The following is a 144,179-nucleotide window of genomic DNA, read 5'->3' as shown; positions in this document are numbered from 1 at the left end:
AGAACATTAGTTGGTCTACCCACCCTAATGCCATGTTTTTCACTGCATGCACATTGCCCTTAGCTTTTGATAGCCATTAGGAAGAATATGAACCCTCTAGGGGCCCTTTGGGATTAAGGTTAATTAGAGGCCAGCCAATGAGAAGAGGGTGGTGGACACACTCTATGCCCTCAAAAATGTAGGGGGACAAAGTAGTTTTACACTTCTTAAATGGGCTCTTACCTAGTGAGAAGGTGGGGTGGGGTGGGGGGGGTAAGGGGGGGGGGGGGTGGGTGGGCCATATGGAACCTCCAACTTCCCTCCTTTTTGATCCGGTTATGAAAAAATCCCAAAAAATTGAAATTTTTCAAAATTTTCAAAACTCAAATTTCATCTTCTTAAAACCCCCCTAAAACTATTTTATGGTCAAAAAAGCATTTTTTGACCTCAAAAAGTCAAAACGTGCATCCAAAAACCCTAAAATTCAAATTTTTAAAAAAACTTTTGAAAAATCTTTTTTTGCTATCCAGAGCTCCCCCAAAGGTAGTTCTTAGGCAAAAAGTGATTTTCTCTCTCTAGAACCCCCCTTTTCCAACCCCTCCTTGGTTGCAACTATCACACTCATCCTCTACTCCAACACTCTCTCTCTCTACACCATCTCCATTGCTGCAGCAAGGAAGCTCCTCTCTCCTCCCCTACCACCTTCCATTGCCACACCAAGCAAAGGTTATCCATCTTCTCCTCCCATTGCCACACCAAGCAAGGGTTATCCACCTTCTCCTCCCATTGCCACAAGGGTTATCCACCTTCTCATATCACTTTATCCTCTGTATATTGTAGCAACAAGCAACAAGCAAGGTCCTTCTCCTCCTCCTAGTTTTCTTTGCTCAAACATGGCCAACTCTACTTCGCAAAGGCGTCCAAAGGATGAGGTCACAGCACTTACATGCCACAACAATAGAGGTGTAGATGATGAGTGGGTGCCACAAGAGTTCACCAAAGGTGCTTGGGTATACATGCAACCATCTTCTATTGGCCCTCATCGTGTGCGGAATCGTGCAAACTTGGATCTTCATTGGAAAGGAAAGCTCCTTGGCTTCAAGAACCGCAAAGACAAGGGGACCGTTGTCGAGAAATTTGATGTCTTGCTAGGAAAGCACCGGGCTTATGGCTGTGAGAGTTTGTGAGAGAACTCAACAAAAATTATATGAAGGAGTTAAACCATAGATGCCATGAAGACTAGGGTTTGGAAAGAAGTGCAATCAAAGAAGACTCACTCTTTCTCTCTTGCACTCACACACACAAAGAAAGAACACAAAAGAGAATGTCAAAAAAATACGAAAATGAAAACATCAAGGCTATGGTCATATCGTATCATGGGTAATATGAAAGGGTTAATAGATGAGTTAATGGCATTCAATCTTGACTGACCAAATAGGCTACGAATTGTTCTTTGGAATTGTAGTTTTATGCTTACCATAATATATATATTTTGTCTAGTGATTGGGATTAATTGTGTGTACAAATCCTCTTGGTTCATAGCAAGATAACTACGCTTACGTCAAAAGAAAAGCTATAGTCTATGAGAGGTAGTATGATATCCGGTGATAGAAGTATTTCATTAAGCCTTTCAGGGCCAAAGAGAAACACTATACGTTGTTGAAAGTGTATTTTTTGGCTAACCCATACGTTAATTCTAATAGATCGTACATAGTGAAAGCGATAGAAATGATCATCATGTGGGTTATTCATCTAGGATAGTATGTGAGAAATGTAGATATGAGAGAAGTGAAGAGATGAGAAGTTTCCCTCCCAAGCCCTATTCTTGCCCGTAGGCAATAAGGATACTGCGGGGAGAGATGTACCTGTAGAAAAGAGAACCTAGAATTTGCAGAGAGGATGAATTACTAAGAATGAGAGAGATATGTTTGGTTAAGGAGATGAGATTAGATACACACACACACACACACACACACATATATATATATATATATATATATATATATATATATATATATATATATATATATATATGTCGGATTAGAGATGAAAAAGAAAACAACAAGAAATCAAGAAAACATCAATGTAGAACACATCTTACTTGACAAACCCTTCGGCACCATTATTGATGGAGAGAGAAGAAGAGGGGAGCACTCCACTTTGATTGATACGCCAAGTACAACACCTTCTTTGATTAGAGTTGATCTTCCAAGGATAGCGTACAAGAATGGCTAGTCTTCCTCTAGGAGAAAGTGTAGGCTTGGGCTTATGTTAATGGGGCTAAGTACAATTACGCATTACTACTCACTCCCTCAAGAATTCCTCTCATCAATAGCTTGAATGCTTGAGTTTTTTTTTCAAGAAAGAAGAGGTCCCCTTTTATAGGTGAAGGGAACCCCCAAGGGTTTACACAAGAAGAGAGGAGCCATTGTGAATAGGAATTGGAAAAGTTGGAAATGAGCTGTCCCTGCATGATGTGGGCAGACTGGGGTCCAGTATTTTGATCATATCTCCTCAACCGTGGCTCCAAATAAAAAAGTAAAAATATGGGCAGAAACTTCAGCTCATTAGCTACGATTTTCATTTTAAAATTATTTTTCAATTCGGATTGGAACCTTGTGTAAAAAATTCATCAAAATAGGGTCCATTTCTGGCAGAAAAAGTCTTCCCGTAGTCCCCTTAGCCTAGACTTTCATTTAATTCCAAAGGACACCTCATGCCATATGAAAGCATGACATTGCTCCTTGACAAAGTTTTGTAATCATGCTTGCAATAATGCATTAAAATAAGTGTATCTTTGAAATCATGCCACCTAGTGTCCCACTAGGATTTGATTCCCTCCTAGTAGCTATTTAAAAAGAAATATAAGAAAAGTATAAAAAATACATAGAATATATATATATTGGAGTTTACCCTAAATATAGGATCTACCTAGGGTGTGAAATGATAATGAAATAGTAGAAATAAAGAATCAATGATTTTTGCCCCAAGTTAAAGAGGCGGAGATATTGATGCTTTTCCCATAGTATTTTCTGATGGTAAAGTAAGGATAGGTTACCCTTGAGAAAAATAATAGGATGAGATAGAAGGCTTATTATTATACTTAAATATGCATATGTACATTATAGGAAAGATAATTATGTATCTAAAAAGTTACAAGATAGATCTTGTAGCATGCGTTCCCACTATGTACGTGTCACAGCACGACACCGTAGCCATTGTGCAACATGTTTTCTAAATGTCAACCATGCATTTGCAACAACCACCTCGATTTCCAACACATTGTAAGTACATGTTTTGAGAAAACAAAGCTAGGTGTGAAATCACAATGTAATGTTATTATGGATTCATACTTAAGATTTGTCATGCATTTATAGTCATATTTTCATCCACGTTGGTGGAGGAGCAGCCACTACATAGTCTCTCCGGCACATTCAATGCTATACATGTGGATATTGGAGCAATAATGTTCCCACAGCTTTGCCCAACCAAACTGGTTCAAAGAAGGATTTTCTTCTATTCTCACTCCTATATTGTCCCTACTTCTACACAAGCGTTTGGAACTCTTGAACCCATCTAAGTAACTTCCTTATTAAGTATGGAGTGTCCGGTGCCAGATTTGTGGTCGGTAGCATCTTTCAAGCAAAAGATGATAATGGATGTCCAAAACTCTTTGAAATACTCTAAAGCTTCTAGGTCTGTGGGCTTGAGTTGGTGTTTGCCTATTCATTGTTTTGTGCACATTTTTAAAGAGTTTGGATTTGTGGAGACTACCACAATGCTTGTATATAAAGATGCGCATTACAAGGAATTAGGAAGGCTTTTAGAAGAGGACTGGGGTTTTGTGGAGGGCATGCACAACGGGGACCGGTACCGTTGTAAGGTTGGAGCTTCAGGTATTGGAATGCGCTATTTGAAATCCCGCACCTCCTTGTACATACGATTTCACTATGATCGTTGGATGTGCAATCTTGGAGTGTGGACTCCCTTACAGAGTGTAGACGGCGCTATTGCAAGCTTTGACATTGCAGTGAAGATGCCCAACGATGCTTTGGAGGCAGTCTAAGTGAAAAAGCATTGGACTCTCAATAATGTTCGAGAACATTTGGTTATTATGGGTTTTGAGGCCCTTCAACAAGCACAATTTCATTTACAAGGTCACAAGGTGAGAATCCTTCCACCACATTTTCAATACATCATGGTTTGTCGATCATTGGATGCTTATTGTAATGAATGTCCGCAGATTGGGAAGAGAATGGAAGACAAACTGAAGGTCGAGGAGGACTGGGGGATGGATGGAACTATGCTATCGATCTTATAACTTTGTAACTCTTGCAATTTTCAAACTGATCCCCGCTGTAATCAACATGATTTGCTTCGGCAAATCATGCCTTTGAATATAATTTTTTGCATTGGGATGAGAAATCATTTTTTGGTGAAAGTGCCTTTTTTTTAATGTCTTAAAAAAAGGGTCCATTATAAAAGGGGGGCCACCTAACTCATTCACTATTTTCACTTTTGCAACTCTTGAGCTCCTCCACTCTCTGTCTACACCCCAGGCTAGACATGGATGCTTCCACAGCCTCTGCATCTGCAGCCACATCCACCCCTTTGTCACACTTCATCCTCTTCCTCGAGGACACCAAATACGAAGGGAAGTTGGACCTCCACACCTTTTTTACTCGTCTCCCTGACCTTGATACCACAGTTGCCCTTCACATAGATGCGTTTGCCGAGATTTTTGCGTTCATGGAGGAGCACATCATAAAATATTCTGTATCTATCCCCCCACATGTAGGGATCTGGGTGCCTTGAGATCTTTTGCGCTATATACACAAAGGTGATTGCCCATTCTCCAAGCGGTTGCAACGATTCCAAGAAATTGCAACCGATGCAGGCCATTACTTGGACGAGCAAGCCCCAGGGGTGTCAGCGCTCAAGAAGCGCAAGTTGGGGGTGGAGTACCTTTCTCGGCTCGCAACATTTATCTTCTTGATGAGCGAGGAACCTGATTTGGCGGAGCTTCGCTTACCACACCTTCAGGTTGGGTCCTTTATCAAGGACATCAAGGATCTGCAGGTTATCCCCATGAACCCTGCAGTGGAAGGAAAGGCACGCCGGCTCGAGTATCCTAGGGGTCTTGAGGAACTGGTTGAGAAATCCATAGTTTCGGTTGGCCCTAGTGACACTCCAGTGCCACTAGATGTGGCTATCCCAGAGGTAGAAATCAGCCGCTTCTCCTCAGTGTTAGTGGATGGGGAGGAGTATGTGTTCCTGCATGATTTGGAGAAATCATTTGGCCTGCGCATGGATGAATGCTTGAGCATGCTATGCAAAAACACCAAATGTTCCTTAGACAATACGCCAGATGCCCTAGAAAGCAAGCGCCAAATGGGAACTCTGCTGCTGGCACTATTGCAGTTGTATGTGCGGAGGTCCTCGCAGCAGAGCAGTTGCACGTGGCTGATGAAGAATTCCAAGCCACGCAAGCCAAGTTTGAGGCTGCTAGGATGCCTATGCCATTATGCAACCTCCCATCTGATGATCCAAAAGTCGTATCTATGGTGCATGGAAGCATTGACTTGGAGGCAAAGGGCAATAGGGAGGAGGATGACAAGGAGCAGGAGGTAAACTGTATCCTAAATTTCATGTTACTATTTTATCCTTCATTGTCTTTTTTCTCAACCTTCATCGGTTTATGACAAGATGTCGTGGAGGTTGATGATTTTGCTGCAAGGACGGGTAGCAAGCGGACGGGCTTTGGACCTCAAGCTTCCCTTGCGCATTACCTAGGACAACTCCCCCCTGGCGATGTGGCCATTATCCATAATGAATTTACTCCCCAAGCCCATTTTATGACTTGGTCATTAAAAGCTTTGAGCAAGTTTTTGTGTTTGAGCACCATTGCTCAAACTGCGCATCAAGTGTTCCTAGTGCGTAGATCCCTTGTATGCACAGCGTTTGGCACTGGCTTTCGTGGTAAAGTGCTTGCCCAGATAAGGATACATGCTTCCATTAGCTCAACTGACCCAAAGGCCATAGCGCACTCCCTCTTGACTGGGGAGTTGCCTTACACGCAAAATAGGCGCCAGGAAATGGTCAAAAAAATTATGAACTCCTCAGATACATGATGTAAAATCATCGTTTTGGAAGTAATAAAAAATATTTGAAATTATCTCTCTATCTTGTAAATTCTTTTGAATGTGATTTGTCAATCTTGAAAATTGTTTCAATTGGTGATATGAAAATTGTTTTGATAAGTGACTTTGTAATTTCAAGTTCTGTATGTAGTTTCAGTCAATTTCAGTAAATTTAGGTATTTTATGTTCCCTAGGGGGTAGATAAGCCTACCAAGGGCCAAAAAAAGCCTGGCCACAAGGGCGCGCAAATGGCCCATCCATCAGTTTTCGATGGGCCATTTGCGCGCCCTTGTGGCCAGGCTTTATTTTGCCCCTTTTAGGCTTATCTACCCCCTAGGATACTTACAAAGCACAAATTTATTGAAATGAATTGGTTTTGCATCATTAATTTAGATGCACCCTTTCTATGGCAATTCCAGCATATATTCACACTCAAGGACACTAGAAAAGGTGAAATCAATTATGAAATGAAGTTTCCAGCACACTATCACCTGCTTTAGCTCTACCTAGTACACCCCTGCACCAAAAAGTCCAATTACATTGGACATTTGAAAAATCCAAATTAATGTTGCATAGACACTTGGTTTCACAATATGTTTTTTTTTTTTATATCCTATAGGGAATTCAAAGCTTGAAATGGCCAAAAAAGGGTGTCCACAAGGATCCATGTAAAATAATGTTGCAAAACCAATAGATTTTAGTAAAGTTGTGCTTTTTAAGTACCCTTGGGGGTAGATAAACCTACAAGGGGCAAAAAAAAGCCTGGCCACAAGGGCGTGTAAATGGCCCATCCAAAACTGATGGATGGGCCATTTGCGCGCCCTTGTGGCCAGGCTTTTTATTGCCCCTTAAAGGCTTATCTACCCCCAAGGGTGCTTAAAAAGCACAAATTTACTGAAATTGATTGAAATTACATACAAAACTTGAAATTACAAAGTCATTTCATTACAAAGATAGTAGACACAGTAGACACAACTGTTGATCATATTGTCATTGGAATGTTCAATCATTACAAAGATAAGGGTGTGCAATACAAAAAGAGGGGTAACTTCGGCTAATGCTCGAAGTCTCGTCGCAGTCGACGTGCAAGCTGCATATCTTTTGGCTGTATTGTCACTCGCTTTGCATGTATGGCGCATAGGTTGGTAGCTTCCAACACCGAAATGATGTGGGTCTCTGCAGCTTCTTGAATAGCCTCTAGCGCTATTGCTTGCATTCTATACTGATTTCCATAGCTTTGAAGCACCTCCTTCATAGTGCGAGCAAAGGGGGCGCATCAAATCAAAAGCTCTGTCGTCTTCTGGTAATGGCGGATTTCTGCAAATGCCCTTGCTATTTTTCGGCGCCCCTGTGGTTGTCTTGGGGGCACTTGCACATTTCTTGGCGGGAGGCGTTTAGGCTTCTTGAAAAACTTAGACTTGCGCCTATTTACATGCTTAGGGGCTGGTTCTACAGCCTCTTCTGATTCTTCCTCTTCCCTTGGCTGCCGATCTTGTTGTGTGGGGAGAGCTCCCTGGCCTCCAGGCAATGTCTTCCCCCCAACGGCCACCCGGTGTGTGCGCGGTATTTTTTCTCGTAGCCATGGTGGCTCACTCTCTGATTCAGTGTCTGTATGGACCACCCGAGTTCTGGATGGTCCTGCTTGTGATTGGTGGCGCGACGGCTGCTCCCTATCGGACTCTGTTGTTTGTTGGCCCTCTTCCTCTCTCCAGTGCTGGGCACATTGCTTCATTCTCCTTCTAGGTGTTTTATCTTGAGGAGGTGGAGATTCAACAGTCCTCGATGACTCTCGTGCCTACCACCATGCCCACTACCAAATGAGTTCCTGGAACGGCCAGGCGTTCGTGGCCGTTTTTTTGTGCCTTTAAGCCATGACGGCTTCTCACATCCTTGGAGGGTGTTTTTGTTGGCAGGCGGATGCTCTTTCGCGGTTTGTTTGGTGCGCGCCATTTCGTTGGTAAGAGCTCACCTGTTCTTAAGAAATGAGTGGTTTATGAGAGCATGCAATATTTATAAGGGCCCTGTTCACACTAATTTTTTTTTTAAAAGTATTATTTTTTAAATAAACATGTCGCTAAGAGTTGGACCCTGCATTCACATTTAGTGACTCGCGCAGTATCCACTTTGATCCTTGTCGCACTCTACATCTCCGCCATGTAGCATGCTTGGTGGGACCTTGCGACATTTGCCACTTGTTGCTATGCTTTTGACGACTCCATTTTCGCACTTCAATAGCAATCTTGGATTGTCGCGCACGCTCCATTGTGAGCTTACGAGCAAATGTTGTGCAAAAAAACCAATTGAACATCTCCTCCAAATAATTGGATTGCACCATTCCACCACCATGTTGAGTATTTTTGAAGTACACTCCCCTTGCTCGATAATGGGACTTCTCCATGCCTTGAGTGCTAAAAATTTCAAGCGATCCATACTTGTGCATAAAAAATGCACCATGCGCAAACAATATATTCTGTTCACATGAGTAAACGATCCACATTATTAAATAAAAACAATCCCTTGTAATGAATACACCATGTAAAATGACTTACCATGTAATGTGTGATGTTATTTTCACCCCAAGAAAGGGTGAAGACCATGGTAAAATCCGCCAAGGCTTCTTGAAATGATTGGCGTTGTTCTTCTGTTGTGCTGTTAAGGCCCATAAGCTTGAACATTTTATCAAAATGTGCTCAAACTTGCTTGCGCTTGTTTGCAAGCTCGCCATTTGAATCATTTTCGGTAGTAGCTTTGCATAACTCCTTCCAAAGCTCCCAAAGGTTACCTGCCTGCTGGTTGGAGTTGTTTTGAGCATCATATCGACTTGGCTTTCCTTGGGAAACTTTCTTCAAAAAGTGTCTAGCTTTTTGTCCACTCATTGACACTTGTTGAGCAATTTCATGGACCTCCTCTGTGTTCTTTGCAGCAATGATAGACACATTTCCACCGTGACAGCCAATGGAATTCAAGAGTACCTCCACTCTTTCGATCGCTTCGTGGGACTTTTCCAACGGTTTCATCGTGAAAGCATAGTCAATGTGGAGCTTCAATAACCTATCAAAAATGCGCATGAATGCGTGTAATGTACAAAAATGTACATTTGATAGAGGAAATCGAAAGATTGGATTCCAAGCGTGGTCCTTTTGATCACGGTCTGGGGCATTGAGCATGGGATATCTCAGAATAGACGCTTCCCATTCTCTACCTTCATCTCTGACATCACGACAATCTAACCCTTGTTCCCCGTGCCCTTTCCATGGAAGCATGGATCCGGCCTTTGCAGTGCTCTTATGTGATTTTTTTCCATTAGGTTTGTACCCTCGAGTGCAAAATGGACAAGGCATGAGAGAAGAAGCCCCTTGTTTGCAGCCAAGCAAACACTTTATGGTCTTCAAATCCCCACCTAAGTGCCACTCCACATCATAACTACCAAAACCCTCAATCTCCAACTTCTGACCTGCAATTTGGGAGTGTATTACTTCTGTGATCCATGGAGTTCTCTCAAAAATCCATGAAAGTACTCCATTGTTCTCCTTGGGCACCTCAATAGCACCCAACCACCAAATGTCTTTCTCTGATTGCACGCTAAAATATGGGGTGGGAGATGGCTCGACTGAATCCCTTCGCTTGGTTTGTAGAAGGGCCTCGTTCATTAGAGTGACACTTAGCCTCTCTAACCTTCGGCCTTTCACTATTTGACACGCATCGAGTTTCAGCACAAAAGAGACTTTTGTGCCAAGCACTACAAAATAAATAGTGCTAAGACCTTAAACTTCAGAGTCTATGATAAGAATAATACCAAAGAAAAAATTAAAGTGTGTCACCTTCTTCAGGTAACTCGTAAAATCTAAGCATGGCTTCTTGAAGCCTTCTAAGATCCACGAAAATATTGTTCCACATTGGTGTTGGTAAGCTTCTGGATGTGGGACTCCTTTTCTTGCATTTGTTGTTCAATAGTTTTAACTACCCTCTTCGAAGAGGCAACACTCTCTTGTAATGCCGTCGTCTTGAGGTGAAGAGCTTGACATTCATGCATCCACATATGCAAAGAAGCACCTGCACCCATACACAACCGCTTGCAATAGCCTAACAAACCTACTTCTCTCCTCCCAAGAAATTGAAGAAATGTGAAAAGGCTATTAAACGGTGGATGGAAGCAGCTTATAGGATCGTAAGGGTACAAATGACCATCCGCCCAAATGTCAACATTGGTCTCACAAGCGGTGCAACGTTCCTGTGATGACCTTTGATCACCTTCACTAGTGGTCTTCGGTGCAAATGTTGTGGGTAAGCGAATATGTATGCTTTTGGTGTGCGGAGTACGTGGTGGTGGAAGAAAACCATTTGTGATGTCCGTGAGCACCATGGAAGTTGTTGCGTGAGGAAGCAAATGATGAAAAGATAGAGGAGGAAGGTTAGAGAGGTTGAGGAAGATGGGAGGAGAGAAGGAGGGAGGTGGGGGAGGGAGAGATTGGGGAGGAGGAGGAAGGTAGGGGCAGGGAGGGACAGGAGAGGGACAGAGAGAGGAGGGAGGAGGAGGAGAGAACAAAATGTTTATTACTTTTTGGGGGAAAGAGTTTTGAAAAAATGGACTTTCTAAGCTTGTGGGTTTAAAAATGGGTCAAAAAATGATTTTTGGATATGTATATATGTTGGGAGGGAGTTTTAAGTTAGAAACAAGTAAAAATGATTTATTTTTTTTAAAGTCAAATTTTGTCTCTTTGTGACCCACGTTTTTGCTGATGTGGACATACCCCTATGCTTCCTTCACTTTAAAAAAAAGCTAGAGAGAGAAAGTAACCCTTTAGGTCCACATCCTACATTTGTCTTAAAAAAAGGCTAGAAAAGCCTACTCAAAACTACCTTCTTCAATGCCCTTGCCCCCTAAACCCCACACAACATTAGCCTTAATCCCTAAAAATTAGGATTCCTTACGAGGCCTATGCAAGGTTCATATTTCTCCTAATGGCCTCGTGCTCATGCTCGTAGTCCATTGTCTCCTTCGCTTAGGATTCAAAACCAATAGCTGACTAAAAGTTTTCTTAGCCTTTTGGCCCTACATTTCACTTACCAGATCATATTCGGGGTAGTCGTGCCCTAGCTAGAAATCTTCTTGCTTGATCTTATGATGCCTTCTCTTCTTGCTAGTTTTTGGTTGCTCTCTACCCTTGTACACCTTCTCTTTGCCTTTACAAGCTCTAGTCTCTTGCTTGGTTTTTGTTTCCCTTTCAGCTCTTGCCCTTTTGTTGGCCAAAACTTTGACATCTTGCTTATCCACCCCAAGTCACCCAAGGGACTTCACCACCATCCAGAGAAGCTGGATGCACCGAATTCTTGACCACCTGCTATCTCGGGCCATCAGACTGTGCTTGGCATCTTCCCCTACCAAACAACAGGTAGATACCACCTCTTTTCCTCAGCAGATCAAGGCAATCCTGTGCATAATGTCCTTCCTCTCCATTGTTATAGCACATGCTAGGCAACAGCCTTGCCTTGCCTCTTTCTCCTCTTGGATGTCCTCTATCCATCACACTCAAGCACAATTCCTGCATTTGAAGGGCCAAATCTTGCACATTTTGCACCCAATTCTATGGCACAATTGCTACACCTCGACTCCCATGGTTCTCCTCATGAATGGCATGCCTTGGACCTTGTGGTTGAGTAGGAACCACTGCTTTATAGCTCGACATACTCTGCTCTATTTTCTTCTTGATTTTCTTGCTCTTTGCCTTTGCAATTGCCACTACACCATTATAACTCTCCGGGATTTTGAAATCTACCTTTTCCCTCACTTTAGGATGTAGACACACCATGAATTTGTCCAATTTTAAGTAGTCACCATTAGCCAATTGCATGGCTGTCGTTAACTCTACCCAAGAAGCTTCCAAATGATCCCAAAACAAGTTGAATTCTTCACTTACATCTTGTTTGCACGCCTTCAGTTTGGCATCCATCTTCACTGGGGAGGCTTATTTACAAAATTCATGTAGAAAATGTGGCCATAGAGCCAGCCAAGCAAGCCTTGGCTCACCTTCCAATACTTCATACCACACTTTTTCTTTACCGTGCATCCCCATCAAAAAAGTCTACATCTTGCTATACTTGCTAGGCATTCACATTGACAGCATCTACGGCCTATTGGGGGAAATCGCAGCATAGCCTAATCGACCCAATACCAACAAAATTATCAATCCTAGGATCGGCAATCCGGCTAGGGCATGGAAGCACAAGCATCGGATGTATTGAATGAGAGGATTAATGAGTATTCTCATCCAATACAATAGAAATTAGCCATTAATTGATAACTCTAATCACATCATCAACCAAGCATCTCCTACACACATTAAGCCCACCAAAGTACAACTTATCATAGACTAGAAACCCAAAGCACACTAATGATAACCACACACTAATTGCATTGGTGTTGGCCTCTCCAATCACCACATGCCAATCAAGGCACTTCATCAAAAGCTACACACACAAGGTGAATGGAGCTAGAGTTTCATAAAATTTATCCACACACAAGCAAACAATAGGGCACGCACACTAATTACAAGATTAAGAACCAACTTAATCAACTTAATTAGTGATGTTAAATATCAAAAATTGAATACTCATAGAAGGATAAGAGTAGTTAATAGCAAGAAGTCATCACACATACTCAAATCTAGAATAATGATAAAGGTGAAACTACTTCATGACATAATGGAATAGAAGAATCAAGACTAATGAGAAAGTAGAGACTAGATTAAGAAAGCTTCTGTAATTACAATGGATTAGCACTAGCCTCTTAATCATGGGCATTAAGCTCAAGGCTAAGCCATCCATAGAGTGAACACTCAAGAGAGAGAGAGCTCTCAAAAGTGGATACTCAAGAATGAAGCCTCCTCGCATAAAGAATTTCCTATAAAGGCTTTCACCACAATCCCTTCTACTATGGGTTTAAGTTTGAGCCCTCTAGGTAGCATGTACAACTTTGGAGCTCCCAATAAGACCAAGACCTTGTACAAAGTGAGTGGGAAATATTGTGCACATCCATAGCATATCTCCCGCTTGATGCATATTCGGTGTACCCTGTGTTAGCCGCTACTAACATTCCCCCCTTACTAATTTGGCACACATCCTCGTGTACCGATGAAGCAAAACACGATGACATGGTAGAAAGCAAGTCCCTGGAAGAAATGCTGAGATGTAAAACATAAGAACAAGTAATGAGCATCAAAGGCCAACAAGGATAAAAACATGAAGTACAATGAACAACATGCAAAGTGAATTTTTGCTTCTAAAAGATGGGTGAATCATAATAAAAAACTAAACAACTTAAAGCAAAAAAACACCTAACTATCATGAAGATTAAACCACTTGGAATTTCAATTTTATGCATGAAACACAAGCAATCGATTAAGACCCTAGGCTAATGCAAGTTCATAAACTTACTAGCCTAAAAACTATGTAATGATGGGTTAATATTCACAAAGCAAAAGTATTGAAACTTTAGTATGCCCAGATTTTGAACATAAAAGAACCATAGCTTAGAAGCAAAAATTACTTAAGCCAAGCATACAGAATGGAGAGATGAACAAAAGAGCAAAATCATGGAAGGATTTTGCCTATTCACACTCTTTTGAGCATCCTTGAGCAAGCATCCACTTTATGTGGAGAAGTCTCTTGATCTTTTTATTACAATCCAAGCTGATTTGAAGCTAAGTGTAAACACAAGCTCCAAAGGCTTTTTATTGAAAGCCACACAAATAAAACGTTAATGAAAACCTAAAGCTAGGGTCTTGCATACCCGAATTTTCCAAAGGGAAAAACCTTAAGGAAAAAAGGTGCCTTTGATTATGCACATGGTGCTCTTAGTAGCAATTGTATGCATACACAACAAAAATGAGAGAGAATGAGCTTCTACATAAGCAAATTTTACAATTTTTACAATCTCTCATGCATGATTCAAAGTAGATTAGTTTCTAGCTCAATGAAATGTGGAATTTAAAACAAGCCAAGAGCTAGAAATAATGCAACTTTGATGAAATGAAGTGGCTCTTGAAAGAAGAATTTTACAATTTAAAAGCTCCAAAAAAGTTGGCTAAACACTAGCTCACATGAAATTTTACAATTTTAGAGCAATCTATGAGCTAGAGATGACTTCAACTTGATGAAATGAAAATGAATGGCTATCAATAGCCAAACTTTGTACTTGAAAGCTCTTAAAAAAGTTGGGTAAACACTAGCTCAAATGAAAACATTTTCACTTTAGAACAAACTTAGAGCTAAAATTTATACAACTTGGGTCAAATAAACTCAAATGGCTCTAAATAGCCACATATTGCAATACATTGCAATGCCGACATCCCGTATTTGTAATGGAATGCCACTTTGCCAATCACTCTTCAAAAAATGAAGTCAATCATTAGTGCTCCTAAGCATATGGAAATTCAACACAAGCAAAAATGATCAACCATAAGCCCAAAACAAGCTTAATTTTAGTGCTTTGCAATTTTTTTTCATTCAATTCATGCACTAAAATTTACAAGCAAACCAAGTCCAAGCACAAAGTCCCGACCAAACAAGCACAACTCATCATCCACAATGTAACTCTCACATGAAGCTCACATGCAAATCACAAAGATTTTTTTTCATTTAGTGCAAGGAGAATCTTTCAATTAAGCCAAGCATTAGATCATGCACAAGTCAAAACATTTTGTGCAAGGAAACTCACTTATCTCACACAATCATAGCAATCAACGTGCACATAAGTGATGCTTGCCTATTTTCTCTCATGTAGCTAGTATGCCATACATGGCACTATAGAGATTTTACCATAGTGAAAATGTCAATTTTAAAACTCTCTTTAAATGTACAAAGTTTGGCTAGCTCAATCAAATTAGAATACAAGAGATGACTGCAACCTTTGATAAAAACAAAATTGAATTGGCTCTTATTAGCCAAATTTTACAATGCATTACAAGCCCAACCACTTGATCAATTGAAGCTCAAATGTCTGCCATCCTTCACAATAAAGCTCAATTGTTAGTGATGGAGAATATCAAGTACCAAATAACTAGTGCTCTCTCTTAACATATAGAAATTCATAGCAGAAAAGAGTGGGAGAGTTTTCACGTAGAGTTATTGCAGTTGTAACCTCTTTCCTAGTAATCAAGGCTAGCTCCTTTTAAGTGAAAGCATAATTCTCGAAGCCACAAAATATGGTCAAAACATAGCTAGCTTGCTTCCACCATGCATTTAATCTCGATGCCAATGATCAATCAGGCTCTTTTCATGAGAATCAACTTTCTATTAGAATCACCGCCTAATTGAAGCTCTTGATTTTCAAGTGTTCAAAACTCATTGGAAATGTGTACTTTTTTAACCCTTGCATAGTTGACACCTGCAGTTCAAAGTTAAGCCCTAGATATCCCAGTTTCAATGAGCGAGAGGGGTGAGAACCACCTCTCTCAAACAATATATATATATATATATATATATATATATATATATATATATATATATATATATATATATATATATATATATATATATTATTTTTCCTTATTATTGGTGTCTCCTGAGCATGGTAAAAATCAGCTGGTCACTCAAGAAAGGGACGGGAGGAGGGGTGAACCATGAACGGCTCTGTCATCGGTAGCGAGAATCGAGATGCATTGTGTGTGTGTGTGTGTGTGTGTGTGTGTGTGTGTGTGTGTGTGTGTGTGTGTGTGTGTGTGTGTGTGTGTGTGTGTGTGTGTGTGTGTGTGTGTGTGTGTGTGTGTGTAGAACCATCACCAAAAACATGGCAGGGGCAGGAGCTGAGTCAATGCAGTGATTTGTAAGCCAGTTCTAGTTCTGTTTTTTATCACATCTTGAAGACAACCCTGGTAAATTGTGACATCATTTCTGAGCACCCCATGCATAAATTAAGGCTATGGCCTAGGTCTATGGTTGCATTCCTTTAGAAATTCATCTTGGACTTTTGTTGAGCTATCCTCATTCTCATGATGTAGGGGGTCGGGGCTGCCTGCTAAACTTGATATGCAAACGGACTGCAAAAACTGCACAAGCTGCAGTACTTTGTCTTGACTCCCTTTGCTATGAAGGACCCTCGAACGAGTTAAGGGTGATGATCTTCATTGGGACGCGCATGGACAAACTGGCTGTTGCAGTTTTTTACACCTTTTTCAGATAGTGCGTCATCAGAGGATTCAGAGCCCAATGAAGCTATAGGGTGTGAAACCCCCCTTGGTGATAGTTAGTGAAGCGGTTCGTCCCTAAAGCAGTTTTGTGTGTGATTTGCTATTTGGCCAGGCGACAAAGTACTCAAGGGCACCTCTTGCAAATTTGGTGGGACATGTTGGATGCAAGCATGTGTATGTGACATAAAGCCAGTTGAGAGGGTGGGAAACTTGAAAGCGGTATATAGCATGTGTGTGTGTGTGTGTGTGTGTGTGTGTGTGTGTGTGTGTGTGTGTGTGTGTGTGGGGGGGGGGGTGGGTCAGAGAAGTCGCCAAAAGTGGCAGCCTACGTGCCAGCAAGGGTAACGCGAGCTTGTGTGTGTGTGTGGATAATCACGATCAAAACGGACACCTTCAAAGCTTAAAGGTGGGCTTGCCAGTGAGCTGGAGTAGGTTTGCACCATCAACTGGGTGCACCAATTAAAGCCAAAACTAGAACATGAGGCCATGATTGCATGTATCAGAGAGATTCCAGGCCAGCCAAAGATGGGGCAAATTTGTGCTTTGACTTTGGCATGGTTGACTCCAAAGTGCATTGATTGTGTGTGTGTGTGTGTGTGTGTGTGTGTGTGTGTGTGTGTGTGTGTGTGTGTGTGTGTGTGTGTGTGTGTGTGTGTGTGTGTGTGTGTGTGTGTGTGTGTGTGTGTGTGTTTTCATTCTTTAACTCGCCCTTAAGAAGCGGTTCTCACTGCTATGAAAGCAAGGGATTGGGAGTGGTTTGAGAATGGGAGGACATGTGTTGGACTCAAGGTTTACCAAAAGGCCAAAATGGGCATACTATCAAGAGTATGCGAGGGAAATTAAAAAGAGAGTGTGTATGTTTCTCATACTTTTGGGTGTGGTGACGGGCTCAATCAAGTAAACATGCACTCTAAGGTCACACACAATAAAAAATAGATCAACTTATCATACACAATATTACCAAAATACTCTTTTGCTTTGATACCCATTCATAGTCCTTCGAACACCGTAAGAATTAGAATGCGATGCCAAATTTCCCTCTTCACAATTAGTTCAACTTACACTCATTTGAGTTTTGCAAATACACATGCAAGCCTGTATTACACATTATGCAATCATGACAATAAACTTGACCAAGTTCAAAATCATCAATTCGTGCTTGATAACATTAGTCCCTTTTATATTCACATCGCTTCCTAGTGGAAATTATTTGGCACACTCTTGAAGAAGAAATTCATGCACAAGGATGGGTTTCAAATTGATCAATTGGATAGTGCATATACACCAAATAAGCGATCGATAAATTCCCATTGGCCAAATTCAAATTCAATTTTTTCGATCATTGCAACTTTAAGTTGCTCATATCCCATATAACAATCATCCAAACTTAAGTTGGTTTGTCATCACATTGCTACACACTTTCGATTTATATGGCATGCACAAATTACCATATCCAATTATCATACATAGCACTGGTAGTTCATAAAATCATTTTCATTTGGATAACAATTAAATCATCCCAAGTCAATCATACGCACATCACTTTTTTAGGTCTTTTAATCATCATAATTGTCAACCAAGACCAATTATTCATCCCCAATTTGGATATCAAATGCCATTCACTAGGCACACACACACCCAAATTTAGAAATTGTATGCAAAAATTCATCAATTGCACATTGCAATTCTCAAATTTCACGCTTGACCAAGCACAAGTGAATGCATGCATGCTCAATTTCTAAAAAATTAACACTAATTTGACCCAATCAAACAATGCACACACTCAAAAATTAAGCACAAAAGCTCAAATTTGGCTCAATTGGCAATGCATTTAAGCTTACACACTTAATGATTGCACACACTTTTCATGCACATTTCACAATCAAAAATCATTTGGGTGCCCCAATTGACCATCAATCATTAAAAATCAAGTGGTCTTGGATGGGCACACACACTCAATTTATGCCCAAATTCTTGGCAATTAGGCATATCCAATGATGGGATTAGCCTAGCATGCACTTCAATTGCAAGATTTCATACTCATATATTGTAAATTTTTTCAATTTCTATGCATGCACACACTCAAGATTAGGTGCACACACACTTGAATTTTTTGGCAGTTTTTTCCCTCTTTGGTGCATTACACACACAATGATTTTTATGAACACACATGAATGCTTGATGAGAATTAAGCATTATCTTGATACACACAAAGTTCATTAGTCAAAGTTTGACCATCAGTTTTCCATTCCAAGTGAATCAAATTAAGTGCAAAGTGTAGGTCAATTGATTTACATGCCTAATTTTAGCAAGTAATTAGCAACATTGAACCACATTAATTAATAAAGAATTGACATGAGCAAGTGAGTGCACTTACATCTTAATCACACTCCAAGCTATTCCTTTGCTCCAGGCAAAGACGGATCATTGCACACACCACGAAATCGGCTCCAAAATTGACGATTGTAGGCCAAAAATCAAACACTCAAATCATCAAATTAGGCATAAATTAGCACAATTAACTTGATTAGAGTGATGATTCCACCTCTTAAAAGGGGGTCTAATATACATTACACTTCAATGTTAGCGGTTAGGTTAGCAAACTTAGTCAAAACTTAGTAAAAATTAGCATGAAATTAGTACAATTAGCATGGAAATGAAGCAAAATTAGCAAGGGTTAGTATGAAATTAGTGAAATTGGAGGTTTGAGATATTCATAATGCACAATTAGCTTCAATTACTTGCACAACATCATCAAATCAAACCAAAATTGAGTTACACACACTTAAAAACCAATGAAATTAGTAGTGAAATTACTCTATTCTAAACATTCTATACTCACTAGCTTAGGTTATCGATCTCCGACAACGGAGCTAAATGTTGAGTGCAATCGTAGCATAACCTAATCGATCCAAGACCAACAAAAATATCAATCCTAAGATCGGCAACCTGGCTGGGGCATGGAAGCACGAGCATCGGATGTATCAAATGAGAGGTTTAATGAGTATGCTCATCAATGCAATAGAAATTAGCCATTAATCGCTGACTCTAATCACATCATCAACCAAGCATCTCCTACACACATTAATCCCACCGAAGTCCAACTTACCATAGACTAGAAACCCAAAGCACACTAATGATAAGCACACACTAATTGCATTGGTGTTGGCCTCTCCACACTACATGTCAATCAAGGCACTTCATCAAAAGCTACACACACAAGATGAATGGTGCTAGAGTTTCATAAAACCTATCCACACACAAGCAAACAATAGGGCACACACACTAATCACAAGATTAAGAACCAACTTAATCAACCTAGTTAGTGATAAATCAAATTCTCATAGAAGGATAAGAGTGGTTAATAGCAAGAGGTCATCACACATACTCAAATCTAGAACAATGATAAAGGTGAAACTACTTCATGACATAATGGAATAGAATAATTGAGACTAATGAGAAAGTAGAGATTAGATTAAGAAATCTTCTCTAATTACAATGGATTAGCACTAGTCTTTTAAGCATGGGTATTAATCTCAAGGCTAGGCCATCCATAGAGTGAACACTCAAGAGAGAGAGAGAGCTCTCAAAAGTGGATCCTCAAGCGTGGATGCTCAAGAATAAATCCTCCTTGCATAAAGGCTTTCACCGCAATCCCTTCTACTATGGGTTTAAGTTTGAGCCCTTTACGTAGCATGTACAACTTTGGAACTCCCAATGAGCCCAAGATGTTATAAAAAGTGAGTGGAAAATATTGTGCCCATCCATAGCATATCTCCCGCTCGATGCATATTTGATGTACCCTGTGCTAGTCGCTGCTAACAAGCTCAAAATCCAGAATCCTCTCATCTAGACTCTCTTCACCCATGAAAGTTGGACCATAGCTCCAAGATGCTGAGGTGGTCCATGGCGGGCAATAAGAGAGGTAACCTCTAAACACCCCTTAAGGCTTCCGTGTTTCTCAATCGTCGGGGCTGGGACAACCACAAGCAAGGAACAACAAGAACGAACCCACAGCCAAGCAAGTGAAGGTGTACCACCTAGTTATGGTATGCAAACTAGGATGCAAGAGAGATTTTATCACAATCAAGAAGATACGCCGCAAAACATACACAAACAATCTCACACCAAGACACACACCAAATGGAGCAGAGAGAGCTAGAGCAAAGGGGAAGAGAGAGAGAGAGAGAGAGAGAGAGAGAGAGAGAGAGAGAGAGAGAGAGGAATGAAACTTGAATACCTTATTTGTGACTTGAAAATGGAGATGGTTCGTTATGATGCTATCGTAGAGCTTGTACAAAACTAACTCATGCTTAGTAGATGCTAAACATTGCCAACACACACACACACTGTCTTAGGGTGTGGGATACCTCTCACCACAATACCCTCTTACAATGGACACAAATTTGGCAATGAAAACACACTAACACACTTTCTCAAACAAGATCAAATGACAGAAACTTAAAATACACAAGTCACCTTGAATTCACCAAACCGTATTGCACAAGTGGAAGGACAAAGATTTGAACGTCAAATGACGCCTTTGATGCACCAAACCTCAATTTATTGATGATAAAAGAACATATATAATAGGTATTTTGAGATTTTGAACTCACGCTCTCTTACTTGCAATGTGTAGCTTCAAAGATTCTCTCACACCAATATTGAATCTCACAATGTGGTTGCTACGCCTAAGTCTCTCCGGGTGCTATGTGAGATATTGGGGTGATTTACAAGAAGGAGAGGGGCCTATTTATAGGTTGGAGACCTCTCATTAAGATTATTAGAAATCCTAATTTACAAGCTAACAAATCAGGATTATGATTTGTTTCTAATATCAAAACATTGCGGGCCTTTTTTGTTGGCTTGAGTCATGGATGTGGGCTCAAAAGAGAGAATTATTGATGGTAGATAAGGTGAAAGTAGAGTTTTAAGGAAGGGGAGAGAGAGAGAGAGAGAGAGAGAGAGAGAGAGAGAGAGATACTATGCACATGTAGGCTTGAGATGAGGTGTCTTTTATAATTAGGTAAATTTGTTAGTATGTTAGTGGTTAGTAGGATGGGATAAAATTACATGGCATATGAGCTCAAGGTGCATAAAATGATTTATACAATGATAAAAAGTAGAAAAAGGATTAGAATATACACCATTCTAATGGAAATCACAAGATGAAAAGAGAATTTTTCACCTATCTCCTCTAGTGAATGAGCGGTTGTAGAACTCTGTCGTTGTAGTTCTTGTGACCATGGAAAAGTTGAATTTTCCATGATCAAACTCCTCCTTGTGTAGAGCTTGATCTTGGTTGATCTTGGTTATTTGCTGATTTTTTCTCTTTTTTGTGAAAGGATATAGAGGTTATGGTAATGTGAGTTTGATTCTAGAGAGAGAAATTGAGCTTTATGTATGTAGGGATGATAATTTTGACAATGGAGTAAGGGAGAGATGGGAATAATGAAGAAGATGAAAGAAGCCATGAAAGTTTCAGGTTTGAGTGAGGGATAAAGAGGAATGAGTGTGTGTGTGTGTGTGTGTGTGTGTGTGTGTGTGTGTGTGTGTGTGGAAGTAGGAAAGGAGGTGAGAGAAGACTATGGATTACTTTGAGAAAAGTGGGCAGATTGGGATCCACTTAAAAAATCCTATTTCACTGGTGATAGCTTTAAAAATTATCAAAAAAAAATTGAAGTGATTATTCATCTCTTGGTCCACATTTTGTCTTCTAATCACTGCTTCAAATTTGAAGTGGAGATGGATATAAAAAATCCCACCAAAAAGCCTATTTTTCTTCACAAAAAAGTCTTCAGTGGCCCCCTTCTTGTTGAATTTGCATAAGACTCCAAAGTTGAGCCCCTCCTTGAATTAGAGTATGATCTAATTGATTCTTAGGGGTTTGAAAATATGTATGGTTGTGGATTATACATAAATATAATATATGGATATGAGGAAAAAATTAGGCTAGTATATATAAACAATTCATGGAATTTAGAATAGTATGAGCTATATATATATATAAAATAAATATATAAAAATATAGAAAATAAAATGAGCAGGGCCCTCATTTTTTTTTATTGATGTATATTTATTTACAAGAGGTAAGAAAAAATACATGTAGAAAATAGGAATTTAGTGAAAGGCAATGACTGATGGTGGAAGGTATTTTTGAAGTTTTTCCTTGGAGTGGATTCACACCAAAAATAAGAGAAGCTTGCATGAAATGATTTTTAATAGAAAACATAGGTAAGAATGATCGTGTTAATGGTGAGTAAATATACATACCATACTTAGGTAAATAACACACACCTAGATATAAATATCTAAATAAATACGAAAATAATTATAATAAAAATCTCTATATTTAGGCTCTATATACAATGAAATACTTATACACAAAAGGGCCATAATATACTTTGGCTTTTATTTTTATTTTATTTTTTGGGCTCAACTAACCTAGTGACTTGCTAAGTGAGGGTTTTTAAGAAGATATGGGGAAAGTCCCCTAACTCACACACGCTTATGTACAATGAAAAGGTAGGGATAGCCACAGTGTTTAGGTGATTTTGGTAGGGTGAGGTAGCTCACCCTCGGCTATATCTAACACGGGCATGGGAGATGGGATCAAAGGCTCCCATCACTTTTGGGCCCCGTTATTAGGCGCACACCGTAGATCTTTCCACATAAGTAAACTCGGATATTTTTGTAAACTCGGGTACCCGAGTTTACTTTTTCTCACCCTGATACTTTTGCACGTCAAAACTCCATGGAAACGTATATATTCCACAGGTAATGTGCGCGGGCGAGATGGATAGGCCACATGGCCCTCAAACCCTAGGTTGTGGGTTCAATCCCATGGGGTGGGGGGGAAGGGGCAAAGTAAACTCGGATACCCGAATTTACATTGTACCCGAGTTTACATTGCCCAAGATCTACAATCCTCAATCATCCCACCGTAGATCCCATCTCCTCCCATGCTCGTGTGAGATATAGGCGAGGGTAGCTCACTATGGCAATTTTGGATAGCCAAAAAACGGCTATCATTATCCCTCCCCCAGGATGATGGTACATTCATGTACCTTCAAAAGGCATATTTTCCAAATAGAATGGTTCTGAGTCCTCTATGATGTCTGGTCCCTTAAAAGGATTTTTATTGTGTGGCTTCTTATCACACTCATGATTCATGCAACAAAACTTATAGGAAAAAGTAGATCTTTGACAATTCTTTGGTAGATCGTTTGGTAGAAGGCGGCTCAAATAGGGCTTTAGCCGATACCCATTTACCTTCCTAGAGTGCTCTTTACTATTCAAGTCCATGAGTTGGTAATAACTTGAATTGAAAGACTTTTTGACAATGTATGGTTCTTGCCATCTAGTCTCAAACTTGATATCAAAATAATTATCAAGTCGATTGTCATACCTTAAGACCAAATCTCCTTCTTTGATTCCTTTTTCCTTCTCCTTCTTATCGAGTTTTTCCTTTACTTGTGTAGCCTTTCTTTTGTAGCACTCGTAGGTTGCTTCTCTTTTCCCTTCTAGCTCTACCAAGGTGAGAAGGCGGTCCATCCATGCTTCCTCTTTTCCATGTGCTGCTCTTCCTTGGAGACGCATGGTTGGTGTTGGGGTAAAGCCCCATGTGGCCGGTTAGGCCAGGTGCCCGCCCACTATACTTATTCATTATGTACATAATAGAATAAGGGAGCTCACCTGTAGAGATTGAGTTTTAGCCCCTGCAAACACAAGGTCTTCTCTTCTCCTCTCTCCTCCCATTGTTGCACACATTCACACATGCACCCGCTCGTGCACTTCAACTGGTATCAGATCTCAGGGATTGGGAGTACCATTGGAGCTCAGCGGGGAGGCAGACAGAGAAGCAGTAAAAATTGCAACACATTTTTGCAGATCTATTTTGGCCTACCAAAATGTCTTCATTCAAGCCACTTCTTGATTTTTCTTGACCGGTTTTTGGTCCTCTTCAACTTTCCAGAAGAAATTTTTCTCAAAATATTCACCAATTTTGAGATACGTCACTCAGACTACCTGGACGTCTAGGATACACAGCTGCAGATTTTTCAGACCTATTTCGGCCTATAAAAACAGCACATTTTTGGTCCATTCTCCTTATTCCCAATCGTTTTTGAGTGGTCTACAACTTTGCAAAAGGAAGTTTTTGCAAATTCTGAACAGTTTGGGAGATATGGGCTAACAGGCTGCAGGGTATTCGTAAAGTTGAAGATTATGTATGTCTATTGTGGTGATTTGCTTCATTCGGAGAGCTCAGATTGAGCTTTGTCATTCTCTTGTTTTGCGTATTAATGTTTTTCTCTCAGTGAAGAGAGTGTGGGTTGATATTTTCAACAAATTTATGTGCATACATTGAGAACACTTCGTGGATATATGAATTCTTGTGGACTCTCAGGTTCGAGAGTGGCTTCATTACAGATTATGTGCATTGACTTATGCAATTGCACAGATTTGGAGACAGTTTTGCAAGCATTTCTGGCATGATTGTGAGCTGAATTTTTAGCTGATTTGGATGCTCATTTGCTACACATTTGGTTCATGCTTGATGCTCGTTTATATTGCCATGTGGATGCACATGATGTGTGCTTTTCAGTGAATGGTATCCTTCGCCTTGCAATGGCATATGTGGGCTGATTTTCAACTATTTTGAGCATCAATTTGTACCATATTTTGGTTGGTTTGTATCCAATTTTATGCTAGTATATGCCTCACTTGTAGAGTGCGGTTGATGCACTTTGTATTTCGAATTACAGGATTGTTTTCCATGTTTAAAGAGTTGAGACTTTGGGGCAACCCATGTATGCTTGAGTGCAAATTTTGTGCATGATTTGCTCATGGTTTTGAGCATGTATATGGCATGTATGGTTATTATGGGTAGTCAAATACAGCCGAAACTCTGCCTGATTTTTCTTGCGAGTTTATTTGTTTATGCACATGGTTTACAATCGTGTTTTGATTGCATTTGGCACTCAGTGGCTGCTTTGCCATAGTGTTTTAGCATGGCATTGTGAGAGGGTTTGCTCACCGAAGTATGTCATTTGACATATATGTGGTAATCTCTTCAGGAGGGATATTGTTGATGATAATTTATTGATTACCACATAGTGCTCTTGGATTAGAGCAGGTTTCTTGGCATCATTTAAGCGATTTTTCTCACTTTGTTTCGTTACAGTGATCACCATATTTGTTTACACTTCTCCTAGACACCTTATGCCAGCTTATGTTGTATTTTGACAGTACTTGGTGTATGAGTTAGCCAGGCTTTGGCTATTGTCAGTTGATCAATTTGTGCTTGGTCTTGTCACAGGTTATCACCATGGATTTGGCATGTACATCATTGTCAGTATTTGTGCTTTTCCACACAAAGTTTGATGGTTCAAATTTTGAGTATTGGAAAGCAGGTATGCATGATGCATTAACTCAGTTGGCCCAAGTGTTGCCACTACAGGGCATGGATGCTAGGCCAGAGTCCAGAGTCTATGACTGACGATGACTAGGAGGACTTGGATGAGCTTGCACGTTTGACGATCATGTTACACCTTGGTGAGTCTGTCTATCGCATTGGTTTGGATGCATGTACAGCTAGAGAGTTATGGCAAAGATTGTTCAATGATTTTGGCACAAATGAGTCTAGAGAGATGCCTACAGTCAAAGGACAATCTTGCAGACATAGAGTGTTGTGTGTTGGCATTGTGGTCATACAAGGCATGTACGTAGGCATTGTTTTTGGCGGATGAGACAGCACAGGAGATAGCACAAGAGGGATGCTATCACTTTGGATGATGTGGGAGTAGATGTAGCGTATGTGGCTATGCATGATGGAGATGTTGCCTTTGCTTCCATGTTTACTCTTGACTTTCTTATGTCGGTTTTTGACGACACATTACCTTTGCATTGGATACTAGATGTGAATGCTAGATTTCATATCACGCCGAGTCGTGAGTGGTTAAGCACACATGCTAGTGGTATGCTTGGACATGTGTGTCTAGGTGATGGTTCGGTGCATGACATAGTTGGTGAAAGAGATGTCAGACTATTGTTCCCGAGTGGTGCATCATACTCGTTGTGAGATGTACGCCATGTGCCAGGTTTGACACAAAGCTTGATATCTGTGAGTCAGTTACGAGATAGCGGATGCCAAGTAGTGTTGGATGAGCACACTTTCAAATTGCATCGTGGATAGCTAGTCATAGCTAGAGGTGCTAGTGTTGGCATGATTCATGCAATGCGAGTACGTCACATACGAGACGGAACAGTCTTTATGAGTACGCAACCATGCAAAGAGACAAGGCATGTCTCCTTTGTGGATAGGTTGCATGATGCTCCAATTTGTTAGCATGTTAAGACAGTTGAGCAGATAGTTGCGCCGTAGGGCATGTCATTCATGGATACTATGAAGGATATGGATGACTTGAGTGTGGAGGATTCAGTCGTGATTCAGTTATTCATGGATATGCTTAGGCCAGAGGCTGATGTGTGTGAGTTAGAGCTAGGCATTGCTCTTGCCACTCGGGGTTCAAGATAGATAGATGCTCTTGGTGCGCATGTGACATGTGATGGACACGAGGATGGATTCCAGGGATCGGAGTTTGGGTGTCGGGTATAATTTCCATGAGTGGAGTTTTAAGCCAGATTTGACTAAGATGGTCAAATTGGCAAATATTTCTAGGATTGCATCAGCATTCGGGAGTCTCATATACGAGATACTCATCTCAAGACGTGAGATTGCATTTGCGGTAGGTGCGTTTGCAGTGGGAGCAGTTAGTCGTCCAATAAATGACGTTCAGCTTGAGCATAGGGGCACTTTGCAGCATATGGTGATACACCTGCAGGATGTGTGCGGCTTTGGTGAGGGTATGGTGTCTATCACTGTATACTTCCTCTACAATTAGAGTTGGATGCACACAGATTGAGTGATCCAGTGGGCGTTGGTTGAGGTCATACTACAGGTTTTGTATGGATTTATTTTCTCTCTCACGGCCACTTTGGCCTTTACGTGGGAGGTTGTTGGGTAAAGCCCCATGTGTCCGGTTAGGCCAGGTGCCCATCCACTATACTTATTCATTATGTACATAATAGAATAAGGGGGCTCACATGTAGAGAAGAGTTTTAGCCCTGCAAACACAAGGTCTCTTCTTCTCCTCTCTTCTCCATTGTTGCACACACTCACACACGCTCTTGCTCGGGCACTTCAATTGGAATGTTGAGCTCAATTGGTTGCAAAAAGCCTCTTTATCAAACACCAAGTGAAATGGTGTGAATTATGTGTCCGTGACCACAATGTTCCGTCCAAGAATTCATCCCATAACTTTGTCTTGTTTTCCACCATCTTTCTGATGAAGACTGCAATGACACCATTAGCTTTTTCTACTAAACCATTTGATTGTGGATAGTAGGGGTGTGATATGATTATGTAAATATGAAGCTCTTCACAAACTTCTGTGAGTAAACCCTTCTTGAACCCTAGACCATTATCAGAAACAATCTCCATAGGTGTGTCAAATCTACAACAAATATTAGTGTAGACAAACCTGCTCACTGTTTTCCCATTTACCCTGTCACACTTTGAGCCTCTACCCACCTAGTCATGTAGTCTATAGCCACTAGAATGTAGAGTTTACCATTACTTGTTCTAGGCAGAGGACCCATAGCATCAATGCCCCACCTTTCAAAGGGTCCATTTTCAAGCACGATTTGCCTTGGACCATGTACCAATCTTCTATTTCCATTTACCTGACAATTGTGACATCTTTTACACCAATGCTAGACATCCACATGCAGACTTGGCCAGACATATCCCACAAGAAAAACATTCTTTACAGTTAACTCTTGGGTAAAATGACCACCACATGCTTCCTCATGCAAACCTTTTAGAATGGCTGGAATTTCCTCGATAGTTGGTACTCTTCTGCACACTTGATCCTTCCCTCTTTGATAGAGGGAGCCTTCTAGGAAGAGATAGAAACTTGCCTTCTTCATGAGTCTCCTCTTCTAAGCTTTTGTGAACTCTTGTGGAAACTCGCCCTCCAAAATGTAGCCAATAATGGGAGCCAATGACTCCAATCTCTGGTATCTTGGTTTCTTAATAGTTGTTGCCACCATGATGACCTGCACTTCTTTCTCAACACATGTAATCTCATCTTGTTTCCTAGGAATATAATATAGTTGCACTTCTTCAAACTAATTAAACAACCTACAAATGGCATTAACTTTTGTCCTTAATCTTTCATTCTTGCATGCCCAAATTCCTAAAATCTGCTTCACAATGAAAAGTGCATCCCCCTTTACCATGAGACGTTGTATACCTTAGCCAATGCACGTCTTTAAACCATGAAGTAGTGTGTCGTATTTTGCTTCATTGTTGCTAGTTGAACCTGGTCAATTGACCTTCTCTTTCATGACCACCTCTCCACTTGGGTTGAGAAACACAAGCCCTCCCCTTGCTTTTCCTATGGCTCGTCGAAAAACTCCATCAAAGAACAAGGTAAAAGCATTAGGAATAGTTTTTGGTGGTGGGAATGGTAGAGTCTTTACTTCATGCACCTTAATTTCCTTCTCATGTACCCTATAAGTGAGAATCCCTGTCAATTGTGCACGCACAGTATCTTCTACCTTGAAAGAGTATTAAAACTCTTGCAACTCCATAATCCACTTTGAGATTCTAGTACTAAGATTCATTTGAGATGACACCCAGGGGAACAAATTTTCTGCAATGAGGATTACAAAAGGTTTTGGTAGCAAGTAGGATCTAAAATTTCTCACTACAAACATGAGAGAAAGCATCATGAGTTCTGCCTCCGTGTAGCCTCTCCCCAAAGCATTCATGACCCTACTAGCAAAGTAGATGGGTTGCATCCTAGTAGTGTGGGGATCTTGTTGTAGCAAAACAGAACCAATTTTTTTATTTCCCAACACTAGAGCTAACAAAGAATTTGTACTCCCAACAAGCAGGCATAAGTGTTGGTAGTTCTGACAAAATGACTTTGATGTTAAAAAAATATTCTTCAAGCTCATCAAACCAAACAAAAGCGACTTGTTGTGTCAATTTCTGCAGGGGTGAAGTAACTCCGAGGCTAAGTGAATGAAGCGTGACATATGCTTCACCTTTTGAATGAATGAGATGACCTCCTTAAGACTCTGGGTGATGGTAACTCAATAAGAGCCTTTGCCTTTGAAGGATCCACCTCAATACCTTTATAGAAAACCTTGTGACCAAGCAAGATCACTTCATCCTCACCTATGTGGCAGTCACTCATTGTCGCTTTAGACAACAACACATATGTGTTCAAGATGTTTGCTACTAAGGATAAATTGGATGGGGACAATTACCCAATGTGGGATTACATGATACAACATGTTCTTATGTCAAAGGGCGTTTGGAATGTTGTGCAGGGCATTAATGTACATTGGGATTCTGTGGATACATGTGCTATTGAGAATGTTGCTGGTTTTGGTGGCAAGATTGCTAATGCTAGAGATATATTGCTATAGCTAAGCAGTCTTGGTAGGATGTTAGAGATACACAGGCTCATGCATTAATTGCATTATCTATGAAGCACATTATTGCTCCTCACGTTCACTCAGCTAAATCAGTTAAACATGCTTGAGATATTCTGGCTAGTCTTTATGTAAGTCGCAATGAGGCCAAAATTGTATTGCTACATAAAGAGCTGGAATCAAAGATTATGCATGAGGAAGATGACATGGACATTTTTCTTGCCGGTATCAAGGATATTAATGAGCAACTTTTTGTAGGCGAAGTCATGCCGGACAGTTCCCTTGTGACTATCCTTGATGCCAATGTTAGATTCTTGTCAGACCTTTGCTAGTACTTTGAGACTTATGACCAAAGAAAATCATGTTGTCAAGTTTGATGCACTATGTACATTTTTGTTGCAAGAGTCACATTCAAGGAAGAAAAAGCCTAAACAGCATACAATTGAACATGCTTTTATTGTTGCTCAAAGAAAAGGTGGTAACAGCATGTAACCACTTCTCATGGTTCTTCAGCAAGTGGCAAATCACCTATTTCCAATGCATCTGCTACCTACACCTTGTCTAGGAATTCTGGTGAAAAGTGAAAAAAGAAGATGCATTGCCATTATTACAAGGCTAATGATCACTTGATTAGCAGTATCCTAAATTGAAGGAAAAAGAGGCTAAGAAGAAAGAGGATAATTCCACCACAAGTGTAGCTATTGCAGAATCTTTTGTCAAAGGAGATTGTGATGCTAATGTAGATGCAGAGTGGGCATTTAGTGCAGAGTGCACTTCTGATCCTTTTGTTCATGATGCATGTATGCCCGCTGCTGCAAATTCTCATATGTGGTACTTTAATAGTGGTGCTACAAGGCACATTACATCACATTGTGACATGCAATATCTCTCTCGGACCTATATACCAAATATGTCAGTTTAGTGGTTCGAATACAACTTGCAATAAGGAAACTGATGCAAAAGATGAAGATGTGCTTTGAGACTGTGGTACAAGATTTCACAAACTATTTTTATCAATTGAGTGTCGTATATTTTTTATCTTTTGTTTATTGTCAAAACAATCATATATTTATGTCAAAACCTTGTTTTAGCCTATCAATTGTCACACGACAAATTTTGTACAAGTTATAGACATTACCACGTATAAGTGGTAAGACCTACCAAAAACATATGTTCTCAACCTATTGTCCCACGTCTCATGAGGTTATTGGGTAAACCAAAACCCAAGGTTTGGAAGTCAACCAAAAACTCCATTTGTTGGTAGCTTAACATTAGCACCAGGTCATGGCCGGGTATACCAAAACCCTTGGTTGTGAGAGAACCTAAAACTCATGGCTGACAAGTACACCAAAAACTCGAGGTATCATGAGAGTGGTGTGTGTAGTTCGGGCTTGAGGGGGGATTGTAGGTTTCAATCCCTAGTCGATGTTTGTCTACCCGTGGAAACATCCTATAGCATGCAGATGCACTCTACTTCTCTTTAAAAGTTTGCATGGAGTGTGCATGGCTAATTTTTGTTATATATTGTAAAGGCTTTCGAACTAATCAATAGAAGAAGCGTGTTCTATTTTTATTGTGTCGACCTTTGCTCTCTTTCTCTCTTGTTTCCCTAGTCTATTGCATGCTCTCTAGCAACCATCCACCATAACTCCGTAGTCTCTACACAATGGTCCTAGATGCAGATGGGATCTTGCGGAGATACTTGGAACTACGAGTCTAAGGGCTAAAATGCAAAAATGCTGTTGAGATTGATGGGATCTCCAAACGATGACGAGGCTATGGGCTAATTTGGTAATGCCGATGTCGACAATGGGTTGAAAACTGAAAACATTGGCTGATGAGGGCTAAATCTGAAGATGTTGGCTAATTTACTACGATGGGTTGAATTCTGAAAAAACTGGCTAATATGCTACGATGGGCTAAATTTTGAAAACAGTGGTTGATCTCGTACGATGGGCTAAATTCTGAGGGCGATGCAATCTGACACTAATGGTTGAAAACACTGGTGGGTTGAATGTGCTGATGGAACATTGCCATGGGTGGTTATGGCGAACTGTATGGGGTAAAATATGGGTAGGGCAATACCACTTAAAGACCCACAATTTCTACATGATGGTAAAATGTCACTTATCAATAAGTTGATGAACTACTAAGTAGAGGTGATTCACGTGCAGACAAAAACCTAGGCTTGGTACCAATGCAATTGTATGGGAACACTCCCCAATGCCTACACGTAGAAAACATTAGCTATGCTCATGTGCAATTAGAGGGTATGCACCTAATCTAAAGTGCCTGGAAATGTATTTCATAGGTACATGCTCACAAGGGTTCCATAACACTTCCTAAACCCTAGAAATAGGAGTTATAGTTTGTCCACATGCACATAGGGTTAGATGTGCATGTGACACCACAATTAAGGAAAGGTGTCATTGGTAAGCTTTGCCTTACCCAACCAGATGTGTAGCCTCTCTAGCCACACGTGCATTCCTAGTTACCAAGGGTAATGTAAATCATGTGCATATGTAATGTAACACCCCATGATGTGCCCCACGGCGTCACCCATTTCTCCTATGTAAAGAGGCTTCTTTCAAGGAATGCAAATCATTCTTCTCTTCTAGTCAAGAATAATTCTCTTGATTATCCACCATATTAAAATCCTTAAAAAATCTAGTTTTGGTGTAGAACACTCGTGGTATTTTGGGTAGACCAAATTAGGGAATTTCAAGACTTCTCATATATTTTGTAAAATTTCCAAAATATAAATTAGATTCAAGTGATACTCCATTGAGTTTAGGTGCCTTTAAACACTTGGCCTTTTGGAACAAAGGCCTTAGTGTTGGGTTGGGTTGGGCATCCTTTGACGGATGGAGTGCACGTGGACGGCCAGTAGGTTTTTAGCTTTGTGTGAAGGCAGGAGCTGCTAGATGATATGACTCGATGTGATACGAGGAGGAAAACAAGGGCAGTCCTGCTGAGGAGTGCATTAATGCTGTGGAGAAGGCGTGTGAGTTCATGTTACTGTCACCTGACGTTTCTGCCAACTTCTGATATGAAGCCCTAGTGCTTCTTTCAGGCTGGCTGCCAAATCCAGAGCTGGAAACGTCGGTAATTTCGATCTGGTATGATTCATTAATATAATAATAACAGCTGCACCCAACAAGTCAAATTTTTCTTACAATGAGGGGTTTGGTTTGCTCCGCTCTTGTTAAGAAGGGCACTTGATTTAAAGATGATGGAGATGGAGGAGGTGCGATCAGAGGAAAGAGCTATGTATGGGCAAGGAGGTGGTGCAAGTGAGGAAGGGGTGATGTGCTCAGGGGGTGCGAGCGACGAGGGCTTTGATGAGGAGCTGTCTGTGCTGCCGCGCCACACCAAGGTCATCGTGATAGGCAATAATCGAACAAAATCTGTTCTAGTTGGCCTGCAAGGAGTTGTGAAGAAGGCGGTTGGCCTTGGAGGTTGGCATTGGCTGGTACAATGCCATGACATTATATCTCATTGCATTATCTTGGGAATGTCTGCTTTCCTGTGTTGCATTGTCTTGACAAAAAAACAAACATCCCCATACCACCTGTATCAATCTTTGAAGGCCTCTCTCTTGCACCTGAATTCACATTTTAATTTTCATGTTTAGGATTAATTTTATTCTGCCTTGGAAGTAAGCATTCTCTCAGCCGCATTGAGAGGGATCTATTAATATTTAAACAAAAAATTACTAATCATCTCTGTAGGCCATCGTGACTCCTCACCTTGTTAGAATTAAATCCAACATTCTCTCTTCACAACCAAGAAGGGTGTTTCCCCCTAAGTTCTCTCTCATTCCAAGAACTATATTATGCCACGAGTACAAAGGGCCTGGTAGAAGTATGCTTCATGCGTATGATCAATATTGACATAAAGTACATGAAGCGTGACAAGATTTTTCTATGTGAACCTGCGTATTGTGCACCTTTCAAAAAGAAGTCCATAAAGTATGTAAATACAAATATGAACACACCAAGACTTGATTGTTAAGTATTTCTAAGTTCTCTTTATTTTAATTGCTTTATTTGAATTGAGAGTGAAAAATGTATCAACACTAGTTTGGTACCAAAAGGACATTAAAGTGTACTTTTTTTCACAAATTTATAATAGTCACTTTTGTATAGAACCTCAATAGTAACTACACTCTTTATATGCACGTGTGCAAAACACATGTCGATGCTTCACTAAAACGTGTACTTTAGTCTATGGAAAAAATGATTAGGATACATGCAATAATCCATAGTAACTATTTGTATATGTGGTTGACATTCTTGCAATTGTCATGTGAAAAAAAAACTATTTGCGACTAGAATTAAACATAGAGAATCGTGTGGGTCAAATATATAATACTTATGAATTCAATTAACCACCACATAAAACATTTAGTTCATCTAAATTTGCAATTTCTTATCATGCATATATATTAGATCTTCGTCTCTGTTACTTAAGGTGATACTATTTGATGGTTTTCTAGGTCAAATTTGGTGATTTATATCATATCTCGAAAATTGTGCATGTTGTAACTTATTTTTCACTCATCTAATGTTAGAATTAAAATAAAGTCCACCTTTGAATTTTCCATTCATCTCACCTATGTATATACAAATACCTCATATGGACACAATTAGAAAATTTATATAGACACTTCTATTTTTTCCATAGCAATATTTTTTTTCAAGAAATTACACACTATATATATTATTTTGAACGGGTTTAAATTACAAGATGCCTATGAGTATTGGCCTATAGATACATTATAGATCTTAATTTTTACTCCAAAATCTCATCATGTTGATGAAAGAGGCCTTGAAAGATCAAAATTTTCCTCTTTGTCTCCGATCTCAAGATTTGGATTTTTTTGCATATAGCAAAAATATAGTCTCATAGCTAAGCTATGAAGTTTCATTTCTTTCCATAATAAGGCTTTTCCTATCCATAGACCTTGAAATCTATAAAAAATCTCATTTTGATAGAAAGTTATTTTCAATTTATGAAAATTTGTTAAAATTGCACTAAATTTCTATGATTTTTCCATCTTAACTTATTACCATAATCTTAATTTGGTATTAATTTTGAAATAGTTTAAATTTCTACGCTATTCACCTCATAATTGACCTAAGGTATGAACGTGACCTATAAATCTTTTGTCTACCTTCACCAAATAATTATGGCAAGTTGGTGAAAAACGAAACACTTTAGTGTCTAAGGAACTGTCCGATTACAGAACCAGTGTTAAAACCAAAAAATTTACAGGTAAGTCATGCTCAAACCGCATAATACACCATTAGATCAGACATAACGACACCTTGAGGTTGCCATGGAAGCCCAAAGGATTGCCACCCTTGACGGACAACCCCCTCAAGGAAGAAAAGTTAAAACATCCTCACCATAAAAGACTTGTGAATAGGGGAGTACAGATTGCAATATAAGCTAAACAAAGACGTCTAGGTATACCTCGGCTACAAAAGAAGAGTACCTAGTTGCCACCTGCAACCCTTCCTCCGAGGCAAGAACGAGAGATCAACGGAGATGTCTAATTTCTTGATTTCTTCCTTGTGTACCTCTCTTGAAATGTTGAGATAATTAGAGGATTTTCCATTTAAGATCAAATAATCCTTTTTCTTATTGTTCTCCTCCATTGTCTAGCACTTCGCAATATTTGGAGAGGACATGAGATATCTCAAGGCTCGACAAAAGCTTGAGGTTACTTTGTACATTTCTGTTTCGAGGTTTTAATACATGTTTGGCCAAAAAAAAAAAAAAATCAAATAATCCTTCACACATCATCACAATTAGTATCTTACCAAACATATACGAGAAATTATGTTTTGTGAAAATGTATGAGTATATACTGGGTTCAACTTTGCAACAAAAGATTGTGCACTTCATAAAATTTCTTGTTTACTCCTCATGAAAGGTGTTGTCAAGACACATGCGCACATGCACACAATCTACGCCTTTTTATTCAATAGCGGATCATTTTACTCTTAGAAAGAGGGATAGATATTAGGGTGGAGAGTCGCCATTGCTAGAGTTTGTCCTTTTTTTTACTACTTTGTTTAAGGGGAGGATTGATGTTTTCGCGGATTGTACCATACTCAGAACGTCTTCACCGGTCATCAATGGTAATCCAAAGTCCAAGGAGATCCTAGAGATTTTGAACGCATTGAAAAAGTATTATTCATTTTTTAGAAACAACTAGGAGCACTTTGCAGTGAATGGAAGAGGTGTGTGTGTGTGTGTGTGTGTGTGTGTGTGCACGTGTGAGCGAGCACACACACGTATGTTTTAAAGTTTATAGCATCTCAAATGAATAGCCCAATGTGATCCCAATATTTATTTTTGGCTTTAAGTATTTATTTTACTTATTTGTCAAATCTTCGGTGGCACAATTTGCTAAGGTGAGTATATAAGCTCTCTTAGCCCCCGTCGTAAATACATCAATTCATTGCCAATGTTAGTTGGTTTAGAACTCTCTCTCTCTCTCTCTCTCTCTCTCTCTCTCTCTCTCTCTCTCTCTCTCGCTCTCTCTCTTGCTCTCTCTCTCTCTCTCTTGGTTCATCGCCTTTGCATCGTTCAATTTTGACATGGTATCAGAGCCTTGACATTGAAGAGCACGTGGTGAAGGAGCTTGGGGTTGCCCTGAAGAAGTAGGTCAACTGTTAGTTGCTTCACTAACGTAGCATTACTTGGTGCCTTGATAGAGGCGGCCTTTTAAAATAGAGGCACCAGCGGCACCTCTTTGTAGTATCATTCTAAGACACTGACTACATTGGCCGGAGCCGTTGCAAGTTTGCTGGTGTTTAGATACACTCTACATTGAGCCCCTTGATGGTGACAGTTACCTCTTCCCATTCTTGCAAGAAGCCCTTTAAAACGCTACGTTTTTTCCCTCTCTCCTTGCCGAAGGCATTTTAAGACGCCCTCCCTTTTTCCCCTCCTCGCGCTGTCCTCTATGCTTGCTGCCAACATTTCAAAACACTGTGTGTAGCCTTGGCTTCGGGAGAAGGAGCTCAACGAGGAGCATCAAAAAAAGTCATTTTTTATCGGCTTTGGGAATTTTGAAAGCGGCTTGCAAGGGCAACTTAAGTCTTTTTAGAGCAGCTTGGGAGAAATTTTTGCGCCTTTTTTGAAGTGCGAGAAGGACAACAATCTTGTACCTGTAACATGGCCCCCCCTTGGTCGAGATCGCCAGCAATAGTAATGACCAACACCAACTATCAGTTTGGAAAGTGGATTGACCGGTACCCATTTAGAGACTTGTGTAGAGACAAAGTTCTCAAGGAAGTCGTTAATTAATTTGCCTCGGGATTCTGAAACCAAAAGAAAATTACCAGCTTGATAGAAGATAGAAGCAACGATAAGCTTGACCAGGACGGTAGTAATAGTGCTCAGTTAACTACGTCGATATCAACAAGGTTTGAGAGCCGCTGCTATGAATACGAGAAGATGCTTTGTTTTACTCGAGAGTGCAAAACCAAAGACAAAAGTAGGAACTCACAAAAGGACAAAGGCAAAGGCAAGCTAGACAAAGATAACGTTGATAATTTTTTTACAAAGGAAATTGGCATGGTACACGTGGTAATGACCACGATGTTGAGGTAAGGGCGGTATATCCCTTTCCCAAGTTAATCGTTGTTGGGAAAAAGAAAAATGGGACACCTCTATAAATTTATAGCCCAAGAGCGTTCAAACTTCAACATCAATATCAAAAAGTTATACCGAAACAACTCTTAGTAAACCCCAACCAAAAGTCCTACGCTCCCTTGGGAATTTACAAGCACACACCCACCCAAAGGACCATAGCACATAGGAGCAAAATGCTGCCAAAGCACGAATTTACAGTACACACCGGAAGATTCATATGAAGACAAGGGGCTCCCCTTTCACAATTTAACATCACAAACCCAAAACTTCAACATTAATTCCACAATTCATAAACACATGCCCTCCCAATCTGTCTGCACACAATTTGCCATTAGGCTGCCATAGCCATAACCCTACAGAGAACCTGTCGTAACTTGAAGAGCATAACGCCAATTGGGGCACTTTAAAGCTTGGAAGAAATCTTGAGAAATGATGGTGATAATTTGAAGATAATCGAAATTGATTCTACGCGCCGCTATGTGTAAAATTGATGCAAACAAAGAGCTGTCCTGGTACGACTAAACGCAAAAAAAACAAGGGGAGGGCAAAAAACTCCATCCAAAAGCTTCAAGGAGGCACAAGCAGGAAAAACCTACAAGTTTTTTAACTTTGGTTCAACTTTTTTTATTTTTTACATAAGTTTTAGTTATATACAAGTCCCATTTCAAAAAATTCACTAACGGGCACTTACAGTAACCCGACAGCTAGTGCTACACTAGTGACTTGCACTTCATGTACATGTGCTTGATAAATCAAGCTAAAAACTCATCAATGGGCACTTACAGTAACCAGAAAGTTAGTGCTACACTAGTGATTTTCACTGCATGTACATGTGCTTGAAAAATCAAGCTAAAAACCCCACAAAAAGAGATCCCACACACCCTTTTGACATTGAGCGTCATGTTTATATGTACAAATTTACCAAAAACGGGGTGTCGAAAATGCATGAAACCTCGTCTAGTGTCCATTTCCCATTGACTTCACTAATCTACTAACTTATTCTTTATATATATATATATATATATATATATATATATATATATATATATATATATATATATATATATATATATATATATATATATATATGAATAAGGAGTGAGTGCTGCTTTAGGCTGCTCTGCTCTACCCCACACTGTGTGTTCTCTCTCTTCTCTCTCTCCCCCTTATTCATATATATATATATATATATATATATATATATATATATGAATAAGGAGTGAGTGCTGCTTTAGGCTGCTCTGCTCTACCCCACACTGTGTGTTCTCTCTCTCTCTCTCTCTCTCTCTCTCTCTCTCTCTCTCTCTCTCTCTCTCTCTCTCTCTCTCTCCCCCTACACGCATCATATTTGCACATCCCTTCAACTGGTTTGCAAGTGCATGGCAATTGCGGAGAGCACGACAGCATCGAGAGCTTCGAGGCAACAACTTCCTCACTCTTGGTGGTGGAGAGATCACAAAATCTTGGAAGCTTTGTCAGAACGCGATGGGAGCCTGCACGCTCAGATGAGAGTGATGTATACTCTTGTGGCAGAAGACAATGTGGAAGATAGTGTGTAGTTAAACGTGCTTCTTAAAATTGTGTGTGTGCAGCAGCACTATTTTGCAGATCAATTTCTCATTGTAAAATGCGGATTTAAAAATTATAACCGTAGAACGCACATCTGGGAAAAAAATTCTCCTCTCCCTTTCAACATAGTCTACAACTTTGCAGAAGAAACTTTTTGTAAGTTCTTCACCATTTTGCTAATATTTAGCTCAAATTGAATGTATACAAGATATTTCAAGTTTTTTGTTTCATGCAATGTGCGAGTATGATGCACTTTTGAAAGTACGATAGGTGCTTGAATTTGGGTGCATAATTTTTGAGGTTGAAGCTGCAATTTCAACTTGTGCAGCTTGAGGTTTGAGGTTCTTTGGTAGATTTGGGTAATGAAGGACGGAGGCATTTACACACCCTCATAGTGAGAGATAAGGTTTCTGTGCACTTACACACTCAAAGGCGGAGTCTTCCGCATTGGCACTACAAGTGGAGCTTCTTGCACAGGTTTTGGCATACAGATTGTCTCCGAACTCATCTACTTAGCATGCATTTTTTTCACCAACATAGACATACTCGTGCTCTTCTCTGAGGTTTCAAAGATTTTTTGATAGCCATTCTGATATGGCCCTGATGTATGGTCTTTGTGGTTTCTAAGAGACTTTGTTCTCTAATATTTGCGCATAGCTTTGTTGTAGGACATTTTGGCATTGATTCAGTGCTTTGGTCTATGATCATTGGCGAAGGCAATTTGTATATAAGTTCGACGCTTGTTTCCGCACAAACACTCCATTGATGTATGCTGATTGCGGATTACCATTAGATGTGACATTGTGGAGCCATTTTTGGCACTTCTACTCATTGGCGTTGAGTAGTCCTTTTTTGGAGATTGTTGCAGTCGAGGTTTTCTGCTCATAGCTTGCATTTAGTGAGTGTGTTGGCGGTGCTGAATACATGCATACGTGTGTGCGCAAGAAAGGGGAGAAGGAGAAGCACAGTATCATGTGGGTGGAGCTAACCTTAAATGAGGAGCTTCTTATTGGTTTGTATATGCACAACTAATAAGAAAAATGTGGATTATCATGCACATGCGATGTGCTCATGTATAACTATGTGGGTTCTTCAGAGAGTTTTACAGCATGATTTTGTGCAATTTTTGCTACGTATGCATATACAATTACCACGTGAGCTAGTGAAAGCTCGCAAGCAATAGATTCATAAGGAGTTTGGACAGGTACAGTTGTCCATAGAGCTCCTCGTTCAGGAGTGAGCTAGATTGCCAATGTTTTTGGTAGTTTATGTATATTATATGTGATTTTGCTACTTAGAAACTGAATGTTTGCTTATAATCTATCCATTTTGGTGAGAATTTTTGAGATTTTACTCAAATTTCAAGGAAAATTATGTCATTTTTTTTTCAGATTCTTGCCATGCTTTGTGTATATCTACAGTTTACTCTATGATGGCTTAGTGGTCGAGCATGACTCGCTTTGAGAGTAATCAAAATTTGACAGGTTTTATCAGATTCGAACACGATTGTTGTTCTTTGTACCCACCCTTGTAGGAGTGAGAGTTACATATGCTCGTGTGGCTCCATATTACAGGCAATCACAAGCTTAACAGGTTCTACAGCTTTTTGGATTATTGTCAAAATTTGCATGCAATTTCTTGTGGGATGTATTTTGAGCACTTTGTTTCCTCACTACTTGCATATATAATTATCGGCTTTATATTCGGTTGAGTTGTTTGTCCCAGATTGGGCTCACTTGGGTTTAATGACATTTTTTATGCCTACAAATTGTAGAATTTACATTGTATACTTATTGTAGAGCCGTCTTATGCATATGTGAGCATCAATTTTGATGCGGTTGATTATTGTGTAGTTGTTGAGTGATCTCCCACTTTTTTGCCATTTCGGCACAGTTTATGGTTGAGATTCTTTACAAGGGAGACTCTGTTGGTCCCAACATTTCTTGCCATACTTTTGATTTCTTGACATGTATCTAACAGATATGTGTGATGTTTAAGAGTCTACAAAAATGACTCGTGAGAGACTGAGGTCTCAGATATGTGTGATGTTTAAGAGTCTACAAAAATGACTTGAGAGAGACTGAGGTAACAATTAGAGGTCATTGCTTTTGATGTATGAGGCTTCATATGCCAATGACGGCGATGTCATGTTCACCTTTAGCATTCCTCTTGCTTACATATCTTTAAGAAATGGAGCTTCTTCGCAATTTCTAGATGAGAATGCAATTTTTCACGTCACACCACATTGTGAGTGGCTTAGCACTTTTTCCAGTGGGAGCTTTGGTTGTGTACACTTGGTCAATGATTCGATGTTTGACATTGCAAGTGCAGAAAATGTTTGCTTGTCATCTATACTTGGCCGATGATTTGGCGTTTGACATCGCAGGTGCATGAGATGTTTGCTTGTCATCCTATACGCTTTGATATATACGCTATGTTCCTCAGCTACTGAGACAGAGTTTGATCTCAATAAAACAGTTAACAGATTGTGGGTATCAAATATTGCTCAGAGAGAAATCTTTCTAGATGCATTGCGGATCATTAGTGATTGACAAGGAAGTTTGAATTGGCTTGGTATATCCTATGCATGTATCTAAGATTCCAAACAGCATAGTCTCGATTTTGTTGTTGGCATGCGTTGAGTGAGAGACGAGACGTGTTTTCTTTGCTAGTGAACTCCACCATGCTCCCGAGACTGAGCATGTAGTTATGTAGGACATGACATTAGACTCTTTAGAGACATACGTAGAGCAACAGTGCTCTAGTGAGACACAATAGATGTTGTCAGAGTCTGTGCAAAGAGGTATAGAGCAAGTCTGCTCCCTCGTACCACATGCAGAGATGGCATACATGGAGTTATTTGATATGCTCATGCTATAGGCTAATCAGTTGATGCCATGACACATAGTTCCACCTATGGATGAAAATAATGCAGCCATCCGAGTGTCAGTGATGACACATCCATATGTGAGGAGTAGTTCTGATGATGCAGAGTATGCACATAGCGCTGAGAAGGCTAGGACAATTAGGTTTGCATAGATTTTGACATCATTTGGTCATCTCATGTTCGACTTGTTGGTGTCGAGGCTCGACTTAACAGCTATAGCGGAAGGATTTGCAGCAAGGATTGTGAGGTGTACGATGACTAATGCCAGCATGATGCACTGTGGAGCTATGGAGACCATACAGAGATGTTTGTGGGATTTACATGCAGGCTCTAGCGTGGATGCGCATGCTCGCCTCACTAGAGCCGATGTGACTACATGTAAATTAATGCCTTGTCCCAGGACGAACGTTTAGTGTCCCTCGTCCACTGACCTCACTAACCCACTCACTTATTCTTTATATACATAGAAGAAGAAAGAGTGAGTGTTGCTTTAAGCTACTCTGTTCCACCGCACAATGTGCTCTCTCTCTCTCTCTCTCTCTCTCTCTCTCTCTCTCTTCCCCCCGTACACACATCGTATTTGCACATTCCTTCGCACGACGCAAAAGAGTTATAGTCATGTGGTAGCAAACAATGCCCTCTACAAAGGATTTGGACCCATGTGTTGAAGTTAAGCTGTGGGTCAGACTTCAATGCACATGCATCTAGCAAGAAACCAACGCGATGTCTCTAAAACTATATCGATGAGTGCACCAATCCATCAGTGTTGATCGGGATGTGTTTCAAAGTTCATTGTCTAAGAAAGTTTGGACGTGATGTGTTTACAACTCATGAATGTAGTGTGATTTACATTTCAATTTTCTATGAGGCAATTGGTTCTCAAGATAGCATTTTCCTAAGGTGAAAATTTAGAGGTAGAAAATCTCAGGCCAATAGGGGCCACTACTCGAGTGTCCATGGTAGCTTCTTCATCAAGTTTGTCTCACTATTTATGTCCACTAAGAGGGTGTTAAAGTTTATAGCATCTCAAGTGAATATCCCAATGTGATCCTAATATAAACCTTAGGTAAGGCAATTTGCTAAGGTGAGTATATAAGCACACCTAGTCCCCCATTGTAGAGACATCAATTCATTGCCAAGGTTAGTTGGCTCAAAAGTCTCTCTCTCTCTCTCTCTCTCTCTCTCTCTCTCTCTCCTTCCTTGGTTCATCGCTTTTGCATCTTTGACGGAAAGGGGGGGGGGGGGGGGGGGGGGGGGGGGGGGGGGGGGTGCTACATCTAGTCTTGCATGGTGCAAGTGATTTCGGGTAGATGACAAGCTTTGACTCTTGGAAGAACTTGGGAGCAAATTTGATGTTGATCCATCACTCTAGCGGATGATGTACAATATGTTACATACGGCATTTACCTTTTACAATTACGCACTTGTTATGTCAGAAATCCTACCCTTAAACATGGGTGTAGGTCTAAGAATGGCAATGATAGTGACGATATTGTAGACAAGATCATTCAACAAAAAATAGAAAAGAGTGGCACCAAGATAGGCTCCCTTACAAACAAGTCATAGGAGACGTCACCTACAAGAATACCCTTCCAATTGATAAAGACTTCCTGCAACTCAAATCCTACTGAAAAAAATGAAGGGCTAGATTTCAACATAAGAGTGAAGGTACAATGGAGTGCTAAAACAAAAGATAAAAGGTTATCTTCATCTAAATTTAAAACTAATAAAATTAACATGTGCTACAGAATCCACAAATGAATAGGCTTCCACCATGCTTTGCCTAGATGTAGTTTAATGTTTGGCTCACATGTTCTTCCTCCATGTGTGTTGTCACCTAGTTAACTCGGGCATTTTTCTTGAGGAATTTTCGTTTTGTTGCATGCTTCGTGGCTCCCTCTGGGCCTCTTTGAAGACTTTAAATTGTTTTCTCTCTTGATTTCTGGTTACGTGTGCTTGCTCTAGCATGGCATTGGTTAGTGGCACATTATCGGTGAAGAATGATATTCAACACATGTATTGGGAGTAAACCATAGCCTTCCTCATCACAACACTAAGTTGGTGTTACCTCGTTTACACATACGTCGAGAGTCTAGAATTTGGCACCATTATAATGGCACAAAAAAGTCTTTCAGAAAAGGTGCTTCCTCAATAGAAATGGTAGCACTAACATCAAAATGCACCACAGCTTTCTCTCACCCAAAAAAAATCAATATTTTGCATTAGACAAAAGGGACAATACTACAAGCAGATAAATCCCCAAACAACTCCATGCAGGAAAGATTACAAAAAGAAGGTGAAGCTTTTAGGATCCTTTGAACTTCAATAGGAAAGGAAGGGTACCATACTTGCACTCTTGGCCCATACCAATAAACAAGGATAACAAACACTTGCACAAGGCATTGAATATCCGAGTACATTGTTACAATGAGCCACAACTGTGGCTTTTCCCTTCTCTAAAGTGATTTCTCCTGTTGTGCAAACTATCGCTACTGGTAAGAACTATCACCATTGGGTGGTTTTGGCCTACTCTAAACGCACAATCTACACACCAAAGCACCCATAATCCCTTGTTACATACCCATATCCAAGCCACTACACTACCATTGTGGTTTACAACTATCCCCAACCCCTCCTCTCTTTTGATATTGATCTTTACACTGAGCTTGCTTTTTTTACATGGATAACTAGTTCTTTGGGCTTCTATAAAGGATGACCTTAAAAACCTCGTTGGTCACCGCCAATATTGTGCCCATCGATGGATTGTCTCCACCATTTGAGGAAACAGAGCACTGACACTATCATTAATGAGAGTCTGAAAATATTGAACAGCTTCTTCATCGTCCAGATCCAGTCGAAACTTTTCTTGAAGCTGTGAGTCAAAAGCAACAGCTCATCCGATGGTGTTTTACACTCCAGGCCAACAAAACAATCCATGGATGTATAATTAATGACCCAAGACAAATGTATGTAAATATTACATGTACAAGCATGTGTATTCGTGTATATCATAGGCACACGAATTTGTGTGTGCATGTGTGTGCACGCGCGTGTGCGTGTGCCACACGTGCGCACATGTGCATATGTGAATGACATACACATGACTCTAGACTCCCTACAGAGTGAAATTTTTCAGTTCTCAAGAGGTCGCGTGTTTTGTAGGTTTGGCCAAAACATTTCACAAGTTTCGAGGTTTCCACATTCCATACTCTGTTTTTATTCACTGTACAAGGTAACATAGAAGACAAAAAGGCAAACAGAGCAAAGACGTATGCATGCACTACAGACATGGTTAATTACCTTCAACATTTCTTTCTCCGGATCTGAAGCGATATCCGGAATATTTGCACCAGCCATCAAATGGAATAAATTCAGTATAAGATTGCTTGATTTCCTCAAAATATTGTATGCTTCACAACAATACGATTTGAAGCGACTATAGTGAGGGCTGCATTAAGAACATGTGAATAAAGTTGTGTGAGGAAATTGTTCATTGCTGCATACAAAGAATGTACCAAAGATATGGAGAGACTTTGGCTCTCTTATAACATTTACCTCTCTGCTCCACCCATTGCTTCCACCATCTCCTTGCATAATTTCATTGGAGGAGGAAATGGTTTAGGGTCTCGTCCAAGAATAAAACCAAAATCGACATGAAAAAGGCGGCCATCATCTCTCAATAGCAAGTTGTCAAGATGCCTGTTTCATACATACATATTCTCAGAGGATTACATTCCGCTTTGAATAATGTGTCATGCAGGCACATACAGTATAATAATATATGAGCAAGGCTCTTCTGATTCATAAGAGCTATGATTGAAATAGCACTCATCCACTAGCTTTACTTGAGAGAGAGAGAGAGAGAGAGAGAGAGAGAGAGAGATGAAATGAAATGATATATTAACGTCTTCAAAAGGCCAAAATGACCCATGAGACCAATCCATTACAAACTGGTGAATCTGATACCATGTCTGGGTTATTTTTAATAAAAGAGACACAAAAATGAATCTAGAAGTTCTGGTAGCTGGAACTGTGTGGGTATGTGTGACAACTGATACAATGGGTGCCCAATACAAGAGGGCGATATAATGGGTGATGAATCCATCCTCATCTTACTTTAGATGTCGGGATAGCTCGAATCCTCTGCTGCACTCTCCGTCGATGCTATGAAGCTCCTCACCTCAGTCCTAGGCGTCTCGATCTCCCTAGCTCCATGCTCGGTCAATGAGAGTTCCGCGGGTGTGAGTATGAGCTGAGCTTTGCAGTGATGGCTGCTCCTCTATGTGTCCAGTGTCTGGTATGAGGAAATCAGTAATCTGTCTCTGGGATTCTCTCTCTCCAGGTCTCCTCAGTAAACTATCTCTGTGTATGTAGATACAATCCAAGACATCTCTAGTCCTAATAGCTCATGACTCTAGAGAAGGGTCCGAAGCCCTCTTTGAATAGACAGTGGAAGCGACCCCTATTACACTATGCAATGACATATATAATGGAGTTGGATGGAGAAGATGCTCTGTATAGAAAGCCATCTTCATGCCCAACTCCTGTGTCAGCTCTATCCATATCCTGCTGGTGTCCAAATGGGTCAGGTCCTGACGAATGCGTTTAGCAGTCTCCACCCGTGTAAGAGATAACAATGGTGCATCAAGGGAGTACTGGAAGGGAGGCAAGCTGTCCATGTTGAAGCCATGTATCTAGAACCATGATGCCATCTGCGCATACCAGCATGTCCCCTTGTAAAGCTAACTGTCTAGAGGACTCAAGGACCAATCTAGCATATCTGTGTCTCGTAGTATCCCATAAGTTTTGCATTAAGGAGTCTAATCTGGTAAGCGCCTCTATTTCCATGGGGGGAAGCTAACTGCACTCTAATGATCTCGTGTGGCACAAAGGCCTTGGCTCTAATCAACCAAGAGATTAGATACAAAGAGCCTCTCCATACCTCTCCACCCATCCTAACCCACAGAGGGTCCCCAAACCTGAACCCCATAGAGCATAGCTGAAGCTACCAAGGTATCGAACAGCCAAAGCTTTGTTCGGGGTTTCTCAAACTCAACCTGCGAACACATCCTCTCCAATCCTCCCAAGGCCGCATACAAGTTGGTCAGCCTAGTCTCTACTACTCTTTTCAAAGAAAACCTTGGCTCAGTAAAGGCTACCCCAAGATAAGTGTATGCATAATCCCTTGACCATAAGTGAATGTAGGTGCTCATCTCCTAAGTGCGGTGTGGTGTTAAACACCATAACCTTGGTTTTACCAAGGTTTACAAACAATCCACTATCATCCACAAAGCTATGTTATGCATCCAAATGTCATTGCATACCCTCGGGTAAGTCAGAGATTGACACAATATCATCAGCATATAACAACATTGGAATCCATGTCCCTGCTAGCTGGGCACCTCTGTCACCTTCTTTATCAATGTAATCAGAAACCTCATATATATACCTACCAAATAGAGTAGGAGACAATGGACAACCCTGTTTCACTCCAATCGTGGAGTGAACTAAATCATATATCCCCTCTTGGAGTGTGTACATGTCTCATCATTGATCTGTATAGAGCCATGATCCCCCAAATCAACTCAATGGGCACTCCCATCTCCGGTACTCTGCACATCAATCTGGCTCTGACACCGTGTCAAATGCTTTGCGAAAATCCACAAAGCTACAATAAATCCGTCTCCCATGTGCCCTACCCTCCTCAATGGTGGCTCTGAGTGTCAGAATATGGTTAAGAGTGGAGAAGCCTCTCTTGAAACCGGCCTGTCCCACTGCTCGTATGCCCTCACTCCCTACCCATCTGCTCAACTGTTGTTCAAGGATAGATGCATACATGTGTCCAATCATAATAGTAAGGTACTTTTCAAGCTCTAGAGCATCACTTGCTTTGAAGATAGGCACAATAGTAGACAATCTGCAAGACTCAAGTACACCCTCACACATGACACGATTGAATAGAATTGCAAGAACCTCTGCCAACGTATCTCTAGAATGTATAAAGTGCTCTGCAGCTAGACCACCATGATCATATGCCCTCATGGTCCTCATCCTGTCAATGGCCGTCTTTACCATCTCAACGGTAAAGAAGGTACTCGTAGATGGCTCAAGAGGATCTGGAAGGGGTATCTTTTTAAGGATTGTACATAAAGATGTTCCATACCAACCTCATCGTAGGAACAATCTTAAGGGAGCTCAAAGATCTATCCGACAAGTCTTGAGCTCAAAGATCTACCCATTACTCCAGAGAAGAATTGAGATAACCAATCTACCACGAGAGAAATGAAATGAAATGAAATGTTATATTAACGTCTTCAAAAGGCCAAAATGACCTATGAGACCAAAGCGTTACAATGTGGTGAATCTGATACAAAGTAAGAGTAACAAAATGAAATGATAAAATGATAAAATTAAAGTACTATGGGATCCTAAATTGGTAGGTGTGAACTAAGCAGCTAGCTGGGATAGCTAAATCACAAGTCTCAAGAAACCCAGCATCGGTCGCTGGCGGATCTCATCGTTCTCCTCCATGGACAGCAGTCTGACCAGGCGTCGTGCATGTCGGGCCAAAGTGATCCGAATCCTCTGATGTAGCCTCCATCGATGCTGTGTAGTCCTCCGCAGTCGGGGGCGTCTGGATCTCCCCAACTCAGTCGCTCGATCAATCAATGTGCCTCTGGTGTGAGGCGACAAGATCTGTTGTGGTAGTAGCTCCTCTGGGTGTCCAGTGTCTGCTCTAAAGAAGTTTGTGATGTGTCTCTGAGACTGGCTAGCCTCTCCTCTCGTCAAGCTCTCTCTCTGTCTGCGCAACTCGAGCAGGAACAAACCCAGGCATCTCTGATCCTCGTACCTCATGACTCTGGAGAGTGGTCCAAAGCCCTCTCTGAACAATAATGGAAGCGGCCTCGTATCTCGTAGTAGACGGGGCAGTGGCATGTGTAGTGTAACTCTGTCTCATGCTCCATGTCACACAGGGTGCATGTCCTGGCCTCTGTTGGCACCCCGCTATATCTCCCAACCTCGATCCGTAGCTGATGTGAGGATATGCGTATCTGGCCAATGGCACACCGCATCCCATGAGACAAGTGGGTGTCCATGTATCTAGGCCACGTCACAAAACCGTCCTCCATAAGCTGGACAAGATGCTCTCTGTAGAAAGCCATCTTCGTGCCCAGCTCTTGTGCTGGCCGTACCCATGTCCTCCTGGTGTCTAGCTGAATCAGGTCCTGGCGAATGAGCCTGTTGGTCTCCAACTGTGTAAGAGTCAGAGAGGGTGCATCCAGTGAGTACTGGAAGGGGGGCAATCTCTCTATACTAAATCCATGTGCTTGGAACCATGACATCATCTCCCCATACCGACATGCTGTGTCTCCCTGCATGGCTAACTATCGAGAGGACTCATGTGCAAGGTGGGCGTATCTGTCTCTGGGAAGTTCCCACGAGCGGTGTAGGAAGAAAAAACATCTGGTGAGTGGACTACTAGTGGGGGGGCAGCTAGCTCTGCTCAGATAATGGCACGTGGTACTGAAGCCTTGGTTCTAATGAGCCGCGAGATCATAGAGACCAGAGGCTTCTCCATGTCCCCCCATCCATCAGTACAACCTATTCTCCCGTGATGATCCAATGAAGGCCCCGATATCTCAGCTCCATAGAGCAATACAGAAGCCACCAAAGTGTCAAAGAGCTAGAGCTTCGTCCGACGCTCTTGAAACTGCACCTGTGAACACATCCTCTCCAGTTTCCCCAGTGTTGAATGGGCTCTGGTCAATCTAGTCTCTGCAGCTCTCCTCAAAGAAAATGTTGGTCCACTAAAAACCACTCCAAGGTAAGTGTAAGCATCTGTATATTCCACTGTCTCCTCGCCATATGTGAATGCGGGCGCTGACCTCCTGGTCCACCATGGGGTGGGGTATTAAATACCATGACCTTGGTTTTACCAAGGTTGACAGACAAGCCACTCTCCTGGGCAAACCTATACAAAGCATCCAAGTGACGTTGCATCCTCTCCGGAGAGTCGGAGATCAACACAATATCATCAGCATATAACAATAGCAGAATCAATGTCCCTACTAGTGGTGCACCTCTATCACCATCTCTCTCAATGTAGTCAGAAACCTCATCCACATACATACCAAATAGAGTAAGAGAGAGCGGGCATCCCTGCTTCACCCCAATAGTGGAGTGAACCGGTGTAGATAGACCCTCTGAGGTGCGTACATGCCCTACTACTGATCTGTACAGTGCCATGATCCCCCAAATGAGCTCTGTGGGTACTCCCATCTCCTGTAATCTGTCATCAATCTAGCTCTGGGTACTGTGTCAAATGCTTTGCGGAAGTCCACAAAGCTACAATAGATCCGTCTCCCACTGGATCTGCCTTCCTCGATGATGGCCCCGAGTGTTAAAATATGGTCAAGAGTACAAAAACCTCTCATGAACCCTGCCTGCCCAACAGCACACATTCCCTCCCTCTCTTTCCATCTACTCAGCTGCTGCTCAAGAATGGATGCGTACAACCGTGCCAATGTGTGTCCAATCATGATAGTGCGATAATTTTCAAGCTCCATAGGGTCTCCTAACTTGACGATAGGTACGATCGTAGAAAGGCTCCAAGTATCAGGCAAGCCCTCACACATGGCACGGTTAAACATAACTGCTAGAAGCTATGCTAGTAGATCTCTAGCATGCATGAAATGCTCAGCCACTAAGCCATCATGATCATATGCTCTCCCAGTCCTCATCCTATCAATGGCCTTCTTCACCATCTCAGCGGTGAAAAAGGCACATGCATGTGGGCATGGATCGCGGGGGTTGGGAAGGGGTTGTTGTATAGAAACTGTGTACAAAGATGATGCGTACCAACTCTAGGTCTCTGTAGAGGTAATGGCAGGGAGGAGAGACTGCTCATAAAAGAGCCTCCATGCCTCACAAGAGTCCTGACTCAAGAATAGCTCGTATAGATCCTACTCTAGTCGAGCCAAAAATGCCCTCTTCTTCCGCCGCACTAGGCGTTGGAAGTCAATCTATGACTGTCTGTGTGTGATGTCTCCCAAAAACACTTCCCTCTGAAGTCTAGCTCTAGTCTGACGGCATTCCTCATAATACCAACTGTTCTAAGGCATGCTCCCAGAACGACGTCTCTACTCAGGTTGTGTGTGTGGGTATGCCTCTGCTGCTGCATCATGTAATGTATGTGTCACTATGGTAGTAAGCTCCTCCAAAGGTCGCCCGGCTCCTCAATGGATAGGCGCCAGTAAATCCCGTCAATGTATACAGAATCCGTCTCCCGTGCGGAGGTGTAGCAAGTAGGGGCTGCTACCCGTGGAAAGTGTGCTACATTGAATTGGAAAGAGATGGTCAGCGACACAATAGCATGATCCACTGCCACCCCAACAGGTCTAAGCCCAACTGTGAGATCCTATATACTAGATATAAGGCTCGGCTGTGCCATGACATAATCTACCGTGTTGGCTCCATGTCTATGTGGAAAGTATGTGAAGCCTCCCACATCGGCAAATCTCTGTAGGCCATTCAAGATGGCCAATCCATGTGCAATCCCCATGTCTATCAAGTGCCGTCCATACTCAGTATGTTTCCCATCCTGTGATATTCTAGATAGACCCGTCTCAGCAATATCCAACTCTCTCGACATCTCCTCTGAAGTATCATAAAATACCGTCTGATCATGGGCAGTCCTAGCATTGAAGTCCCCTAGGATGTAATGTCGCCATCTCTAGAGGATTCCCATATGTCATCATTCAAAATAGAGAAGGGGGATTGTCCTCTAGGTGGTGCATATACTCACGTACTCGAGGGAAAGTAGCAAATAGCAATGTAAAGATATCTACTAGTCTCTACTCTCAATCTCACCCACATGTACCTAGCTTGCGGATCCCTACGAGCTATATGTCTCAATGGCTGCAATTCCTCCCTGAACAACACTGCCACTCCTCCTGAGCCCCGCCCTCTATGCTCTAATTGTGTCTCTTGTCTACAAACTATCTCCCTGTATCCACCAATGTGAGGCATAGACTGCCCAGGGGCATGATGTGTCTCAGAGTAGAAGATGATGTCTCGCCCAGTAAAACTCTCCTCAAAAGCACCCACATCAAGGCGCATAGATCCATTACAATTCCAGGTAGCAACTTTGAGTGTGGTCCCATAGGTCTCACACAGTCATGTGGAGCGTGGCTCCAAAATCATCACTCTTCCATCTCGATAAAAAGCGATCTTACCTTTTTCTCTTGCCGCTCTAATCTCTGGCATTACCTCCTGCATATGAGCGATTTGTGAAAGGGTAAGATCATCCCCAAGAAAGATGCCCGTTTTCTTAAGAGTTGGTCTCTTCTTCAAAAAGTCCTTTGCTTCCATGGAGAAAAAACGAAGGATGAGTGCCCTTTCTTTCGAGGTTTCCCTCTTGCTCCCATTTTTCTTGTTGCCCACTCTCCATCCTCTTGAGTGCATTGGCTCATGAACCCCCATCAAAGCCATGAGTTCTTTTACCTCTTCATCCACATTATCTTTGCCTTTAAGGCCGCAAATTCTCACATGTAGAGAGCGCACAAGCCTTCTTTGCTCCTCTTATAGTGTCAGGTTAATTATGGTGGATGTGGACGTTGTTGTTTCTTTGCTTTTCCCCTTCTTGGCAACCTCAATCCATTTCTCGGCCTCATCAACCTTCTGTTGAGTCTTTGTGATGACGTCCATCCAAGAGGTCATCATTTCTTTGTGTTGCTCTTCCCCCTCTTTGATGGCTCGCACTTGTTCTTTGATGGTGTTGAGCTCTTCTATTACTGAAGGTTGCAATTCTCCTTCTTCCAGTGTGTTTCGTGAGCGTGCCTCGGCGAGCTCCTTCTTGAGTGATGCAATCTCTCCGTCTTGGGCCGTCAGCCGATCTCCCATTGCTACGATCTTGCTTTCTTGGGCCAAAATGCGATCCTCAAGCATTCTTATTGTCCCTAATAGTTGGCGGTTGATATTGTTAATGGTTTCGATCATTTCTTCTTTGCACTTTGAAACTGCATCTTCTAAGGGATCGGCCTTATCACTTTGCTTCCTCATGTTTGATCGATGTCAGAAACGAGGAACAATCGGCCTACAAGCACAGGTGCTTCCACATTATGCATACATGTTCCACACTAGGCATACATGGCGCATTTCCTGCAATTTCTGCAAAATACGACCAAGCGACAAATAACCCCGTTTCATGTAATTTCTGCAATTTCCTGTCAATTCTACAATTTTGAATTTCTGCAGTTACTGAATTTCCTGAATTCTGCAATTGTCTGAAGGCCTGCGATTTCTGATTTTTTCTTTTTTCTTTTTTCTTTTTGGGCGGACTGTCTGCTGCTGCTGTACCTGCGCGAGGGGGGGGGGGGGGGGGGGGGGGGGGGGGGGGGGGGGGGGGGGGGGGGGTGCAATGTGCAATGTGGGTATATGTGATAGTGCAATGTGCAATATGTGTGTGTGTGTGTGTGTGAGTGAGTAGGGGCATTAAAAAAAAAAGAAAAAAAAGTGTGTGTGTAGGGGCGGCAGCAGCAAGGGGGGATGGGGGCGGGGGGCAGCACCTGGTTGCAGGCCGATCGGTAATGCAGCAGCTACAGGTGGGTGGGGCTGCAGTGGAGCAGCAGCAGGAGCAGCAAAAGCAGCGCTGTGGGGGGCTGGGGAGCAGTGCGCGGATACCAGCAGAGCAGCGTGCAGGCATCCTCAGAGAGCAGCGTGCAGGCATCCTCAGAGAGCAGCGCGCAGGGGTGCCAGCAAAACAGAGAGAGAGAGAGAGAGAGAGAGAGAGAGAGAGAGAGAGAGAGAGAGAGAGAGAGAGACCTGTCACCAACCCCAAGAATATACATAATGACACAATATCCAGCACAGCTCTTTACAAAAGTTTCAAGACAACTTGCACTGATGCCATAGGGTCCTCCTTCGTCATGGTGATACTGCTGTAGATAGCTGATTATTGTTTTGTGTTCGCTCAACACCTGTTTAGAAAAAGGGCCATCAATTAAAAGTGAAATGGCCACAGCTTTCAATAATTTCTACAGACCTGCAATCATTTACCATACTTGAGCTAGAGACTTAGAAGGAATGAATTCCACCATCCCTTCATCTTGATTTGTTGCTAAAACCCTGTAAGGAGTAAGTTGCAAGTCAAGATTCTCGAGTTTCAGCAACCTGTCCATCAAAGAAACCAGTTGAATCACCTGCAAAAAGACAGTCACCAAAGAAGTCGGATCCATATGATTCGAGTTAAAAAAACTGTTATTAAGCGCTGGGTCTCACCATGCATTAGTGAGTTTCGTAATATTAAGGCTTACACACATTATCGATATGTCCCACTAGCTTCATCTTTTTTAAAAACAAAGGGCTGCACGACCTTTTATTTTTATATTTAGAGAGATGATTTCCTCTTCCATTTGAGGAGAACCCAAAGCATAGTGAATTTTAATTGGTAAGTTTTTTTAAGGGAAGCTAATATTTACCAAAAAAGTGAGTATTAACAGAATTTCTATATTTCAGGATCGAGCTCCATTTGCATTGCTAAAATAAAACACTTTTCATGTAAGAAAATTAAGTTAATATTGCTGATTTCACTAGCACAAAGTGGGACTCGCCTATAACAACCCCAATTTAACGATACGTTTGATTAACAGGGAGATGTGTCTTGTCAAATACTTCCACAAAAAAATGGCTGTTAGAAAGAAGACTTTGCATTGACTACATTAGTAGGAAAGGCCTCATGGCTCAGATTCTCACAGCCCCACCTCTTCTTTTTAGAGTTAAAGATGTGCTCATCAACAGAAAAAATCTCGCAAACAGAAGACAAACCTAGTCAACTATATTCCCAAACCTCCTGGTTATGAAGTAATTTGAGGCCCTAAATAAAATCACTAACAATTTGTGAATGGAAATGTTTCAAATGTCTATGGATGTTTAAGATATTAGAAATCTTCTTCTTACCAACTGGTCCTGCCGCAGATCATCGCCCTTTTTGAAAATGATCTTGCACTTTCCTCCGCCGGCAGTGCGAAACGTCAGCCTTAATGGGTGAAGCGCACTCCGAAATATGGAAGACTCGGAAGGAACAATGCCTATTGTTATTAATTTGGGATCCAAAGGCAAGGGAATGGGCTGCAAACAAGTTTCAAAAAAGAGTTTACAATCACCAGCTTAAGGTGCAATCTTCCAGAGCTCAAACATGCGCAAATTAACAAACGATTGCCAAAATAAAATTACCATTGTTGAAATAAAATAACAATTGCTGAATACCTCATCAAAATATGTGAGCTCACTAAGAAGTCCTGTGAGTAATTGCCTAAGCTTTTCAATCTTTTTCTGTGTACCTCCCTTGACATTCTTGATATCCCGCATAATTCTGCAAAGCTGCGCAGTGAGCTCGTTTTGACGAACCAGACCCTGCCACAACTTCTCACCCCCTCCTTTATCATCGAACCTTGTCTAACGTCAACCACAAATTGCTGAGTCAATACAGCTTTTAAACCCGTTGGCTAAACTCTCAGCAGTAGTATGAACACTTGGATTTACCTTCTTCAAAGTGTCTTCCAGAATCTCATACATAGAGTAAAATCGTTTAGCATGGGCAGGATCATACAATTCAACAGTGACATACCATCTTAGAAAGCTTGCAATGTCAATATTCTGAGCCGCTACATAAAACACACAAACCCACGTGAGCATTTTAAAACTTGCATTGTCAGTAGCTACTCTATCCACAAAAGATGGATACTTGACAGTATTACTTCTGATGGTTAGAAATATAGATTTCCAGTATAGTTGACAGATACCCCATCAAACAATTCAAAGCCAAACAAGCTTGATGATGAGTATCTTGCCTTTCATGAGATTACAGAAAGTCAAAGGGCACACTTGTGGAGTCAGATATTTCGCATGTAAGCGTGCACACATCAACATGCAGGTTTCCAACAAGGATGAGATTTTTTGTAAGAGTCAAAATTACCACGATCCACAAGGAAATGAGCAAGACGAGATTTGTCAGAGCGTTCGAAGCGTAGGGCCTGAACAAGCTGTAAAAGGTAGCATTGCAATTCTTCATCTTCTGCCCTCTCAAGAACACTAACTGCATGCGCACGAACCTGCAAAAGTCAATAAGCCAAAAAGTATAACAGTATCAGATAAAAATTCTTCCATTAGCATTTCAGTGTAGGTTTTTCTGCCAACCACTTGGGTTATACAAGGGTTCGAGTTGCAAAATTTCCAATACCCAGCCATGCAATATATAGGAGAAACCCAGATTCACCCTTAAGGAAAGTGCAAGGCATTGACTCATGCTAGACACCCAAAAAGACAATACAACAATCAGCTCCACCATGCATGGTATTGACTAAATACTACTACATCTCCCATACACCCACACAACACAACATATACTTTCTTTTCTTTTTGTGTAAATCTTGTTGATATAATTTACAAGTGGGAAACCTCGAAGAAATGAAAACCAATGAAAAAAAAAAGATACAAAATGTGGAGCAAGACGAGGCACCGAGGGCTAGAAGCAATGTCACGTGCCGCGGAAATGAAATGGTGAAGATCTAGTTTTACAATCTCTCTTGGCACGGAACTACGCCGGGCTGTGTCGACTCTTGGTATGTGAAGTGTTTTGAAGTAATTATCTCGTGTGTCGTGTCGGATTCTATGCTTAGTGTGCCCAAGCCTGTGAGAGTGGTATCAGAGCATCAGGGGTGTGCTTTTCTCAAAGCATACAGGTCCTATCAAAGGGCAGACAGGGCACTTGGGCACTTTTGAAATTGTTATTGAGTATCTTCGGGCTCCGAGCTCGGACTTATTAGCCACTCCCACCCTTACTTCATCGTGCATCCGGCGCGCTCCCGTCTTCATCGCTCTATCTTCCAAGGCATAAAGCCATTAAGAATCCCAGATTATACATGGGTTCTCGTGGAGAATCTGACAGAAATAACACCTCTAGTTGAAATCAGTCGTGGAAACTGAAGAAAAGAATGAAGATTTGGGCAAATTATTGGTGGAGAAGTTTGCTAGAGCAGAATCAAGAGTTCCTACGGGATCAGATGGCTACACGGGGATCAAGAACTCTTGATGTGGTGAGCGCCTCAACAGTTCCTGCGGGATGATTGTGAGAGTGAGCAACGGAAACAGTGTGAGCCACGCGCGCCGAAAACGCTGGAGAGAGAGAGAGAGAGAGAGAGAGAGAGAGAGAGAGAGAGAGAGAAAACACAAGTGCTTTGCAAACGATGCTCTCAATACACAATCTGTATGACTACAAGACCCTAAGCATTCTATTTATAGAATCTTAGGTTGAGGTAGGGCAAAAATGTGTAACTGGTGCAAAAAACATAAAAGCCCAAAAAATGGCTAAAAGTGTGTGCACCCAGCCAGGCTCAGAAAATGACCGGCCGGACACATGCTAAAAGTGTCCGCCCATGCAATCTACATGATGTGCGATGGACGGCCAACCCAAGACAATCATTAGCCATACAAAATGGCGAAGCAACGGTGGTGTAACTAACACCCCCTCTCAGCACCGGATGCTGAGACAACACATAGGAGTCGAAGGTGAGAAGCCAAAGTCCGCTAAGGTACAGCCTTCGTGAAGATGTCTGCTGCATTGTCCGTTGTAGGAACATACTCCAAATGAAGATCTCCAGCCAAAACCTGCTCCCGAACATAGTGGTACTGCACCTCAATGTGCTCAGTCCGAGCAAGAAATGTCACGTGACACATCCAGCCCTATGTGTCCGTGGACAAGCTACAGCATGATCAGGGTTCAGTAAGTCCAGTTAGTCTAGATTTAGAAGTGATCTCGCACTTTTGTGAGTCTATTCGTAGACCGTGCATGCCCAGTCACTTAGTGTAGATGCATATCCTCTGGTTGCACACAGCATGATCGTCAGAATTCCCATCAGACTCCATTAGAATCAATTAGGGGAATTTTCCACTGCATCTAGCCTATTTTCCCTATTTTTGACATTTTTCACTTATTATTTTTAAGTGACTTCCCAACAAAAGTAGGTAGGGAAATTTTGCTAAGTTAATATATAAGCAAACCCAAGTTAGCACTTTTTGGCAGAAGAGGCACCACGAGCTTCTTGCTCAACAGGAACCCCCATCAGTACCCCCAGCGTTTTTGGTCCTCTTCATCGCCAAGACCTCACTCAGCCTAGCGTTTTCAGTTTCCCCCATCAACCATAGCCCGGCGGTTGCAGATTTGCTTCATCACCAATCTCCCCGTGACCTTGGCGTTTTCAGCCCTGCCAACATCGCCAACAATCCCAGATGGTCCAGCGTTTTCACTAATGCTAGCAGTCAGCCCAGCGTTTTTGGTTTTCAACCCTTATCGCAGCAGATGAGAAGCATTTTCAGCAGTTAAGATTTGCAGCAGATTCAGCCCTAGTTGGTTGTAGAAGATAGTCATTCTCAGCCCTCGAAAACGCAGCCAAAACAGTCATTTTCAGCCACCGAAACAGCCCCGAAATTCAGCAGATAGAAGACCACAGATTTCAGCCCTAAAGTCGTCGTCGTCGACACCGGCGTAGTCCCAAGTTGCATCAGTCCATTGCATCAGCATTGTACCACTTTGTGCAATCATAAGTAGACCACTCTCGCCGACAAGAGTGGGGCCTTCGGAGGAGGGTTTTACGTCTCTGGTGTCGTATCTCTCTTCTCTCTCTATCTCTCAGTCTCATACACTTGCACACACCGTGTCCATTCACTTGTTTGTGATCATAGCACTTTCCATAAAGAACGGAAGGCTCTCCCTTCCATAAGAACTAAAAGGAACCTTGAGCACAGTTCGGAGCACTCATCTTGAGCAAAGCGCAAACAATCATTCCGCTACACCTAACATTGGTATCAGAGCTTTGGCAGTGTTCTGTATCACTCAAGGAAAGAACCACAAGAACCACAAGCATTTTTTTGCTTGTTGAAGTCGCACGAACCCGAGTTCGCTTGGGCGTATCGATTCCTAATCGTGTTTTGTTGAAGAGTGACAGGAATCCCAAGAAAGAAGGGCTTGTCCAGCCTCCCCTTGTGTCTCTTTTCACTCATTGAGAGCGGACCGTGCACTTAGCAGCCGGCCAATCGACGTGAGGTGGGAAAAAGCAACCTTGGTGTGGGCGCAAGGCCGCCAAGGGGTGCGCCCGCAGAAAGGAGTAGAACTCGGGTGAAGAGAAGATCCTTCTCAAACGCGATTTGCAAGCAAAAGAAAACCTCAAGAACCTCAAGATCCTCAAGAACCCAAGACCCTCAAGAACCCAAGTTCCTCGTGAACTTAAGAACCAAGGATCATAGTGCATGGTCGTCACCCGAAGCGGATTGGATACTTCACGTACAGGTGATGAGATTGAGAGGCGGCGAAGATTTTTCCCCACCAGGAGATTTTTTCGAACCTCCCCCTTCGCCATCTACGCCACGAGTTGTACTCACTCCTATGGAGATGATGGTCAAGTCGATGTTGGACATGATGGCACAACAACAAGAAACGAATCGAGTTGCATTGGCACAACTCGCAAGCAAAGCAGAACAACAAGAAGCTAAGGACCGTGAGCAAGCAGCTAAGGACCGTGAGGGCGACGAAAGAAACGCAAGACTTTCCGCTCAACAAGAAAACAATCGCCTTGCTTTAGAACGCGAGCGCAACGAACGCAAAGAAAGAAAACAACAAAAAAAGGCGGAAGAGGCAGCACGAAGCGCATTCCTTGAGGCGGAGCGTGGAGCTCAAAGATTGGCTTTGGAGACCGAGCGTGAAGCTCAAAGAGAGCTACTCACTCAGGAATTGCTTCGGCAAGTGCTAGCCTCGAAGACCGAACCACCCAAGGATCGTGGGAGTTCCTCAAGTGGTGCAAGCCACGATGCGGATTCCAACCATCCAGGCAGAGAAGTTGACTTTCAGTAAGTATGACGGTAAGATGGATGCTACGGTTATTCATTCTTGGTTGCATCAATTTAATGCTTATTTTGCGACAACTAAGAAGACAGGAAATAGCAAAGTTTTGACGGCAGCTATGTACCTTGCCGGTGATGCCATCAATTGGTACCACGCATGGCAAGAGGCACAGCTAGCTGCGCACCTAGAGGAAGCCGACGAATTCACGCCCCTTTCCTTCAATTAGGCAGATTTCCAAGGCAAGCTCAAGGCGCAGTTTATGCCACCTCAGTACCTTGCACGAGTGAAAGACGATCGGCGCTCTCTCAAGCAAAATGGTATGCCAGTCATGTATTTTTCTGATCGTGTTTTGCAGTTAGGTACCCAGTTACGCAAGTCGGATGATGAATGATGAGCGCAAAGAGGCTTTTCTCTTTGGATTGGACGAGTATATCAAGTACGATGTCGAGGTGTTCGATCCAATCGAGCTCAACAAGGCGATAGCGATTGCTCTCGGACAAGAGATGAAGCACAACAAGGGAAAGCCTAAGGAGAACAAGACTTCCACAAGTACCTCGCAGACTTCTCAGAACCCTCAGTTAGGTAAGAATGGTAAGAATGGTAACCCTTCTAACCAATCTTCCAACAGTCTCTCAGAAAAGAATTCTTCCAATGAATCTAAGGGTGGCTAACACAATTGCTAAACATAAGCTTACTCCAGATGAAAAGGTAGCACAAGGAATTGTGGGAGGATACATCACATCGGAAGAGCAAAGCACTTATTCTAAGGAAGGTCGTTGTTTTCATTGTCACATTAAGGGTCACATAAAAAGAACATGTCCTAAGCTTGAATCGAATGAATCTAAAGAATCCATAGAACCCACTTCCTCTGTCAATGCAATTAGTGACAACACGAATGTGCCCCAAGTTTCTCCTGACACTCCCATTGATGATTCCCTCATTAAATGTTATGGTCGTACGTCGGGGCCACGTTTTGTCATATTGTTTGACCCAGGTAGTATGCATGATGTGATCAGTTCCTCTCTTGTTGAGAGAGCCCGCCTTGAAGTTAGTCCGAGATCTCCTATCGAGGTCTCTGGCTTTCGTCCCGGTATGGATGCTCTCATCACAGAGGAGTGTCTTGATGTGTTGTTTGGAATTCAACAAGCTGCCTTCACTAGACGATTTGTTGTTTCTCCTCTCTCAGGATGTGATATGATTTTGAGCATTCGATGGTTTCGTGATAATGACGCTCTCATTGATTTTAAGACTAACACTTTTAACTCTCAATGCCCAAAGTGATTCTCCTATTGTCCTTCACGGAGAAGACATTGTTCATTCTCCATCTCTCATTGCTAATATGCAGGACAAGATTGAAAGGATTCAGGAGAAGGAGACTCTCTCAGTCTCTTCTTCTCCACAGCATGATACACAGGATTTGCATGATTGTGAAAAGCATGATGATTTGATTGACAACGATCAGCATGATGATTTAGATGATAAAGACAAGCATGATGATTTGCATGATCAAGATGTGATTTCTCACAAGCATGATGAGTTGCATGAAGATGATGTGATTGTTCACCAGGATGATGTGTTAGTTGATGCTTTTTCTAGCGAAGCTAACCTCGTTGTAGCTTCGATCAATCACGAAGGATCGATCTTGGCTCTCGAGCCTAGGTCCAAAGAACCCTCACAGGAAGTATTATGTGTTCGCATGATTGATACGCACGCATTGTTCGAATGTTTCATTCGTGATCGTTTCCTGTATTTTAGTCAGCATCGTTATGGGATCCCTTTTCCTAGGCATGACATATTGTATGTTGAACACATTTCTCTCATGGATGAGCACGAATGTATACGGATTTTTCATGAAAAGCTCAAAAGTATGTATGTAAGGAAGTCACATTCCATGTCTCTTCCTTGGCATGACACAATTTCCAAACGAGCACATGGGCATTTCCATTGTGTTTTGCCACAATTGATTGCTCTAAATCATAAGAGAAAGATTCGATCTCATTGTTTGCATGTGTTTGATGAACGGGTTGTCACTCCGTCTCTATGTTCATCTACATTGCATACACGGTCTTTAGAGAAGACAAGATTTTTTCCCTTCACTTTACATGGAATGGGTATGTTCATGGTTTTGTGTTGGAAATGGTTTCAAGAATTTTCAGCCATGGAGATTCTTGAAGAAGAAAGAAGCAGGTCTATAGACGAAGTTAAAGCAAGGAAGGAGATTCAAAAGATTTTGTGCGCTTTCGGCACGGCCCAAAGAAGCAAGCGTTGCAGACCTTTATGAAGTTCAAGTACCGCACAACCCACACATTAGAGTGGGCCGGCGAAGAGCCCCTTCTAGGATTCCGGATGCTATTGGCGTCTCCCTCGACGCCATACAGTTTGGTACCAGTACCTCACTTTGAAAAGGAGGGGATGTCACGTGACACATCCAACCCTATGTGTCTGTGGACAAGCTACAGCATGATCAGGGTTCAGTCAGTCCAGTTGTAACTAAGTCAGACTTTGTAAATAATTAATTTATTTACGAGAAAAGAATTATCTAATTAGTTGTGTGCACACAAGAATAGACCTAGCAGTTCTAAGGCCTCAGGTGAGCCTAAATGCGGGCCACAACACCTCAGAGGGACCTTAGCAGAAATTACCCTGAAGCCCTAGTGATTGGGAAATCGGGTCTTCAGAAAGGGGTAAGCAGTAGCCTTAGATTTTAGGCTCACGAAAAATACGCGCGTCAGTACAAGCACATGAATGAGATGGGGTCCTTAGAACAGTGACCCTAAGGCTAATAAAGCTAATAAAGCCTTAGGGTAAGTTTCGTTAAATTAAATTTAACGGTCCGTGCTCGGGCAGGCGGCCGGACAAGTGTGAACAGGTAAAGGCGGTGCGGTGCAAGTGTGGCATTGCGCCGGCAGACCTTTGGTGTTCTCATAAAAGAATCATTGGTAGCATTTGTTAGTTAGTTGCACATTTTTAATTAATGAGCTAGAAGTTTTTAAAAGTCAAAAGTTAAATGGTTTTTAAGTTTTTAAAGTAAGTGTGCCAAGTGGCACACTTACCAATGCAAACTAACTCTCTCACTCTCACTCTTACCCTCTCTCTCTTCCTAGCGCCCCCTCTCCCTGATGGCTATTTAGGAGCCCCCCTCCCCCATTTTCAGGGCTGGCAGTGCACCTACCTCCCCTAATGTGAGCGTGCTCTACGCGGTGGAGCCCTCCATTGAAGCTTGAGAGCAGCCCCTTGCGACATATGTGGTAGCCTTGTGCTCCCATTGTCAAGAACAAGGGATCTCACAGTCATAGACACCTTCGGGTGAAGTTTCATCGCGAGAAGCTGCCGTAGACGCTCTCTTAGCAGAGTGCGGCTGCTGTAATTCTCTGTTTTCAGCCCCTAATCACCTCGATTAGGGCTGTTTTCAGCAGATCAGCCATAGAAATTCTTTTCTCTCTCCTTATCCTAAGTCTACATCAAGTTTGGCGCGATTCCATCGCGAAGAAGACCTCTGTTTCGGCGTAGGGGGCACAGGTAAGAATTTCAGGTTATGTGCAGAAAATTACAGCAAGCATGTGCGTGTGCATTTTGCTCGTTTCTCTTTTGTGTTCGATGCATGAATGAATGAGCATGAAGGCAGCACATAACGGAAGATGGACTCTCCTCTGTGAGAGCTTCCGATGAGCTGTTTTGGAAGATAGACTCCGAGAGCTTCCAACCAGTCTCGCAGAAGATGGGAAATCCCCTAAGCAGAAAGAAAGTGGAAACACTTTCTCAGTCAGTAGTCAGAACAGAACAGAAGAAAGAATAGAGGACAGGCGTATGCCCCATTCCTGTGCTTGTAAAGATTCTCCCTTAGTAATAAAGATATTCTCTTTATGGGGGGGGACCAACCCATCTTCTGGTCCCCAATGGAGTGTCAAGTTTTCTCTCCCTCTAATTCTCTTGAGTATTTGAAGTGTAATTAAACGTCAGTTTACGCTTCCGTATTTTTGTGACAATGGTATCAGAGCAAGGTCCTCTCTCTCTTCCTGAAGGGATTGACGACTCTTGGCAGACTGCAGAAATGGGAGGACGCGAGATAGAGTTCTCTCTCCTTCAACAGCAGGTGGAAGAGTTGGAGAAAGCTCTCTCCCATCCAGAAGTCCAAAAGATTCTCCATACTCTTGAAAAAGGGAAGGAGAAAATGCCGATGGGGTCGGGAGAAATCCCGCAGAACCCAAAGGCGACACAACCAAGGAAAGATCCTTTGATTGGAACCTCCCGCATGCACGAGAGGCAGAAGAAACCTCCAGAACGTCATGTGCAGTTTAATCCAAAAGTTCAAGAGCAGGATCCCCCTGATTCCCCTCAGTTCTCTTTCATGAAGGATCTAGCTGACATAGTTGCTCCGGAAGACATGTTTCTCGACGATCCGTCGCAGCAAGAAGTGCATTCAAGGGAAAGGACTCCTGTCCACAAGGAGTCTAAGCATAGAAAGAAGGAGCACCATAAGAAGAAACACCATAGGCAGAAAACATTCAAGTCGGGAGATAAAGATGTGAAATTCGACACCTACAATGGACGGCGTGATAATGACAAAGCTTTGGCTTTCATCCGCCAATTTGAAGTTGCATTTGCAGAAGGGAATTTCAAGGAAAGATCCAAGCTTCGCCATGTCAGTTTGTACCTGAAAGGCACCGCCAGCAATTGGTGGTTAACCCTTATCCTGGAAGATCGCAAACCCCAAGATTGGACTGCCTTCAAGAAGGAGTTCTACGCACAGTTCCTTCCTCCAGACTATGAGAAAAAGGTAAAGAAAGAATGGGATCGACTTTCACAGTCAGAGAACGAAACTGTTCCACGCTATGTGGATAGGTTTTGGGACGTTCTCTTGAAAGTCACTCCTTTCAAGAAGATTGACGATTCGGAGAAGATGCGCAAGTTTGAAGCAGGTTTGCATGAAGCCTTGCAAAAGGCTATGAAGCTTTACCCTCGAGGTAACTTGCAGATACTTATGGAATCAGCCCGCATAGCTGATGGAATACATGACAAGGGTACTCCCAGGAAGATGGAGCAAAGCACTTACCATGCCAAGCAGAAGGCTCTCCATGAGCAGCCTACCTCTACTACTTCTCAAAAGAAGAAAAGAACCGCCTCCGAAGCAGAAGCAAAGCCAAATCAGCCCAAGAAAGGGAGATATCTCTCTCCTGCTGAGTTGCGAACCTACATTAGTGAAGGAAGATGCTTCAAGTGCGGACAAGTTGGTCATATGAAGGGTGACTGTCCAACCAAACCTCCACAACCACCCTCTTCCAATGCAGTCCCAAATGTACAGGGAAATACAACCAAGGATGGAAAAGAAAAGAGCTCTTCTCAAAGCATGGGGTAGTATCAACAACCAGCGGGCTCTTATTTTGTTTGACCCTGGTAGTACAGACAACTTCATCTCTACCAAGCTAGCTGACGACCTGAACTTGCAGCCCAATCGTTTTGGAGTCTCTATTCAAGCGCAATCTGCTTTCAAAGGGCAGAACTCAAACTCTACTCCAATCATAGGGAAGTTGAATCTAAAGGTCGACGAATACAAGGATCAAGAGTCTTTCTTACTAGCTTCACTTGAAGGATGCGATGTTATCTTGGGAATGCCTTGGCACTACAAGATGCATCCCATTCCTGACTATGTTCAGAAAACCTTATCTTTTGCTCATAAAGGAAAGGAGTATCTTGTACTTGCAGATGCAGGTGATTGGCGTATTCCTATCGCCAATCACATTGCCATCAAGAAAGAAATGATAAAGTGTGTTTCAGCGTACTTGATTTTTGCAAGAGAGAGAGATGTGTCTATTTCACAACTTTCTTCCTCTATAGAGCAAAAAAGACTTAAGTTAATAGAAAGATATAAAGATTGTTTTGCAGAAGAACTTCCAAATGAACTCCCACCTTCGCGACCTGAGGATCATACAATTGATTTGATCCCAGGAAGTTCTCCTCCAAACCAGCCCCCTTATCGAGTTAGTCTAATGCAGCAAGAGGAAATTCTCAAGCAGGTTAACGAACTTTTGGAGAAGGGCTTAATAAGGCCTAGTACTTCTCCATATTGTTCACCTGTCTTGCTAGTACAAAAAAAGGATGGCACATTCCGCATGTGCATAGACTATAGATCTCTAAACAAGATCACAATCAAGAATCGATTTCCAATCCCTCAGATTGACGACATTCTTGATAAGTTGCAAGGAGCCAGTGTCTTTAGTGGTATAGACTTGAAGAGCGGTTATCATCAAATCCGCATAGCTCCTCAGGATGTGCATAAGACTTCATTTAGAACAACCTTCGGGTTGTATAAATTTCTAGTGATGCCTTTTGGGCTCACTAATGCACCAGCTACATTCAACAGAATGATGGATAGAATCTTCCACTCGTACAGAAGCTTTACAGGCGTTTTCTTTGATGACGTCTTAATCTTCTCAGAGACGGAAGACGAACACTATAAGCATCTCGCCTTAGTGTTTGAAGAATTACGCAAACACAAATTATTTGTGAATGCTAAGAAGAGTGAGTTCTTTATAAAAGAAATCCACTATTTGGGCCATATAGTATCTCACAACCAGGTGAGAATGGACCCTGATAAGATTCAAGCAGTTGTAGAATGGCCTACGCCAACTACGGTACATGATGTACGAAGTTTCCTTGGCCTCTGGTCTTATTATCGGCGTTTCATTCGAGCTTTTGCCGCGATAGCAAGTCCCCTCCATGACCTGACAAAGAAGCGGATTCCATTCCATTGGGGGTCTGGACAAAAACAAGCTTTCGAAAAGCTTAAGTATCTACTCAGTCACGGACCTGTTCTCACCGTCCCTGATCTTCGCAAACCTTTCGAGGTATACTGTGATGCATCTGGAGATTGTGTAGGAGCAGTTTTGAACCAAGAGGGTCACGCGATAGCCTATGAAAGTCGGCGCCTTAAAGATGCAGAGTTGCATGCCTCCATATACGAAAAAGAGCTAATGGCAGTAATTCATGCTCTTTCCATTTGGAAACACTATCTATTAGGAGCTGCTTTTATTATCAAGACAGATCATCAAAGTCTTCGCTACTTTCTCACACAGAGAAAGTTATCAGAAAAGCAGATGAGATGGGCCAACTTTCTTTCAATGTTTCATTTTCAGATTTTACACACTTCTGGAACAAAGAATGCAGTTGCAGATGCTCTCTCCAGGCGTCCAAAGATCAATGCACTAACAACAATTTATCATGAGGAACTAGAATCTCTCAGCGAGATGTATCCTCAAGATCCAGACTTCGCCACAATTTGGGCAGAACTTCAAGCTGGTCACTCAAAGCCACCTTATTCTATCAGGGATAATACACTCTATCGTCAACAAGCACTATGCATAGCTCAGCCCTTACGACAAAAGGTGATGGATAAAGCACATAATTCTCCTTATGCCGGGCATCGGGGAATTGCTTCCACCACTAGTGCCCTCGAAAGGTATTTCTTTTGGCCAACACTCCGTGCGGACATTGAAAAATATGTACGTGAGTGTTTAGTCTGCCAAAAGGTAAAATATGACAGACATAAAGTTTATGGCAAGCTTCAGCCGCTCCCTGTGCCTAACACGCCATGGGAAAGTATTGCCATGGATTTTATTACGGATCTTCCTCGATCCAAGAATGGAAATGATGCAATCTGGACTATCGTAGACAGATTCAGTAAGCAAGCCCATTTTCTTCCAGTAAAGAAGACGATCAAAGCTGATCACATGACTAAAATATTTCTAGCTCAGATTTTTAAACACCATGGATTGCCAAAGACTATTGTCAGCGATAGAGATCCCCGCATGACTAGTCTATTTTGGCAGGCATTGTTCGAAAACTTGGGAACTAAGCTTGATTTTTCATCAGCTTATCATCCTCAAACAGATGGTCAAAGCGAAATCGCTAATGCCACTGTTTTAGATCTCCTCAAGTGCTATGTTTCGGAACGACAATCCGAATGGGAACAGTACTTACCAATAGTTGAGTTTGCGTATAATAATACCATACATTCCTCAACTGGTAAAGCCCCTTTCGAAATTATTTATGGGAAGCCACTCTTACTTCCTATTATGGTGACCAAAGAAAACATCTTCGCCGCAGATGAATTTGTGCGCAATATTGATATTGCCCATCAACAAGTAAAGCAAGCGATTCTTCGTACTCAAGAGCAACAGAAGAGAAAAGCAGACAAGCACAGAAGGAATCTCAATCTTGAAAAAGGACAATATGTCCTGCTTCGGTTTGAAAAAGCTAGATTGAAAAAGCGGGTCGGCAAAGGGAAAGTTGTCAAACTTTCCCATAGATTTTACGGCCCTTTCAAAATTACAGATAAAGTCAATGACGTGACTTTCAGATTGGATTTGCCTTCTCACTGGCGCATCCATAATGCTTTTCATGTCAGTCTCCCCCGACCATATGTTGGACCTCCTCCAGTGGCGCCAGTACAAGAAGATCCTCCAGAAGTCGAAGAGACTGAGGAAATCCTTCAACCTGAACAGATAATACACCACTCGGAGAGACAACTCAAGTCGGGGAGTTTACATCGAAAGTATTTAGTCAAGTTCAAGAATTACACTCCTTTAGATGCAAAGTGGATGACTGAGTCCGATCTCAAGGACTATCCTGACATCTTGCACAGTTACGTTGACGCTCTACAGTTGAGGTCAACTGTTTAGAACCAAGAGGGATGTAACTAAGTCAGACTTTGTAAATAATTAATTTATTTACGAGAAAAGAATTATCTAATTAGTTGTGTGCAAACCAGAATAGACCTAGCAGTTCTAAGGCCTCAGGTGAGCCTAAATGTGGGCCACAACACCTCAGAGGGACCTTAGCAGAAATTACCCTGAAGCCCTAGTGATTGGGAAATCGGGTCTTCAGAAAGGGGTAAGCAGTAGCCTCAGATTTTAGGCTCAGGAAAAATACGCGCGTCAGTACAAGCACATGAATGAGATGGGGTCCTTAGAACAGTGACCCTAAAGCTAATAAAGCTAATAAAGCCTTAGGGTAAGTTTCGTTAAATTAAATTTAACGGTCCGTGCCCGGGCAGGCGGCCGGACAAGTGTGAACAGGTAAAGGCCATGCAGTGCAAGTGCGGCATTGCGCTGGCAGACCTTTGGTATTCTCATAAAAGAATCATTGGTAGCATTTGTTAGTTAGTTGCACATTTTTAATTAATGAGCTAGAAGTTTTTAAAGTCAAAAGTTGAATGGTTTTTAAGTTTTTAAAGTAAGTGTGCCAAGTGGAACACTTACCAATGCAAACTAACTCTCTCTCACTCTCACTCTTACCCTCTCTCTCTTCCTAGCGCCCCCTCTCCCTGATGGCTATTTAGGAGCCCCCCTCCCCCATTTTCAGGGCTGGCAGTGCACCTACCCCCCCTAATGTGAGCGTGCTCTACGCGGTGGAGCCCTCCATTGAAGCTTGAGAGTAGCCCCTTGCGACATATATGGTAGCCTTGTGCTCCCATTGTCAAGAACAAGGGATCTCACAGTCATAGACACCTTCTGGTGAAGTTTCATCGCGAGAAGCTGCCGTAGACGCTCTCCTAGCAGAGTGCGGCTGCCACAAAGTGATGACATGGCGGACAACAGAAACCCTAATTTTTGCCAACAACCCTAAAATTCTTGCAAACCCTAATTTTTGCCAAAAAACCTAATTTCCGGAAATCGCGGAGGCGGATTATTTTTTTATTTTATTTTTTTTTAAATTTGGAAAATGATGAGCGACGCAAATTTCGCTTTTTCTCTACTTAACTGAGAAAGAGAGAGAGAAAGCTTTTGCTTTCATGTTTCGACTCTCTGTGAGAGAGAGAGAGAGCAATTGCTTTTGATTTGAATCTTTTGGGGCTCTGCTTTTGGGCATCCCTTGTAACCTTTAAATTAGTGGTGAGGGCCTCACTTCTCAGAGCATCTGGACGCAGAGTCTGAGAGTGAAACCCTAACCGCTCTCTTGTACTTTGATGATTGATTAATATAAAAAGAAATACCGAAAGGGGCGCCAGTCTTTGGGGCCAATCTCTAGGCACGGAACTCCGCCGGGCCAGTGCAAATCTATTGTGATCTGTGAATTGTTTTGAAGTGGTTATTTGGTGCTGTCGCAATTGATTCTTGACTTGGAGTGTCCAAGTCTGTTACAGTGGTATCAGAGCACGGCCAATTTCTCTTCTACGGGAAATCCGATCCCCGAATTTTTTTTCCGCGGCACCTATGGCTTCAGGCAATGATCAGTCGACTCCCTCTGCATCTCGAGATGCGGGCTGGGATCACAACGAAGATTCCGGCAGAGAGTATGGCCCGCCTTGGCCTACTTAGGCGGAGCGGCGAGAGATAGAGCGTCGCCAGTTGATCGGCGATGCAACAAAGATGATGCTCAATTTTGCCAAGGACCCGAAGCTGGCAAAATATATGAACCAGACCTCTTTGGAAGAGGTACAGACGGAGTGGCAGAGAACCACAACACCACTCCCGAAACCCGCTCTTAAGAAACCTTCTGCCTCCAAGAAATATACGGAGAAGGAACTGGAGAACGTGGTTGATGCACGGATTGCTCAGCTTTTCGACGTGCAAAAGAAAGGCAAAAAGCACGGCAAAAAGCAGAACAAAGGCACTGACTTCCCGGGATATTTGGTTCGTCGGTCGAGATTTGACAAGGCAAAGAAACAGAAGAAGCGTGTTCGATTTGAAGGAGTACCCAGTTCTTCTTCTTCTTCTTCTTCTGACAGTTCTTCTAGCTCCTTGGATTCGAGCAAAGAAGACAGAAAAAGCAAAAAGCGAAGCAAGAAACAAAGCTTCGGAAAGGGCAAGAAAAAAGGCAAAGAAGGCTACATCTCGCCCAGAGACTGACAGTTCTACTCAGGACTCGTCTACAGACAGCTCAGATTCCGATGACGGAAACTTTTATGCGAACAAGAAGAATTTTTTTTACAAAGCCAACCAGTATGACTTTCTCGAAGATGAAAGCAAGAAAGTCCGAGAGTTTAAGGAAGGTGGCCACTCGATCAAGTTTGATACTTTTCAAGATACTCAGATGCTTCGAAGGCTGTCTTTTTTACAGCAGTTTGACATCGCTTTCGCGGGAGGACGCTATTCAGAGCACTCCAAGATTCGGAGAGCTGCCTCTTACTCTAAGGGGAATGCTCGTACTTGGTGGTCCACGCTTCTATTAAGCAAGACTGTGCCAGTTACATGGCTGAAATTCAAGAGGCTTTTTGTTTCTTCTTGGTTGACTCAAGAGTTTGAGCGAGATATACAAGCTGCTTGGAACCATCTCCGGATGACCAAGAGCGATACAGTGAATTCTTATTGTGAAAGATTCTGGAGCTCTTTTCTACCCGCCTCTTCATTCAAGAAGATCTCATTCAGAGAACAGATTGAACGGTTTACCTTGGGTCTACCTACAGAGATCCGAGATCACTGATTGGAACAAAAGTCAGCTTCTATTCAGGAGTTGATGAGTCATGCGTAGCGGGGCTTTTACATTCACTCTGGCAGTCTGACCTACCCCACAGATGAGGCCATGATACAACGAGCCGAACAGACTTATGGGAATGAAAGTAGAAAGAAAAAACAGCAACCCAGAGAAAAATGATACACGACCCAAGCTTACTCCTGAGGAGAGAGCTCGCTTCATCAGAGAGGGGAAGTGCTTTGGATGCGGGGAACATGGACATATTTCCGCAAAGTGCCCTGATAAGGCACAGAAAGAACAGAATGATAAAGACGACGACAGGTCTCAGAGTTCGAGAGCAGCTGAGGAATGTGGCAGAAAAGGAAGATAGAAAAGCAGAACTGGTACCACATGGCGTGGGACCTGCACCGAATCTAATGAATGAAAGTACAAACTTTGCCGCTTTCGGGGCAAAGTGAAGGATCAGGAAGCTCTTTTGAAGGAGCCAAGGCCAACTTCTTTTCACTTGGAATTGGCGGCTCGATTTGGAACTACGCCCGACAGACTGACGCCATAGGCGGAGGTAGTTCGACTGGCACCCGGATGGGATGTTGCCATTACACTGAGCATTGGCAAACTTCGTTTGCAATGACAGGGGTGTTCAGGGCACGCGAGTGACGTTCTACTCGGGATCCCTTGGTACCACAAGAACTACGCCGTGGTTGACTACCGGGCCGAGAAAGCGACTTTGATAAATGAAGGCCTTAGAGATTGTACTTGATGAACTTCAGTTTTCTTACTCATTCTTTTGGGAGAACTGAACAATGGATAAAGGTTGAATATGTTTTGACCTGAAGAAAAGAACGCCAAGATCTTTTTTTCTCTACGCTCATGCCGATTGCTTTTGAGAGGGCCTGAAGATCATACCATTGATCTGATATCTGGAAGCACGCCACCGAATCGGCCACCTTATCGTGTGAGCCGAGTACAGAATGAAAAGATTATGAACTCAGTGAAAGACCTCTTGGAAAAGGGTCTTGTCCAACCTAGTGCTTCACCGTATTGCTCTCCAGTGTTGTTGGTTTTGAAGAAAGACGGATCTTGGAGAATGTGCATCGATTATAGCACTCTCAACGAAATCACCATCAAGAACAGATTTCCGATTCCTAGGATCGATGATATACTCGACACGTTACAAGGATTCTGGTGCTTTAGCAGGATTGACTTGAAGAGTGGATATCATCAGATCAGGATAGCGCCAGGAGATGTCTACAAGACAACTTTTCAGACGACTTTTGGGTTATTTGAGTTTTTGGTGATGCCTTTTGGCTTAACCAATGCTCCTGCGACATTTAACCGAATGATGGACAGGATTTTTTTTTCGAGAGTACAAGCTATTTGTTTGCACTTTCTTTGACGACATCATTGTTTTCTCCAAGAATGAGGCAGAACACAGAGATCATCTGCTTCAAGTCTTTCAGGCATTACGAGATCACACGTTAGTGATTAATGCAAAAAAGAAAAGTGAATTTTTCCTACCAGAGATACACTTTTTTGAGACACATTGTGTCAGCAACAGCAGGAGTGCAAATGGACCCGGCAAAATAGAGACTATCCGTGATTGGCCCGATTTGAGGAATGTCCATGAAGTTAGAAGCTTCTTGGGACTGTACAGGCGGTTCATAGAAAGTTTGTAGAGGTTGCTTCCCCTTTCCATACCTTGACACAGAAAGGAGTACCTTTTCGTGGGGACCCACTGAGGTGACTGCCTTTCGGACATTGAAAGAGAAATTGACTACAGGACCAGATTTGACTTTGTCAGACTTGCAGAAGTCATTTGAAGTATTTTGTGACGCTTGTGGTTGTAGTCTGGGTGCGGTCTTGATGCAAGAAGGCCATGTCATAGCTTACGAGAGCCGTTTGTTCTCTAGGCCGGAGATGACAGCACAGATCTATGAGAAAGAGCTTTTGGCGGTTATCCATGCTCTTACTCAGTTGCGGCACTACCTGCTCGGAGCGGGTTTTACTGTCTTTACAGACCATCAGAGTTTGCCCTACTTCTTGTCCTAGAAGCAGCTTTCCGAAAAGCAGATGCGGTGGGCGAACATCTTGTCACAGTTCCACTTCCAGATTGTCCATGTGCAGGGACAGAAGAATGTGGTGGCAGAAGCTTTGTCTCGGAAACCGTTGGTTCTGGCTATTTCCGCGATACATCATAGGAGCTTCGAGGATATGGTCGATCAGTATGCCACTGATATAGATTTTGCAGATATTTTCACGCGGATACGGGATGGCGAGACAGTAGTTGGATACTCCCTTCGGGAAGGCTACTTGATGAAAAAGACTATGTTGTGCGTTACACAGCCGTTGAGGGAAAAGGTTATGACTGAATGCCACTATCCACCTTTTACAGGTCACCGCGGCATTGCTACCACCATGAAGGGGGTAGAGAAATACTTCTTTGGGCCGAGACTCAAAAAGGATGTGGAAGAGTTTGTGCGCAGTTGCTTGGTATGCCAGAAGGTCAAGTTTGACAGGAATAACGCACAGGGATTGTTACAGCCTTTACCCGTACCCACCCACCCCTGGGAAAGTATTGCAATGGATTTCATTTTTGATCTCCCGAGAACACAGAATGATCACGATGATTTTCCGATTACATGGCACGTCTGAGACGATTGTCTCCGACAGAGACCCCAGATTTATGAGTTTGTTTTGGAAGGCAATTTGGGAGAACATTGGCACGCAGTTGCAGTTCTCGTCATTGTTCCACTTGCAGACTGAAGGGCAATTTGAGATTGCCAATTCAGTGATTTTAGATTTATTGAAGTCTTGTATCTCGGATCAGAAGAATCAATGGAAAAAGAACTTACCTTTGGTGGAATTTGCCTACAATAACACGATACACTCTTCGACGGGGAAGACGCCATGTGAGATTGTTGAAACTGCTGCGAAGGTTCCATCCTTCCTGAGCACGAAAGATTAGATATTTGAAGCGGATGAATATTCGCGAGATTTGGATACGGCTTTTGCCAAGGTTCGCGAGACTTTACAGGAGTCTCAAGAACGACAGAAAAAGGCAGCGGATCGCCATCGTCGCGACTTGAAACTGAAGGAGGATGATTGGGTGCTCTTACTTTTGAGAAGGCACGTCTAAGAAAGAAAAAGGGAAAGGAGAGGCTTTTTCCAAAGCTTAGTATGTGATACTACGGACCTTTCCAGATCACTGACAAGATAAATGATGTCTCCTTCCGATTGAAACTGCCAGATACTTGGAGGATTCACAATGCATTGCATGTGAGTCTCTTGAAATCTGTTAAGGGTGATGTGCCTGATGATGGGGAGCCTGATGAGCAACCCGAATTGGAAGAAAACAAGGAGATCCTTGTTCCTGAACAGATTTTGGCACATAACGATACGAAGAAAGGTAAAGTCCGAAGGCGGTTCTTGGTTTAGTTCAAGAACTTTCCTGCATTTGATGCGAGGTGGATGGAGGAGGAGGACCTATCAGATACTCCTCGGATTGTGAAACTTTACCTCGATGTTTTGGTTTAGCATAGTCTACTCCAAACGGAACCCAGAAACTCAACTTGGCCGAAGATCTGGTGCAGTGGGATGCACAAGAGGGGAGTTACTCCGCTTCTTTGTCAACAGATGCCTCGATTTTGATACTAAAGTCACTGATGTCTCTTTGAGCTTCAGGGATACTGAGAGCTAACAGTATTCTGCTGGATGACTTTATGAAATGGAATTCCTGATTATGATACTGATTTGTTCTTGACTTCTTGTTTGTGCAGGAACTGATAGCCGAAATGAATGCAGCATTTTGGTCTACTTGATGTCGAATAGACATGGTTGCAATAGGGGTTAATCAATCGGACATCGATGAGGTCCCGATTGGACCTAGATGTGATTGCTAGCTACATTGCCGATAAATCATGGTCTAAGATCCGAATGAATGTTGAATGTCATGTGATGTCTGGTGGTGTCGTGTGATGTGACTGTCGATTTTGTACATGTGCTAGATGTGTGTTCCTAGTACGTAGGTACTAACAGTCAGTGTCTGCTAAGACGGTTTATGGCTTTTGTCGGTTTTGCAGGCGTAATCGCGGTCGATTACGATGCTTTCAAGAGTGGGGTATGTCACAAAGTGATGACGTGGCGGACACCAGAAACCCTAATTTCTGCCAAAAACCCTAAAATTCTTGCAAACCCTAATTTCCGAAAATCGCAGAGGCGGATTATTATTATTATTATAAAAAAAAAAAATTTGGAAAATGATGAGCGACGCAAATTTCGCTTTTTCTCTACCTAAATGAGAAAGAGAGAGAGAATGCTTTTGCTTTCATGTTTTGACTCTCTGTGAGAGAGAGAGCAATTGCTTTTGATTTGAAGCTTTTGGGGCTCTGCTTTTGGGCATCCCTTGTAACCTTTATATTAGTGGTGAGGACCTCACTTCTCAGAGCATCTGGATGCAGAGTCTGAGAGTGAAACCCTAACCGCTCTCTTGTACTTTGATGATTGATTAATATAAAAAGAAATACCGAAAGGGGCGCCAATCTTTGGGGCCAATATCTCTAGGCACGGAACTCCGCCGGGCCAGTGCAAATCTATTGTGATCTGTGAATTGTTTTGAAGTGGTTATTTGGTGCTGTCGCAATTGATTTTTGACTTGGAGTGTCCAAGTCTGTTACAACGGCTGCTGTAATTCTCTGTTTTCAGCCCCTAATCACCTCGATTAGGGCTGTTTTCAGCAGATCAGCCATAGAAATTCTCTTCTCTCTCCTTATCCTAAGTCTACATCAAGTTTGGCGCGATTCCATCGCGAAGAAGACCTCTGTTTCGGCGTAGGGGTGTGCACAGGTAAGAATTTCAGGTTATGTGCAGAAAATTACAGCAAGCATGTGCGTGTGCATTTTGCTTGTTTCTCTTTTGTGTTCGATGCATGAATGAATGAGCATGAAGGCAACACATAACGGAAGATGGACTCTCCTCTGTGAGAGCTTCCGATGAGCTGTTTTGGAAGATAGACTCTCTTTTCGAGAGCTTCCAACCAGTCTCGCAGAAGATGGGAAATCCCCTAAGCAGAAAGAAAGTGGAAACACTCTCTCAATCAGTAGTCAGAACAGAACAGAAGAAAGAATAGAGGACGGGCGTATGCCCCGTTCCTGTGCTTGTAAAGATTCTCCCTTAGTAATAAAGATATTCTCTTTATGGGGGGGGGACCAGCCCATCTTCTGGTCCCCAATGGAGTGTCAAGTTTTCTCTCTCCCTCTAATTCTCTTGAGTATTTGAAGTGCAATTAAACGTCAGTTTACGCTTCCATATTTTTGTGACACCAGTCAGTCTAGATTTAGAAGTGATCTGGCACTTTTGTGTGTCTATTCATAGACCGTGCATGCCCAGTCACTTAGTGTAGATGCATATCCTCTGGTTGCACACTGCATGATCATCAGAATTCCCATGAGAATCCATTAGAATTAGTTAGGGGAATTTTCCAGTGCATTTAGCCTATTTTCCCTACTTTTGACATTTTTCACTTATTATTTTTAAGTGACTTCCCAACAAAAGTAGGTAGGGCAATTTTGCTAAGTTAATATATAAGCAAACCCAAGTTAGCACTTTCTGGCAGAAGAGGCAGCAGGAGCTTCCCGCTCAACATGCACCTTCTCATTAGGAACCCCCATCAGTACCCCTAGCGTTTTTGGTCCTCTTCATCGCCAAGACCTCACTCAGCCTAGCGTTTTCAGTTTCCCCCATCAACCATAGCCCGGCGGTTGCAGATTTTCTTCATCACCAATCTCCCCATGACCTTGGCGTTTTCAGCCTTACCAACATCGCCAACAATCCCAGATGGTCAAGCGTTTTCACTAACGCTAGCAGTCAGCCCAGCGTTTTTGGTTTTCAGCCCTTATCGCAGCAGATGAGCAGCGTTTTCAGCAGTTAAGATTTGCAGTAGATTCAGCCCTAGTTGGTTGTAGAAGATAGTCATTCTCAGCCCTCGAAAACGCAGCCAAAACAGTCATTTTCAGCCACCGAAACAGCCCCAAAATTCGGCAGATAGAAGACCACAGATTTCAGCCCTAAAGTCGTCGTCGTCGTCCCCATCGTCGTCATCGGCATAGTCCCAAGTTGCATCAGTCCATTGCATCAACATTGTACCACTTTGTGCAATCATAAGTAGACCACTCTCGCCGACGAGAGTGGGGCCTTCGGAGGAGGGTTTTACAACGTCTCTGGTGTCGTATCTCTCTTCTCTCTCTATCTCTCAGTCTCATACACTTGCACGCACAGTGTCCATTCACTTGTTTGTAATCATAGCACTTTCCATTAAGAACGGAAGGCTCTCCCTTCCATAAGAATTAAAAGGAACCTTGAGCACACTTCGGAGCACTCATCTTGAGCAAAGCGCAACCCGCTGCACCTAACAAGAAAGATAGGGTTCTTGGCAATAGCAATGCAACTCTGATTGTCGCACAAAGACGAGTCGTAGCAGTCTCGGGAAAACACAACTCTTCCAGTAATCTCCGTAGCCATATGGCCTCACAAGCAACATAGCAAGCGCTGCTTTGTACTCCGCCTCTGTAGAAGATAGCGCAACAGTGGGTTGCCGCTTACTACTCCATGAAATGGGTCCCGAGCCAAGTGTGAAAACTACTCCTATAGTAGAGCGCCGAGTATCTGGGTTTCCTGCCCAATCTGAATCGCACCAACCAAGGTGCAACCCTTAGAGCGACCATAGAACACACCATGATCCAAGGTGCCGCTGATGTATCGCAAAGTACGTTAGACACACTGCCAATGTCGCTGACGAGGTCGGGTGTTGAAGGAACTGAGGACAAAATGTCACAAAGTGATGACGTGGCGGACATTAGAAACCCTAATTTCTGCCAGAAACCCTAGAGTTCCTGCAAACCCTAATTTCTGCCCAAAACCCTAATTTCCGGAAATCGGCTGAAAAAATAATAATAAATAAATTTAAAAAAACATGATGAGCGACGCAAATTTTGCTTTTTGTTTGTTAAAAAAAGAGAAAAGACTCTCTAAGAGAGAGAGAGAATTGATGCTTTTTATTTTAAAAGCTTTTGGGGCTCTACTTTTGGGCATCCCTTGTATCTTTAAATAAGTGGTGAGGGCTTCACTTCTCAGAGCATCTGGACGTAGAGTCTGAGAGTGAAACCCTAGCCACTCTCTTGTACTTTGATCTGATTAATATAAAAAGAAATACCGAAAGGGGCGCCAGTCTTTGGGGCCAATATCTCTAGGCACGGAACTCCGCCGGGCCAGTGCAAATCTATTGTGATCTGTGAATTGTTTTGAAGTGGTTATTTGGTGTTGTCGCGGTTGATTCTTGACTTGGAGTGTCCAAGTCTGCTACAATGGTATCAGAGCACGGCCGATTTCTCTTCTACAGGAAATCCGATCCCCAAATTTTTTCCGCGGCACCTATGGCTTCACGCAAGGATCAGTCGACTCCCTCTGCATCTGGAGATGCATGTTGGGATCGCAACAAAGATTCAGAAAGAGAGTATGGCCCGCCTCGGCCTACTCAGAAGGAGCAAAGAGAGATGAAGCGTCGTCAATTGATCGGCGATGCAACGAAGATGATGCTCAATTTTGCGAAGGATCCAAAATTTGCAAAATATATGAGTGAGACTTCTTTTCACGAAGTGCATGAGCAACGGCAGAAAACCACTACACCCACTATCAAGAAACCTTCTGCTCACAAGAAATATTCAAAGAAGGAATTAGAAGAGGTGGTTGATGCACGGATTGCTCAGCTTTTTGGCGCGCAAAGAAAAGCCAAAAAGCACGGCAAAAAGCAGAGCCAAGCACTGACTTCCCGGGATATTTGGGTCGTCAGTCGACTTTTGACAAGGCAAAGAAACGGAAGAAGCGTGTTCCATTTGAAGGAGTACCGAGTTCTTCTTCTTCTTCTTCTTCTTCTTCTTCTTCTTCTTCTTCTTCATCTCACAATTCTTCTAGCTCTTCAGATTCGAGCGAAGAAGACAGAAAAGGTAAAAAGCGAAGCAAGAAACAAAGCTTCGGAAAGGGTATGAAAAAGGCAAAGAAGGCTACATCTCGCCCAGAGACTGACAGTTCTACTGAGGACTCGTCTACAGACAGCTCAGATTCAGATGACAGAAACTTTTATGCGAACAAGAAGAATTTTTACAAAGCTAACCAGTATGACTTTCTCGAAGATAAAAGCAAGAAAGTCCGAGAGTTTAAGGAAAGTGGCCACTCAATCAAGTTTGATACTTTTTCAAGATACTCAGATGCTTCGAAGGCTTTGTCTTTTATACAGCAGTTTGACATCGCTTTTGCGGGAGGACGCTATTCAGAGCACTCCAAGATTCGGAGAGCTACCTCTTACTTTAAGGGGAATGCTCGTACTTGGTGGTCCACGCTTCTTTTAAACAAGAGAGCGCCAGTTAAATGGCTGAAATTTAAGAAGTTTTTTATTTCTTCTTGGTTGACGCAAGAATATGAACGAGATGTACGAGCTGCTTGGAACCATCTTCAGATGACAAAGAAAGATACAATCAATGCTTATTGTGAAAGATTCTGGAGCTCTTTTCTACCCGCCTCTTCATTCAAGAAGATCTTGTTCAGAGAACAGATTGAGCGGTTTACCTTGGGTATACCTACAGAGATCCGAGATCACTGCTTGGAACATAAGTCAGCTTCTATTCAGGAGCTGATGAGTCATGGGAAGCGGGGCTTTGCCATTCACTATGGGAGTCTGACCTACCCCACATATGAGGCCATGACACAACGAGCCGAACAAACTTCTGGGAATGAAAGTAGAAAGAAAAAGAGCAACCCAGAGAAAAAGGATGCACGACCCAAGCTTACTCCTGAGGAGAGAGCTCGCTTCATCAGAGAGGGGAAGTGCTTTGGATGCAGGGAAAATGGACATATCTCTGCAAAGTGCCCTAAAAAGGCACAAAAAGAACAGAATGATAAAGACGACGATAGCCCTGAGAGTTCGAGAGTAGTTGAGGAACGTGGCAGAAAAGGCAGATAGAAAAGCAAAACTGGTACCACATGGCGTGGGACCTGCACCGAATCTAATGAATGAGAGTACAAACTTTGCCACTTTTGGGGCAAAGTGAAGGATCAGGAAGCTCTTTTGAAGGAGCCAAGGCCAACTTCTTTTCACTTGGAATTGGCAGCTCGATTTGGAATTACGCCCGACAGACTGACGCCACAGGCGGAGGTAGTTCAACTGGCACCCGGATGGGATGTTGCCATTACACCGAGCATTGGAAAACTTCGTTTGCAATGACAGGGGTGTTCAGAGCAGCGGAGTGACGTTCTACTCAGGATCCCTAGGTACCACAAGAACTACGCCGTGGTTGACTACCGAGCTGAGAAAGCGACTTTGATAAATGAAGGGCTTAGAGATTGTACTTGATGAACTTCAGTGTCTTACTCATTCTTTTGGGAGAGAGTTGAACGATGGATAAAGGTTCAATATGTTTTGACCTGATCAAAAGTACGCCAAGATTTTTCTCCACCCTCATGCCGATTGCTTTTCAGAGGGCCTGAAGATCAAACCATTGATCTGATACCTGGAAGCATGCCACCGAATCGGCCACCTTACCGTGTGAGCCGAGTACAGAATGAAAAGATTATGAACCCAGTGAAAGACCTCTTGCAAAAGGGTCTTGTCCAGCCTAGTGCTTCACCGTATTGCTCTCCAGTGTTGTTGGTTTTGAAGAAAGACGGATCTTGGAGAATGTGCATCGATTATAGGACTCTCACGAAATCACCATCAAGAACAGATTTCCGATTCCTAGGATCGATGATATACTCAACAGGTTACACGGATCCTCGTGCTTTAGCAGGATTGACTTGAAGAGTGGATATCATTAGATCAGGATAGCGCCCAGAGATGTCTACAAGACAGCTTTTCGGACGACTTTTGGGTTATTTGAGTTTTTGGTGATGCCTTTGGGCTTAACCAATGCTCTTGCGACATTTAACCGGATGATGGACAGGATTTTTTGAGAGTACAGGCTATTTGTTGGCACTTTCTTTGACGATATCATTGTTTTCTCCAAGAATGAGGCAGAACACAGAGATCATCTGCTTCAAGTCTTTCAGGCATTACAAGATCACAAGTTACTGATTAATGCGAAGAAAAGTGAATTTTTCCTACAAGAGATACACTTTTTCGGACATAGTGTGTCAGCAGCAGGAGTGCAAATGCACACTATCCATGATTCGCCCGATTTAAGGAATGTACATGAAGTTAGAAGCTTCTTGGGATTGTGTTCGTACTACATGCGGTTCATACGAAAGTTTGCAGAGGTTGCTTTCCCTTTGCATATTTTGACACAGAAAGGAGTACCTTTCTCGTGGGGACCCACAGAGGTGACTGCCTTTCAGACATTGAAAGAGAAATTGAATACAGGACCACATTTGACTTTGCCGTACTTGCAGAAGTCATTTGAAGTATTTTGTGATACTTGTGGTCGTAGTCTGGGTGCGGTCTTGATGCAAGAAGGCCATGTCATTGCTTACGACAGCCGATTGTTCTCTAGGCCGGAGATGACAGCACAGATATATGAGAAAGAGCTTTTGGCAGTGATCCATGCTCTTACTCAGTGGCGGCACTACCTGCTCGGAGCGGGTTTTACTGTCTTTACAGACCATCAGAGTTTGCGCTATTTCTTGTCACAGAAGCAGCTTTCGGAAAAGCAGATGTGGTGGGCGAACATCTTGTCACAGTTTCACTTCCAGATTGTCCATGAGCAGGGACAGAAGAATGTGGTGGCAGATGCTTTGTCTTGCAAGCCGTTGGATCTGGCTATGTCCGCGATACATCATAGGAGCTTCGAGGATATGGTCGATCAGTATGCCACAGATACAGATTTTGCACACGGATACGGGATGGGGCGACAATAGCTGGATACTCTCTTCGGGAAGGCTACTTGATGAAAAAGACTATGTTGTGCGTTACACAACCGTTGAGGGAAAAGGTTATGACTGAATACCACTGTCCACCTTTTACGAGTCATCGCGGCATTGCTACCACCATGAAGGGAGTAGAGAGATACTTCTTTGGGCCGAGACTCAAAAAGGATGTGAAAGAGTTTGTACGCAATTGCTTAGTATGCCAGAAGGTCAATTTTGACAAGAATAAGGCACAGGGATTGTTAAAGCCTTTACCCATACCCACCTGCCCCTGGAAAAGTATTGAAATGGATTTCATTTTTGATCTCCCGAGAACCCAGAATGATCACGAGGATTTTCCGATTACATGGCGCGTCTGAGACGATTGTCTCTGACAGAGACCCCAGATTTATGAGTTAGTTTTGGAAGGCAATTTGGGAGAACATTGGCACGCAGTTGCAGTTCTCGTCATCGTTCCACTTGCAGACTGAAGGGCAATTTGAGATTGCCAATTCAGTGATTTTAGATTTATTGAAGTCTTGTATCTCGGATCAGAAGACTCAATGGAAAAAGAACTTACCTTTGGTGGAATTTGACTACAATAACACGATACACTCTTCGACGGGGAAGACGCCATGTGAGATTGTTGAAATTGCTCGAAGGTTCCATCCTTCCTGAGCACGAAGATTAGATATTTGAAGCGGATGAATATTCGCGAGATTTGGATACGGCTTTTGCCAAGGTTCGCGAGACTTTGCAGGAGTCTCAAGAACGACAGAAAAAGGCAGCGGATCGCCATCGTCGCGACTTGAAATTGAAGGAGGATGATTGGGTGCTCTTACGTTTTGAGAAGACACGCCTACGAAAGAAAAAGGGAAAGGAGAGGCTTTTTCCAAAGCTTAGTATGCGATACTACGGACCTTTCCAGATCACTGACAAGATAAATGATGTCTCCTTCCGATTGAAACTGCCAGATACTTGGAGGATTCACAATGCATTGCATGTGAGTCTCTTGAAATCTGTTAAGGGTGATGTGCCTGATGATGGGGAGCCTGATGAGCAACCCGAAGTGGAAGAAAACAAGGAGATCCTTGTTCCTGAACAGATTTTGGCACATAACGATACGAAGAACGGTAAAGTCCGAAGGCGGTTCTTGGTTAAGTTCAAGAACTTTCCTGCATTTGATGCGAAGTGGATGGAGGAGGAGGACCTATCAGATACTCCTCGGATTGTGAAACTTTACCTCGATGTTTTGGTTTAGCATAGTCTACTCCAAACGGAACCCAGAATTCAGCTTGGCCGGAGATCTGGTGCAGTGGGATGCACAAGAGGGGAGTCACTCCGCTCCCTTGTCAACAGATGCCTCGATTTTGATACTAGAGTCACTGATGCCTCTTTGAGCTTCAGGGATACTGAGAGCTGAGAGTATTCTGTTGTATGACTTCATGAAATGGAATTCCTGATAATGATACTGAGTTGTTCTCGACTTCTTTTGAGTGCAGGAACTGATAGACGAAATGACTGCAGCATTTTGGTCTGATTGATCTCGAATAGACATGGTTGCAATAGGGGTTAGTCAATCGGACATCGTTGAGGTCCCGATTGGACCTAGATGTGATTGCTAGCTACATTGCCGATAAATCATGGTCTAAGATCCGAATGAATGTTGAATGTCATGTGATGTCCTGTGATGTCTGGAGATGTCGTGTGATGTGACTGTCGATTTTGTACATGTGCTTAGATGTGTGTTCCTAGTACGTAGGTACTAACAGTCAGTGTCTGCTAAGACGGTTTATAGCTTTTGTCTGTTTTGCAGGCGTAATCGCGGTCGATTACAATGCTTTCAAGAGGGTGGTATGTCACAAAGTGATGATGTGGCGGACAGCAGAAACCCTAATTCTGTCAAAAACACTAAAATTCTTGGAAACCCTAATTTTTGCCAGAAACCCTAATTTCCGGAAATCGTGGAGAAAAAAAAAATTAAATGATGAGCGACGCAAATTTTGATTTTTTTTCTTTAAAAAAGACAAAAGACTCTCTAAGAGAGAGAGAGAGAACTGATGTTTTTTTTTTTAAAGCTTTTGGGGCTCTGCTTTTGGGCATCCCTTGTATCTTTAAGTAAATGGTGAGGGCTTCACTTCTCAGAGCATCTGGACGCAGAGTCTGAGAGTGAGACCTTAGCCACTCTCTTGTACTTTGATCTGATTTATATAAAAAGAAATACCGAAAGGGGCGCTAGTCTTTGGGGCCAATATCTCTAGGCACGGAACTCCGTCGGGCCAGTGCAAATCTATTGTGATCTGTGAATTGTTTTGAAGTGGTTATTTGGTGCTGTCGCGGTTGATTCTTGACTTTGAGTGTCCAAGTCTGTTACACAGAAACTGTGTAGCCGATGTCTAGCCGGGAATAAGTCAGCCATACGAGGCAGCCAACAACATTCCTATACTACTCCAAGTTAATCGGTGGGGAAGGATCGTGAAGCGATACGTTCTCTCTGTTGAGTTAATGGCCCTAAATAACCTCTTATGTATACTTTATATACATTTTTATACTTTGTCCAGGTTCACATTCAACCTGGCCACATTTTTATAGTCACTTATAATAAAAGTGGAAAACCCACAACTCAACAAAAGTGAGTTTTCCCAAAACATACGAGCCTCTCTCTCTCTACAAATTTCTTCCTGCACTGACGCTTGGCTACATCCGGCCAAATCCTGCACTCCTTCACCGCGCGCATCTCCCAATAACCTCTGCTTCGCGCTTTCAACTGGTATCAGAGCTCTAGGGTTCAAAATAAGACCTGCGCAGTTTGCTGGACAGCAAGTTAAAATTTGTTCTCCCACGACAATTTTCACTTCCATCGCGAAGCGCCTCGCTTTCGGGGTCAAGGAGGTCACCAAAACAGCCCAAAACAAGTTGTTTTTAGGTCAAAACAGGTGATTTACAGGTTATTACATGTTAAAACAGCACTACGCAGGTGCACCAAATTTGTGGAATCACATGTATTGATGTTTTGTGCAAGGATTTCAGTGATTAAATCGCATATTCAGCTTTAAATTCAGATTTGGACAGTTTCATGTAAAGAAATTGTGGTCTATCGTATGCAAAGTCTTGTGGTTGCTCCTATTTGCTGAAATTTTCAACTTGTTGCATCTCTCTTGTATACACACTTGTGGTTGAGTTAAGATGGCTTCTACCGTATCTGACACTAAAAGTTTAATGGAAATCAAACGGTTCGATGGTCAAAGCTTCGACCTCTGGCAAGAATGTATGCAAGGTATCCTTTTCTTAAAGGATTGTGAAGATGCATTGGAAGAGAATAAGCCGCAAGGTTTGTCTGACAAAGAGTGGACCCGGTTGAATAAGAAGGCTATGGCCTACATCAAAATGGCTATCAATGATGATATTTTGAAGGACATCAAGCGTTTGGACTCTGCTTATGCAATATGGCAAAAGCTAAAGGCCAATTACGAGAACACCACGTCTGTGAACCACGTGCATTTGATGCGAAAGTTGGTGAATAATGCAGCTTGATGACACGAAGTCAGCTTCTAAGCATTGGAGTGTTTTTACAGGTGTGTTGAGTTAGTTGCAAGATAGTGGGCTTCAGCAATTTGATGATAAGCTGAAAGCTATTTTCTTGCTTATGACATTGCCAGATACTTGAGAAACATTGGTTGTCTCCTTCAGTAGCAGTCCCACCCTCACGTATAATGGTGTGAGAGGGTCTATTCTCAATGAAGAGATTAAACACAAGTCTACTGGGGAAGGAGGCAGTTCTGCCTACAATGCAAGAGGTAGAAATCAAAAGCGTGATGCGGGCAACAGGACTCAAAATAGAAGTAAGAGAAAGACAAAGGATAAGAATGTCACTTACTATCAATTTAGCAGAAAAGGTCACAAGAAACCCGATTGCAGGTATTTTAAGAAAGAGCAGGATAGGAAGAAGGAAGCGTAAGAGAAGAAGAAGAAAGATGAGAAGAAAGGGACAAAATCAGCATGTGATTCCTTTAAGGACGCTCAGAATGCAAATGTGTCCTCCAGTGTGGTCATTGAGGAGTTGTCAGACGACGTAAAAATTTTGGTTGCGGCTTCATGCCCCTCATATTTGGTGATAGCTAATGCAGAAGAGACATGCTTATCTCGAAGAAAGATGTCATTGATGCATTGCTTAGTGCTAATGATGGCCTATCCCAGTCTTGGATAGTAGATTCTGGTGCGTTGTAACAAACTGCTGACGTGTCAAAGCCTAAAGAATGGAGCCAACTTACAGATGTGGCCGGGGAGCCTAAACCCTAAGAAGAACAAGTAACAGAAGAAGTGTCACAATGTGATGACGTGGTTGTCCGAGAGCAGAAAACCCTAACCCTAATTTCTGTCAAAAACCCTAATTCTGAAAACCCTAACCCTAAAACTGCAACAGCGTGGCTGATTTCCGAAAATTGTGCTAACATGATGACGTGGCAGGCTGTACGGATTTCCGTGATTTACGCTAGCAACTTTTGGCATTGCTTTTTGGACCAGAAGCTTTTGAGTTTGAAAGCTTTTCATGTAAACTGCTTTTTGAACCAGAAGCTTTTGAGTTTGAAAGCTTTTCATGTAAACTGCTTTTTAGGCCAAGGGCCTTTAAATATGAGGCTAGGGCTCATTCTCTGGGATGCGCAGAGTCTGGAGTACCGGCTTGTACTTTGATGATGCAATATAAAGAAATACCGAAAGGGGCGCCAAGGTTTGGGGCCAATACTCTCTGGGGTGGAATTCCGCCACTCCGTGTCGCGTGTCGTCTCTTTCTCTTTCAGTTCAGTTGATATTGAAGTGTTAAAAGTCTGTTCAGTCTGTTCTTTTCTATTGGCACGTGGTGCCCGCTTTGTGACATGCGTCTTTCCTTGTGACTCCATCTTTGGAGTGTTTTGCTACATATACTGCAGGCAAGTATAGCAAGGTGTACCTTGGTGATAAGTTTGCTTACAATATTGAGGGAATGGGTACTGTGCGTTTGGCTCTTAACAATGGTCAAGAGCTTGTATTGAATGATATCAGGTTTGTACCACGCATTAAGAAAAGTTTGCTATCTGTTGGCCAATTAGATGCACATGGTTTTACTACCATCTTTGTTGGGGGTTCATGGAAGTTGCTTAAGGGCTCTATGCTTGTTGCAAAAGGGTCTAAAAGAGATACTTTGTACTATCTTTGATGTAAAGCTTTGCCTAGCAAGTTTCTTGTTGTTGTTGAAGTTGCTTTACATACAGAATTGTGGCATAAGAGACTTGGCCATATGAGCCAAAGAGGTATTGATGTGCTTTCCTCTCTGAAGAGGATTGATGTAAAAGGCAAAAACTTGGATTCTTGTAACGATTGTCTTTATGGAAAGCAAAAGAAACCTTCTTATTACTCTGGTGTCTCTCGCAAAGCTAATCCTCTTGATCTTATTCACTCTGATGTATGCACTATGCCTGTTAAGTCTTTTGGTGGTGCATTGTATTTTGTTACATTCATTGATGAATGTACTAGGAAAGGATGGGTGCATTTGTTGAAAAGTAAGAGTGAGACTTTTAATGCTTTTAAGAAGTTTCATGCTTTTGTCACTACTCAAAAGAGTGCTAAGCTTAAATGTCTTAGGTCGTCGGACAATGGAGGAGAATATGTATCAGCTGAATTTCAGCGTTTTTGTGATGATAATGGGATTAAAAGGGAGTTGACAACCCCTTATAATCCGTCTTTAAATGGTGTGGCTGAGAGGTACAACCGTACTTTATGTGAGAGAGTACGTTGCATGTTGTCCACCGCTAATCTTTCCCAAGAGTTTTGGGAAGAGGCATTAAAAACTGTAGTTCATATTTGCAATCGCTCTCCGAATAGTATGCTGAAAAATGACATTCCAGAGGAGGTTTGGTATGGCAAACCTGCTTCTTATGATCATTTGAGAGTATTTGGTTGCGAAGCTTTTGTTCATGTACGCAATGACTTGAGAAGAAAGCTTGATTGAAGTCCATTCAAGGAGTCTTCCTAGGTTATGGGGAAGAAGGTGAGATGGCTATAGAGTGTGGTTACCACAACTTAGAAAGGTAATTCGCAGCCGAGATATAGTGTTCAATGAGGCAAAATTGCTTAAGAATGCTACAAAATCTGATGCTAACAAGAAAACAGTCAGATTTCAGCCTTTCGTGCCACCCATTGTTGTAGAGAAAGAGCCTCATGATGCATTACCGCAAGCTGAAATTGATAATCAGCCTGTTAAAGTTAAAACAAAAGAGGTAGGACATGATATTGATGTGCCTAATGAGGATGGACAGCCACCTGAATTGGCTGAAAATGATTTTCAACAGCATGATAGGGCTGAAAATGAGTTGCCTCAAGATGTAGAACCGTTACCTGAGAAAGTAGATCATTGAGTACGCAAGTCAACTCGTTTGAGAAGGCAACCGTAGAGATTTAGTCCCTCTGTGCATCATGTAATGTTAACAGATGAGGGTGAACCTCTTACTTATAAAGAGGCTAAGTCATGTGAGTCAAGCAGTAAGTGGGAGCTTGTCATGCAAGAGGAAATGAAATCCTTGTATGCAAATGATACTTGGGATCTTGTGCCATTGCCTAAAGGGAGAAAGACTCTTCCTAACAAATGGGTGTACAAGATTAAGATTGTGGATGAAAAACCCAAGTACAAGGCAAGATTGGTTGCAAAAGGATATGCACAAAAAGAAGGAATTGGTTTCAAGAAATCTTTTCCCCTTGTTGTAAAGCTTACAACGTTACGTGTCCTTTTTGCTCTCATTACGGTGCTTGATTTCGAATTGAATCAAATGGATGTAAAGACAGCGTTTTTGCATGGTGACATTGAGGATATATACATGAAACAACCTGAGGGTTTTGTAGTTCCTACACGCGAGGAACTAGTATGCACACTGAAAAGGGCTCTGTATGGTTTGAGACACTGCATCACGGAAATGGTATAAGAAGTTTGACACTTTTATGTTGTCTCAAGGCTTTAAACGCAGCCATGCATATCATTGTTTCTATACGAAAAAGGATAAAGATGGTAGTCCCATCATACTTGTTCTATATGTTGATGACATGTTGCTTACTGCTGGGAAACATAGGACTAGTCTTGATGCTCTGAAGCGTAAGCTAAATTCAGCATTTGCTATGAAGGATTTGGGTGATGCAGAGCATATTTTGGGCATGCGTATTAAAAGAGATAGAAAGCTGAAATTGTTGTTTTTATCTCAAGAAAAGTAAATTGCTAAAGTACTTAACAGATTTAATATGGCTAATGCTAAGCCTCTTGGAGTACCTTTACCTCCATACACCAAGCTTAGCAAAGCAGATTGCCCAAAGGATGAGGTGGCATTGAATGCAATGAAGGAAATCCCTTATGCATCAACTTGTGGTTCTCTTATGTATCCTATGGTTGCAACTCGACCCGACATTGCTTATGCAGTGGGAGTTGTTAATCCATACATGTCGAATCCTGACAAAGTGCATTGGGAAGCTGTCAAATGCATTCTGAGATGTTTGCAAGGTACACAATCAAAGTGTATTTGTTATGGTAAAAGTGACTTAAAGTTGCAGGGATATTGTGATGCAGACATGGAAGGTGACATGGATACCAAGAAATCTATCGGTGGATATGTATTTGCTATTGCTGGTGGTGCAGTCTCTTGGTGTTCTAGGTACAAAATTGTGGCACTGAGTACTACTGAGGCTGAATACATTTCAGCCACAGAGGCCTCAAAAGAGGCCATTTGGTTGGGCAGACTTGCAAAAGAACTTGGCATGCTTGCTCATACTCCAGTTTTGGGTTGTGATAGCCAGAGTGCTGTCTATCTAGCCAAAAATGCCATGTTTCATGCGCGGATCAAACACATAGATGTGCGGTACCACTTCATACGACAGGTATTAGAGGATGGTCTAGTCACTTTGACTAAGATCCATACACAAGATAACCCTAAAAATGTTCTCACCAAGAGTCTTGCTAAAGCTCAACACGAGCATTGCATACAGCTGGTGGGAGTTGGTTAACTTAAAGGCGTCATTTATGCCTTTAAGTGGGAGGTTGTTGGGTTAAAGGCCTTAAATAACCCCTTATGTACACTCTATGTATATTTTTATGCTTTGTTCAAGTTCAATGTGAAATTGGCCACATTTTCAAAGTCACTTGTAATAAAAGTGGAAAACCCACAACTCAACACAAGTGAGTTTTCCCAAAATGTACGAGCCTCTCTCTCTGTGCAAATTTCGATCCCTAGAGCTACCCCCTCCTGCACTCACGCCTGGCTACATCTGGCCCAATCTTGCACTCCTTCACCGCGCGTAGCCTCTGCTTCGCGCTTTCACTCTCCGGGCTCAAGACGAGTGCCAATCGGTCTGCAACCTGTCATCTGGAATCTCTCCAGGATAGCATTCGCATACTTCCGCTTAGAAAAGAAGATGTTGTCTGGTGTCTGAAAAATCTGGAATCCAAGAAAATAGTGAAGAAGCCCAAGATCAGTCATCTCGAAACGCGTCTCCATAGCTTTCATGATCAACTTGATCCTGCTGGTCCAAGAGCCTGTGAAAATGAGATCGTCTACATAGACAATCACTATCGCAACCAAAGAGCCATCGGAGACAACATAACAATTGGAATTTGATGAGGTACGCCATAACCCCAGCTTCACGAGAAACTGGTCAAGTGTGAGGTACCACTGTCATCCAGCCTGCTTCAATCCATACAATGTTTTCCACAACTGATAGACCCAATCCTCCTTGCCTAGTATACGAAACAAAGAGGTTGCTCCATATAAACTTCGTTATCCAAATCTCCATTCAGAAACGCACTTTTGACATCCATCCGAAAGATAGACCAACCAAAGTTTGCTGCGAGAGCAAACACTGTGCGTATGATAGTCATGCGAGCGGTGGGAGCAAAGGTCTCGTCAAAGTCGACGCCTGGTCGCTGTGTGAAACCCCGAGCAACAAGTCTCACCTTGTGTTTGTCGAGGGTACCATTGGCCTTGTACTTTGTCTTGAAAATCCATTTCGTAGAAACCACCTTCCGCTTGTTGGGCCTGGGAACCAAAGTCCAGGTTTTATTCTGCTCGCTAGCGTCCATCTCTATCTGCATGGCACACTTCCAGCAATCATGTTGGAGTGCTTCCTCCACCAAGGAATGCTCAACTAGTGAAGCCTAAATCTGAGACATGAGTACGAAGTCCACGAACTCTGGCCATCATAAACTTGCCTGTCCTTGAGGCGTGCAGAACGTCAAGGCTGTCCAGGGTTTGCGGGTCTGGTAACTTCGCTAGAGGAAAAACCGTAGAGTAAAGCCAACCAGGAACTAACTTCTCCTTACGAGGTGGGACCGCCTCCACCGAAGGAGAACCTCAGAACCGTCATCCACATCAGAATCGAAATCTGACATGACATGATCGGGTGAAGTAAGTTGTAACTGGCTGTGGTATAGAGGGAACAAGAACAGGAACAAGGATAGGATAAGGTGTAGGAGGTGGACGAGGAGGAGATAGAGAAGGTATAGGCTTGAATGATGCCCCCTCTGTAGGTGTGTTGAAGAGCTCCATGAAAGCCACATCACGACTAACTGTGGTGGTCTTGGCGTCACGATCGTAAGTCGGTATCCGTCAGACTCTCGTGAATAGCCCAAGAAGATGAGCTTCTTCGCCTTAAAATCTAACTTCTGTTGCTTCTCCTTTGGCACATGGACAAAGGCCAGACACTCAAAAACTCGAAAGTGTGAGACTGAGGGCTTGCGCCCATAGTAAGCCTGATAAGGAGTCATATCCTACAAAGCATGGGTAGGAGAACGGTTCTAGATGTAAACCGCCATGTTGCACGCCTCTACCCAGTAAACACGAGGCAAAGATGTCACAAAGTGATGACGTGGCTACGGACAGTAGAAACCTTAATTTCTGCCAGAAACCCTAAAATTCCTGCAAACCCTAATTTTTGCCAAAAACCCTAATTTCTGGAAATCGCGGAGGCTTTTTTTTTTTTTTTTTTTTTTAAATGATGAGCGACGCAAATTTTGCTTTTTCTCTACAATATGAGAAAGAGAGAGAACTGATGCTTTTTATTTTAAAAGCTTTTGGGGCTCTGCTTTTGGGCATCCCTTGTATCTTTAAATAAGTGGTGAGGGCTTCAATTCTCAGAGCATCTGGACGCAGAGTCTAAGTGAAACCTTAGCCACTCTCTTGTACTTTGATCTGATTAATATAAAAAGAAATACCGAAAGGGGCGCTAGTCTTGGGGCCAATATCTCTAGGCACGGAACTCCGCCGAGCCAGTGTACATCTATTGTGATCTGTGACTTGTTTTGAAGTGGTTATTTGGTGATGTCGCAGTTGATTCTTGACTTGGAGTGTCCAAGTCTATTACAGTGGTATCAGAGCACAGCCGATTTCTCTTCTACGGGAAATCCGATCCCCAATTTCTTTTTCCGTGGCACCTATAGCTTCACGCAAGGATCAGTCGACTCCCTCTGCATCTGGAGATGCGGGCAGGGATCACAACGAAGATTCCGGCAGAGAGTAAGGCCCGCCTTGGCCTACTCATGCGGAGCGGCGAGAGATGGAGCGCCGCCAGTTGATCGGCGATGCAACAAAGATCGTGCTCAATTTTGCCAAGGACCCGAAGATGGCAAAATATATGAACCAGACCTCTTTGGAAGAGATACAGACGGAGTGGCAGAGAAACACAGCACCACTCTCGAAACCCGCTCTCAAGAAACCTTCTGCCTCCAAGAAAATATACGGAGAAGGAACTGGAGAACATGGTTGATGCACGGATTGCTCAGCTTTTTGACGCGCACAAGAAAGCCAAAAAGCACAGCAAAAAGCAGAAGAAAAGCACTGACTTTCCAGGTTATTTGGGTCGTCAGTCAACTTTTGACAAGGCAAAGAAACAGAAGAAGCGTGTCAAGTTTGAAGGCTTACTCAGTTCTTCTTCTTCTTCTGACAGTTCTTCTAGCTCTTCAGACTCGAGCGAAGAATACAGAAAAAAACCAAAAAGCGAAGAAAGACACAAAGCTTCGGAAAGGGCAAGAAAAAGGCAAAAAAGGCTACATCTCGCCCAGAGACTGACAGTTCTACTCAGGACTCGTCTACAGGCAGCTCAGATTCCGATGACGGAAACTTTTATGCGAACAAGAAGAATTTTTACAAAGCTAACCGATATGACTTTCTCAAAGATAAAAGCAAGAAAATACGAGAGTTTAAGGAAGGTGGCCACTCCATCAAGTTTGATACTTTTTCAGGATACTCAGATGCTTCAAAGGCTTTGTCTTTTATACAACAGTTTGACATCGCTTTCGCGGGAGGACGCTATTCAGAGCACTCCAAGATTTGGAGAGCTGCCTCTTACTTTAAGAGGAATGCTCGTACTTGGTGGTCCACGCTTCTTTTAAACAAGACTGCACCAGTTAAATTGCTGAAATTTAAGAAGATTTTTATTTCTTGTTGGTATGACGCAAGAATATGAACGAGATATACGAGCTGCTTGGAACCATCTTCGGACGACCAAGAAAGATACAATCAATGCTTATTGTGAAAGATTCTGGAGCTCTTTTCTACCCGCCTCTTCATTCAAGAAGATCTCTTTCAGAGAACAGATTGAGCGGTTTACCTTGGGTCTACCTACAGAGATCCGAGATCACTGCTTGGAACAGAAGTCAGCTTCTATTCAAGAGTTGATGAGTCATGCGAAGCGGGGCTTTGCCATTCACTCTGGCAGTCTGACCTACCCCACAGATGAGGCCATGACACAACGAGCCGAACAGACTTCTGGGAATGAAAGTAGAAAGAAAAAGAACAACCCAGAGAAAAAGGATGCACGACCCAAGCTTACTCCTAAGGAGAGAGCTCGCTTCATCAGAGAGGGGAAGTGCTTTGGATGCAGGGAACATGGACATATCTCCGCGAAGTGTCCTAAAAAGGCACAAAAAGAACAGAATGATAAAGACGACGATAGGCTTGAAAGTTCGAGAGCAGCTAAGGAACGTGGCAGAAAAGGCAGATAGAAAAGCAAAACTGGTACCACATGGCGTGGAACTTGCAAGTTGCACCCAAGCAAATGAATGAAGGTACAAACTTTGCCGTTCTTTGGGGCAAAGTGAAGGATCAGGAAGCTCTTTTGAAGGAGCCAAGGCCAACTTCTTTTCACTTGGAATTGGCGGCTCGATTTGGAATTACGCCCGACAGACTGACGCCACAGACGGAGGTAGTTCGACTGGCACCCGGATGGGATGTTGCCATTACACCGAGCATTGCAAACTTCGTTTGCAATGACAGGGGTGTTCAGGGCACGCGAGTGACGTTCTACTCAGGATCCCTTGGTACCACAAGAACTACGCCGTGGTTGACTACCGGGCCGAGAAAGCGACTTTGATAAATGAAGGGCTTAGAGATTGTACTTGATCAACTTCAGTTTCTTTTGGGACAGAACTGAACGATGGATAAAGGTTGAATATGTTTTGACCTTATCAAAAGAACGCCAAGATTTTTCTCCACACTCATGCCGATTTCTTTTCAAAGGGCCTGAAGATCAAACCATTGATCTGATACCTGGAAGCACGCCACCGAATCGGCCACCTTATCGTGTGAGCCGAGTACAGAATGAAAAGATTATGAACCCAGTGAAAGACCTCTTGCAAAAGGGTCTTGTCCAACCTAGTACTTCACCGTATTGCTCTCCAGTGTTGTTGGTTTTGAAGAAAGACAGATCTTGGAGAATGTGCATCGATTATAGCACTCTCAACGAAATCACCATCAAGAACAGATTTCCGATTCCTAGGATCGATGATATACTCAACAGGTTACACGGATCCTCGTGCTTTAGCAGGATTGACTTGAAGAGTGGATATCATTAGATCAGGATAGCGCCCAGAGATGTCTACAAGACAGCTTTTCGGACGACTTTTGGGTTATTTGAGTTTTTGGTGATGCCTTTGGGCTTAACCAATGCTCTTGCGACATTTAACCGGATGATGGACAGGATTTTTTGAGAGTACAGGCTATTTGCTGGCACTTTCTTTGACGACATCATTGTTTTCTCCAAGAATGAGGCAGAACACAGAGATCATCTGCTTCAAGTCTTTCAGGCATTACAAGATCACAAGTTACTGATTAATGCGAAGAAAAGTGAATTTTTCCTACCAGAGATACACTTTTTCGGACATAGTGTGTCAGCAACAGGAGTGCAAATGCACACTATCCATGATTCGCCCGATTTGAGGAATGTCCATGAAGTTAGAAGCTTCTTGGGATTGTGTTCGTACTACATGCGGTTCATACAAAAGTTTGCAGAGGTTGCTTTCCCTTTCCATATTTTGACACAGAGAGGAGTACCTTTCTCGTGGGGACCCACAGAGGTGACTGCCTTTCAGACATTGAAAGAGAAATTGACTACAGGTCCACATTTGACTTTGCCGCACTTGCAAAAGTCATTTGAAGTATTTTGTGATGCTTGTGGTCGTAGTCTGGGTGCGGTCTTGATGCAAGAAGGCCATGTCATTGCTTACGAGAGCCGATTGTTCTCTAGGCCGAAGATGACAGCACAGATATATGAGAAAGAGCTTTTGGCAGTGATCCATGCTCTTACTCAGTGGCGGCACTACCTACTCGGAGCGGGTTTTACTGTCTTTACAGACCATCAGAGTTTGCGCTACTTCTTGTCACAGAAGCAGCTTTCGGAAAAGCAGATGTGGTGGGCGAACATCTTGTCACAGTTTCACTTCCAGATTGTCCATGAGCAGGGACAGAAGAATGTGGTGGCAGATGCTTTGTCTTGCAAGCCGTTGGATCTGGCTATGTCCGCGATACATCATAGGAGCTTCGAGGATATGGTCGATCAGTATGCCACAGATACAGATTTTGCACACGGATACGGGATGGGGCGACAATAGCTGGATACTCTCTTCGGGAAGGCTACTTGATGAAAAAGACTATGTTGTGCGTTACACAACCGTTGAGGGAAAAGGTTATGACTGAATACCACTGTCCACCTTTTACGAGTCATCGCGGCATTGCTACCACCATGAAGGGAGTAGAGAGATACTTCTTTGGGCCGAGACTCAAAAAGGATGTGAAAGAGTTTGTACGCAATTGCTTAGTATGCCAGAAGGTCAATTTTGACAAGAATAAGGCACAGGGATTGTTAAAGCCTTTACCCATACCCACCTGCCCCTGGAAAAGTATTGAAATGGATTTCATTTTTGATCTCTCGAGAACCCAGAATGATCACGAGGATTTTTCGATTACATGGCGCGTCTGAGACGATTGTCTCCGATAGAGACCCCAGATTTATGAGTTAGTTTTGGAAGGCAATTTGGGAGAACATTGGCACGCAGTTGCAGTTCTCGTCATCGTTCCACTTGCAGACTGAAGGGCAATTTGAGATTGCCAATTCAGTGATTTTAGATTTATTGAAGTCTTGTATCTCGGATCAGAAGACTCAATGGAAAAAGAACTTACCTTTGGTGGAATTTGCCTACAATAACACGATACACTCTTCGACGGGGAAGACGCCATGTGAGATTGTTGAAATTGCTCGAAGGTTCCATCCTTCCTGAGCACGAAGATTAGATATTTGCAGCGAATGAATATTCGCGAGATTTGGATACGGCTTTTGCCAAGGTTCGCGAGACTTTGCAGGAGTCTCAAGAACGACAGAAAAAGGCAGCGGATCGCCATCGTCGCAACTTGAAATTGAAGGAGGATGATTGGGTGCTCTTACGTTTTGAGAAGACATGCCTACGAAAGAAAAAGGGAAAGGAGAGGCTTTTTCCAAAGCTTAGTATGCGATACTACGGACCTTTCCAGATCACTGACAAGATAAACGATGTCTCCTTCCGATTGAAACTGCCAGATACTTGGAGGATTCACAATGCATTGCATGTGAGTCTCTTGAAATCTGTTAAGGGTGATGTGCCTGATGATGGGGAGCCTGATGAGCAACCCGAAGTGGAAGAAAACAAGGAGATCCTTGTTCCTGAACAGATTTTGGCACATAACGATACGAAGAACGGTAAAGTCCGAAGGCGGTTCTTGGTTAAGTTCAAGAACTTTCCTGCATTTGATGCGAAGTGGATGGAGGAGGAGGACCTAGCAGATACTCCTCGGATTGTGAAACTTTACCTCGATGTTTTGGTTTAGCATAGTCTACTCCAAACGGAACCCAGAATTCAGCTTGGCCGGAATAGACATGGTTGCAATAGGGGTTAGTCAATCGGACATCGTTGAGGTCCCGATTGGACCTAGATGTGATTGCTAGCTACATTACCGATAAATCATGGTCTAAGATCCGAATGAATGTTGAACGTCATTTGATGTCATGTGATGTCCTGTGATGTCTGGTGATGTCGTGTGATGTGACTGTTGATTTTGTACATGTGCTTAGATGTGTGTTCCTAGTACGTAGGTACTAACAGTCAGTGTCTGCTAAGACGGTTTATGGCTTTTGTCTGTTTTGCAGGCGTAATCGCAGTCGATTACAATGCTTTCAAGAAGGGGAATATGTCACAAAGTGATGACGTGGCTACGGACAGCAGAAACCTTAATTTCTGCCAGAAACCCTAAAATTCCTACAAACCCTAATTTCCGAAAATCGCGGAGGCTTTTTTTTTTTTTTTTAATAATGATGAGCGACGCAAATTTTGCTTTTTCTCTACAATATGAGAAAGAGAGAGAGAACTGATGCTTTTTATTTTAAAAGCTTTTGGGGCTCTGCTTTTGGGCATCCCTTGTATCTTTAAGTAAGTGGTGAGGGCTTCACTTCTCAGAGCATCTGGACGCAGAGTCTGAGAGTGAAACCTTAGCCACTCTCTTGTACTTTGATCTGATTTATATAAAAAGAAATACCGAAAGGGGCGCTAGTCTTTGGGGCCAATATCTCTAGGCACGGAACTCCGTTTGGCCAGTGTACATCTATTGTGATCTGTGACTTGTTTTGAAGTGGTTATTTGGTGTTGTCGCAGTTGATTCTTGACTTGGAGTGTCCAAGTCTGTTACAAAGAAGCATGCGCAAGCATCGCACGAGCCATCTCCATGATAGTCCGGTTCTTCCGCTCAACAACTCCGTTCTCGGAAGGAGTATAAGGAGTAGTCAGCTGGCGTTGGATGCTCTTTGACTTGCACCACTATGCAAAGTCCTTCAAGGTGAACTCACCCCCTCTATCTAAGCGTATACATTGACATGCAAGTCCTTCTCCTTTTCAACCATCTTTTTCCAATTTCGACGAAATTGAAAGCTGTCGACATCGTCGACAAGTCCAAGCATTGTAGAGATTTGTGCAAGTAATAGTAGTTGCTCTCGCCATAGAGAGTGGGGCCTTTGGAGGAATACCACAACTTCCCGGTGTCGTATTCTCTTCTCTCTCTATCTCTCAGTCTCAGCACCTTCATTCACAATGTCCATTCACTTTGTTTGTGTCCATTGCACTCTCTCACTAAAGGCACGGAAGGCTCTACCTTTCGTAAGTAAAAGGAACCTTGAGCACAATTCGGAGCACTCATCTTGAGCAAAGTTCAACATTCATTTCCGCTACACCAACATCTCTTCTCTCTCTATCTCTCACTCTCAGCACCTTCATTCACAGTGTTCACCACTTTGTTTGTGTTCATTGCACTCTCTCACTAAAGGAACGGAAGGCTCTCTCTTCCGTAAGTAAAAGGAACCCTTGAGCACAGTTCGGAGCACTCATCTTTAGCAAAGTTCAACATTCACTTCTGCTGCACCTTACAATGAGAGAGCTAAACCATGACTGTTGGGGAGTCATGTGAGTGGTGGCTCCACTGTCAACAACCCAAGTACCTAACTATGATGTAGCAAGAGCGTGGTCCGTCGTCGCGACAAGAGCGATCCCCGCCGTCTCGTGAGAGGCTACTACTGCAGTCGAGGCTGTCTGTTTCTCCCTGTTGGCCTCGTCTCGCTTCTTCTTTCTGCATTCTGATTCTATGTGCCCTTTCTTGTGGCAATGCTAACATTCAATGTCCTTGTTCTTCTCCTTCTTCTTACCTTTACCTTTCTTGTTAAGCTCCTTCTGCATCAACAGCACCTCCGGCTCGGAATGCGGAGTGCCCCTCAATCTGTCTAAGGGAAGGGAGAATCTCGTCCCAAGTGGGAAAAGAGGTATGTCCAGACGTGAGCAAACTTTGAATATAGGGATCAAAGCGTGGGGGAAGCTTGAACAGTAAGAGGCCAGCCATGTGTGCGAGGTGATGTCGCCTCCGGCAGAGACAAGGTCGTCCCAAAGTTCCAGCATGCGGCGGGTCAACCCATCAAGTGAGTTGAAATCCTTGAACTGGAGGTTATACAACTCCCGTTCAAGTGTGATATGTCTGGCAAACGAGGTCTCCTCAAACTGGTCAAGAATTCGTCTCCACAATGGATGTGCATGCTCCTCCTTGGAAACTTTCTTCATGATGCGGTCCGAGAGGTTCATCATAAGAAAGGTGAAGACTCGTATGTCCCGATCCACCCACTCGTCCATCTGGGCCTGAGTGGCAGTGGGAAGGGAAGGCTGAGTAGCCAAATGGGTGAAATCATTCAACCATTCCCAGAGTCGATGGTAGGCAATAATTGTGCGGACTCGTGTCCTCCACACAGAATAGTTGTGTAAATCCAACTTCTTCTCCTCAACAAGCTGGGTGAGGGCATAATTTTTGGATGTAGCGTTAGCAAATGCCAACATAGTCACAGAAGTGGAAGTGACCGTAGTCACAGAAGACGTAGTGGCCCCCTTCTGGGACTGCTGTTGTTGTCCCTTCTGCTTCGGGGTCGACATGTCGCGTGCTCAGAGAGAAGTCCCAAAGGTAGATCGATAAGATCTCAAGTCGTCGATGAAGGTACTGTTCCCAAGGCTATAGCAGTCCAAGATAACCGCACGGACAACCACCGGATGGTGTCCTGACGAGCAAAGGATGGTTCAACCGCACAAGAGGTAAAAATTCACCGTGCTGTCCGCCCAAAAAACGCTACAAAGGGTGCTGAAAACGCTGCTGTAATAGAGATTTCAGCGTGCCTGTACGCCACAGGTCGATGCGGGAGCAAGTGGCGGTGCGGGAGCATCGCAGAGTGTCACAGGAGAGGGTTCTCGCACTTTTCAGCCGTTGAGGGGCTGAAAACAGAGAAAAAACAGCAAGTAATAACTTTTAAGTACCAAAAATGGTGCCGATTGGGTGTAGATACATGTCCAAGGTGTAGATCTACAAGCTCCAGGCAGTGTAGAAGATTGCCGCTCTCGTAGGTGCACAAGATCAGTGTTTTGTGAAAAATGCCGCAAATCACCAAAAAACGCAGCAAGATCTGCAAAACGCAGATCTGTCCAAAAACGCAAGGGTTTGCAAAAACGCCATCAGATTTTTGGTGCCGGTTTTGGTGTGATTCTGCTGCAGGAGAGAAGCGCTAGGGAGAGGGATGCAGATCTAGGCTACAGATGCAAAAACGATGCTGTTCTTGCAGAAAACGCTAGGGCTGAAAGATCAGCGTTTTTGAAATCCGCAGTGATGGAAACCGGCAGAAGTTCTAGCGCTAGCCTCCGGAGGAAAGATCGGTGCAGATTCTCCGTTCCTTGGTGACTGATACCATGTGAGAGTGAGCAGCAGAAAGGGTGTGAGCCACGCACGCCAAAAACGTTGGGGGAGAGAGAGAGAGAGAGAGAGAGAGAGAGAGAGAGAGAGAGAGAGAGAGAGAGAGAGAACACAAGTGCTCTGCAAATGATGCTCTCTATACACAATGTGTACGACTACAAGACCTAAGCATTCTATTTATAGAATCTTAGGTTGAGGTAGGGCAAAAATGTGTAACTGGTGCAAAAAACATAAAAGCCCAAAAATGGCTAAAAATGTGTGCACCCAGCCAGGCTCAGAAAATGACCGGCCGGACATGTGCTAAAATTGTCCGCCCAAGCAATCTACATGATGTGCGATGGGTGGCCAACCCGGAACAATCACTAGCCGTATAAAATGGCGAAGCAACGATGGTGTAACTCTAACAATGAGATGGCTACACAGGGATCTAGGTGCATCAAGACTTCTTGACGTATGAGATGACCAGATGATTGAAACACTCTATTCAGGATAAACTAAGTCTGTGAATGAAGAACTTTGAAATAGGAATTTCCGAAGATGATTCTGATTTATGTATGAGATTAATGTTGTTTGGAAGAACTTGCTAGTTGTGTGCAGATAACATGTGAAATCGATGATGATGAATGCAATGGGGAGCAATGATCGCTCAAGAATAAATCCGATAAGTATCATGATTTTTTAATCGAACTAATATGGAAGAACCTTCTATTTGTGAACAGACAATAGGATTGAAAATGAGATGATGATGATTCGCGAGCTGTCAACCTGATAACGAATCATGGATCACGACTGATTCAATCAATGAATGATTAAACCACTTTGTTCAATATGAACTTGGTGATGGATTGGGACTCCCGAAAAAGATTTCTCGCACATGACACTACTTGAGGCGACATTCTCGCATACGATAGTGCTTGCAACGCACGATTCTCGCACAGGAAAGTGCTTGAGTTGAAAATCTCTATAGAAATGATCGCAATATAGGATTAGTTAATCCAACATCAGTGAGGTCCAAGATGGATCTAGATGCGATTACTAAATACGTTGCCGGTAATCATGGTCTGTCATGGCTCTGTGACATGCTTCATCGACCTCCAAAGCCAATTTTGTACATATCTCTAGAAAGGAGTGTCTAGAATCCTAGGAGGATTAGTACTGGCAATTTTGTGAGCTTGCTTGCAGGAGTTGCATGTCTAGACGAGCCCATTAGATTAGGCTTTCCAATTTTGGAACCCTCTTGCAAAAATGGTTTGTACACACGTTTTGACAAATGTTCTTACACTTCAATGCGCATCTAGAGAGAATGTGTCCGTCCAGTTCTTTCGTCAAATGGTTCACAGATCAGTGAGTTGTCACCTAAAACTCACATTTGCACATTTTCCCAACCCGGCACCTTTCCCAACTTAGCACCTAAAAACTCGGTATAAAGGAACCAGCACGCATAGCGTTTTCCATCAGTTTGAAGCGCTAGTAGAATACCCAGAGTTTTTGCTTTCAACAATGCCTTGGTGAGTTTGCAAGCACATCGCTGGATCAGCCCTACATCCCAACTTTTTGAGGTTTTGGCTCTTCTTCCTCATTGGAAAAGCCTCTCGTTTGCTAACGCAAATTCCCTATTGCAGCCCAAAAGTTTCGACAGGCCCTTGGCCATTCCCTCGACGCATCGAGTGCTCCCATCATTGTCCATTATTTGCTCCATCATCAGCTGCATTTTCAGCCCTGCTTAATGCATCAAATCTGCTGCGTTTTTTCAGCGAACCATCAGCGCTTGGGAACACAAATCAGCCCTAGATCTACCCCTTGGCAGCCATTTGCAACCCCTCATCGAAACAACATCAAAGTAGCGCCAGAGGTGCTTCATTTTGAAGAGAAACTGTGGTGATATTCCCCGTTCAAGTCAGTAGAGTCTACAATTGAGGTATTGCATGTGTGTACATTCCATTTACAAATCAAAAGCAAATACCACATCGGCAATGGTGCGGGGGTTCATCGAGTGTCATTCTCTTTCGCTCTCTCTCTACACATCTCTACCTCTCGTTCTCTCTCTAAATGGAACCATCATTCGTACTAAGTAGCCCACATTCAAGCAAGGAACGAAGATTTGTGGAAGTGAAGAGTCTATATCTTGTCAACCATTTCAATTCTCTTGCACCTGACAAAGATAGGAGTTAGCTTGTCCCCATGCACATAGAGTTAGATGTGCATGTGACAGCCTCTTATTTGTAGTTCATCAACTTATTAATGAGCGACATATTAGATCATTTTATTAAGTCGTGGGCGCTTAATCACCCAGACTTTTGCACCTATATGGGAGCCCCTAGGGGCATGGTTATAGGGAATGGCAATTTTCAAGTCTCCGTTCCCTGTTCCCATTTTAGGTTCCCGTTCCGTGTTTCAGACTCAGTATGCGTAACAGGGAATAGCATTTCATGCCCGTTGCCATTCCGCGTTCCCCGATTCAATCTTCCGTTCCTGGTAACTATGCCTAGGGGTCACCTCTCCAAACATCCAATAGCTTCAGCATTTTTCGACCATCAACCCATTGCCAGCTCTAGTAGTAAGATCAGCCCAATTTTTTCAGATTCAGCCCTAGCCGCATCGTCAAATCGCAGTTCCAAACCAAATCAGCCCTAGCGTTTTCAATTTCCAACCCTTAGCTCTCAGATACAAGCATCTACCACAAGATCCCATCGGCATCTCAACATCTAGGACCATTGTATCAGCATTTATGCAATCTAAAGCAAATACCCCGAAGGGGGCCCTTGGAAGGGGTTTGGGATGACCCCATCTGGTGTTAAAGTCTTCTTTCTCTCTCTTCACTCACAGTATCATTCACTTTTCTATCTTTAGACTTTGCACATCTCTCATAAAGTAAAAGGAACTCTCGTTCAATAAAAGGAACCTTGAGTACGCTCTGAAACTCATCCTGAGCATTTACCCTAAATCACTTCCGCTGCACATTACAAATAGGTAGAATCAAGAATTCTCACTTCCACAATCCCTTGTTCCATCCTTTCGTTAATGAATGCAACTTTGTGTTATTGATTGACCCTTTTAGTTATTTAAGAGAGTTTCAAAGAGATAAGGTAGACATGTAGAGAGATAGAGAGAGGAGAAAGACACACTGATGAGTCCCAACCAACCCTCTCAAGGGCCCCCCACATTGTTATCCATGGGGTAGTTGCTTTAGATTGCGTAAATGGAATGTACACCAATGCAAAACTCGACTCGACTCAAGTGGATGATGTAGCCATAATAACTCTTCAAGATGAAGCACCTCCAATAGAAGTCCTCGCTAAGCGAGACAAGCGGCGGCCATCTATCATTCTATGATCGTGGCCTTACCAAGAAACCCTAACCCTAAAAGCGTCACATCATGGGTTGAGCAATGTTTTGGACTAGAGACATAGAGGAAAAAGTTATAAACTAAGACAAGAATCCAATAGAAAGAACTTCTAAAGTGAGGCAAATTTCCAAAATTTGACAGTGCGACCTTCACTTTGCTGCTTGTACAAACTCAAATTGAAAGATCATCACCTTGATTCTGGACACACTACCCAAAATAATATGTGCGAACAACTAACAGCTCTCTCTTATTTGCACACCTTCTAGAAATGCACAAGAGTTTAGACAGAGGCTCAGATTGCAAGACCACAAATTGCAAACTTAGTAAGTTTATAACTGTTGCCAAATTGGCTTTATCTTACAGAAAAATAATTCTAAATGAATTATTGGATTTATAAGTGAGAGGGTTTTCTCGCTTGGAACACCAAGGAAAAATAATTCTAAATGAATTATTGGAATTTTAAGTGAGAGGGTTTTTCTCACTGGAGACATCCGAGTACAAAATATTCCTAGTGCATCATTTAGAGTAATGACGGGAGCACTATGAAAGGGAATATCTGTAAGGCCACCAGGAACGGGTACTTCTGATGCGTCACATCGGATGGGTGACAAGGAGCATCGGAAAGAAGTATCCGACCCTCCGGGAACGGACATCTCTGATGTGTCATAGGATGGGTGACATAGAGCATCGTAAAGGAGATTGTACCGTAAGTTCGGTAGGAAAGGACTAGGTGATGGGTATTCCTGATGCGTCACAAGGTGGGTGACGGGTGCATCGGAAAGGGAATATCCATAGTCGGGAGGAAATTCCGAACTATGTTAGAATTATGCACAAGGAAAAGCAAGCACTTGAATGAAGATGGGTTCAAAGGAAACTTTGAGGAAAAACAGATGCTTTCTGAGAAAGCGGGATTGCTTTTCGGGAAAGCAGATGCTTTCCCGCGAGGAAGTCTATGTCTGCATTGCAACTATGCATGTGATTGCATCCAGGGACACCTGGGAAGTGCTGTGAAAGCATTGTTTTTAACTTATAAGGTTTTATTGAGTTTTTGGGCAGGTTCAGACTATTTTTAAAATACGCCGGCCGCCCACTTAATAAGTGGGTAGCCATCTGATAAATAAGGCAACAGATCAGCCAGGGTTTTCTCTCTCTCTTTTTCTGGCAGAACGGGAAAAAAAAATGAAAAAAAATATTTAACCAAAAAAAAAAAAAAAAACGGCCGCGATCTCTACGCAAGCAGCTATTCGTGCCCGTGGCTAGGAGCTATAAAAGCATCACATGCCCTCACTCAGAGAGGAGGACCAATCTTTGCAAGGAGGAGATGCTACTGCAGATTTCAGCCGTAAAGAAGACGTTGCCAGTGATGCCCATGGCTGCCCCAAGTGTACAAGATGTCGCCAAGACCCAGTGCGCGAGTTCCCTCGCGAAGAAGTGCCTACGAAGCGTGTTTCCATCGCGACAAGTTGCTGTTTTTCTCTGTTTTCAGCCCATAAACGTCGTAGACGGGGCTGATTTACGAGAAGGAACCCGAGAACACACCTCTTTTGTGTGTAGGATTGGAAGAGAGAATTTTTCTATGTAAAGATCTCTTCCGGGGAATTGCTTTTCGAGAACGGAGTTGCGTTTCGAGCGTCGAGACTTTGAAGGTAACGTTTTTCATGTTATGATCTTTGAGTATTTGATTGCAGGTGTACTTCCTCTTCGTGAGGGAGTAGGAGCATAGGAAGACATGAGCCTCTGCAGGAGAAAAGCGCTCTGAGGAACTAGAGCCAGATCAGCCCAAGGGTTTCGTACCCGAGTTTGGGAAGAAGATCCACGGATCCGAGAGAGGTAGTCTCTCAAGTTGCGATCCGGAAGTTGGGATTCCCAAGTAAGGACTTCGTGTCCGGGAAAGCAGAGTTGTTCTGCGGGAAGAGGACTCTGGAAAGAGAGTTAGAAAGAGTTGCAGGGATGTCATGCCCTGAGTCTGGAAGGTGAGATCCAGAGGCGAGAACCTTGGTTCTCAAGGATTTGGAATAAGGAACGGAAGTTCCTTGGAATAGGGTTTTGCCCTAGGAATCGGAAGCTGAGGCTTCCGGGAACCATCAAGTCTTATTCTAGAACGAACGTGGTAATACGTTCGGTTCAAGTGCTTGTATAGACTTCTCCTCAGTAATAAAGATACTATTACGGGGGGGGGACCAACCCATCTTCTGGTCCCCAGTACTGTGTCGATCTTCTCTCTCTCTATCTCTCTCTCTATATCCTCTGGCTTCAGTAATAAGTGATAAATCCTATTTATCCGAATGTATTTTATATTGTTATGCGCTCCCGTTTGTGACAATAACATCAAGTAAGTAGATTTAGACTCCATACTTTAGAACGCAAACAGCTAAGCCCAAAAACAGTTCTAAGATATGACAGTAGAATCTTTTGTATCCAAATTTCATAAATACTTATTTGCAAAAGGACTAAGAACACGCAAACCTTGATATTCATCTTACCTCTTCACTTTCGAAGACTGGGGACAAAAGCTCCAATGCATCTGCTATGTCAATAGAAGCCCACCTGTGCATGAGTTCGATTGCTTGTCTTGCTTCCTGCAAGACCCATTCTGAAAATCATTCTTTAAAAACAATGAACCGAGGGACCAAACCAGTACTCAAGCAAGTCATAGACTGCCTGAGAACATCCATTCATTTGAAGCTCACCAAAGCAAGCTTTGGAATACACATTTGATTATGGTAAAACTTACATGTGCATCACTCCAGTCCACACATCGTAAAAACTTTGTAAGCGCCCTTTTCTCCAACATAAGAGAAAAACGGAACTTCCAAAGAAGTTGTCTTTCCTCACCACCGAGATCCCGAGTAGGTGGGTACTTGAGGATTTTGTGTATTTCTCTGTGCAGTCAACAAAATAAATTTACTTTGAAGTGGCACAGTGAACTGCACAATGCAGCAAATAAGCATCTTAACAAGAACAAATTCCCATACTTCCGCTCTGTCGCACTTGGCTTTAAATCGCGGTCAATAACACCACGAGTAACACTTCTTGCAAGTTTCAAGTGCTTGTTTTCAGAAGGATTTTGCTTCCCAACCTCTGGATCCAAGACACGAACAAGCTGATTTGATGCCAATATTGGAGCTTGCATGGGTAAATTTGCACCCTTTTCCTGAGAAGAAAGAACCTGCTGAATGTTAAAGATTTGATTCTTTTTGTATAACAAACAATAAATGCCATCTTCTCTGATACTTTCTCTTTAAAAGATTATGCTAAAATCCAGGTGGGAAAAAATTTGAGCCATAAACCTGAAAAGCGACTGGATGCTCAAACGTCCGAAGATCCACGATCAAGTGAAGATGAGCACTTCCATTGATTCTATCTTCAGTTTCCTTGACCTGCTCTATAGCTTTAAATGCCAACCTATCTAGCCACTCAATGTGCCAAAGCTGCCCTCTTTCATACTTGTTGACGAGCTTCTCTAGTCGCTCAACTTCTCCCCATTCATGTTTTGGCACCTGCTTTCAGTAAGCAGACTCACCAAATTTGCTATAACCAGCATAAGAAGTGAGAAGAGAACACAATATAGAAATGAAACAATAGATATGGCTCGTCATATACCTGCCATTGATATATTACTATCATCAATATATTTATATTAATGTATAGTTCGTCTTTTTATGTTTGCTTAGTGTGATTATCATATTGAACATAATTCTGCTACAAATCAACTTAATCACCAGTGAATAAAAATGACCAAGTGCTTACAATTTCATGCTTAGGCACAAATACCAATCACAGATGCATCTGCCTCTCTTATGAGCCAGCCAGACAATCAAACTCTTGCTACCAGTCTTCAGATAGCCACTAAGCATAGAAAAACCCTCATCTACTAAAATACAAGGACAAGTACAATCGCAACTATATTCAAAAGTCAGATTATTGATTGAACTTCATATGTTGTTAACCTTTCATTGCCAAAACTCATGGATATAAGATAGCAGATTTTGTTAAAACATTGAGCAAGGCAGACTCAGAAATGCCCGTGATTTGCTTACAGCATTATCACTCATAACAACAACATGTTTATCAAACCTTTCCTGGTGTGGTTGTAGGAACTGATCCATCGGCGATCCTCCCTTGCCATAATCTCAGCTTTTGCTTGCCTAGTTTCAGCCTTTTCTTTTTATTGAAAAGTTGCAACGTGGCACCCCCAACTGCAACTTCTTGCTTTGGACTCGAAACGTCCCATACCTATAGTGTAGAAAACAAGTAATGTCTGCACATGATAAAGCGACCTTGCAGCTCAACAAATAATTACTCACTGTAAAAGCAAGTTGGGCATCCAATGTCAAGTCCCGATATTTTGCACTAAGGGTTATAAGTTCATTCCATCTAAATGGCTTCTCATTACATGCGAGCCTGCACACAAATAAAGATTTGGTTTTTAGCGAGGCGAGCAACATTGTTATGAGCCCAAAGAAAATAATGACACATTTACCTGGTTCGAGTCAGCAACCCAAAGAGGATACCATCTATATACAGCCCACATTCAACATACAACTCGGAGGGAGAGCTGGGGGGCCCAATCAAGCTTGCCAAGTCTAAAATCATAGCAAGGAAAAATTCACAAGTGTAAAAAGACATACAGCCTCCACAACTTAGGATGAATTATGAAGAAGTGAGCTCTTTCTGCATACCTTGAGAAGGAGGGTTGACAATCTGGCCCACAAGGGATTCCACACGCAAGGTGACAGGAAGGTTGATGTCGCAGGAAAGGAAGAAGCGGAAATTCATTGTCATCTTCGAGCAGCTGCTGCTGCTCTGATCCTCAAGAAACTATTGCTGCTGTTAAAAAACGAAGCTGACGGGGGTCCCCCATAGGCCTGTCAATTTTGAGAGCCGTCGAGTCCCCCATCGGGTCAATTTGGATGCAGTAGTTCAAGGTCGTCCGCAACGCAGGCAAAAGTCGTAGAAGTGCCATATATTACAGGAATACTATTGCTTCTTTTTGTTTAAAGCAATTCCCATATATCCTCTTTGAGCGCTACCAAGGTCGCTTGGTCGCATTCTAACGCATGACCCAAATCAGGGCGATCAAATGCTGAACCAACCAAGATAGTTCCTTTAAACAAGAATATTATTGTTTTTGTAATAAGCACCAAAATTTTACATCTGTATTGGCTAAATAGTGGCTTAAGTCTTTTTTTATTACTTGCAATTGCAGACCACCAGGTTTTAAAAAAAATACATATATATATATATCACCAAGAATATCTCCGTAACTACCGTGCAAAAACATTAGTTAATTGGATTTATAACATTGAGAGTAGCAAAATTAAGATGATTGTAGTGAGCATTTTTTTAAGAGAATTCATTATGAGCATAAGAAAAATACTTGATGGTAGATAGCAAAATAACCATAATATATATATATATATAGATATATGGTTTAATATACTAACATGGCACTTTTTAAAGGATCCCACTAAACCTTCATCCTACTACTACAGCAGAAATTGAAGGAAGCACAACACATGCGTGGACATGCGGCAGATAACAAGTCATCCACAAAGACAGAGGTGGGCAACATGGTCATGTGTGTGTGTGTGAAGCTACTTTTACTTAAATAATAAAACATAATTGAACTTTAACATTCAAAAGACAATTGGCTTTAGAGAAAATCAATGATAAGTACAAAAACAACTCAATCTTAAAATTATCTTTGTACATAGTTTATGAGAATGAAGTTTCATTCCAGTATATACTGATAACATAAGTACTTCCCCAGTAGTAGGTGTAGGTGTAATCATGTACAGACATCTGCTTTAAGCCAAAAAAAAATTCCAAGAAAAGATAGAGTCATCACCTGCATCCATTCAAACAAGACAACAGATACGCTAGCGTTGGATGTGTTTTACAGGTGTCAATGGACTATATTAGTTATTATCTATGTCCAACTTACAACTTTTTTAATTAAAAACATATGTCCAAAAAGCGCTAATGTACTCTAAAATTTTAAAGTTTTTTTATTTTTAAGGAGATAGTTATACATATGGTTTCTATATAGCCCCATTTTTTTAAGGACTTTAATAGATATTTATTATACATGTCATTTTGATCAGAAGACCACCACCCCTTCTGATCCAAGTGTTTTAATACCCACATCGGCATAAAAGATCCGAACCTTCAATATCCTATGCAGAGAGTGTCCAATCCAACCTTTTATGATTTAAGACCAGTAAAACATCATGGCAGAGTTTAGTTTGCCCAAGAGCAAAGATAGCAGAAGCAATGCCATCAAGATATAGCATCAAAGGTACCATTTGTGTCCGAAAAAACAGTCCTTCCAGTTTTCTAGGGCTAAGAGAGAGGAAGTACTGCTAGACCCTCCAAAAAATAATCTGTTTTAAGCTTGATAGTTAGATTAGTATTACCATTCTTAATGCTACAACATTCTTTTGTATTTTTTATGATGCTTTACATCTCAACATATCATTGATATTCAGTCAGAATAAGTGAATGACAGAAAAACCATAACCCATGTAGAAGAATCTGTAGTGTACCCAACATTTTTCAATAAAAGTATTTCATTTACTTAGCAAATATTTAAGGTTCACATTTTGTTAAGTTTTAAAGCATTCCAACAGAACGATCGGATCAAAATCGGACTCTTGAACTATGAATTATGACCCTTATTCACTTGAAAACAATAAAGTTGATGGGAAACTTAAGTTTCAAGATTGTAGCTCAAGATAAGAGTTGACTCTTTTGGAAAGAGAGTAATTTTAGGAAAGGGAGAGCAATTTTAGGAAAGGAGGAGTATTTTTAGGAAAGAAAGAGGAGGGAGTTCAGTTTAGAGTTCTTGTCTTGGAGCCCAAGCTTCTTCTAAACCGAAATCGTGCATCGGAATGCGTGTCCGCAAAAAAAGGGAGCCGCGAACGTACGCGAGCTTATCCCTCTATTCTTAGCACCCCCTAGGGCCTATATAAAGGACCCTTCTTCTCTCACTTTGAACACACACATCCATAGAAGCGGAAGCTCTATTGCAACGACGCACCGAAGGAAGCCTCTCTTCCTTAATCTCTCACCTTCATGCCATCTCCATCTCCAATCGTCAATGTGCCGTCTCCCGGTCTGTGAACACACTCTCTCTCTTTCTCCAACAACGCGCTTTTCTTTTCTCTATTCCAAAGCTATGGCTCCAAAGCGTATAACGCGAAGTTCTAAGGACGCCCATGCCGTTGCATCACCAAGGAAGGTGGAAAGAAATGTGTCTGCTCTGAACGTATCTCATGCGGAAGCATCAACCGAAGAAGAAGTTGAAGCCGTCCAACCTCCGGCACAGGAGTTAGCCGCACGCGCTCCAAATCCGGTAAGACAAATTTATAATTCTGCATTGCTATTCATGTTTGACTTGGGAAGCTAAGCATAGGGAACCCCTTAAACTGTCCGAAAAACGTGATTCTATCACAAGAAACAAGCATATGTTTTCATAGATTAGTGAAAGAACTGTTTGATAAATTATCACTGTTTGTTGAATTGTTATTGCTTAATGAATTGTTATTGTATGATAAGTGGTATTGATATGAAGGATTGGTTGATCATGTTTGATGAATCATTTAAAGAGAAGAATTGTTGAAAGAATATATTTTGTTCCTCGCGGGTAGCGAGATGATTCCGCAGTTAGCAGAGATTAAGCTGAGGTTACCGACTCTCTTTTGTTCCTCGCGGGTAGCGGGATGCCTGACGGTTAGCAAGATGCCTTGCGGTTAGCAGGATGCCTCGCGGGTAGCGGGATGCCTGGCAGTTAGCAAGATGCCTTGCGGGTAGCGGGATGCCTCGTGGTTAGCAAGATGGGAAGGTTGCGCAATTCGCAGTTAGCGAATAAATCCTTTGCAAATGCTCTGTTGGTTAGACAGAGGAAGTCCGCGGGTAGCGGCAATCATGAGAAATTGAAAAAGTTATTTTTGTTGAATAATAGGGTTGTCTTCATTAGGCCTTGTTTGAATTGTTTTGGTATTGTTTGAAGGGTTGTACAAAAGAACCTGTGTTTGGAATTAATTAAGGAACACTGTTTGTATATATAAAGCGGTGTGGTAAAAAGTGTGCATGTGGTGTGGAAAGTGAAGACTAGCTCAGGTTGCCAGTTAAGAATGGGTAGTCTCAATTAGTCGAGAAACTCTCCACTCCCTCTTATTAAGAGAAGCGAAATTAGAGACTTGTTGTGCCAAGAGTCGAGATGGCCCGAATCTACGTGACACAATATTACTATTTAGTTTATACTAAGTCTCATATCATTTTTATGGTTTATGGATGGCGGCCGTGCCTCTTCAACATGGGAAGAAAGGCGTTGTTTATGGATTGTAAATATGTCAATGGAATTTCATATGTATGTTAGGAAACAGATTTCATTGGAATCTTAGATTTGTCGACTTGGCTTGTGGCGTATGACCCTTATAACCACGTAAACGATGGATAGAGGACTTCCTCTCTTCTGTTGCTCGATCTCTACTTTGTGGAAATGGAGTAGGGTGTCGTCAACGGAAAAGGAGAATAAAGGAAGGCCATCTATCAAGTCACCCCAATCTTCTCAAGGTTGGGGACCTCACAGAATCCAATGAGGATGAGAGCCCTAATGAGATTGTTTAGGGAGAAAAACAAAAAAAGCCTTTTCCATTGATAATTAAATACGAAAAAAACCAAAGTTTCCAAAAAAATTATAAGTCTCTACCTATTTCAAAGAGGTAAACATACAAAAATATGAACAGTACGCGTTCGCGGCAGGTCACCTCACCAATACATGATGCTCCTGAGTTATGCTCAATAAGCCAGGCAATATCCTCCTTTGTGAGGATTGTTGTAAAGCAAATCAATCAACCAATTTCCCGTACTCCCACTACCTTAGGTGCCCCGTTTTTTATGCAGTAAATTATTTAAGCAAAGCTCACAGAACCGAAAACATAAACAGAAACAGCAACGAGATCCTTAAACGATAATCTCACATCAAGTATTTTTCAACTGTCAAACGCAGTCTAACTTAGCCACCCACATGGTGAGCCTTACCAAGCTAAGTCACACGGTACACATGCCTGGTGTTTACATCATCTTTAGACCTATATATACAAAGGAGAGATAACCATAATACCAAGAACAAATACACAGTAATCGACCTGTGTAGGTTGCGCTACAATCTCCATAACGACACAACAGAGAATGAATACACACAGTCCTCTCTTTATGCAAATAAAACACACACAAGGCTAAGTGAGAGTCGGAATGCACCCTCACCTCTTTAAATAGAAGAAGGTTGATCTCGAGTACTCATGGCGTGTAGCAGGCAGTATCCATCATCATTCCAGGCACTAAGTATGCCAAGTGCTATTTCTACTAGGGAAACAAAAGCAGCCGCCTCTAATGAGGTCCAGTTTTGTAGAACAGAGTAATCTATGCGCTATTAACATAGCAGGGAAGGCACAACTATAGAGCGTGAGTTACGCCTCGTTTATCGGAGCCAACTTAATTGCCCACGTTTATGATTTTGTAATTATAACCCTTTAGGGGTATCATCCCATGGTGTATTCTATTCCAATGTAGCCCAGAAAATGGACATTTTTTTAACTATAGCTTAAGTGGAATTATATAGAAAAAAGAAAGCAATATATGTATGTTTTTATTAGAGCAAGGCACTATGTGTGAAAACAACCCAGGTGTGATATAGAGCATAGTCGTTTTAGGTAATATACAGGGAGAGAAAAGTACTACTATGTGTGTGTGTGTGTGTGTGTGTGTGTGTGTGATAGAGAGAGAGAGAGAAAAGAAGGTAGGCCACACCTCGTGTGTGTGCGGAGAGAGGGAGGGGGAGAGAGAGAGAGAGAGAGAGAGAGAGAGAGAGAGAGAGAGAGAGAGAGAAAAGAAGGTAGGCCACACCTCGTGTGCGTGCGGAGAGAGAGAGAGAGAGAGAGAGAGAGAGAGAGAGAGAGAGAGAGAGAGTTAGCAACAAGGCTAACACAGATACCACGGATATCATTTTTTGGAGTTCTCATTGTAAAAACACTTATTATTTTGATAAATCAAGAATATTGTAACTCCTATTTTTTGGATAAACCTTGTAATTGATGAGTCGGGGCTACAAGCTTCTAGATTGTATCAACCTGTCATTACCCATCTTTGGTAGAACTCCTAGATTATTAGTTTTGACCACCAAAAACCTTGGTTAAGGTTTAAAAGCCAATTTTTGTAAGCTATTATTAAGTTTTGGATAATGAAATACACAGTGTGAGCTAACGTCGCTCACTTCTCTCCTTCTCGTGCTTCTTACTTCCTCCCCAGTTGTCACATTATAGTCACGTTTGTTGCATTGCAACCGCAGCATTAGGAAAAAAATGGACTCTTCATGGGCCTTGTAAGAATCCCTAATTTAAAGGAAGCCTGCCAAGATTAAGGGGAACAAAGGCTTTGAATGGGGCTATTTTGGTAGGGTCTCCTCCACCTTTGACCCCTAAAAAGGTAGGGGGAAGGGGGGGGGGGGGTAACCATTTAAAAAGTAGGGAAGGGGGGGGGTAAACCATTTGAAAAGTAGGGGGGTAAGGGGTCTTCTCTCTCTACCTTTTTGGCCAACTTGTAAGTGGCCTCTTAACTCTCCCATGCCACCTAAGCAAATCCGTGGGTCAAAGAGGTCAAAAAAATGATTTTTTTCAAAAACTTTCAAAAAAACTCTATTCCCCCCTAAAAAGTACCCCCAACATATACACATAATAAAAAAAAGTTTTTTAAGTTAAATTACTCAAAATTCAACATTTTTTGACTCCCTCCAAACTTTTAGAAAATTCCCCCCAAAATTGAAAACTCTCTCTCTTAATCTAAGCTCCTCTCCTACACCCATCCCCCTTGCACCTGCACCTGCTGCTGCACCTACGCACCCATCTCTCCATCCTTCAAGCTCCATCCTCTCCGTCCTACAAGCTCTATCTCTCCATCCTTCAAGCTCCATCTCTCCATCCTACAAGCTCTATCTCTCCATCCTTCAAGCTCCATCTCTCCATCCTACAATGCCTCTTGACGACGTGACCAATGTCCCAGCAACCTCTTCACGTGGTAGGTCTCTAGGGCTTTTCCTACGCCTACCTCAAGAGTATGTTCCGACAAAGAAAACATGCTTGGGTACATTACCTTCAGCCAACGAACGCTGCGCTCAAGGGGAGAAGAATGTGGATCTCTGGACAGACGGATGCTTGTATCCAAAGGATCCTTCTCTCAATGTTCATCCGTCTTTTACAAACATTCCATCACTGTTGCAATACGTTGGAAATGGAGAGCAAGGTTTGTTGGGCTACTGCAAGAGACTCAACAAACACGAGATTGCGCGGTCCGAGATCTACTTGCGTCATTGACAGTTGCTCAATGGGAGTTTCCACAATCTTCAAGCTCAGATGCAAACAGCTACTAGTGCGCTTGAGGAGGCAAAGAGCACCATCACAACCAAGGAAAATGTAATTAAAAAGCTTGAGGATACTCTTTCACACATGAATAGTACTGCCATGGGAGGTAGGGTGAGGAAACGAGAGTTGTCCGAAATTCAGACTCTTGCACCACGTGGAGGTGCAAGAAAACGAAGGGTGACAGCTATGAGGTAACATGTTCTATCCCTCATGTTGTTTAAGTTTAATATGGCTCATCATTGTTGTTTTGGGCAATAGGAACTTCGTCCAAGAAACGTGCGGCGGCGAGAATGCGTCAGCTAGGGCTACTTTACTTCGTTCTTGTTTCAACAAAGAGGATTTTATTAGGATGCTTGATGCTCCAGAGGCAAAACACTTGAAAGACGCAATCACTAAGAGAGTTCTTAGAGATTTTTCTAATATTGTCACTGATCTAGATGTTCAGGATATTTGTGATGCTGTTGGGATTAGTACCAAGGGCTATCAAGCAATACATCAAGTGTTAAAAGATGCATTAAGAAGTCGAGGAGTCACGGAAAACCTATTTCCACTTTCTCACAGAGTGCAGATTGCCAAGAAGGTGTCAAATGAAGATGTTGTTCACCGATTAGGGGACTACTTGTATATTGAAGACCGATGCCTCTTCAACGGCTCCGTAGCAAATCACAAGGAAGGAAGGGCCACGGGAAGGGAAGCGGTGTTGTTTCTAACAGTGTGTTGCGGACCGAAGGGTTTGTTTACACCAAATTCAATAATATCTTTGTGGACTTGATATGATTGCAGCAGTCCATGGCTGTTTTCTACAATTTGAGTGATGCATGTTAGTTTAGAGTTGCCTACATGCTCTATGATGTGTCATAACATGCATTCTGAGGCTTTATGTTGTTGGCAGTTCTTGAAGGCAAGCTTGTGTTCGTGCTGAAGTTGGATGAGTGTGTAATTGTTAAAGGGAGAAAGTTGGAGAGAATGAGCATCACGCTTATGAATGAAGCCCTAGCTTATGCCAAGCAATCTTGCAGTTCGAGTGAAGCGACAAAGCCCTCTTTTAGTGTGCAATCAGAGAAGGATGTATGGTGGCTTGGTGCAATTGAAGTTCCGAAAGAGACACATGAAGTCCTTGCATGGATTTTCAGTAGAATCCCATGGGTCACAGAGGTCATTAAAGCTCAAATAAACGGTGAGAAGCTCATGGTTCCAGGACGTGGGGAGTTTGATGTTGAATGGCATTTAGGTGGTGATCTAAATACCATAAAGTGCATGCTTGGATGCAAACAAGGTGCAAATTCTTTACTTCTTGTCCATTCTGTACGAAAGGGCACAAGACAAGTCGAGCAACTCAAGTGGAAGGTCAGGACGATGATAATGATGACCATATAAATAGGGAGTGGCAAAGTTTGGCTCTTTCATGTGATATGCTGCAGGTGCCCAATAGGGATAGCAAAGATCCTGGGTGGAACCCCATAATTCCCTTCTCCCTCAACAATGTTCACTTTTGCACATTGCATGTGTTTATGCGAATATTTGATAGGATCTTAAAGCATCACATTGATTATGCTTTCACAATGAAGCCCCTTCAACGGTCAAAAGACTCCTTGCAGGGGGTGGAGACGCTCCTTAATGAGATTGGATGTCACCGATCAAGGGTGAACATTGTAGCAGAGACTTGTAGGGAGAAGACATATGAGGTGGCACAAAAGGTTTCCATGAATGGAGCCAAAGCACGTCGATTTTTCAAGAAGATGTCAAAGTATCCAATGCAGGTATCCAAGGCAAGTGTCGATCTAGCAAGTGAGAAGCGGTGGGAGTTGTGGAAAGATTTGTGTTCATGCACGACGGACAAAGATCCCAATGTGGAGGTTGCTAACCAACGCAAGCTAGTATGGTCATCCTTTCAAAAGGTTGTGCAATTGATGAATCTTTCAAGCACCACCGTTGAGCAGCGAGAGGAGTTCAAGAAGGTGCTTTATGAATTCACAAAGGCCGCTAAGGACAGATGGTCTGAAAGCAAGATTACACACTACATGGTTTGTTTTAATGGACTTAATACATATGCAATGTTTGAAAATGTAACTTTTCTATTCGCTTATCTCCTTTTTGGTTGTTTTAGCACATTCTCTATGCGCATGGTGCATACTTCATGGACCGCTATGGTTCGCTTGATATATGGAGTACACAAGGCATGGAGAAGTCCCACTATCGAGCAAAAGGAATCTACTTCAAGAATACTCGGCATGGTGGTGGTAGTTCACACTCCAACTACCTCCAAGAGATGTTTAATTGGTTTTTTAGGCACACCTTTGGGAGAACTCGTACTATTGAGAAAGCAAGAGAATCGATGTTAGCAAAGCAGTTACGCAACGCTTCCCATACTGCAGCATCCGAGAAGTGGAAACGCTCGCGAGCGTCCCTCGGCCACGAAGCTTGGCGTGCAACTAAATATCGAAAAGGCAGCGTTTGGGTGTCGCGTCAGCCGTCCACATGATCCTGGTTTAGTTGTTCAATTCAATTGCTTTATTTGAGTTTCACTCACTTGGCCGCATAGTGTGAAAGGGCCCAAATCTCAAAAAAACCTATTTAAAGGTTGAAGGGGCTCATTTTGTCATCTTCCCTACTAGGTGCAACCATGGCACAAACAAAACAAATGGCTAGGATTGCATATCCAGAGGGGCCGGATGGCCAACGACTCAAAGGTACAGCAACAGAAGCTGGAACTTCACAAGCTCAAGGTGAAGTCCACACAGAAGAAGCTGGAGCTTCAAATCAGCATGGCCAGTCCTCTACAGCAGCAAAAGAGAGATGGAAGCATCGTCTTGTTGTCTATTCATCGGACTCCAACGATTCTGATGGCAACAGGGAGGATGAGAGCGACCAGGGCAAAGAAACAAACAGCCAAAAGCAGCCGTCAGAAGGCTCCGAAGAGACACAAACGGATGAAGATGCCCCATGGGTTGGCGTCCAAATACAAACTTATCAGGCTCGCATGTCTATTGGGGGTAAGACACTTCCTAAAGGGAGTGGACCTACACCATCACATCCGGTCGATAGTGAAGAGCACGAATCAGATGGAGAGTGGGTGGAATCCGATTATGAGGTGTTGGAAGTGCCTGTGCAGAAAAAAAAGAGAAAGAGCATTGTCTACAAGAAGAGGAAGCAAGCTGCCCCGACTCGTGCCAAAAATGCACCTCCACGTCGACCTCAGAAGGTACGAAAGCGCAGCCGTGCTTTTGCGGAGATTCGACACTATCAAAAGAGCACCGAGCTCTTGATTCGGAGGCCCCCTTTTGCAAGGCTATGCAGGGAGGTTTTGCAATTGTACAACACTTAGTTTCGGATGGGCGCCGTGGCCATAGAGGCAGTCCAAGAGGCAGCAGAGCAATATTTAACTGGCATATTCGAGGATTCTAACCTCTGTGCCATCCATGCAAGCGTCTTGATTCTATATCCCACTCTGTGCATTGTATTGGGAAGAATTTGAATGTAAGCGTCTTTTATTGTATACCCCAGTGCGCATTGTATTGTTTTAATTCTGCACCATGCAATGTAGCAGTGGTTCAAGTTTTGTCTACCTTCTATTGTATGTATGTAGCCATTAGCTTGTTATTGTGAAAAATTGCCTACGTTTAGCACCTTGGCTAAGTGGGGCATGCACTTCCTGATGTATCCATGCTATGTGACTCACTATTGCATGGCAAAAACATCTACAAAGTGTTCAAAATGGCTTGGAATGCCCCCAAGTTGGCTGCCACAAGGGCGCGCATTTGGGGCTTCCGGAGGCCTATGGATGGACATAATGCGAGCCCTTGTGGCAGCCTCTCCTAGTGCTTTGCTGACACTCTCCAGTGGTTTCCAGACAATTTTGACAAGCAATAAGTATGTTTTGTTTGCTTCAATGCTTCAATTAGCATAGATGCTGCTGGAATTCATCCCCCCTTAGTCCATGTCAGTCCTAAACTCCAGAAAGGGCTTAGATATTGCCACAAAGTTTGCTCTTGTGGTTTGTTAATACAACTTTAGGTATCTGGGGCAAGATGGGCTTAAGGTTACCTGGGTATCCATGTCTTCCTGTTTTGCAGTTGGGTATTATTGTCTTCTCACTCTGTTTTGTAACTGGATATGCTCCTATTCTCCAAGAAGGGTTTAGATATTGCCACAGTTTTGTGGTTTGTTAATACATCTTTAGGTATCTGGGGCAAGATGGGCTTAAGGTTACCTGGGTATCCATGTGTTTCTCTTTTGCAACTGGGTATTAATGCCTTGAAACTCTGTTTTGTACTTGGGTATGCTCTTAGATGTGTCCAATTTCATCTGCCACAAGGGCGCGCATTTGCACACTTCATCTGCTGATGGAAAGCCCTAATGCGCACCCTTGTGGCAGCATTGTTTAGGGACTTCCAAGCCCTTTACTAGGCACATACATAACTTTGGAAGCCTAGAAATAACAAAGTATACATTTTTTAAATTTTAATGCCTGCCAAACCCTTTAGTAGTCATAGCAAAAATTATGGTGCTTCTCATACACAATGGAAGCCCAACATATAAGAAATTCAAAACCTTGCAAGAAAGAGAGTCATAGACAGCAAAAAGTAGTTTCATTAAAGAAATCAATGGTTTACATGATGTCCGGCTTTTGCTTTAGGATCTTTCTAATTACAATTTTCTGGCGCTTGGCCTTTTGGGGTGGCTCCCTGTTAAGTAAAGTGGTTGTGATTTCTTGGGTGTCATTAACCCCTACAGCTTGGTTCATGCCGACATGGGCAATAAGGCACCCGCGAAAGTTTGCACCGAAAGTCGATATTGCAAAATCTTTCTTTACAAGCACTACAAGGTTGGCCGTTTGGGCAAGTGTTGTTAAACAAAACGCCTTGGAGAGTGAACGGAGAGCAAAAATGTTGTAGCGACCATTGGGAGAGTAGTCGGCATGGACAAACACCACGAAACCAGTGGGAAGTGTGCCGAGGTAGTGAGCAAGTGCCGCTTGAGGTCCGAACGGCGTCCTCCTCCCCCCTGACCGTTGCGCCCAGGCGTCAACCTCCAGAACATCCTGCAGAACATAGGTTTTCTGAGATATGGCACAGAATTATGATATAACATTAACAAAATCATTTGTAACAATCAAATGTAAGTGAGCATCTATACCTCTTGTCTACGATTCTCCTCATCGGCATCCGGGTGCAAGTAAAGATCCACGCTTGACTTCCCCTTTGGATCAAGCAAAACAAGTGTTGCAGTAGGTGGTGGTGAATCCACTCTTGCGCGTTTAGCCAAACACTTGGCTTGCATGGCCACAAACTCCTCCTCAGAGACCTTGGCCTGCTCGGCCGCTGCCACCTCGGCTTGTGCGATCGCCACTGTGTCCGCCAAAGTATTCCCCATGGGCAGTAGGAGATCATCGTCATGGGAGGTGGTGGTATCAAGCTCAAACTTTCCATGGGCATCGAGGATGGCGAAACACTCATCCATGCGAAGCTCAAAGGATTTCTCCAGATCGTGCATAAACACAAACTTCTCCCCACCCACCACAATGGAGGAGAAGCGGGTAATCTCTACCTCAGGGATGGCATCCCGAGTGGTGGTTCCTTCTGGCGGTCCCGAGGATGAACCGACTGATGGAGAGGCCTCCAAGAGGCCTTGAATCCCTACAGGGTAGGTCAAGGCAAGCGTCCTCTCCTCTGCGGATGAGTCAATGGCCGCGGGCTTGGGGTCCTTCACATCAGCCAATACCCCGCCGATCTGCAAGTGAGGTAGCACTACGTCAGGGCCTGCTGGGCACTCGTGAAGGAGGAAGATCATTATGGCCTGAACATAGAAAAAAGTGTTTCCGATCCTTCCCTTACGCATTGCTCGCACATCATCAGCTTCAAGCCGCACATATTGTCCGGCGGGTTGTGCTATGGTGGCAAAGCGTGCAAGCCGCTGATGAAATGGCCTGTCCCCTTGGTAGATGTGGTGGAGAAGGCCTTCAGGGACCCATTGAAGGGGATCGGGGAGCACCACAGACGGAGAGTGAGAGAGAGAGAAGGAGACACACACACGATGTGGGTGGGGAGACTCAAAGAGTGAGCAGCCCCCTATACACTTATGCTATGTATAAGGTATACAAGTCAGTGGGCGCCCAGACTCTGGGCGGCCGGGCAAGGCACAGACGCCTATACCCCAACAACCTCCCACTTAAAGGCGACTGTGCCTTTAAGCAAGAGAATCTAGTCTAAAGACTACAAAAGGCGAGAGAAAACCGCTCTCAACCGATGCCCACTAGTTGGCTGTGATCGTGTGCATCCGGTTGTCCTGCTCCTGTGTAAGTCCATACACCACCAGACGTACCGCACACGTACTGCAAGTATGTACACAATACCTGCATATCTCCCTCGTGCACTATGCCATCATCAGTCAACAGACGACTGACAACCCCAACTGCAAATGCTCCCACTGCAGCTACACTATCCGGTCTCAAGATCAGCATCTCATACATGAGACCACCGAATGCCGATGCAATGCTAGTGGGCCCTACTAGCTCTACGGAGCATGCATCAACATATATATCCCTGGCAATAGGCATCTCTGACTGACAAGGCGTGTCAGCCACATGCATCTCCTGACTGTCCGCAAAAGACGCATCAACCTGTCGTGCAACCTCAGAGCAAACCAGCTGCTCTAGGTGTCTGCTGGAAGACATATCCTGCACAACTATATCCCCATGCTCACTGTCGAGCATAGAAAGGAATGACTGCATAATCGCTGACATCTCAGCCTCCTCTGCAATCATCCACTGCAAACATGACCACTCAATCTGCTGTGACTCACTAGAGCTCTCATGCTCTAACTCCGTATGCATAGACTCTTGCACAACGTCCTCCTGTCGTGACTCACTAGAGCAAGACCGCTCTACCTGTCTATCCTGCATAGAAGTATCTCGCACAAATGACTCTCTGCTTTGCTCAGCCACTAGCAAAGCATGCATGTCTGACTGCTCAAGTCGTGCCCCAACTGTGTGCACAACGAGCTCACTACTCTGCACTCCATGCAAAGTACCCTGCAACCCATGAGCAAAAGAGACTCGCCTGCTCTCTCGTTCTCTACCTAGCTGCGTGATCACAGAGACAGCACCGTCTCTCGCGTGATCCACATGCAATGGGTAACCTGTACCACTCCTGGCACCTCTCACAATCACTAGCGAACCCAAATGCATCACAAAATCTCGCTCTCGTAGCGAAATCTGACATTCACAATCTATAAGCTGACCAATCGAGATCAAACTCACTGTCAAATCTAATACATAGCGCACATGTCATAACAAGTAAGATGCACCACTCGATAATGACAGTCTCACATCTCCTGCACCTGCTATCGCATGCACCGATCCATCAGTCAAACGTACACTGCCAAGCATCCCGCTAGAATAGCTACAAAACCATTCACGATGCGGCGTGACATGAAACATAGCATCTGCGTCTAGCAACCACTGCGAAGGGAGTGCACTATCAACATGTATAGCATCTCGTGCATAGCTCGAGGTAAAAGTGACATCCCCATCACTAGTATACTCTGACATTGCATCTGCCTCAACCGTCAAAGCAACTGAGTCCATGGCATCACTACATACATCTTTGAGACTGCCATGTCTCCTACAATGTCGCATACGACGAAAACAGCGTCGTCTAACGTGTCCACAATGACCACAATACCAACATATCACCTGTCGGCGTACTCGTGAATGTACATGTCTCACACGAGTCCTTGATGACTCAGATCTATCATACATATCATGTAATCTGCGCCAAAGTGCTCTCGAAGTAGTCTCATACATAACAAGAGCATATACATATTCCGCAAGGTGCAAAGAGAGTGTAGATAGTGCCATCTCCTCTAGCTCCTGCCACTGATCGTCAGACATGTTTGAAGGTCTACCTACATCACCACTCAATGGTCGATGCAACCCTCGCCGTGTCAATGCATCAAGCATACACTCTCTCCATGCTGCAAAGTCTGACCCATCAAACATGCACATTTCGGAGAGATCATAATTTGAGTGATCACCTGTCTCTGCCATGAGCACAATGTAGCAAACTAGAAAGCAAAACCACCTCACCAACAACACCTGGAAACTGTCTATCAATATGGCCAGAAACACAATGTAAAATCTGTGAGACACTCCAAAATAGACCTTCCGCAATGTCAATACAAGCGTCGCCTGCTCTAGTATCACACTGCAATCTGTGAGCTAATCACCAAGCCCACACTGTGCGGTATTGATGCATACACACACACAAGAGCTCCCGCAATGTCAATACAAGCCTCGCCTGCTCTAGTATCACACTGCAATCTGTGAGCTAATCACCAAGCCCACACTGTGCGGTATCGATGCATACACACGCACAAATCTCTCACCTGCAGAGAACACCACACGCAAATGCTGAGTGCAACCCGCAATCTCTACCTAGATCACATAAATGATACACATAAAACTCCTGGGAAAATTTCGCCAGAGTTTCGACGCACAATGGCTATCAACACAAAATAACCATTGTCCTGCAAGCTCAATACAATGAACAATCAATGCGCATCAAACTATACTCAACATACATGCATAAGCTCTGCAAAACTATGGCAAACAATGCTTGAGATCACAAGACTCTCCCACCAGAGAGCAAACCACTGTCTCAAGCAAAGAAAGATACACAACTCCTCACTCTTGCGAGAGTGGATACAAAAACACAAAACTGTATACAAACTGACAAAACCTGTCAAAGTGAGAGTAAACACTCGATCACAAACTATGGCGAGAATCTGGGAAAAATCCGACAGAATTTCCCCTGAAAACTGAGCAAAAAACTCAAGTACAATCTCTACCATAAACCATAACACTACTCAATGCCAATGAGTAGAAATGCCAAAATGGCTCCACATTTTCACATACAATGGCAATCCGCACTCAGCGTACATCAACAGAGTGACTACGCATAAGCAAACGCCAAAAGATTTGCAATCCGGAAACTTGATCAATGCGAAAACAATGCTCTCAAGAGAGCTCACCGGCACTTGAAAGTGATCGCCAAAATGCATATATAATGGGCATCAACCATGTGCCATAACCATATGCAAACCATCCGCAAAGACCATGAATCCAAGCACAAAATCACTGCCAAAGTATTTTGTGAAAACCAGTGAAAGAAGCTCCACATGTGTGCTCCAAAAACCTGTGTCTCTCAAGAGACCGCTTCGGTGGTGTGTAAACGCCTCCGTACTTCGTTGCCCAAGTCTACCAAAAAACCCTCAAACCACAAGCTTAACACAAGCTGCAATTGCATCTTCAGCTCAAAATTTATGCACTCAACTTCAAGCATCTCCCGTGCTTCCAAAAGTGCATCAAACTCGCACACAATGCGACAACAGAAAATCTAGATTTTCTGTATACAGTCAGTCTGAGCTGAATATCAGCAAAACGGTGAGGAATTTGCAAAAAGTTTCTTCTGCAAAGTTGTAGACCACGTCGAAACGAATGGGCACGTTAGACAAAATTCTCAGATCTGCATTCTACAAGGAGAAAAACGAATCTGAAAACTGTGCTGCTGTGCACACAATTTTAGGGCAGCACCTTCACTTACACACAATCTTCCACACTCCTTTTTGAGCTTCCACAAGAGCATACATCTCTCTCAACTGAGCTCACAAGCTCCCATTGCATTCTCACAAAGCTTCCAAGCTTTCTTAATCTCTCTACCGTCGAGAGCGAGCGAGCTATCGCCTCGAAGCTCTCAAAGCCGTCGTGCTCTCCGCGGTCACCATAGCTCTGATACCAATTGAAGGGGATCGGGGAGCACCACAGACGGAGAGTGAGAGAGAGAGAAGGAGACACACACACGATGTGGGTGGGGAGACTATGAAGTGGCAGCTCCCCCTATACAGTATACTCACTATAAGTATAGGGTAACAGTGGGCGGGTGCCCATGACCTGGGCGACCGGTCAAGGCACATAGGCCTTAACCCCAACACCCATTGCCCTGGTCGGTTTGGTAACTCAACAATGAATCTCCCCATGCACGTGGAAATGTATGAAGTAATGTGCTCAAGAGATTGAGGGTGGACGGTCAAGGTGGTTTCCGAATCGGGTTGGGTTGTGAAAAATGCTTGAAGCTCAGGGCGATTTGCATGCCCAACCTCAGTAAGGAATGCATCTAAAGCACTAGTAGCAGCCATGTCTTCTCTTTGTGTGATTGGGTATGCTAGGTCTCTCTGCAATACTGGGATGAAAATGGTGAAATGAGGAGGTGGTCCTCCTTATATAGACATATTCTATCTCGAAAAAAATAAAAAATATGGATTTAAAAAATAAATTTACACCACCTTAAAACTCAAGTACAAAATCAAGTACAACACCTTAAAACTTTTCAAAATCTTTAATAAAATATCCAATATATAAACGATTAAAGTTACAAGCCAATTCACTTAGACAAGATGATTTCGTATGTAGCCCAATCTTTGTAAACAAGCATAGTGGCCTCCATCCGCCTTCCAATCTATAAAACCAAAAATGGGCAATCAAAATCCAAAAACCCACAGAAAATAAGAAAAGGTAGCTAAAGAAGTGCAAAGTAGACCTTGCGTTGTTCTAGTTTGAAACTTGCATTACCGACATCCTCGAATCCCATTATGACAAAGTGTTCCCGAAGATTGGCAAGAGTCCAATGCGGATTCACTGCAACCACCTCCACCTCGTTATTGGGCATGCGGACACGAATTTCAAAGGATTGAATCTCTTCGGCTGTCAGCTGCAAGGGTATCCATTTGCCACGTTTGTGCATCCACCTCTCATAGCTAAAAAACCGTGCACACAAGGTGCACCTTGCTTTCAAATACCGAAGGCAAAGCTGTGTGGGGGACACATTGCACTTATAACGGTTACCATCATGCAAACCGTCAACATAGCCCCAATTGACACCTAGAATGGTGTCCATTGCATCTATGTCAACTTCTTTGCAAACAAACATTGTTGGTGTTTCTACAATCAGTAGAGAGCGGAATGCATGCACAAACAAATGAATGGGACAATGCCAACTGAGACCCACCGATCTGGTTGCCTTACCAAACTTTAGGGACCCTTGGAAATCTTGTAGCACCTTGCGCTTGAAAGAAAGAAAAGCCCAATGGTCTGGAGTTGGCCATTCTGCACTCTGCAATGAGGGTGTCTCCACGGCTTCTAACCTACCATAGCTTTGGCTTGACTTTGGCACCACATACTTGTGGGAGTACATGAATATTCGCTGCTCGGTAAGTTTTTTCGATGAAGCATTAGGAAACATAAGCTCCCCAATGTGAGCATGCACAACCATGAACGTGCCTGAGAGGCACTCAAGCGGCTGCTCCTCAACTAAGCTGGATGGAAAAACATCTTTACAAATGTCCTTAGTTAAATATAATGATCACATAAACGTAAACATGACATATGCATGGGATAGCTAAACCATGAAAACTTACAATGAGGTGCAAATTGAGTAGAAGCTCTCTTGAGGTGGAGCTCAGCTGCACTGTAGACGTGTTGCACGATGGCCACCATTCCGGACTTTGTTTCTTTGAATGTCAATAGCCGCCCTTCCAATGACGTTCTAATACGCCTCGACACCGTACGCGATGAGGTCCAACACGTGATGGTTGCATGTAGATCCATGCACCCTTCTTGAACACTTGTGGAATCCATACCCCCTCTAAGTCTTTTGTGTTGTGCAACACAATCTCCTCTATCTCTGGTTTGGGCCGTCTATGCGTGGACATGCTTGGGAAGTTGGGCTTAGGAAGGGATTTGAAAGAGTTGAGTACTGTGGAGAGAGAATGAGGAGCTGAGGGGAGGGTGAGGTGAGCTGCCTATGGTGGCTTTGACAGTGGAGATAGAGAAAGAGAGGAGTGAGAGGTAGAGAGGTAGAGAGGATAGTGGAGTTGTGGGCTATGGAGTGTGGGACTGTAGAGGGTTGATGGAGGTGTGAGAGAAGGGGGAGCTATGGAGAGAGAGAAAGAGAGTGGTGGAAAGCTTTTGGCTATGGTTGCCTTGACTGTAGAGAGAGAATGGGAGGAGGGAGAGTGTGGGAGAGAAAAGTAATGAGGGAGAGAGAGAAAAGTGGATTTTGGGAGGAAAAATTGACTTTTTAAAGTTAGTTTATGTTTTGGGGCAGTTTTGGAGGCAAATGGGTCAACTTTGGAACTTTTAAAAAAATTTCAATTTTTTGGGTTTTTAAGCATGCGTGTTTCTTTTTGGGGGGTTCCTCCCTCTTTTATGACACCTCTCTCCTCCTATTTACCCCCCCCCCCCCCCCCCCCCCCCCCCCCCCCCCCCCCAGCCTACCTCCCACCTCTCTCTAAGAACGAAGCATTGAAGAGGGAGACAATTAGGCTGCACCCCTACCATTCCTCCCCCTCTATGTGATATCCCAAGAGCCTTCTCATTGGTTCTCCCTTAAGCCTTCACTAATCAAAAAGGCCCAAGGAGAGTCCATATTTTTCCTAATGGGTAAGAGCTCTACGCATTGACGTAAACACATCACAATATTTGGTAGCTTTTGGCATCGCCGACTATAAGACCTAGGAGACTGAGATATAGGATCCTCCTCCCTACCGCCCTTTATATAGGCCTAGCTCCTAACTCTTGCCCTAAGCGGATCCCCAGTCCACACTGGTCCAGTCCAGGCCCTTGGCCTAGGTCCCTGACCCCCTAGGTTGGGCCTTGCCCCATAGGACCCTTGTCCTGACATTACTCCCCCCTTAAGGAAGAGTTTTCGTCCTCGAAAACTAGAGTGAAAAGAATAAGTTTTCACAAAAGTTGTAAAGCAATAGACTTGACTGTAGACTAGTCAAATCATCTTAAAACCATACCATAAGAATCATATCAAGAGTTGTAATGTGCATATGCTATTTAGCATATCCTAAATGTATGCTCTTAGCACCTCTGAAGGGTGTAGCCACCTATATTTTATGCTCGTAGCAAGTTTATGCTCTTAGCATGTCTATTGTCCTTTCTTAAGTTGCAGAATATAAACCTTTGTTTATAACATGCTCGTAACTTAAGTTACAAAAATGATTGATGATTTACTCCTTCCATTCGAAAGAGAGGTTTCATCCTTGAAACAACTGGAGAGGTAGTCTCATGCCGCCTCAGACAAAAGAGTGTTAAACACTAGGGCCCATAACACCTAGTGTGCATGCAATAACAAACCTTTATCCTAGCATGTAGAATACAAGAATGCATGAATCAACATAGGTTGATAGCATTCATTTACTTAGGTAACACATTAGATCATAATAGAAAACACATGTTCCAGTCTAAAGTGTGTAACTTTTTTCAATTTCCTTGAAAGCGACTTGCTGACGTAACTCATCGGCCAAGTTTAAGTCCTTGACTTGTTCTCAAATTCCATCAATAAACAACCATAACTAATGTTCAATTTGAGAACCTGACTTATACATGAAGAGACTGAACTTAGTCGCAAACATGCTTCAACTGATAGTAAGTAAACTCCAAATAGAGCAATAAATGCTTATTAATTGGATATGCTTGGTGCTAATGTACGCACTTTGCATATCCTTTAGCCCAAGATTACACTTTGTAATCTGCCTATCCCCTTAGATACGTGACAGTACTGAGGTGTGTTTTCCTCACGGTTTACAGACAGTCATCCCAGATGACTAGTAAATGGGAATCACAATATTGTGTAACATTGTTGAGGAATCAACAATGTCCGGAATAACCATCGTGGTTAACTTGAAAAATCCACAAACACTCAAATCGAGCCATGACCTCTATTGGTGATTAGTAGACCCATATACTACACATAGAGTGCAAAATGCTTCATAAGCAACAACTTGAGGAATGTGCATGCTGTTCCAAATTAGCGTTTGCTAAACACTAGGGCCCATAACACCTAGTGTGCATCCATTTAGCAAAAAACAGATCCGAACCTGCATATCCGTGGTAACTCTTGCCAATACGTATGGCAAATGTGATGCGCCTAGCACACATTTAAAGGAATGTAAATTTTTCTGAAAAGAAACTAAATACTTGCAGTTGCAATCTTTGCAAGGTTTGTTGAAATGTCTGAACCATAATAGAAGGTGAAACAGTTATCACTTCTAGGTACAAACAATGAAACTTTTTCGTCAACAACTTATAGCCTTGCTATATGTATAAACAACCATCTGTAATGTTGTTTAGCAGTACTTGGACCTGGACAAGTCATTCTAAGTATCTGACAATTTCTGGCCACGAAAGTGCTCCCGATACGTTGTACTGGAAATGGTTGACCAACATCTAGTTGGACTTTGTCATGACACATAATTGAAATAATGGCGCCAGTGTCAGTCCAGAGACTCATATTCTCCACATGTGGAATATATCTCATGTAAGTATGTGTAAAAAAGAACATCCTTCAAGTACAAGATGTACTTGTGTGTGGAGGTAACTGTAAATACTCTACGACAAGAGTGAGAGGGACCCTCATTCATTGCTCCACACTGGCTAAACCAAATTCCTTGAGTCCCTAGACCATGTTGTATCCCATGCGACAACATGTGCCAAATCGAATCCGACAAGTGGATTCATAACAACATAATGTACATTGGACACTAAGGCCCAAAATACTTGTTCCAACATGCCCTTGGCATGGCCCTGGAAATTGATCTGAAAGTTCAGTTACCTGTCTTCAAATGCACAGGAGCACGTCTCCCACCTGTGAAAAAACCAAGCAACAGTGCACTGGAAACCCTGGGTGTTGCCTTCACAATCCAAACTCGTTGGGTAGAATCTACGTAGTCAAACCCCTTGGTAAGACCCTTTGTAGAAACCGCTCAGCTAGCAGGTAATGTTAACCAACATAGTTAACCGTGTATAGAATGATGAGAATCAACTTGAAAAGTTGAATTTTTCCGCGATCATGTTTTAGATTGCGGAATTCTTTCCTTGAAAGCATAATGGGAATAGATCAAATTGTGATCATTAATGCCTGTGGGGTGATTTTGTAAGCACCCGTCTAAAATCCGTGTTAGAGATCAGCTGAGTTGAGTTTATGGTTATAAAAAAGTCAACTCAAGTGTTTCACTAAAAACATGTCGTGCAAAAATGACACCCACAACATCCATAATGACAAGATTCTTGCTTGTTCATTAACGTCATTGTGTACTCCACTAGGTAGATCTGTTCGATCTTAAGAACAATCACCCAAGGAATGCCAACAGTTGGGTCGTACCCGAGATCTGACAATGACTCTTAGCCAGCGTGTGTGGCTCATAGCTCTTATCGCAATTAGTGTTCGATCGACAAAACCATGAAGACTAATGCAGAGGACGTTTTGCCCAATTTTTAGCTGAGAGTTAGAGCACCTTGGCTCATGCCGACTTCCAAACAAAGCATGGATGAAAAGCTTCTTAGGAAGGTTTCATTATTCTTGAGAGAAATAAGAAAAAGAGAGAAGACTAGCATGCTGGGCTAAGGAACTTTCCTTAAGTGACGAGTTTGTATATGTTGTGCCCAATCTGTGTCCTCTGACACATCTTATGCCGGACTTGCAGCTTATCCTATAAGCATGCAACAATCTGCCTGTATACCACTCTCATCGAGAGAGGGAACAGAAACAGAGCTTGACCCTCTTACCATGTATGGGATCGTGACTTTAGAAAAATGACTTAAAATGGCACTTTGCCTGTGAAATAAGTCCAAATATTATGCGTGTTGTTGTGTGTTGATAGTAACCAACAATCATAGTAATAATCTATCCTTAGTTTGTCCTTGACAGAGGTGCGAGTGTGATAGCGGAAGCGTAATACATAAAGTGGTGGAGGTCATTCCACCTGGCTAGCATGCCTTGCATGTAAGGTTGTAAGCCGTTGGCTACTTTGACAATCGCAAGCGCGAGAGCCAACACCATAAGTGCCTTGCACATTCGGCAGTGGTAGTGATACATCATAACATGATGTCACTACGCCCTAAATGGGAACAAACTTTTGATCGTACCAGCTCCCCAAACTTGCATGCCAATGCTCTTGATGTCAAATCAATGGGTCGTAGCATAGCATGATCTAGAAGCCTTGCTTCATGGGAAACTAGCAAAACACATTGTTGTGCATAATCAACAACGTAAATATGTTTTCATGAAAAAACAAACAAAACATAAATTTGGCTAACCTGGTTGTCCTCCTGTAACCAGTTGTCTTGAGATGTCAAGGAAAAATCGCTCAGTTGCAGCTCATAGCCCTATCCTGTGCGCGAGAGAGAATTATTGTGTGTATCATATACACCCTTATATATCATATACGCTCGTCTAGTATGTAATGAAATAACCTGCAGTCATATTGCCAATTCCCCCGCCTAGGTTGTATGCTCATAGCATAGTCCAATTGCGGAAATCTTCAAGGAAAGATGCCCAAATTTAGTGAACAGATGTTGGTATTGACGTACAAAGATCATGGCAAACGAGAATTGGCCTTGTCAAGCAATTTCAATTGAAATTGGCTAGTGCCGTGTGGCAAGTATCTTTGCCTGCTGCTGAAAGCAGTGACAAGAAGTCGGCCATGCCGAGGTCTGTGCACCCTTCATAATAGCGAGCCACAGGGTGTGTCAATCGCCTTGAGATTCCATGGGTATCAAAATTGAACTGCTATTGATCCGGCCAGCAGATCAGGGCTGCAGGTACTCAAGCCATGCTTGAGTCATGTTGGTGGGTGAAGCATTGGTTTGATGCCAACCGAAGCCGTGCTTGTGTTGTGATTGCCTAAAGTGCATTCCTGCCTTGCTAGAAGGCAATGCAAGCCTTGCTTGTCAAAAATATTATGTAAATTTCAAAGTAACAATGCAACATGCACATGATAGGCATAATGCAGTTGCATGTGCAAGTGATGATCCTTCATGCTAGCAAATATATGGAAATGTATGGAGATTGATCACTTGTACAACAGCCTTGCCGGGACAAGAATCACTCATCATGTGCAAATAAATTGACCGAACAACTTCAAAAACAAATGCATGCCCCATTACTGATTGATGCCAACTCAGTGTCGACGAACCCTTGCGTGGCATGGAGCTTTGTTCATCTTGCACAATTGTATATGAAATCACTTGCTGAGTCTGTGAAAATGGGACTGTCCTTACAGGGTTGGCCATAATTGTACCAAGATGCCTTGGCTTCTGGTCCCACTCGAGAACACCTCTACGTCAAAGAGCTGTCTCAGCATGCAATCCACATACTTGCAAAATTTGTGTCTGCTGCAGTTTGAAACTGATGCTTGTCAAAAATTGTGCTTGTCGTCGAAAGTCGTGGGTTGCCGTCCTTAGCTGGGGGTACCCAAGATTAGGGCGCCCACATGCAAACTGAAAAGGGTAATTTTGAAAAATAATAATTAAAAAAATTTGTCATTCTGTAGCGATGGCGGCAGCGAAGCTCCGCGACAGAGAAACCCGAACTCAGAGGCCCGTCTGCTACAAACTAGGGCTTAGCCTTGTGTTGCAAAGCGTTACGGGTTGTCTCGCGTCCTTAAAGAGGCTGAACCCATCCGTTTTTGTGCAGGTCCACCCCATGAGGTCCTCCCGCTCAAGCCGTCGTTTCCACGGCTCCTCGACTTTGTGTAGGGTAACCTTCCCATGGAGTCCCTCTGTCAAGACCGTCTTTGCTCCTCGGCTTCAAGCTTGGAAGCCTTGCTTCCCATATCCCGTTCTTGTCCTACCTAGGGTGCCTGACCACGGCCTCATAACTCCTCCCTTGCAAGAGGGCTTGCCCACGACCCGTGCCCACGACCCGAGAGAGAGAGAGAGAGAGAGAGAGAGAGAGAGAGAGAGAGAGAGAGAGAGAGAGAGAGAGAGAGAGAGAGAGAGAGAGAGAGAGAGAGAGAGAGAGAGATCGAAGATCCATCGCAAGAAGTGCTTGCCTTGCAAGCTCCTCCATGCCTCCTTCTTCTTCCTCCCCCTTCTCCCCTGAGCTCTGATACCAGTGTAAGACCTAGGAGACTGAGACGTAGGATCCTCCTCCCTACCGCCCTTTATATAGGCCTAGCTCCTAGCTCTTGCCCTAAGCGGATCCCCAATCCACACTGGTCCAGTCCAGGCCCTTGGCCTAGGTCCCTGACCCCCTAGGTTGGGCCTTGCCCCATAGGACCCTTGTCCTAACACCGACCCGTGGCCTAATTTCATCATAAGTAGGAATCTATACTTCAAAATAAAAAAGTAAGCATAGGCGGGGTATTGGGACATCATTGCTAAGGATTTAGATGCATTCTGGGTCGAAAATGACTAGGTCAAAAATCCATTGCTGTTAATAATCGTGATTTTGGCACTTGACCTAAAGTGGGGTTTGAGACCATAATCATGTGTGCTTAGGTCTTATAAACATGTCCTAGAAGTTTCATTACGTTTGGATGTCATTTGATGCTGCAGCGGATGTGATTTGTTTGCCGATGAGCTATTGGCTTTTAGTGATTTCAGCCACTTGAGTGTAGCTTGAGTTAGATGCGAGTTGTTAGTTGTTTTTCGAGAGATTGACAACCTCTTGTAGCCTCTATGTACTATTCAAGTCAACTTTGTCCCATGGATTGATAATTAATCGTGGTTCTCGCTAAAACTGCAATAAAATAGGATAGGGAGGTTAGACACGCGTCCCACATTTGGCACCGCTGCCGGGGATCGAAGAGACTTAAACTAGGAAAAAACACGAGCGTCTTGTGAGTTAACCTTTAGCTTCCTTTAGGATCATCTAGAGTTCAAAACTTTCTTTTAAAAATCGCATAGCTTAAGATTGTCGTCTTTTGCTGTGTAGAGGTAGCTTGGACGTAATCGTACTTGTTGAGTGCCTTTAGGATAGTAGGATAGTAGAGATAGATTAGGATTTTGAGGATGATTGATAGACGAGATAAGTCTTAAGATCAATGCTCAGAAAACCATAAAAGACAAGAAAATGAGTGTTTGTGGACACTTTCCACAACCCCATTGCATGAGAATCTAGGAGTAGGGTAAGTAGGATCCGAGGTGGATTTCTGTACATTGCTCTCTCTAAAAGAATCATTGTGAGTTGTTATTGGAAGTTGCAAAATTTAAGGTCTACGGCTAGAAATAGCATGAAAAGACTCCAAACCACTCAATCCGACTGGAGAGTAAGCTTAAAAGTTGTTTGAACTAGTGGGTAAGCTCAAGGACACATCGAGGTAAAAATTTTAAGAGTTGGCCAAAACTCAGATTATTTACTTTTTCTTGACATTTTAGACCAAATTAAGTTTTGACTTGATTCATAGGCTTAAAATAGCTCATAAAAAGACTGTCCATTGAAAAATTGCAAAAATTGGTTCATTTCAAGCTTGAAGTTAATAATCACGATTATTAACTTTCAACTCAGATTTGACCAAGGTTCATACCATTGACTCATTGCATGTGTACAAACAACTTTTGTAAAGGAACAAAAGATTTAAATCACCAAACTGGCAAAAAACTGGGTAAAAACTAAAGTTTGTACTGACTTTTTGAATCTTGAGTGTAAATTGGAGAAAAATTTATCCAAACTTGTTGAAATTTGATTCATAGGCTTATATTGATGTGATAAACATGTGTACATGCTCAGTTGACCAAAAAGATGCAAAAAGTTTCCAGTTGTAAATAATCGCGATTATTTACATATGCCCCATTTTTCAACTTTTTTGACCAAGTTGGCATACCACTAGCTTTTGTTACCATATACATGTGGTAGTGATGTGTGTGAACACACTAGGACCGCCAGGGCATTTTTTCCCTCTTTAGGAGGTTTTTCCCCCCGTGCATTGTATATATGCCCATCACTCTAGGGCATCTATCTTTCCATTGCACACAAGTAACACACTCTCTATTGTGTACCTTGAGCTTCCTTCGTCTTCTCCAAGCTATGTGTGTTTCTCTGCAACCCTAATTCCAACAATTGGTATCAGAGCAGGTTGCGTCCTCCCTGGCTTAGTCGCCAGCTGCTCCAGCACATGCCTGCTCACTTTCTCTGATTTCAGTGAGCTTTGGAAAATGTTCGCAGGTTGAAAAATACTTTGGGAAAGCTTGTAGAGATTGGTCTGCTCAGATTTTTGATTTGGGCTCATTTCGGCCTCCGTTTCCACTACATTTTGTGCAAAATTTTTGTCAGTGCCGTTTTCTGCATAACAGGTGCCTTATAGTCTTCTACGGTTTGTGCTATATAGCACGTGTTGTTCCTGCTCTGTTTCTCCTATTTTTAGGCAGTTTTCACATCAGGTGCAGCATTACCATGGCTGACAACAACAACACAGATGTGTTCAAGATGTTTGTTGCTGAGGACAGGTTGGATCGGGACAACTACCCTATGTGGGCTTATATAATGTAACATGTTCTTGTGTCAAAGGGCATCTGGAACATTGTGCAGGGCATTGATGTACGTCCTGGTTCTGAAGATGTAGGCGATGTTGAGGATGTTGCAGGTCTTGCTGCAAGGATTGCTGCTGTTAGAGTTGTTTTGCCTACGACAGAACAAGCTCGTTGGGATGTTAAGGATGCGCAGGCTCATGTATTCATTGCGTTGTCTGTGAAGCGCACCATTGTTCCTCACATCTGTTCAGCAAAATCTGCAAAACAGGCTTGGGATATTTTGGCTAGTCTTTATGCAAGCCACAATGAGGCTAGAATTGCTTTGCTGTGTAAAGAGCTGGAGTCGAAGATTATGCATGAGGAAGATGATATGGACACTTTCCTTGCTAGTGTCAAGGATATCAATGAGCAACTTATTTCTGCAGGTGAAGTCATTTCAGACAATTCTCTTGTGCAGACTGTTCTTGATGCCTTACCAGATTCCTACCAGACTTTTGCTAGTACTTGGAGATTGATGACCCAAGGAAATCCTGAAGTTGTCAAGTTTGATGCATTATGCACATTGCTGTTGCAAGAGTCACTTTCTAGAAAAAATAGGACTAGGCAGCGTGCAGTTGAACAGGCTTTTATTGCTTCTCAAAAAAAGGGTGGTAACAGCAATGCGGCCACTTCTTATGGTTCTGCTGCAAGCGGCAAAAATACTGTTCCTAATGCTTCTGCTGACAACACTTTGTCTGGCAATTCTGGTGATCAGGGCAAAAAGAAGATGCATTGCCATTATTGTAAAGCTAATGATCACTTGATCAAGCACTGTCCTAAGTTGAAGGCAAAAGAGGCTAAGAAGAACGAGGGTGGTTCCACTACAAATGCAGCCATTGTTGAGTCTTCTGTAAAAGGAGACTGTAATGCTGAAGTTGATGCAGAATGGACTTTTAGTGCAGAGTGCACTTACAATCCTGCTGTCCATGATGCATGCTTGTCAGTTGCTGCAGATTCACATGTGTGGTATTTCGACAGTGGTGCTACAAAGCACATTACCTCACATCGTGAATTGTTTACCTCTCTCGAGTCTGTCCCTCATGGGAATTCAGTCACTTGTGGCAACAATGCCTCTTATCCAGTTCAGGGAGTTGGAAAGATTGTACTTACTGCTGCAAATGGCAGTTCCTTCACACTTGTTGATGCACTTTATGTACCTGGGATCAAGAAGAATCTCTTGTCTGTATCTGCACTTGCTAGACTTGGACTTGTAGTCAAATTTGTGGATGACAGATGTACAATTCATGATCTCAGTTTTGGTGATGAAATTGTTGCATCTGGGCTTTTGTGCCGTGGGCTGTATAAGCTCACTTTGTATGACCAGTGTGGACAAAATTTTGCAAATGCTATTGCAGATTCAAGGGCTATTTTAGATGCAAAACTTTGGCATGCACGTTTTGGTCATTTGAATTTTGCCAGTTTGCTGCGTTTGCAGAAATCTGACATGGTTGCTTCCTTGCCGCCTCTTGAAGCACCTGTCAAACATGTTTGTGAAAGCTGTATTCTGGGTAAAATGCAGCGTTCTAAGTTTCCAAAGGATGCTTCAGTTAGGGCCACATGTAGGTTGCAGCTTGTGCATAGTGATGTTTGTGGGCCCATGCAAACTCCGTCCTTGGGCAATTACCTGTACTTCGTGACTTTCATTGATGATTACTCCAGGCATGCATGGGTATTTCCGCTTAAAGCGATGCCCGAAGTTTTTATGTGCTTCAAACAATTTCTGGCTATGGCTGAAAATGTCTCGAAATGTACTATGGGCGCCCTCCGTTCCGATCGGGGGGGGGCAGTATATGTCTCATGAATTTAATGCATTTTTGGCTACTCATGGGATAAAACACCAATGTACAGTGCCTTATACGCCTCAGCAAAATGGTGTTGCTGAGAGGAAAAACAAGTCACTGACGGAAATGGCACGATGTATGGTCAAAAGTCAAGCTTTACCGCATTCTTTTTGGCTTGAGGCCATCATGTGTGCCACTTATGTACTTAACAGGTGTCCTACGAAAGCTTTGCAGTCTATTACTCCATATGAAGCATGGCATGATAGAAAGCCTTCTACTGAGCACATGCGTGTTTTTGGCTGTTTGGCATATGCTTTGGTGCCACAAGTGCAACGCAAAAAATTGGATGATAAGGCTGTCAAATGTATTTTTGTTGGTTATAGTGTTGAAAGCAAAGGTTACAGGTTGTATCATCCGCAAACAAAACATATTTTGGTTTCACGGGATGTAGTGTTTGTGGAAGATTCTGTTCAACCCTTGCTGTCATGTACTAGAGACAGTAGTGTAAGCTCACATGACATTTATGACACTTTGTTGCCTCTTTTCAGTGGTGGAAATAAGAATGTAAGTTCCAATGAGGAAAATGTACAGCCTATGGGGGTTTCTGAAAATGTTTTAGATCAGCCTATTACTGGTGCAGATGAACATGATGTACTTGATGAGAAAAGGGCTGAAAATGAGTAGGCTAGAGGTATGCCAAAATGGCTGGTGCACACTTTGCGTAACAGTAAATTGGATGCACCTTTGTCTAGTCGTACTCGTTCAGGCTCTCGCCATGCATCTTATGCATCAGATTGTTATGCTTTGGCTGTGTCTAGTTTACATGATGTTGAGGAGCCTCTGTCTTTTAATGAAGCACAGAATTCAGAAAATTGGATGGTTGCCATGCAATCAGAATATGATGCACTTATAGAAAATGACACATGGACTTTATGTGATTTGCCTCCTGGAAAAAAGGCCATTGGTACGAAGTGGGTTTACAAGTTGAAACGCAAGCCGGATGGTGAGATCGATCACCATAAGGCTCGACTTGTTGCAAAGGGTTATGCACAACAAAAAGGCATAGATCATGAAGAGACTTTTTCTCCCACCTGTAGTATGACTACTGTGCGTTTTCTATGTGCATTGGCAGCTCATTTTGGTTGGGATGTACATCAATCAAACATTGTTACTGCTTTCTTGAATGGTGACATATTTGAAAAAGTTTATGTAACGCAGCCTCGCGGTTTTGTCATAAAAGGACAAGAGGACAAAGTGTGCAGATGTAAGAAGCCTTTGTATGGGTTGAAGCAATCTCCTCGTGCTTGGTATGAGAAAGCTGACACTCATTTTGTCAAACAAGGCTTTCGTAACAGTCCAACAGAAAGCACATTGTATGTAAAGCGTGAGGGTGATGTACTTCTCATTGTGGTTCTTTATGTTGATGATTTGCTGATCACTGGACCAAATGAGAGACATATTGCTGAATTTAAGGCTGATTTAAATGCTACTTTCAAGATGAAAGATTTGGGGCTGTTGCATCATTACTTGGGTATACAGTTTAAGCAGTGTGATGGTGGTATTGCTTTGTGTCATAAAAGTTACATAGAGACATTGCTATGTAAGTTTGGACTTGAGGATTGCAAACCTATTGCTAATCCCATTGAAACAGGTTTGAAGTTGAGTCTACATGATGCTGGTGATCCTGCTGATGTCACTCTTTACCAAACTGCTGTTGGCTGCCTCATTTATGTATGCAACACGAGGCCGGATATTCAGTTTGCAGTCTTACAGGTCAGCAGATTTATGCATAGCCCAGGGTCTAAGCATTGGCAGGCTGTCAAGAGGATTTTTCGCTATCTTAGTGGCACTTTACATCTTGGATTGTTTTATCCCAAGGGGGAACATTTCCGCTTGACTTATATGCTTTTTCGAACTCAGATTGGGCTGGTTGTCTTGACACTCGAGTGTCCACAAGTGGTTTTTGTTTCATGCTTGGCAGTTCATGTATATCATGGTTGTGCAAGAATCAACCTACTGTGGCCACTTGGAGTTGTGAGGCTGAGTACAGGGCAGTCTTCACAGCTACGGTTGAGTGTGTATAGCTCAGACGCCTTATGGCTGATTTGGGTGTTGGATAGGACATTGCCAACACTATCTACACTGACAGTCAGAGCGCATTGGCAGTTACGAGGAACCTAGTTTTTCATGCTCGCACAAAGCACATTGAGGTGCATTACCATTATGTCAGGGAGAGGCTCTCAGCAGGAGAGACCAGCTTGGCTTATGTGCCAACACAGGACAACCTTGCAGATCTTTTCACGAGAGGCTTCCTCCCCTTTGTGGACTGATCATGTCCTCAGGGCATGGCACTTCCCTTTACTCATGTGCCAGCTCTCGTTCACCGCATCACTCCAGGGGGGATTTGTTACCATATACATGTGGTAGTGATGTGTGTGAACACACTAGGACTGCCGGGGCATTTTTTCCCTCTTTAGGAGGTTTTCCCCCCCGTGCATTGTATATACGCCCATCACTCTAGGGCTATGTATCTTTCCATTGCACACTAAGTAACACACTCTCTATTGTGTACCTTGAGCTTCCTTCGTCTTCTCCAAGATGTGTGTGTTTCTCTGCAACCCTAATTCCAACAGCTTTACCATGTTGTAATAAGCCCAAAAACCAAATTTGGTAAGATTTGTATCAGTGGATTGAAAATTGTGACCAAATTTGCAAAGTTAGTCTGCGGACAGAAAATTGATGACCATTTGATCAAAAATTGTCCAAACTTGATGAAACTTGGCTAGAGACCTTAACTTGAGGTGCTAATAAAACATGTGCAAAAATATAGCTAGAGTAAATAATGGTGATTATTTACATCTGCTTCAAAAATTGACAAATTTGCAAATTTGAGTATGCCACAAGGTCAAGCATATCAAGTAGACCCCACAAATCAATTTTGGATCACAAAAGTGAGACTTAAACTAGATTCTTGAAATCAGGGTCTGTGGACACAAACAGTTGATAAACTTAAACAGATTTTGTCCAAACTTGTTGAAACTTGTCCAGGGACTTTAATAGGTTGTATACTTGCCAAACCAAGCCAAAAAGTAGAAAAAACTAGCAAAAGTAAATAGTCGCAATTATTTACTACTGCTACCCAGGGACACCAGTTTTGACTTTTGAACTTGTACAGTGTTAGACCAGCATAATACAAAGCCACCGGGCAATTTTGGGTTCAATCGGATCCAAATTGGTACATGTTCACTCAGTTTCCAAGTTGCAGAGTAATCCTTTGATTTTTGCCAAAGTCGAATCTGAAAGTCAATTGCTGACTCCCATAGCTCGATTTGAAGTGATACACATAAACTAACCACGACAGTTAGCGAAAATTCTACTATCTTTATAGAAGAATAACTAACTTGATCAAATTTGTACAGGAATCAGGTTGCAGATGAGGAATTAGTAGCTTGACAGAAAGTTGCAATCGAATCAAGTGAAAATTGACAACAAGTCAATCCAAAGGTAAGTACTCTATCTAGGGTTTCTTAAGTCTATATGAACCTTAGATCTGGTCGTGTACTAGGAAATCAGGGCATACTCGGAGAAACCTCCAATAGAGTATCCACCGAAGAAAGCGTGAATCAAGCCAATTCCTTGCACACTATTCTTGAAGAAGTCTTAGACACTTTTTCAGATTCAACATCTGAAATGTCTTCTTACTCAACTCACTCAAAAACAAAATGACAATGCGCTATGAGCATATACTCTCTTTTTATAAGACTAATTTCCATGGAGCTCAGGTTTACCTGGACCCTAACGAGGAGTATGCTATTCGCATTGATGACCATGGGATTGAGTTCGAAGAAGAGATTAGGGCAAACAAACAAAGAAAAATGTACATGGATAGAAACGGAACTCAGTATGTACAAGTCGAAAACCTTGACGTGATAGACGAATGGGGGTTAGAAGTAAACACCACAATCCCAGCTATGTCAGCAAAACAAGGATCACCAACTTCAAAATTCGAGGGATACGATCAAGTAGATTTGAAGCCTTTGAAACGGTTTAGTATGGATAATCCTAGGATCAGAGTTTATTGTTGGGAGGATAGAAATGTAAAAGATCTTTTGTGGACTTCGCATGCCGAATCAGGACAACTAACGGCCATGAAGATCATCTATATCTTCAAGATCAAAGATAAGGGATCAACAGATCTACCAACCTACTTGTTTATGGATTGTTATAACAACAACTTTGTTATGATGACTCCTGAGGAGGTAGAAAAAACCAAATACCAAGGGTATTTCATAAGGGATTGGATATTGGGACAAGGACTAGAAACAATTCCAAGAGATGAAACCGTGAGAGATCATATGGGAGTAATGTTAAGAAACCAGAAACCACCTCATCATGAAGAAAACCGGGTGACACTAAGGACAATCCAGGGCTACATGAGTCACTATTTCCAACAGACTGGTTTGAAGGACTCGAAATAGGACTAGGAGACCGAGAGTTGAACCAAACAGACGTGTCAGACCAGTTGATTTTTAGAAATGGGTTAGAAAATACAATGGATCAGGGGATCCATATGACCACTTAGCAAGCTTTAAGCAAGTGCTAAGAGCAGAACGTATATTCAATTTCCATACTCAATTCGAGGGGTTTGAAATGACATTAGAAGGAAAAGCATTGACATGGTTCCAAAACATTCCACCAAGGTCAATCATAGACTTAAACACATTAGCTCAAGGACTTGTAGTTGCTTGTTCTAAAATAGGGATCAAACATAATACGGTAGCTCAAATCTACAGCTTCAAACAGAAACATGGTGAGTCTGTTAGGGATTGTGCAACTCGAATGAAACAATACATTGCCAGATGCCCAGGGCTAGAGATACCTGCAGAAGAACGACTTGTATCTTTGTTTCTAGAGGGACTGCTAAACAAAGAACTTCATGCTATACTCTATAATAAGAAGCATACAACCCTAGAAGAGTGTGTGTCAGATGATATTGACTTAGGAGACAATTGTGATATTTTCAATGAAGAAGATGTTCCTAAGGATAACCAAAGCGAGAAAACAACATTCACTAAACCAGCACAAGTGGGAACGGTTGCTGCAACACCACTTTTAGCCATAGAAGATATGCTTAAAAGGATGAACGACATGATGAACAATATGCAAAAAGTACCTATGAGGGGACCAGGACAAGGGATACCTCAACAGGGACAACCAATTAGGCCACAAAAATGGTGTGAAATCGAGCGTAAATGGTCAAACCATGAGACCCATGAGTGCTACTTCCGACCAAAGTAGGATGGGAATGTTCAGTACGTGCCTATGAGGCCACAAGGACAACCCATGTACAGATATCAGCCTAATATGACCCAAGCTCAAAGACCACCGATGGGTATGGAAAGACCTCAACCTGTGTTGGGTCAACAACCTCCATATCCAGGACATAATGCAGTGCTTGTAAAGTACATGCATTCCGAAGAAGTCATAGATGACCAAGCATTAGTCCCTGTTACACCCTATGCGGAGCCTAGTCCATCTACAATAATGGTAGAAGGAGATTGGTATAATTCACATCCACCACCAATGGAAGAACCCGTGACTTATGCTCCACAAGAGCTCGCACCAATGTATTATGTAGCTAATCAAGATGTCAGACCTTCCATGGTAAGACCCCTGATTAAGCCAAGAACGAGAAACTGTCACAACTGTGGTGCAAATGATCATTGGAAAAATGAATGCCTAGAGCTTGACAAAAACCTCAAGCCATTTGAAGCCTATTGCATACAATGTTGCAAAAGGGAGGACACTTTCCGGAAGATTGGCCTAAAAATCCTTTAAACAAGGGTACAATAGTCATAAACGTAGTCCAAGTGATACCTAGTAGCTCATCTGAGAGTGAATCGATTGTTCCAATCAAGGTAATCACTAGAGCCTAGGCTAAGAAAAAGAAACACAACTCCTCTGATGATTCGGAAAATACAAAAATTTCCTCTCAAAGGATCAAAAGAAGCAGAAGTAAAAGATATGAGATGAGAAAACAAAAACAACGGGCTGAAATCGAGGAGAAAGCAAAAAAGCTATTCCAAGAAAAGGTGAAAGAAACTGGAAGTGAAATCAAGGAAACAACCATGAAATCTGGAAGATCCATTTTGGTTGATAAATTTTTTGAGCCTATTAATGCAACCTTGGAAGCCTACCAAGCAGGACTTAAAGCATGCCAAAACATGGAAAACAAATGGAAAAACTATCCTTCTCCAGACATGGAAGCAGCTAAGCTTGAAGCTTATCAAAATTTGGAAAGAATCACACAAGAAATGCTGGAAAAACAAAAACCCAAGCTTGAAAGTATGGCAACACCTGAGAAGCTTGTGGTAAGAGACGTTAAAGAAAAATCCGATGTGGTGGTAGAACCTTACCTTGAAACAAAAGAACGAGAACTTGTAGTGCCAGAAAATGAAGATGCCTTAGAAGGAATTCCATTCATAGAGGAAGATTGGCAAGGACACTTATGGGAAAAAGTTAGAGAGATCAACGATGGGAGCCTAACTTTAAAGTCAACTCCTA

The 144,179-nt window shown here is 42.7% G+C and overlaps 1 protein-coding gene across 2 annotated transcripts; it reads right to left on the bottom strand.

The window, feature by feature from the left end:
• Positions 1-44,269: 44,269 nt before the first annotated feature.
• Positions 44,270-109,065, bottom strand: VPS34 (vacuolar protein sorting 34). 2 transcript variants are annotated; one of them, XM_086492617.1, is made up of 17 exons: positions 108,741-109,065; positions 108,542-108,644; positions 108,366-108,462; positions 108,136-108,294; positions 107,349-107,558; positions 107,034-107,227; positions 106,793-106,940; positions 106,542-106,637; positions 55,918-56,053; positions 55,485-55,606; positions 55,209-55,397; positions 54,900-55,070; positions 54,005-54,142; positions 53,766-53,920; positions 45,498-45,641; positions 45,243-45,390; positions 44,270-44,814 (listed from the first exon to the last, which is right to left on the bottom strand). In XM_086492617.1, exons 1-17 carry the CDS (start codon positions 108,841-108,843, stop codon positions 44,677-44,679), a joined length of 2,451 nt encoding a protein of 816 aa, XP_086348743.1. In that variant the 5' UTR covers positions 108,844-109,065; the 3' UTR covers positions 44,270-44,676. The 2 variants fall into 2 exon arrangements, with proteins under 2 accessions (XP_086348743.1, XP_086348744.1); XM_086492618.1 differs by having other exon boundaries at positions 107,034-107,212; positions 108,741-109,062.
• Between the last annotated feature and the right edge of the window lie 35,114 nt (positions 109,066-144,179).

The sequence above is a fragment of the Adiantum capillus-veneris genome, chromosome 20 (genome assembly GCF_014529385.1).
Source record: "Adiantum capillus-veneris isolate H3 chromosome 20, ASM1452938v2, whole genome shotgun sequence".
Lineage (NCBI taxonomy): Eukaryota > Viridiplantae > Streptophyta > Polypodiopsida > Polypodiales > Pteridaceae > Adiantum > Adiantum capillus-veneris.
This window is presented reverse-complemented; position numbering and strand designations above follow the sequence as displayed.

Bases quoted from the DNA above. Each gene is read 5' to 3' on its own strand.
- VPS34 (XM_086492617.1), bottom strand. From the start codon at position 108,843: ATGACAATGAATTTCCGCTTCTTCCTTTCCTGCGACATCAACCTTCCT. The intron at 108,463-108,541 runs GTAAATGTGTCA...ATTTGTGTGCAG, and splicing joins GGGTTGCTGACTCGAACCAG to GCTCGCATGTAATGAGAAGC. The intron at 55,398-55,484 runs GTAAATCCAAGT...GGTTGACGTTAG, and splicing joins TGGAAGACACTTTGAAGAAG to ACAAGGTTCGATGATAAAGG.